The 106,728-nt window shown below is 39.8% G+C and overlaps 2 protein-coding genes and 1 long non-coding RNA gene across 8 annotated transcripts; 2 read left to right on the plus strand and 1 right to left on the minus strand.

The window, feature by feature from the left end:
* The first annotated feature begins 8,673 nt into the window (after positions 1-8,673).
* nedd4a (NEDD4 E3 ubiquitin protein ligase a) lies at positions 8,674-67,669 on the plus strand. Of its 6 annotated transcripts, none has more exons than XM_047363309.1 (30): positions 8,674-8,951; positions 11,428-11,501; positions 12,141-12,167; positions 33,803-33,881; positions 33,971-34,009; positions 34,150-34,203; positions 47,398-47,448; positions 51,107-51,168; positions 51,262-51,364; positions 52,328-52,479; positions 52,578-52,698; positions 53,831-53,995; positions 54,140-54,223; positions 54,423-54,542; positions 56,533-56,748; positions 57,039-57,116; positions 57,226-57,280; positions 57,382-57,440; positions 57,529-57,594; positions 57,685-57,914; positions 61,843-61,964; positions 62,060-62,130; positions 62,215-62,310; positions 62,409-62,482; positions 62,566-62,626; positions 62,722-62,781; positions 62,871-62,978; positions 63,114-63,210; positions 63,349-63,421; positions 65,352-67,669. In XM_047363309.1, the coding sequence occupies exons 1-30, from the start codon at positions 8,901-8,903 to the stop codon at positions 65,452-65,454; spliced, it is 2,751 nt and encodes a 916-aa protein (XP_047219265.1). In that variant the 5' UTR covers positions 8,674-8,900; the 3' UTR covers positions 65,455-67,669. The 6 variants fall into 6 exon arrangements, with proteins under 6 accessions (XP_047219265.1, XP_047219266.1, XP_047219267.1 ...); XM_047363310.1 differs by having other exon boundaries at positions 11,431-11,501; XM_047363311.1 differs by lacking the exon at positions 12,141-12,167 and having other exon boundaries at positions 8,675-8,951.
* Positions 31,409-31,863, minus strand: LOC124867085. Its single transcript, XR_007037980.1, has 3 exons — positions 31,851-31,863; positions 31,674-31,724; positions 31,409-31,588 (listed from the first exon to the last, which is right to left on the minus strand). It is a non-coding gene; the product is annotated as an uncharacterized LOC124867085 (long non-coding RNA).
* Positions 67,670-72,888: 5,219 nt separating the features above from the next.
* Positions 72,889-103,978, plus strand: prtga (protogenin homolog a (Gallus gallus)). Its single transcript, XM_047362458.1, has 19 exons — positions 72,889-73,044; positions 75,012-75,314; positions 83,251-83,395; positions 83,678-83,811; positions 83,985-84,281; positions 84,381-84,540; positions 84,866-85,113; positions 86,572-86,736; positions 87,529-87,834; positions 88,699-88,887; positions 94,961-95,056; positions 95,139-95,325; positions 95,902-96,029; positions 96,140-96,310; positions 98,868-99,047; positions 99,140-99,263; positions 99,358-99,496; positions 99,645-99,758; positions 100,379-103,978. Exons 1-19 carry the CDS (start codon positions 72,978-72,980, stop codon positions 100,769-100,771), a joined length of 3,546 nt encoding a protein of 1,181 aa, XP_047218414.1. The 5' UTR covers positions 72,889-72,977; the 3' UTR covers positions 100,772-103,978.
* The last annotated feature ends 2,750 nt before the right edge of the window (positions 103,979-106,728 follow it).

The raw sequence follows: 106,728 nt of genomic DNA on the forward strand, positions 1-106,728 counted from the left end.
TCCAGAGGTGATGGAATGACTAAGGTTTGAGGAGGAAGGAAATTGGTTACAAAAACCTTCATGCAGGCTGATGTTATTGTGATACTTTTAAACGGATCCACACTTGTCTCCTTAAAGAACTCGTCTCTGAATTTTAAGCATCCTTGAAAAAGAATTTCAACGTCATTTTTACAATAACGAATAGCTTCTTTCTTAAAGTCAAAGACCTCTTTGCTCGCTTCTCTGTACCAGCTGCTAAACACCTGTTGTTCTTGAAGACTCATGCGTTCTACAGCGTAGCAGGATGGAGGAGGAAAAGCCCCTACATACTGGAGATGTTGTTCAGAGGAAAATAGGTGGGGAAAAAAACCCTTGCTTTGATCGGTAAAGCCTAACGCTTTCGGCATGGCACTAAGCTTCATGCACATGAAGGACAGGCTATCAATGTATTTTAACCTGTAATCAGGGTCGGTTAAACAGAGAACTTTACTCCCTACCATGACGATATGTGGTTTAATGCCTAACTGCAGCATTGCTGTGAGAATCAGGTAACCATCGTACCCCCGCGCATTGTGCGCTATTAAGGTGTAACCTTTGTACATTGGCCTCCTGAAATGCAGGAGAAATTTTTGGGTGCAATTCAGTCCATAAGCGTACCATTCATCACCTTTCAACGTTTTAGCACAGACCAGAAAGGGGGTATGCATGCCGCTCTCATTGACGAGGCATTCGAAATCATAAAAAATCAGTTTATCATCAAGCTGATTAATTGCACTGCAAGGCAGAATGTAACACTTATGATCATCGCATGTAATGTCTAGGCTGGGGGGTACATTTTCACCGCATATACTGCATTTTACATTACACACGTGTGGTTTATTCGGTTTACTGATTGGAATAACGTATATCCGTTTGCATACTTTACACAGTTTTACCAACTCACAGTCACTCATAGGCCTTTCAGCACTATTTCTGATGCGCGGTTCCCTGTGTCTGCTGAAACATGAAGAATTACGACAGATTCTTTGACAGCCTGCACAGCTTACAGGATTGCTAATCTCTTGCATACATTTATATGTTCGACACACTGGACAATAACCTTCACAATGGTGTGTATTGGCATTCTGATAGCTGGTGTAACAGTAATTACAAATATATCTGCACCCCATAAAACCTTTGAGATTTTTTATCCCATAGTAATGACCTTGAAATAACAGCAAAAACAGATGGTTTGAACGATCGGGGAAACTGGTCTCAAATTTACACAGAGCAGTAGAGCCCGTGGTTCTGTGAAACACTACAATTTTTCTCTTCAGAATGGTTTCAAATTTACCAATATCACTAAAAGTAACTGCTGTTTGCTCGTCGAGGCCTGCCTGATGCTGCCATCTCCTCCCCAGTTCTACAGCACTGTGATCCGTGAGCTCAGGATCAGAGACGTGTGCGAGGCTGATTGCAAAACATAACTGATTACCGGTATGGTTTATAATATACAAATGACGCATTTTCTTATTAAACAGTTCACAGTCTAACGTTCCTGCAGCTTTACGCTTAGAACCTCCTGCTGGGTCATTAACAACCTGAAGAACAAATTCCATGTTATTATCTACAGGTATATTTGCATTCGATTGTACTAAATCGTCGAGGAAGTTTTCGAAAGCAGGCAGGATCATATTTCCATCATCTGTAACAGTAAATGTGATGTGACGATTGAGATTTTCACCCACTAATTCCAGCTGCACAACGTCGTTACGTCTGGTTAACGATCTCGCAGCGTCGGCTAATTCAATTATAATACGCATGATGTCTGTATAGAATGCTGCTAAATCTGGAACGTTACTTGGACAGGGCGGCGGTATGGTAAAAGGTCTCCTTATTTCATGGTTATTAAAATGTTCACGTTCAACCACAGCTGGAGGATCTCGCTCTATTTGATCAGAACTAACTGCTACGTCCGTATTGAAATGACCCCCGTGATGATCTGCGGCGTGTGACGTAGAAGGATTCTGATGAGTGTCAGGTGGATCATTTTCCTCAATGCTGCTGTGTGGAGACGGTTCGCTGTTCAAATCGGAAAGAGCCTGATTGATTACGTTTAAAACGTCACCGTGCCGATCTGCGGCGTGTGACGTAGAAAGATTCTGATGACTGTCAGGTGAATCATTTTCCTCAATGCTGCTGTGTGGAGACGGTTCGCTGTTCAAATCGGAAAGAGCCTGATTGATTACGTTTAAAACGTCACCGTGCTGATGTTCATTTATTAAATTTTCACTGTTAGCAGGAGATGCATTAACGGGGATTTCGTTAAGTTCATTAACTAAATTTCTTATTTCATCCAGGGCAAGTCTGATTACTTGATCAGAACTAACTGCTACATCGGTATTGAAATGGCCCCCGTGATGATCTGCGGAGTGTGACGTAGAAGGATTATGATAATTTTGCTCAATGCTGTGTGGAGACGGTGTGCTATTTTCTTCTGCATTAACGGGAATTTCGTTAAGTTCATTAACTAAATTTCTTATTTCATCCAGGGCAAGTCTGATTCGGTTATCCATTTTCTATGAACATAAGAAACAAAATAAAAATAAAACTAACCTACAGAAAAAAAAAACAAAAAAAAACAAAAAACACAGTGATCAGTTCAGTTTAAAATCACCTTGATGTCACCAAAATGCTTCTTTAACAGAATCTGACATGCTGCCAGAAGCGTTAACGATGAGGTCTTATTACGAAGATTCCGTGAGGCTGTAGAGACTGTCTTCCTGCGTTGTCCGTTTCTGTATCCAATCTGTCCTACCATCAACGTTACCTCTGTATGGAGAATGAACAAAAAATAAATAAATAAAAATATGTAATAATGAAATAATCACATTAAAGCTGAAAAAAAAAGGGGAATTCAAATTAATTCAGTATGTATGTATGAATTAAAACGTACCGTTCATTAAACCACTCACTAGCATTGCTCTGCTTTGTAGCGCAAAGAGTCGCTGTCTTTTGGCCGGGGTTAAATATTCTGTAAAAACAGAAGACAATAAAAGTTATCTTACGCTGCGCAGCACAGCGTTCATAAATAAAACGAAATAGTTTTTAAAATACACAAGTTTTTTTTTTAATCTTACTCCGATTCTTTGCGGTAAAACCTCCAGATTTCACTTCTTGTTGGACTGAAACTGTGCCGTTCTGCTGAAAGCTGTCTTGATCTTTGAAAAGCGACCTTCTGGTGGGCGGATTCAATGTGGCATCTTTGGATGTATCTGTAAACAGGTTTATATGACATTTTATTGAACTATGCTTAAAATACATATATATATATATATATATATATATATATATATATATATATTGTTTTTATTTAATTTTTATTTCCTTACCTTGCTCCTGCTCGACAACTATGTCTTCCACAGAGCTCTCAGTCGAATCTGTAAACAGTTTTTTATCTGAGGTTTAAAATACATTCACTCTCAAAGAAAAAATAGATAGTTCTTAGGACTTACTTACTTTCTGGTGGTGCCGGTAACTTATCCGGTGTGTCTTCAGGGGAAATGATGATAATTGACGGGGGGGTATTCAAAGAATCTGTCGTAATTTCTGTGTTAAAAGAAAGTTCAGTTGTTGCGAGTTTTTCTTGTTTGGAAATAATTCGCCTTCTCAATTTTGACTGTCGATTCCAGCCGCTGAACCCTCCAACTTGATCATTCGGGTTTACCTCTCTCATCAAATCTATAAATTGAAACATTGTCAAGGGTTAACTATAATATATATATATATATATATATATATATATATTATTGCATTTAACATTTACTTACCATAATCTGATTGTGTCAAGATGAAATCATCAAGGTCATCAGCGGTGGGTTCTATGACAAAGAAACAAATATATATATATATATATATATATATAAACAATATATATAAACAAAATTTGAGAACATTCACATGCATTTAATGATACTTACTTACTTACTTACGTTTTAAGATGTCATTGTGCTTTTGTGAATTATCAGAAGAAGAAGCCACAATTTCCGGGTTTCCTGAAATATTTACCGACATTTTTTCTTGTCAGTACTGGTATTTTTCAATGTAACAAGTGTTATGGTTCAAAGACATTCAGCATTTGAAGACCCTGACACTGAGGTTAACCAATGAAACAGAGCCCCAACATTTACACACAGTATTTATACCAGAACATGACAGTGTTATCTCAACTGCAAAGACTATGTTTTTAAGACCAAAACCCTTCTTGAGTTCAAAGGTGATATGTTATCTAAGAAACAGACGTAACTGCCCCTTCCTGACATCGCCCCTAACAGTTGTAACCCCTGTAACTCTAAGATGAAAAAGTAAAATGTTTTTTAGAAAAGCTACAGGTAACTAAAATTATCATTCCTTTTTTTTTTTCCTAAAATGGAGTCTCTCATGATTCAAAAACAAACACATCATTGCTAGTCAATTTGTAACTTGGAAACAGTATACTGATGTTCTTTTTTTTTTTCTGTTAATCTGATATTCGTCTTACCTATTTCAGCTGCTTTTCCAGTATGTTGACGCAGAAGCTGAAGGTTTTTCTCGTTCCATCGATGTAGTGAAGCACAATTTTTTTTAATTTACTTTTTTAGGTCTTTTCTATTTTGAACGGATTTAGACTGGCTCATATATTCAACAAATAGGTCCTGCTGTAAAGCAAAATTAACTTACAATTCTGTCAGGTTACACAGTTCCTTTATTAGGATTTCATGTGATAGGTCAACATTAAGTTGATTATACCTTTTAAAAATATAAAAGGATGCATGTCTTTTTTTTGTTTTTTGTTTTTTAGATGTATTAACGCCTGAAAAAACATACAGATTATTAATAACACCCTTAAACACACCCCTGTGTGTTTTAATTGGCTCATTTAAGGCCTTCCCCGTAACACCCTTAAACACACCCGTGTTTTAATTGACTCATTTAAGGTATCGCCCCTAATGACGACATCCACTGTTACGCCCCTTGGACACACCCCCCTGCCCACATGGCGCCCACATGGCCCCCACCGGAAGTCCCGCCCTCACCGGAAGTCCCGCCCACCTGTCAAAATGTTTGATGAAAGGGTGCACTTAAATTCTCTCATGCAAGTACAGCCAGAACATGCATCTTCATGCAGAAACGCCACAGTTGGTATTCAAACCCAAGACCTTCTTATTGCACGGCAGCAGTGCTAATATTAGAGCTGACAGATAAAACTACTAGAGTAACATGTAAATATTGTCAAACAAATAAAAATGCAACTTTTGTTCCTTTGTGTGGTGCAGTTAGTGATTACTATCTCCTATTATGGATTCAGTATTATTTCTGAGGTGCTCAGCTGAAATAAGAGGAGGTACTGAGGAGGTTGTCTTCATCTTTTAGCTCATTTGTTTCCAAAACATTAGGACATTACACCTAAGTGGTAACACTTCATAATGTTTGACAGCTTCAGCTAATCAAGCCCATTTCATTTTCTTACATCATAAGTACATTTTCAGAATACCACAGACAGCTGTATTATCTCAAAATGACTCACTGGAATACATTCAGCTGCATGTGTCATTTTCTTTATGTGACCATAGAAAATATGACTCCCAACTCAGCTGGAAAAGGCTTTTAAATTATATGAAATCGTGTTTATTTTCTTCGAATATGTATGATCTCTTTAAGTAAAGATTAGGCTTAAGCAGCACTAAAAAGGGTTTTCATGAGACTTAGACAAGATGTTTAGTGCATGAAAGTTTTATAAAAAGTTTATATCTTTCCTTAGCTTTGACAAAATTTCACAAACACTGATAACAGCGAGGTGAAGAACTGGAGACAAATGTCTTTTATAAACAGAAATGGCAAAGATGTTATCTCAAAATCTTCTGAACTTTTGGCAAGGTCAGAAAATATGCCCTAACATCCCATGACTTATTTAACACTTATCACATTTAGGGGATATGGTGGAAATCCTCTTGTTCAAGCTGAACTCTGAAAAATGCACCGCTTATCTGAAATTTCAAAGGACCAGGAATCCTTAATGTGTGAAGTAGGAGCTTCCAAATGAGAACAGATTGATAAATTAGGAACAAAATGTTTAGATGCTGGATTGCTTGTCAATAATTTATAAAATGTGTGATCACCAGGCATAGTTTTAAAAATGTGGAAATGCAGACATTATTTCTTACCTGCAAGTAATCGGAAAAAGGGTGGATGGTATTTAAAATGTCCTCTCCAGGAAGGCAAATTAAGCAAACTAGTGCTCAACATACAGGTTCCTAATAGAAGACAAACTCTTATCCTTTCAATGCATACAAACTGTCCATCGGACTGAAAACAAGGGTTCCTGTGAGACTCAGGGAACCAGCATAATATTATCAGAAATAACCATCCGGTCACCAGCATGTATTGTTTGGACTGGAAATCACTTTGCAGATTTTTCTTCAAAGGGTTTTTGTCTTCCACTGTAATTGAACTCATGTTGCTTTGGAAATCCACTTACTCATGTTTCCTTTTCCAGGAAACATGATTGAGACAGTATCAAACTCACACATCAGGTGCTAGAAAGAAAAAAACTTATAAAAATTAGTTAATAAGTGTGGGATACAGACTCCTATTCACCAGGAAAGTGAGAAGAAAATAACAGACACGAAAGCAAAATTGAAGAAAATAACTAGTGTAGCCCTAATACAGGTCCTTCTCAAAATATTAGCATATTGTGATAAAGTTCATTATTTTCCATAATGTCATGATGAAAATTTAACATTCATATATTTTAGATTCATTGCACACTAACTGAAATATTTCAGGTCTTTTATTGTCTTAATACGGATGATTTTGGCATACAGCTCATGAAAACCCAAAATTCCTATCTCACAAAATTAGCATATCATTAAAAGGGTCTCTAAACGAGCTATGAACCTAATCATCTGAATCAACGAGTTAACTCTAAACACCTGCAAAAGATTCCTGAGGCCTTTAAAACTCCCAGCCTGGTTCATCACTCAAAACCCCAATCATGGGTAAGACTGCCGACCTGACTGCTGTCCAGAAGGCCACTATTGACACCCTCAAGCAAGAGGGTAAGACACAGAAAGAAATTTCTGAACGAATAGGCTGTTCCCAGAGTGCTGTATCAAGGCACCTCAGTGGGAAGTATGTGGGAAGGAAAAAGTGTGGCAGAAAACGCTGCACAACGAGAAGAGGTGACCGGACCCTGAGGAAGATTGTGGAGAAGGGCCGATTCCAGACCTTGGGGGACCTGCGGAAGCAGTGGACTGAGTCCGGAGTAGAAACATCCAGAGCCACCGTGCACAGGCGTGTGCAGGAAATGGGCTACAGGTGCCGCATTCCCCAGGTCAAGCCACTTTTGAACCAGAAACAGCGGCAGAAGCGCCTGACCTGGGCTACAGAGAAGCTGCACTGGACTGTTGCTCAGTGGTCCAAAGTACTTTTTTCGGATGAAAGCAAATTCTGCATGTCATTCGGAAATCAAGGTGCCAGAGTCTGGAGGAAGACTGGGGAGAAGGAAATGCCAAAATGCCATAAGTCCAGTGTCAAGTACCCACAGTCAGTGATGGTCTGGGGTGCCGTGTCAGCTGCTGGTGTTGGTCCACTGTGTTTTATCAAGGGCAGGGTCAATGCAGCTAGCTATCAGGAGATTTTGGAGCACTTCATGCTTCCATCTGCTGAAAAGCTTTATGGAGATGAAGATTTCATTTTTCAGCACGACCTGGCACCTGCTCACAGTGCCAAAACCACTGGTAAATGGTTTACTGACCATGGTATCACTGTGCTCAATTGGCCTGCCAACTCTCCTGACCTGAACCCCATAGAGAATCTGTGGGATATTGTGAAGAGAACGTTGAGAGACTCAAGACCCAACACTATGGATGAGCTAAAGGCCGCTATCGAAGCATCCTGGGCCTCCATAAGACCTCAGCAGTGCCACAGGCTGATTGCCTCCATGCCACGCCGCATTGAAGCAGTCATTTCTGCAAAAGGATTCCCGACCAAGTATTGAGTGCATAACTTTACATGATTATTTAAAGGTTGACGTTTTTTGTATTAAAAACACTTTTCTTTTATTGGTCGGATGAAATATGCTAATTTTGTGAGATAGGAATTTTGGGTTTTCATGAGCTGTATGCCAAAATCATCCGTATTAAGACAATAAAAGACCTGAAATATTTCAGTTAGTGTGCAATGAATCTAAAATATATGAATCTTAAATTTTCATCATGACATTATGGAAAATAATGAACTTTATCACAATATGCTAATATTTTGACAAGGACCTGTATTTACATTTTAGATCACATAAGTTATGGCTTTCCCTAAAGGAACCCAAATAGAGCCTCGTTTGTCAGACCAAAAGTACCTTTTGAAATTTACAACCTTAAAGCAGGTACTAATATATAATATATAATACAATAATATATATAATGTATATAATAATATAATACATAATATATACTAAGCCCACATTTCTTTATTAAAATGTTTTTTATTGGCTTGATGCAAAATTCTAATTTTCTAAGACATTAAATGTTGTATTTTCAGGAAGAATCAATTAAATGACTAATGTGTGTCCAATCCTTTGACTTGTACTGGATGAACTTGTGTAGGAATTAGCCAAGAGAAGTACTGTAGTTGTTTTGTAGTTGAATTAAATATCACAACGACTTGCCATACATGGCTGTTTCGGCGGCAGTGAAAAAAATTAGGGGAGGAAGCAGGAGGAGGGGGAAGAGGATGGGGACTACTGATTACAACGATGTATGTCACAACTATCCACTCGATCTGGTTTACGGTAGTAACCTGTCAGTCGGAAAGGACTAACAGAGGCGGAACACCTGAGCACCGAGGACTGGCTGCTGGTTGTTCTCTTCTTGGTGTCGCTCTTTGGGAGGAAGAAGAAGGATCTCATGATGGCTGCTGTCCCTGCTTCTCAGATCAGAGGACTCCAGGCAGGCGAGGTAAACTAAACTAAACTAAACTAAACTGAACGTCAGTTACCGAGGCTGCTCATCTTACCTAACAGTTTGACAGCAAACTACTTGCCATATTCTGCGAAAAACACTGGAAGCGTCCGGTTAGCTATAACTCAGCTACAGGTTTACTTGCGATCTGGGCGGTTTAGTGTCAGCTATAAGAGAGAAAATATGAGAAAAAAATCGATATAATTACTTAAACGCTAAATAGAGTTAGTCAGGAAAACGGGTGGGCTGTCAACGCCTACCTTCCTGCTTCTCAGCACGCAAACACAACAAACTTTGCTAAAGCAGGCTTTGTGTTAAACAGCAGCTTCACACGCCCACCTCCACAGAGTTAGACCCATTACAGTGGGTCAAACCAGTGGGATTGATCGCAACATCTTGTCATGATGATTCACAATCTTCAATGGAAAACCAGGACTGGGCTTATCAGGGGGAAATGTTGTGAGGTGCCAAGCGCTGTCAGGATGTTACGTCACCCGCGGACTAAACAATGCTTGTGTGGGAGGAAAGCCTGAGATAGGAGACATGGTGAATCTACACTACTTTAGATGGGTTTTTTCTACAATTTCCACGAACCGGGCTCCTTTTGCTATTGGTCTCTGCTGCACACCTGTAGACATACCTGAGCCAAGGCACCAGAGAGCCCTGGAGCACAAGAACCTGTAAGACAAACCGGGTTTGTGAATGTGAATTCTGTGTAGGCTATGTAAATCACTGCTCTCAGACTGTGAATGCTTTTTGAAGTAAAAAGAAGTATTTCAAGTATCCTGACTGTTTTTACGCTCCACCTTTCTACATGGTAAAATCACCTAAAATGAAGATGGAAGAGCAAACTACCTCAAATAAAGTAAAATGTACTGACTTTCCCCCAAAATAATCAGGAGGCCAAGATGGATATCAAGGAACATTATGTTATTGTTAAAAGCATCAATAGCTTTATGTTGCTCCTAGCTTTATTTTCACTATAGAAAGTACTCCTGGATCAGGGCATCTTCTCAAACCCCAGTTGGTTGTGAATGCTGGCTGTTCACCCTGAGCTGGTTTTCTACTGGAGGTTTGTTCCTGTTAAAGAGAGGTGCTTCTTTCCAGTCTCTCCACATGAATGCTCCATGTCAGGGAAAAGCTGCAAAGTTAACGACTCGATGCAATTCACCGTCCACTGTCGCCCCATGCTTACTGAGGAGAAGGAATTGCTGCAAAGTCAGTGACTCGAAGCAGTCCACTGGCCTTCTGTGGATAGAAAACTTGTTGGCATAATAAACTGAACTTGACTGTGTTGTATTGTTAAAAGGGTCAAATTTGAATGTATTTATTAGAATTTTAATCTGTCCAAATGATAGGATTGATTTGATTACATATTTATGTATATAAATCTGATCTGTTTGAATAAAAATAACATTTTGATACAACGTGACCTGAATCATATTCAAGCGAAAACATTGTTTATGCCCTGGATCTTAAGTTCTAGTTATTAATTGTTTTATTAATTGTTGTGTTAAATGTACAATGTATTTATTTCAGATTTCTTTTTTTGTACACACCTAAGGAGTATATTTCTTTTAAAGTACCATTGCGTATAAGCTTTGTATGTGTGCCACTACAAAAAGCTAAGATTATATATCCACTGGTTTATAAAAGTATAAAAGAGCTTATTCTTCACAATTACATGAATCCTACTTTATCTGAGGTGCAAGATGATTCTTCATCGCTTGAAGATAAAAAAAAAAATCATTTATCTTTCATTTAAGCAGCCAAGAGCTAAAAAATAATCGCATCGTAGCGCCAACAACAGCTGTTTGTGGGTTTTTTGTGGGGTTTATACAGGAACATTTATCTCAGGTATGAACCATGAACTTTTGTAACACCTCATACGACATCAGAAAATTTAAATCACAGCAAAACAAGACAATCACAGCCATCTGATCACACATGAGGGTGTATAGAACCAACTATACATGCAGACATAAAAACAAATAAAGTTGCTCCACTGCTCATAAACTTTGAACCAGCTTCTTAATCGGTATGTGTTGAGTTTTAAGAATATTTTATCCAACGTAATTATTCATTTTGTGCTGATTTTTTTTATTATTTTTTTTATGTGATACACATGGCTAATCTGGCCTAAATTTGTTCACCCCAATTTTTGTAATTTCAATCCAATAATTCTGTCAATTGTCTGTAATTATCAGTTTAGCTTGTTTTAATTTGAGTTTGGCTTCCTAGAAGTAATAGAGCTCTGTTTTGTTTTTATTTAGGTTCTCTCACTGAATGCAATGAACTCAAAAATTAGATGAAAATAACTTTTAAATTCGCTGGTTTTTTACCGGTAAACCTAATTTAGTAAATTTATGATTGCCCTGAATTAATTAAGCACTCCAGTAACTACTTTGTCACAGTTACATGCTTTAACTTTTGTTTGAATGTCTTTTTTGTTTGTTTTATTATTATTATTTAGCAGGAATCCAGAATCGTCAAAGTGAAAGTCATTTCTGGAATTGGACTGGCCAAGAAAGATATACTGGGAGCCAGGTAAGATTTGTACATCCTTATTGTTTAAATGTAATATTTAAGCAAACAGAAGATAATAAACCGAAAGATATTCATGACCATGACACACACCAGTAAAGAGTCATAGTTTAGAAGCAAATGAGATGCATCAATTTAATAATTTTAGTTTTAAAGTAATCAACTAAACAGTAAAACTGAAGAGCATTAAAACAACAAATCTGTTTAGTTTCCAGGATCAGAAAATCGGAGACGATTCCTAATTAGGTAATTAAATAAATAAATGACCCTTAAAGGTGTTGGCAATTTGGTCATTTTCAGAATGTTATTAGCTTATATTTTGTTATCAACGAGTTGAGATTGTTTGAGACAAATTTTTACTTTTTTTTATTCCCCAAGTTATTCCACCTTTCTTGCTAAAATATCATTAAACCCGTCAGACGATTGTCTCGTGTTGGAAGCTAGAAGACCTTGGTGAAACCTGTCAGCTGCTTTTATGAATCAGAGTGTTGTGTTTTTATAATTCAGTTGGGATGTGCATATTCAGGTTTTTAACTGTTCAGTTACCACAGCAAGTACGCCCAAAGCCAGCAGCAATTCAAACAAAATCCCAGCATGGTAGTGACTCACCTACACCTTCACCTTCTTTTTTTAATTGACAAGGTTTCAACAGGCCAGTTCAGTAACTCTGTAAGTACATTCTCCAGTATATTACTATAGACTGCTGTAATAACATTAACATTTACTCACTTCTTCACTATTTTACCTGAAGTTTGCTGTCAGACTTTCTTCATAAGGCCATATCATAATAAAGTCAGTGTGTACAGCTTTTGGTTAAAAGCTTGTGTCGTATCTCCAGGCTTTAAAAGCCAACTGGGGTTGTTAAAAGGTGCAGGAACACATCTTTTAAAAATCCTGCTTACAATTATTAATTTTTGTGCTTTTGTTGTTAATCTTAATTCAGGCTGTGAGCACAAAAAAAGAAGCAGACATAGAAATGTATAATTATGTTTTTGTTAGGTTTAAACATGCCTCAGGAATATACTAAATGAGTGTGATTACAATATTTGGTGAAGATACTTCTGGTAAAACATTGGTGGGTTACTAACACATTTCATTCCTTTTATTGCTTTTATGTTGTTTAATTTAAACCTCTTCAAGACTAAAATGGTGATTTTGTATTTCATTATTTTTTGTTCTGGGAATTTTCATCTATGGCTTTTGTCTGAAACAACTGGCGCCTTTTGAAAGTTTTCATAAACCCTTTAACCTTTCCAAATGTTGTCACAAGTGAACCTGAAACTTTGTAGAAACAGATTTGTAGATCATTCATGTAAAAGATTTACATAAAACTGTGATGTAGATGAAAATATACTATGCAGGATTTTCAGTTAAAAAAAACGAACACAAAAAATTCTGGCATGCATTTGTATTCAGTCCGCTTTTTCTGATAACCTGAGATAAAATCCAGGGCAATCCAGTAAAAGTGGGCAATCAGTACACTTGCTGTTACCCTTACTTCTCTCCTGTAGCGTTGATTCACAACTGATGTTGTCTCATAACCATTTACAAAACAAGCAGATCCAGTTTATTTACGTAAACAAACATTAGAAGTCACCAAATTAGTGAACTGTTGCTAAATGCATGCTCTGTATGAGGAATTGCTACAAAAACTACATACAATCAACTGTCCACTGTCGCCCTTTGCTTTCCAATTTAGAGGTCTAGTCAGATAAGACCCAAATTGAAGATTTCAGCCTGTGGCAGAAGAAGCAAAATGCACATCACCTTGAACACATCATCCCCACAGTAAAAAATGGTGAAGGCAGGATCATTCTTTGGGGTGCTTTTTCAGCAGGGATGGTGAAACTGGTAGGAGTTGAAAGGGAAGATGGATGGAGCTAAAAACAGGGCCATTCTGCAAGATAACCTGTTAGGTGTCGCAAAAGTCTTAAGAGGGGGAGAGAGTTTGACCTTCTAAGAGGACAATGACCCCTAAAATGCAGCTAGAGCGGTAATGTCTTTGATCAAAGCGTGTTCATCTGTTAGAATTGGCCCAGTCAAAGTCCAAATCTAAATCCAATTGAGAATCTTTGTTAAAGCTTAAAATTGACTTTTACAGATGTACTCGATTCAATCTGATTGAGCTTGTGTAATCGGTCTCTAGATTTGCAGAACTGGTAGAGAGAGATGGGTAGCCAAAAACTGTACTCAGGTAAAAGAAGCAGTACTTCAATGTAATTTTACTGAAGTAGAAGTAAAAAATAGTCACCCAAAAAAAACACTGGAGTTATAGATTAAAAACAAAATTTGGTAAAGCGGCTACTTAAGAACTGATTAGTACTGTTTAACCTGATTCAATTTGTGAAAATTATGTAATCATACAGACAAAACATAAAATTATGTGCAGGTTCTGGTGCTAAGAATAATAAAATAAAAGCATTTGTAAAAATAAATCACATTATTACAAAATAACAACAGACTCAACAGGCTCACCAGACTGAAAATAAAATTGAACAATGAAGGTTTTTTTACAAACCAGAAGTCTCACAGACACATTTATGGTTAAAACGTGTTTGTTCTTCATTCAGTTAAGTAACTCAAGTTTGGTAGCCAGAAAGTTCACTCAAGTAATAGCAGTGTTTCTTCAAATTAATATTACTCAAGTACAAGTAACTGAGTAAATGTAACTAGTTATTACTAGTTATGGCTCAGAGGGACTGAATACATTTGCACAGTTATCTTTTCAGAATCAGAATCAGAATCAGAATCAGAAAAGCTTTATTGCCAAGTACGTTTTTGGACATACAAGGAATTTGTTTTGGCGTAGTCGGTGCAATACAGTACAAATTAAACAGTATAAACATATCTACAATATAATATAAATATATGTGCACAGTTTTAAGTGAGTGAGAGTAAATATAGAGCAGTATAAGATGCAAGAGCAGTACAACAGTGCAGGTGATCATTGTGCAAGTAAAGCAGTGCAAGTAAAGCAGGAGTCCAAGCTGAGCGTTAATGTAATGCATAGAGTTACAAGTTACAAGTGTCCTGTCAGCAAAAAAAGGGGGGGTGTGGGGGAAAGGGAGAGTGTCAGGGTGGTTTCCGGACTTTGTTAACCAGGCTGGTGGCAGATGGGAAAAAACTGTTCTTGTGGCATGAGGTTTTGGTCCGGATGGACCGCAGCCTCCTGCCAGAGGGGAGAGTCTCAAAGAGTCTGTGACCGGGGTGGGAGGGATCAGCCAGAATCTTCCCTGCCCGCTTCAGGGTCCTGGAGGTGTACAGTTCCTGGAGCGACAGTAGACTGCAGCCAATCACCTTCTCAGCAGACCGAATGACACGCTGCAGCCTGCCCTTATCCTTGGCTGTAGCAGCGGCGTACCAGATGGTGATGGAGGAGGTGAGGATGGACTCAATGATGGCTGTGTAGAAGTGCACCATCATAGTCTTTGGCAGGTTGAATTTCTTCAGCTGCCGCAGGAAGAACATCCTCTGCTGGGCTTTCTTGATGAGGGAGCTGATGTTTGGCTCCCACTTGAGATCCTGGGAGATGATGGTTCCCAGGAAGCGGAAAGATTCCACGCTTGTAATTGGTGATTTGCTTGAGCCCTTTCCAGACAGACGCAGAGTCGTTGGCTGAGAACTGGTTTTGGAGCTTCTCAGAGTACAGTCGTTTGGCCTCTTTCACTGCCTTGCCAAACTTGTACTTTGCCTCTCTGTATATGTCTTTGTCCCCACTCCTGAAGGCCTTTTCCTTATCCAGTCTTAACCTTCTGAGTTTAGCTGTGAACCAGGGTTTGTCGTTGTTGTAACTCACCCTGGTGCATGATGGTACACAGCTGTCCTCACAGAAGCTGATGTAGGAAGTCACAGCCTCTGTGTACTCGTCCAGACTGTTGGTAGTAGTCCTGAACACATCCCAGTCTGTACAGCCTAAACACGCCTGGAGATTCTCCACAGCCTCACTGCTCCACTTCCTTGTCGTCCTCACAACAGGTTTGCAGAGCTTTAGTTTCTGCCTGTATGGAGGAATCAGGTGGACCATGATGTGGTCGGATTGGCCCAGTGCAGCACGTGGGACGGCGTGATAAGCGTTTCTGATGGTGGTGTAACAGTGATCCAGAATGTTGTCCTCTCTGGTCGGACATTTTATAAACTGTCTGTATTTGGGGAGTTCGTGGGTGAGATTACCTTTGTTAAAGTCGCCAACGACGATAACTAAGGAGTCCGGGTTGGTCCGCTCCACACTCAGTATCTGGTCGGCGAGCATGCGCTGTGCGACCTGCACGTTAGCTTGCGGTGGGATGTAAACACCGACCAGGATGAACGAAGCGAACTCACGGGGGGAATAGAAAGACTTACAGTTTATGATGAAGGTTTCCAGGTCTGGAGAACAGTGCTGCTGAATCACTGTCACGTCGTTGCACCAACCACTGTTGAGGTAAAAACAGATTCCTCCACCTTTCGCTTTGCCGGAGAGTTCCGTGTCTCTGTCCGCTCTGTAGAGCTGGAATCCTGCCAGCTGCAGCGCAGAGTCCGGTATTAATCCACACAGCCACGTCTCCGTGAAGCACAAAACTGCCGATGAATAAAAGTCCCTGTTTTTCCCCAACAACAGTTGTAGTTCCTCCATTTTGTTGGGAAGTGAGCGCACGTTAGAGAGAAATATTCCAGGTAACGGTGTTCGTAGTCCACGCTGGCGAAGACGTACCAGCACCCCAGCCCGTTTCCCTCTCTTCCGGCGTTTCACCGCGTGAACAAAGGTAAGCGCACCTTTGACCAGAATGTCCATAAATTCCAGAGCAGTAGGCAGAAAAGTGCTAACCCGGATTGTATCCAAAATACATAAAACCACGGCTGCCTAAATCACGGCAGAATTAAATGTGCACCTCAACTCTCCTGTTTCCACCAGAACTGTCCGTCGGGAGCTCCACAGGGTCAATATACAGGGCCGGGCTGCTATAACCAAACCTTTGGTCACTCATGCCAATGACAAACGTCGGTTTCAATGGTGCAAGGAGCGCAAATCTTGGGCTGTGGACAATGTGAAACATGTATTGTTCTCTGATGAGTCCACCTTTACTGTTTTCCCCACATCCAGGAGAGAGTTATGGTGTGGAGAAGCCCCAAAGAAGTGTACCACCCAGACTGTTGCATGCCCAGAGTGAAGCATGGGGGTGGATCAGTGGTGGTTTGGCCTGCCATATCTTGGCATTCCCTTGGCCCAATACTTGTGCTAGATGGGCGCGTCACTGCCAAGGACTACCGAACCATTCTTGAGGACCATGTGCATCCAATGGTTCAAACATTGCATCCTGAAGGCGGTGCCGTGTATCAGGATGACAATGCACCAATACACACAGCAAGACTGGTGAAAGATTGGTTTGATGAACATGAAAGTGAAGTTGAACATCTCCCATGGCCTGCACAGTCACCAAATCTAAATATTATTGAGCCACTTTGGGGTGTTTTGGAGGAGCGAGTCAGGAAACGTTTTCCTCCACCAGTATCACGTAGTGACCTGGCCAGTATCCTGCAAGAAGAATGGCTTAAAATCCCTCTGACCACTGTGCAGGACTTGTATATGTCATTCCCAAGACGAATTGACGCTGTATTGGCCGCAAAAGGAGGCCCTAAGAGAATTTAAGTACACCCTTTCATCAAACTTTTTGACAGGTGGGTGGGACTTCCGGTGAGGGCGGGATTTCCGGTGGGGGGCATATGGGCGCCATGTGGTTGCCACGTGGGCAGGAGGTCACGTGGTCAAGCAGGTGGTGTGTCCAAGGGGCGTAACAGTGGATGCTGATTGGTTGTCGTCATTAGGGGCAATACCTTAAATGAGTCAATTAAAACACAGGGGTGTGTTTGTTATAAATAGAACAAGACAAATATGGTATTATCGGAAACTGTTTGGCATCAGCACCAATTAAAAATAGAGGGGGGTGTGTTTGTAAGCATCGTTAAACCTTGAATAACCCAATGAAAACAATAGGGCGTGCCTTAGTGTTTACTTTAAATACAGAGATAAAACTCTGCACTTTACATGCAGCATTCGTTGGAAAAAAAAAGGACACCCGTTCAACAATGGCTAGAGTTAAGAGAGTTTATCGTCAAGCGGAGGAGAAACGCAACGCGTGCCAAGATGATGATGATGAACAAGCAACTGCATCATATACTTCCTCAACGGAGATACCTATCGGAATTCCCGTCGTGACATACTCTACCGATGATGAGGATCCAAAATCAACTTCAACAACCATGGTTGAAAATCAGACCTCGGTTCGGCCAAGAGGTATGTCAGTTCTGTGCGAAACCCCAGTGACCGTCTACCAGTATTCATCCCGTGAATTGAATGCTCCTAAGAAATCAACATACTACATCTGCAGGGTACAAAGACCCCCGTTCAAGACTCTGCAGGAAGAATGGTCTTTGGAGCCATATGGCCTGGTTGGCAGCTGGGGTTATATTTTCATGTATGAAATAGGAGAGCTTTGCCTGTATCAATTGGATCAAGACGAGGTATTTAATGGATCACTGGCTCTGTGTACACTCACCCACAGCGACTGGGCTGTGTTAAAGCTTGCAATCCCGCACCTTAATGATAGCCCTGAAACAGTCTCAAGGCAGGAGAGGGAGAAAGAAGAAGAAGAAGAAGAAGAAAATGAACTGTCTCCTCGACCTGTAAAACGGGCGAGAATGTTTCATATACCATCCGATGTTGAAATAGCTGAGAGAGAACCTCTCTTTAGCGCAGTGTGGGGGTCAAAAACCACAGCAAATGGCCGCTGGTCTTTTCGGGCAAGCAGACGCAGGAACAACCGGACGAGTCCCTCAGATCTGTTTGTGTTGGAGGCTTTCAATCAGGACTGCGGCGTATTCAAGACAATGCTGGCTCTGCCGTTTGAAGCTTGGGCAGAGAAGATGAGTGAAATTGGACATCGTCTTTCCGACCTTTTCCAAAAGTCACGAAGTTGGATCGATGTCATGTCAGTGAAAAAAACGCTGACGTTTCCTGTTTTACGTTTAGAACGAACCCTCTTCTGAGGACACGCCCCTTCCTATGATATATATACGGGGGGATAACTGCAAGCTCACAGACACTGAGAATCGTATCATGAGAATGAGTGGACCGACACCATACAGGGATCTCTACAACCACCGAGCAGAGATCCACTTCTCTCCTGAGCACGATGAAAGCTTCAACATTGGACCATATCATCCGCCTTCCCCTGACCTCTTCTCACCATCCACCTCAACATCCTCATTCTCAGAAAACCACTACAGTCCTGCATCACCTACAGGATACAACATGAAATATCTACCGCTTTCTCCAGACCTCTGCTCACCATCACCGCTATTCATGGCTGAGTCTGTAGACGCGAATGTCCTGCCTGAAGACATGAAGGTGGTCGTGGAGGAGGAGGTAGCCACCGGCTACTCACCCTCTACCGAAGCCCCTACACAAACCCTGGAACCGATGGAGGACCCTCAGCCTTCAGCAGAGGATGAGAGTAACCAGGAGGACGAAATTGACGGTTGGTTCTCAACCACCCTCATCAATACGGTGAAAACAGCGATACTTCATTTATTCAACATAACCTCTTTGAACTATCTCAGAGAAACCTGCTATGGATGTATAACGAACCACCCAAGCCAGCGTCAACACCATTGCCTGGAGGTACTGGGGGAGGATTATTACCAAGTCAACTTTCAACGCATCGTACGACGACTCGTAACCCCCAAACTCATTCCTGCTATTCAGAATCTTCTGGTACTTCGAAGCATACAAGCGGATGACTTCAGAGTGAAGACGATTGCCAAGACGGTTTTATATGAACTGAAATCGGTACAAGGCATCCACAGTGCAATAGCGCACGTTTATGATCGCATGGTCGATGAGAAACATCTCAAACAACTTAACTCTGTTTCAGAGTGCTATGGACTGACAAACTGATCTCACATGTTTGATGACTTGTTGTTGTATCATTTTTTTTTTTTTTTTAGTATTCCAGTACTTTAGTTAATCTGCATTATATGATTTTTCTTCTTTTTTCTTTTTTACTATTAAATACAATTAAAGTAGGAACATAGTAACCTTTCCCAAAAAGTGTTGTTTAAAAAAAAGCTAGTAGTGTTTGAATTCATCTGCATTTTATCTGATTTTGTTTTCTGGTTGTTTTTTGTTTATATTAAATAAAAAATAAAAATAAAAATAAGGATAAATCTACCCTCCTGTGTGTTTTTTTCTCATTATTTAACAAGTAATCGGCAGAGATGGCAGGAAGACGGCTGATGAAGAAAGTATATTATAGCCCTTCAAATCCGGGAAGTTTTGGGGGTGTAGATAGGCTGAGGAGGGTTATGCAAGATGAAACGGGAAAGAAGGTTGCGGTTGAAAAAGTTAAAGATTTTTTATCAGGAGAAGATACCTATACTCTACATAAACCTGCAAGAATAAAGTTCCCGAGAAACAGAGTTTTTGTCACCAGACCATTGAGGCAGTTCCAGGCTGATCTCTGTGACATGCAAGCTCTGGCCATGGAAAATGATGGTTATAATTATTTATTAACAGTCATTGACATCTTTTCAAAAAGGGCGTATGTACGAGTTTTGAAGAGGAAAACAGCCGCTGAGGTGGTAAAGGCATTTGAATCAGTTTTTACAGAAAGCCAGATTCCCAAAAAACTTCAGACTGATGCCGGTAAAGAATTTTTTAACAAGAAATTTAAAGTTTTAATGGAGAAACACGGTATTGAACATTTTGCCACAGCGAGTGAAGCAAAAGCTTCAGTGATCGAGAGATTTAACCGCACATTAAAAACAAGGATGTGGAGATATTTTACAGCTAACAATACCCGGCGGTACGTCGATGTACTGCAAAACCTAGCTAGAAGCTACAACCATTCCTACCACTCCAGCATTAAAATGAGCCCTATGGAAGTGACCCCTGAAAATGCCTTTCAAGTGTTTCAGAATCTGTATGATGTCAAGTCCAACAGATATTGCAAGGACTCAGTGACAACGTTTAAACAAGGGGATCTTGTCAGAATATCCAAGGTCCGTGGAGTGTTTGACAAAAAATACGAACAGAGTTTTACGGATGAAGTGTTTACAGTCTATGACCGGATACCCCGTTCTCCTCCTGTATACAAACTCAAAGATTTGGATGGAGAACCTATCGAGGGTTCCTTTTACGCTGAGGAACTTCAAAAAGTAAAAATATTTAACGACAAGATGTATCAAGTGGAAAAAATATTAAAACGACGTACGGTCAAGGGAGTCAAACAGGTTTTTGTAAGCTGGAAAAACTGGCCTGAGAAATTCAACAGTTGGATCAAGTTTGATGAACTTCGAAACGTATAAAAAAGGTTTGCACTAAACCTCACAGTTGACACAGCATCATGAACCGTCAGGTAGAGGATGATGGCTTTTACGTTACTCTTCCATCTAATGCTAGCATGGAAGTGTTTAAAAATAATACCAGTTCAAGTTTCCGTGTAAATTTAGCTCAACATATTGATTTAGAAGGCCAATGGATGGTTGCATTAGCCGAGATTTCATACCCTCATACATGGCATAATTTACCGGATTATGATGCCTACTTTGAATGGAGGAAGGTTGGTGATGTGGAGATCAATACGCAAAGGATCAGAAGTGGCTACTATAACAGCGTTGTTCAACTCGAGACAGAGATGGACATGTTTTTCGAAAAATTGAAATCGGGTTTACGCATTAAATTCAGCAAAGTTCAAAAGAGATTTGCATTTCAAGCAAATAGTCCGTATGAAATACGCTTCTTCAGCACTCTAGCTTATATGATTGGCGTGAAACCAGGGGAATGGATTCATGTTTCTGAACCAAAACTGGCTCCTTTTCCGGCGGATATAAAGGCTGGTTTCTATCACCTATACTGTTACAGCGACGTGGTCAGCCCACAAATAGTAGGCGACACTTTTGCACCTTTACTGCGGACCGTCAAAGTACAAGGCACATTCAGTGATATGGTTACTCAGACGTTTAACCCCGCCCACTACCTTCCAGTCTCCAGAAGACATATTGAAAATATCAATATAGAAATTAAATCGGACCAAAACGTTCCTGTAAATTTCGTCTATGGAAAGACCGTCATAAGACTACACTTCAGACCGGTGATATCACAACATAGCCTGAGATAAATTTTATTTGTATAAACTATTCCAGAGATATGTATATAACCTCTAAGATTGATTGGTTATCATTCATATTACGCTGGTCATTCAACACTGCATCAAGCAGGCAAGAGAGAACATGGCACATCTAAGTCTGAGACGTGATCCAAATCGCTTTGTAAATTACTATGTAAGTCAATCAGGCGGTAATCTGCCAGGGTTTTATGGGGCCCCGGTCATGTACGGACGCGGAATTGGATCATTATTTTCAAAATTATTCCGCTTCGTATCCCCTCTGGTTAAAAAAGGATTTGCAATTGCAAAACCCCATCTTAAAACGGCTGCATCAAATATCGCTTCGGATGTCATCGGTAGAGCCGTGAGTAAAATGAGTGGTTCTGCACACATCGACGGTCAAGAAGGTTCAGGAATTATGGTTTTATCCAAAAGACCCAGAACAAGACCCCCTGGTGATCGTTTAAGGACGGTTAAAAAACAACGACAAACGCGAAAAAGGAGATCAGTCGCAGCTGACAAACGAAGAGGAAGGAAGTCATCCGCAAGTTTTGATATATTTAAATAATGGCTCTTTTACATAACAAATCATCAGAGTGCACGCTGGCAGAGTTGGACTTATTTTCTGCCCCGATGACGCAGCTATCGATCGAAGATAAAATTTACACCGAGATCCAGCCTTTATCAGCAATCACTGATGGAGGGCCGATCGAGTTTTTCATTCCGGGAGACGGAGAAAAGTATCTGGATCTCAACGATACGCTGTTGCATCTCAGAGTGAAAATTACTAACGAGAATGGAACAAACCTGCCAGATGATGCACCTGTAGGGCTCATCAACTACCCGTTAAACACCATCTTCAGTCAGTGTGACGTCACTCTCGGAGATCGAATGATTTCACAATCCAGCGCTACACATCCATATAGAGCCATGATTGAGACATTGTTAAACTTTTCTGAGGATTCTTTAAAAACCCAGTTTAGCTCCGGTCTTTTTTATAAAGACACTGCAGGTGCTCTGAACTCTATTGTTACAACTAACGGCCCTAACCAAGGTCTTAACAGCAGAGCAGGCTTTACGGCAAATTCCAGGGAGGTACATCTCCTAGGCCCCCTGCATGCCGACATATTTTTCTGCGAGAGACTTCTTTTAAACTCTGTTGACCTTAAAATTAAACTTACAAGAGCCAACGATGCCTTTTGTCTCATGGCCGCAAGAGACTCCACTTACAAACTCAGGATATTAGGAGCATCTCTTTTTATCAAAAAAGTTACTGTCTCTCCAGCTGTACGACTGGGGCACGCTTCAGCTTTAATGAAAGCAAATGCTCTGTATCCACTTTCACGTGTGAATGTAAAAACATATTCCATCCCTGAAAATTCAAGGGTATGCAACCAAGAGAATCTTTTCTTAGGCATCTTTCCCAAGTATGTGGTGATTGCGTTACTGGATCATGACGCTTTTACAGGAACACGCAATCTCAATCCGTTTGACTTTAATCATTTTGATATGGAATATTTAGCTTTGTGTAAGGATGGCAGACAAATTCCTGCTAAAGCCTTCCAGCCAAATTTTGACCAAGGTCATTCAGTGAGAGAGTATTACAACTTGTTTACGGCTACAGGACAACATCTAAAAGATCTTCCACTGAGTATATCACGTCAGGAATTTAATCAAGGATACTCTCTATTCACATTTAATCTTAACCCGGGCGAGGACACAGATGCTCTATCTCCAGTTTCCAGTGGGAATTTAAGATTGGAAATGCGCTTCAGAAACCCGTTGCCATATACCACCACGCTGATCATCTACGCTTGTTATGACTCTATTTTAGAGATTGATTCAAAGAGGCGTGTGCTGGTGGATTATTATTAATTTAATCAGACATGAATAATCATGAAATTGAGAGCCTGATGCGTCATCTGCTGGGAGATTTGTTTTGCGGTGTGTGGCCGTGCGACCAGCTGCCGCTGCTAGCTGACAAATTCCCAGGGCCGGCCTACTTTATCGTGAATACACATCCTTCACACATGCCGGGGGAACACTGGCTAGCTCTGACATTGGATGAGAATGGTCAATCCAGCTTTTTTGACTCTTATGGATTCTCTCCGGATTTCGAGTTCTACCCGTCAAGCATCGTAACATTTTTAGAAGACAGATCCTCAAAAATATTGTATCATAATAATCAGCTTCAAAACACTCTGTCCACTGTGTGCGGTCACCATTGCATTTTTTATCTATGTCATAGAGCGTGCGGATTATCAATGCAGCAAGTGTTGTCGAAATACACCGGAGATGTGATTAAGAATGATTTAATGGTATCTAACTTTGTGAAAAAATATCAGAAATGTGTCATTAATCAAAGTTGTACATTTTATACTCACGGAACATGCTCTTTGGAGATGTTTCTGGATTGTTATGGAATTTAAAATGTCTTATTTTTTTTTTCATTGTTTGTTTTTTTTTTTCTTCTTATGATTTAATATTTGTGTAATGATATCATATGTTAGTGTGTGAAGTAGAGAACGAAGTTAGACTTGAAAAATATAATCAATAAATATTTTATTGAATAAAAAGAAATAGGCTACATGTTTCATTTTTCTTATAACGGTTTATGGTGAAAATGTAATCCATCGGGGTGGTAGTGTCGTCTTACGAAGAGACCTTTTTGATCTCCCATCAGCATTTTTTGGATCTTCCAGCTCAGATCTCGACCAGTAGGGAGAATGAGTTATCTGCCTTCTTCTTCTTCTTTTTCTACTCTGCTTAACGCTGGTGGGTGTACCCCCATTTTCAATCGATGTACCCTCTGTTTTGAAACGTCTATATTCTTCACGAGCATAAGGGTTAATGACTGAAGATATAGGGATGTTTACTTCTGACATGGAGTGTAGAAAATCAGACCATCCTCGGGTTTGTGATGCTCCAGATTTTTTAAACGGAAGCATGAGATTTTTCAACAAATCAATCATGTGGGACCCCTTTATAATATTTCCGTTAAATACAAATTCACCTCGCGAAGTCCAACTCTCACTTCTTTCGGATAATTTCTTCAAAATGTACTCGGCATTTTTACGATTGTGTTTAGGAAGGCTTTTCAGTACTTCCGTAAGAACCTGATCCTTAGGGGCCTCGTCCTGCCCTGGGCCTTGTTTTTCTTGGGACCGCTCATGTTCAGGAACCTCTGTGTCACGCTGCAGCGTTAAACTGACTCGCTGTTTTTCTTCTTTGACACCTTGCTTAAGTAAAGTCAGATACCTCTGGAGAAGAGCATCGTATCTCTTGATTTTTTCATAAGAAGTCAAACCCGGCTCGTTTAATATCGCTCTCATTTCAGCATCCAAATTCTCCTCCGCCGTCTGTCTGATGGACGTGTCTGACTGGGTCAGACGCTTGAATTGATGAGGGGAAATGAGAAACATCTTCTGCGATGTTCTGAGAGACATTATCTCCTGATGATTCCACCCACTAGATCACCGATCAAGGGTGCAAGAGCCGTTAAGATGGGCAGAATAAAACCACCTCGTTGCTTTTTGAGAGCCAACTGTTTAGTTTTTATCCCGGTTCTTTTATCACCCAACAATCTGATGATTTTTCTTTGTTTCTTCAATTGTCGGTGTTGAGAGGGGGATAGTTTAATGTTACCTTTTAGGATATTCAGTGCAATCTCGCACAGAGCCTGAATAAAGTCGGGAGAGCAGTGTGCGAGAATATCTTTACGTTTCTGTGGACAGGCCTGGTACAATGCTCTGAATAATGGTAAATTCCTTTTTATACGCGCTGACATGATGACTTACTTTGTTCTGGGTACGTACACAGCAGGCCACTGCTGAGGAAGTATCCCCGTCCTCAGTCTGAAATGTTCTGGGCAGGTAGGCGTAAAATCGATGATTAAATATCCATGAGCTTCTCTCGTTGCGTCTTCAAAACTCTCCAAGAAGAGACCCTTTTGAGATGGAAACATTTGGCGGGCTAGTATATTCAGCTGCAGCTTATCTCTCGGGTTCTTAAACAACACCATATAATTACAGTTCAAACTAATAGTGCGACTGAACTTTCCCTGATGAAATACATTCTGAGTCAACATCATAACACTCATATTACGATGGTGACGAAACTGGGTAAAGACCTTCATCACGTTTTCATCATCTGAGGCTTGAGCAATAACATCGTCTAGAATAATCAGATGATTCTGATCAGGAGGAAACAGGTTTTCATCTTCAAAAGAATGAGGCAATCCTTCCACAAAGGTAATATTTTTATTCATCTTCTGCAATTCAGCATACATGGGTTGAAAAGATGTGTAAATCCATACAATATTTTCTGGAACAATATCCATGACATGATTACAGTTTTGTAAAATACTTTTTACAAAGAAAGTTTTCCCGCAGCCGCTGGGTCCAACTATCATACATGAAAAAGGGACTCTAAATCTAGGATCAAAATCAATCTCCTGTAAATCCATGTGACTTTTTATTTTATTTCTTCCTCAACTCTAATAACCGAAAGGCAGAGTTGTCCCGTCAGAAAAAAGACGTCTCTTATCATACACCAGTCGAAACTTTTTAAGAAATGTCGCGTTTGTCAAACGGAATCTCTTTTTATCCCTCCTGATCGTGTGCTGAGGGATTTCAATGACACCCTCACTTGACCCCTGTAAGTAGCCCTCGACCAGCCCTTTGATGCTGTCAAAATTGACCCTCTCGCTGCATTCATGCGTCTGAGTGATGCCTTTAGCACGTATCATTACATTTTTACGGTTTTTGGTCTGGTATGCATAACTCTTGGGTCCTGTCGATGCAAACTCCGAAATGCTGTCACCATCTAACTCGTCAGTAAGATCACCCAGATAATTCCCCAATTCCAGAGGAGTTTCACCACTTTTTGTCACATAAATCAAACTGTCCGTGTCAATATAAATCAATCTGTCCTGTAACTTCTCCATGCTGCTGAGAAGTTTTAAACGTGCATAAGCGGTGGTGAATGCTGCTATAAACACATTATTTGTCTTACTTGGTGGATATATGACATGTTTATTGAAATTCCACTGCACTACACACATTTCAGGGTTGAAAAAATGAAAATAGTTAACCCTGTATTTACTCGAGAACATGAAGCTGAAAAAGTCTTCAGGGTTAGTGATGACTGTGGTCTGAGACAGATCACTTCTTTGCGCAAATTTCCCCCAAAAACTGTTTAAACACAATTTTGCAACCTGCCTTTTGGCAGGATTCATCTCGATTTTCTCAGGGTCTAATTGGATGCCCTGATGCAGTTTGTAGTCGCTTATATACTTTGACTTACTCTCCTGATCCACTGCATCAGATGGATAGCCTGAAGCCTCCTGCTTACCCTTTAAAAAGCAATGAATGTAACCTTTAAAGATTGTATCACTTCTCTTTTCAAAATGCCACACCTCTGTGATTTTAGCAAGACGATAACCACACTCCAACGCTTTACAGAATTCTACAGTGACCCAAACTCCGGTCAGAGCTCTTTCTTGATCATTATGCATGCAGGGACCTGACTGGTAATTTAATTCAGCGCATGAGCGGCAGAGAGTGAACACAAGTTTACCTTGGGATGTTCTGTAAGGTAAAACAGGGAACAACAGGTTACGTGGTGGGTAGACCACAGCTTTGATTATACCGAAGTAGCTGCTGGGGTCATCAAAATCTTTGTAAATGATGGTGGGGTGTCCGAGGGGAAAAACGCAGTTGGCGTTTACATAAGGGTACAGAGATGTGTAATCCACATAGTGTACAGTTTCATCCGGTTCCGCTGTGTACCTCAACTTCATAGGACAGGTGCGTCCACCATACAGAGCATCCCGGGGTGATAACGGTTCGGGTGCTTTAACTTTCTCAAGAAAGCTGATCACCCCTGGGTCTGATTTTTTCATTTCAATCCACTCATGCTCCCATATGACTTCGAGACGAAGGCCGTACACAGTTTGTAACACCTTGCTTCTCTCAACAGTGGCTGCGTAAAACTGTTCAAATGCGACCCCTCTCAACGGACACTTGTCATGAGGCATGTAACACTTTTTACAGCCGTGGAAAAAACAGCCATAAAATTCAAACGCAACTTTGACACCGTTAATCTCTGCATACCCATCCACTGAATATGGCCCGATTTTCTTTTCACCCCTATTTAATGCATGCTCGATAAATATGGCTCTGCTGTCTGCAATCCAGCCGAGCCATTGAATGGACGCGCTGGAGAACGTTTTACTGCTACGTCTGTAGTCCAGAGGTGATGGAATGGCTAAGGTTTGAGGAGGAAGGAAATTGGTTACAAAAACCTTCATGCAGGCTGATGCTATTGTGATACTTTTAAACGGATCCACACTTGTCTCCTTAAAGAACTCGTCTCTGAATTTTAAGCATCCTTGAAAAAGAATTTCAACGTCATTTTTACAATAACGAATAGCTTCTTTCTTAAAGTCAAAGACCTCTTTGCTCGCTTCTGTGTACCAGCTGCTAAACACCTGTTGTTCTTGAAGACTCATGCGTTCTACAGCGTAGCAGGATGGAGGAGGAAAAGCCCCTACATACTGGAGATGTTGTTCAGAGGAAAATAGGTGGGGGAAAAAACCCTTGCTTTGATCGGTAAAGCCTAACGCTTTCGGCATGGCACTAAGCTTCATGCACATGAAGGACAGGCTATCAATGTATTTTAACCTGTAATCAGGGTCGGTTAAACAGAGAACTTTACTCCCTACCATGACGATATGTGGTTTAATGCCTAACTGCAGCATTGCTGTGAGAATCAGGTAACCATCGTACCCCCGCGCATTGTGCGCTATTAAGGTGTAACCTTTGTACATTGGCCTCCTGAAATGCAGGAGAAATTTTTGGGTGCAATTCAGTCCATAAGCGTACCATTCATCACCTTTCAACGTTTTAGCACAGACCAGAAAGGGGGTATGCACGCCGCTGTCATTGACGAAGCATTCGAAATCATAAAAAATCAGTTTATCATCAAGCTGATTAATTGCACTGCAAGGCAGAATGTAACACTTATGATCATCGCATGTAATGTCTAGGCTGGGGGGTACATTTTCACCGCAAATACTGCATTTTACATTACACACGTGTGGTTTATTCGGTTTACTGATTGGAATAACGTATATCCGTTTGCATACTTTACACAGTTTTACCAATTCACAGTCACTCATAGGCCTTTCAGCACTATTTCTGATGCGCGGTTCCCTGTGTCTGCTGAAACATGAAGAATTACGACAGATTCTTTGACAGCCTGCACAGCTTACAGGATTGCTAATCTCTTGCATACATTTATATGTTCGACACACTGGACAATAACCTTCACAATGGTGTGTATTGGCATTCTGATAGCTGGCGTAACAGTAATTACAAATATATCTGCACCCCATAAAACCTTTGAGATTTTTTATCCCATAGTAATGACCTTGAAATAACAGCAAAAACAGAGGGTTTGAACGATCGGGGAAACTGGTCTCAAATTTACACAGAGCAGTAGAGCCCGTGGTTCTGTGAAACACTACAATTTTTCTCTTCAGAATGGTTTCAAATTTACCAATATCACTAAAAGTAACTGCTGTTTGCTCATCGAGGCCTGCCTGATGCTGCCATCTCCTCCCCAGTTCTACAGCACGGTGATCAGTGAGCTCAGGGTCAGAGACGTGTGCGAGGCTGATTGCAAAACATAACTGATTACCGGTATTGTTTATAATATACAAATGACGCATTTTCTTATTAAACAGTTCACAGTCTAACGTTCCTGCAGCTTTACGCTTAGAACCTCCTGCTGGGTCATTAACAACCTGAAGAACAAATTCCATGTTATTATCTACAGGTATATTTGCATTCGATTGTACTAAATCGTCGAGGAAGTTTTCGAAAGCAGGCAGGATCATATTTCCATCATCTGTAACAGTAAATGTGATGTGACGATTGAGATTTTCACCCACTAATTCCAGCTGCACAACGTCGTTACGTCTGGTTAACGATCTCGCAGCGTCGGCTAATTCAATTATAATACGCATGATGTCTGTATAGAATGCTGCTAAATCTGGAACGTCACTTGGACAGGGCGGCGGTATGGTAAAAGGTCTCCTTATTTCATGGTTATTAAAATGTTCACGTTCAACCACAGCTGGAGGATCTCGCTCTATTTGATTAGAACTAACCGCTACTCCCGTATTAAAATTACCCCCGTGATGATCTGCGGAGTGTGACGTAGAGGGGGTATGATCATTTTCCTCAATGCTGCTGCTGCTGTGTGGAGACGGTTCGCTGTTCAAATCGGAAAGAGCCTGATTGATTACGTTTAAAACGTCACAGTGCCGATCTGCGGCGTGTGCAGGTGGATCATTTTCCTCAATGCTGCTGTGTGGAGACGGTTCGCTGTTCAAATCGGAAAGAGCCTGATTGATTACGTTTAAAACGTCACCGTGCTGATGTTCATTTATTAAATTTTCACTGTTAGCAGGAGATGCATTAACGGGGATTTCGTTAAGTTCATTAACTAAATTTCTTATTTCATCCAGGGCAAGTCTGATTACTTGATCAGAAATAACTGCTACGTCCGTATTAAAATGACCCCCGTGCCGATCTGCGGAGTGTGTCGTAGAGGGGTTATGATCATTTTGCTCAATGCTGTGTGGAGACGGTGTGCTATTTTCTTCTGCATTAACGGGAATTTCGTTAAGTTCATTAACTAAATTTCTTATTTCATCCAGGGCAAGTCTGATTCGGTTATCCATTTTCTATGAACATAAGAAACGAAAATAAAAAAAAACTAACCTACAGAAAAAAAAATAAAAAAACACAGTGATCAGTTCAGTTTAAAATCACCTTGATGTCACCAAAATGCTTCTTTAACAGAATCTGACATGCAGCCAGAAGCGTTAACGAAGAGGCCTTATTACGAAGATCCCGTGAGACTGTAGAGACTGTCTTCCTGCGCTGTCCAGGTCTCGATGAAATCTGTTCCACCATCAACGTCGCCTCTGGAAAAGATAAAGAAAAAAAATAAATAAAAAGATAATATATATATATATATATATATATATATATATATTGAAATAATCACATTAAAGCTGAAAAAAAAAAAAAAAGGGGAATTAAAATTAATTCAGTATGTATGTATGAATTAAAACGTACCGTTCATTAATCCACTCACTAGCGTTGCTCTGCTTTGTAGCGCAAAGAGTCGCTGTCTTTTGGCCGGGGTTAAATATTCTGTAAAAACAGAAGACAATAAAAAGTTATCTTACGCTGCGCAGCACAGCGTTCATAAATAAAACGAAAATAGTTTTTAAAATACACAAGTTTTTTTTTTAATCTTACTCCGATTCTTTGCGGTAAAACCTGCAGATTTCACTTCTTGTTGGACTGAAACTGTGCCGTTCTGCTGAAAGCTGTCTTGATCTTTGAAAAGCGACCTTCTGGTGGGCGGATTTAATGTGGCATCTTTGGATGTATCTGTAAACAGGTTTATATGACATTTTTATTGAACTATGCTTAAAATACATATATATATATATATATATATATATATTGTTTTTATTTAATTTTTATTTCCTTACCTTGCTCCTGCTCGACAACTATGTCTTCCACAGAGCTCTCAGTCGAATCTGTAAACAGTTTTATCTGAGGTTTAAAACAAAAGTCTCTAATAACACATAAATAAAATACATTCACTCTCAAAGAAAAACAGTTAGTTCTTAGGACTTACTTTCTGGAGGTGCCGGTAACTTATCCGGTGTGTCTTCAGGGGAAATGATGATAATTGGCGGAGGAGTATTCAAAGAATCTGTCGTAATTTCTGTGTTAGAAGAAAGTTCAGATGTAGTTGCGAGTTTTTCTTGTTTGGAGATAATTCGCCTTCTCAATTTAGAGTGTCTATTCCAGCCGCTAAATCCTCCAACTTGATCATTCGGGTTTACCTCTCTCATCAAATCTATAAATTGAAACATTGTCAAGGGTTAACTATAATATATATATATATATATATATATATATTATTGCATTTAACATTTACTTACCATAATCTGATTGTGTCAAGATGAAATCATCAAGGTCATCAGCGGTGGGTTCTATGACAAAGAAACAAAAAAAAAAATATATATATATATATATATATATATATATATAAACAATATATATAAACAAAAAATTGAGAACATTCACATGCATTTAATGATACTTACTTACTTACTTACGTTTTAAGATGTCATTGTGCTTTTGTGAATTATCAGAAGAAGAAGCCACAATTTCCGGGTTTCCTGAAATATTTACCGACATTTTTTCTTGTCAGTACTGGTATTTTTCAATGTAACAAGTGTTATGGTTCAAAGACATTCAGCATTTGAAGACCCTGACACTGAGGTTAGCCAGTGAAACAGAGCCCCCAACATTTACACACAGTATTTTATACCAGAACATGACAGTGTTATCTCAACTGCAAAGACTATGTTTTTAAGACCAAAACCCTTCTTGAGTTCAAAGGTGATATGTTATCTAAGAAACAGACGTAACTGCCCCTTCCTGACATCGCCCCTAACAGTTGTAACCCCCTGTAACTCTAAGATGAAAAAGTAAAAATGTTTTTTAGAAAAGCTACAGGTAACTTAAATTATCATTCCTTTTTCCTAAAATGGAGTCTCTCATGATTCAAAAACAAACACATCATTGGTAGTCAATTTGTAACTTGGAAACAGTATACTGATGTTCTTTTTTTTTTCTGTTAATCTGATATTCGTCTTACCTATTTCAGCTGCCTATGTTTTTAAGACCAAAACCCTTCTTGAGTTCAAAGGTGATATGTTATCTAAGAAACAGACGTAACTGCCCCTTTCCTGACATCGCCCCTAACAGTTGTAACCCCCTGTAACTCTAAGATGAAAAAGTAAAAATGTTTTTTAGAAAAGCTACAGGTAACTTAAATTATCATTCCTTTTTCCTAAAATGGAGTCTCTCATGATTCAAAAACAAACACATCATTGCTAGTCAATTTGTAACTTGGAAACAGTATACTGATGTTCTTTTTTTTTTCTGTTAATCTGATATTCGTCTTACCTATTTTCAGCTGCTTTTCCAGTATGTTGACGCAGAAGCTGAAGGTTTTTCTCGTTCCATCGATGTAGTGAAGCACAATTTTTTTTTATTTACTTTTTTAGGTCTTTTCTATTTTGAACGGATTTAGACTGGCTCATATATTCAACAAATAGGTCCTGCTGTAAAGCAAAAATTAACTTACAATTCTGTCAGGTTACACAGTTCCTTTATTAGGATTTCATGTGATAGGTCAACATTAAGTTGATTATACCTTTAAAAATATAAAAGGATGCATGTCTTTTTTTTTTGTTGTTTTGTTTTTTAGATGTATTAACGCCTGAAAAAAAACATACAGATTATTAATAACACCCTTAAACACACCCCTGTGTGTTTTAATTGGCTCATTTAAGGCCTTCCCCGTAACACCCTTAAACACACCCCTGTGTTTTAATTGACTCATTTAAGGTATCGCCCCTAATGACGACAACCAATCAACATCCACTGTTACGCCCCTTGGACACACCCCCCCTGCCCACATGGCAACCACATGGCGCCCATATGCCCCCCACCGGAAGTCCCGCCCTCACCGGAAGTCCCGCCCACCTGTCAAAATGTTTGATGGAAGGGTGCACTTAAATTCTCTGCCCTACTCCATACTAATAAATTATTGTGGTCTAAAACCAGGTGTTTCAGTTTCATTGTCCAACCCCTGTACTTTGTGTTGGTCTATTACATTAAACCCCAACATTGAAGGTTGTGGTTGTAACAAAAATGTCAAATAGTTTAAAGGGAATGAATACTTTTGCACTTATTCAATACTCATATCGAAACACTTCAGCAGTTAGGCTTGGGTGATGAATAATGTAATGGGAAAGATGGATGTGGTTTTAATGAACAGTCCCTAAAATCATTACAAAGGTAACTGCAGTCATTATGTGAGCAATGAGTCACCAGAGTTAATGTGTGTTTTTTCCTGTCTGAGGCCTGATACGATCAAACAATTATCTTTTGCTTCCGTCAGAGATAAAGAAAAATGCTGTAACAAAAGAACCAAATGCTTAAATCTTCTTAATTTCTACATTTTGATCCTATGCATCTCTCTGCTTTTGTGTTGCAGTGATCCATACACCAGGCTGTCCCTTTACGATCCCGACAAAGGAGAAATCGCAAGTCTGCAGACTAAAACCATTAAAAAGGTACGTTGACACCAGCAGCTCAAGTTCATTTTATGGCTTTTGTATATACCTGACTTTTTTATTTTTTTCTTATCTCATGTTACCTGAAGACTCTGAACCCAAAATGGAACGAGGAATTCTATTTCCAAGTACGTGACGCTTGAAATAAATCAGCAATCACATTCTAACATGGATTTATGTTTATATTATGCTTACATTGCTGTCACTAATGAAAGTTCTACTTGGTTGAAAGAGCACTTTTAACCTCACGGTGTGCTTTGTGTTTTAGGTGTATCCCAGAAAGCATCGGCTGCTGTTTGAGGTGTTTGATGAGAACAGACTGGTAAGCTATTGACATTTGTTCAACTTTGTGATGATTTTGATGATGCCATGTTGGTTTGTTTGTTAGTTTTATTTTTTGCAATACAGTAAACTGTCCCACCGGCCACCCGGCAAATGTACACTGCTCAAAAAAATAAAGGGACACTTAAACAACACAATATAACTCCAAGTAAATCAAACTTATGGGAAATCAAACTGTCCACTTAGGAAGCAACACTGATTGACAATCAATTTCACATGATGTTGTGCAAACTGAATAGACAACAGGGGGAAATCTTTGGTGATTAGCAAGACACACTCAATAAAGGAGTGGTTCTGCAGGTGGGGACCACAGACCACTTCTCAGTACCTATGCTTTCTGGCTGATGTTTTGGTCACTTTTGAATGTTGGTGGTGCTTTCACACTCGTGGTAGCATGAGACGGACTCTACAACCCACACAAGTGGCTCAGGTAGTGCAGCTCATCCAGGATGGCACATCAATGAGAGCTGTGGCAAGAAGGTTTGCTGTGTCTGTCAGCGTAGTGTCCAGAGTCTGGAGGCGCTACCAGAAGACAGGCCAGTACACCAGGAGATGTGGAGGAGGCCGTAGGAGGGCAACAACCCAGCAGCAGGACTGCTACCTCCGCCTTTGTGCAAGGAGGAACAGGAGGAGCACTGCCAGAGCCCTGCAAAATGACCTCCAGCAGGCCACAAATGTGCATGTGTCTGCACAAACGATTAGAAACCGACTCCATGAGGATGGTATGAGGGCCCGACGTCCACAAATGGGGGTTGTGCTCACAGCCCAACACCGTGCAGGACGCTTGGCATTTGCCAGAGAACACCAGGGTTGGCAAATTTGCCACTGGCGCCCTGTGCTCTTCACAGATGAAAGCAGGTTGACACTGAGCACATGTGACAGACGTGACAGAGTCTGGAGACACCGTGGAGAGTGATCTGCTGCCTGCAACATCCTTCAGCATCACCGGTTTGGCAGTGGGTCAGTAATGGTGTGGGGTGGCATTTCTTTGGAGGGCCGCATGGCCCTCCATGTGCTTGCCAGAGGTAGCCTGACTGCCATTAGGTACCGAGATGAGATCCTCAGACCCCTTGTGAGACCATATGCTGGTGCGGTTGGTCCTGGGTTCCTCCTAATGCAGGACAATGCTAAACCTCATGTGGCTGGAGTGTGTCAGCAGTTCCTGCAAGATGAAGACATTGAAGCTATGGACTGGCCCGCCTGTTCCCCAGATCTGAATCCGATTGAGCACATCTGGGACATCATGTCTCGCTCCATCCACCAACGTCACGTTGCACCACAGGCTGTCCAGGAGTTGGCGGATGCTTTAGTCCAGGTCTGGGAGGAGATCCCTCAGGAGACCATCCACTGTCTCATCAGGAGCATGCCCAGGCGTTGTAGGGTGGTCATACAGGCACATGGAGGCCACACACAATACTGAGCCTCATTTTGACTTGTTTTAAGGACATTACATCAAAGTTGGATCAGCCTGTAGTGTGTTTTTCCACTTTAATTTTGTGTGACTCCAAATCCAGGCCTCCATTGGTTAATAGATTTGATTTCCATTGATGATTTTTGTGTGATTTGTGATGTCGGCACATTCAACTTTGTACAGAACAAAGTATTCAATTAGAATATTTCATTCATTTAGATCTAGGATGTTTATTTGAGTGTTCCCTTTATTTTTTTGAGCAGTGTACTTTCTATCTCTAAACGATCCAAGTCAGCAGGGCATCTCCAAACTGGCTGGGTTAGTAGTAACAGAACTGCAGGAAAGTAATTTTCAAAGCAAAAATCTGCCCTCTTGAAATTTGCAAACTCTAATTCCCTCTGAAGTCATGTTTAAGTCAGCTTGTGAAATGAAAACCCAAATATAAATCTTAATAATCAACCATCTTGCATTGTGCAGATGTAGCGAGCACATGCTGTTCATGATTTATTGCAGCTGCTGATGTGATATTGTGATCTGTGTTTGGACACCATGAATGCTTAACAGGAGAACGTGCCATATGTCTATAGATGCGGGTATCCTTCAGTCAGTGCAAGGATGACTTTGGTTTATCTGCCTGTCAAAGATGCAGGGGGGCCTTATTTTGCCATATTACGCTGGATATTGCTGGAACCTTATCATAGCCCATTACTCCAAGCTGTAAATAAGGGCAAATCTGGCTTTCATTAGAACATCTAATGTCTGTGAGTGGGGATTATGAGGTGTGGGTCACATCTGGAGGTGAGGTTTGTTGTTTTGATTTTTTGGCAGAAGTGTACTGAATGCACATTGTTTTGTTGCTTTAGTGAGTGCTCCTTCACTTAAACCTAAAAAAGCAGCATCCTGCAGTCAAACTCAAATACTCTGAAAGTAAAACCAATTAGTAGTGCAATTATCTCACATAACAGCATGCAGTTATTGCATATTTTTAAATATTTCGATATTTATTGATGCTCTCATGGAACTAAGTGGAAATATGGTTTAAACGGCAAGAGTCTAAATTAAAACTATCGTCAGTTAGCAAACAAAAGCAACTGGAGCTTATTGGTATCACTATAAATCAAAGTATTTATCACAATATTTTTCTGATAATAAATTATGATAATGGTTTTCCTTTAGTCTGTTAACATTGAAATCGAGGGTGAAAAAAACAAAGAGAACCTGCAGATGCAATGCACAGGCCGAGCATCTTTACGAACCAAAGAACCTCCTATGAAATAAAATTTGTCTAGAGCTGCAGAACCTACACAATTCATTTCAAGTGTTACAGTTAGCTATTATATGAAAGTGGTTTGTGTGATTTAATTAAAGAAGCATTATTTTATTTCTATGTTGGTTTTTTAGGGCAAAGAAAAAAATCTAACTTTTACAAAAAAAGAGAATGAAATCATTTTCTAGAAAAGAACATTTTGGAAAATATTTTAAAAAGCACATAGTTTGAAGTCTAGTTACTATATTTCTTGTGAACATTCTATGCAAATGCTTGAAAACATAGGTTTGCTGAAATCAGGCTTTGTAAATTACCTTTTATATTTATCAATACTGCTGTGTTCTATCATTTCCGTCAAAGACACCGTGGAAGTCCACTTGTACCTCTGGATCGAGCTTGTACTGCTAGTAAGGGTGAGGCTTTCAAGAGAAGCCGGTTGTAGCAGATTATCACAGGGGACAGCCTAGTTTTATCCTGGGCAGGTCATGTGGCACACAAACAATCAGACCTCACTAATGCCAGCTCCTCGATGATGGATGTCCTCCTAACTGTTTGTCTGTCTGTGTGGATAATGTAAACACCATAAAGCAGTTAGTCAAGATGAACAGCTCTGAACTCCTGAGTTTGACCATGCCAAATATCACCTTAGCCCTCCCATCAATGAGAATGTCCCTTAAAATACCTAAATTGTGCTTTTTTCTCTCTCCTTACTTCCTTATTTTCTCTTTGTTTGTGGAGATTTGGCCATACTCACTTTAAAGAAAAATAAATAATTTAATTTATTTAAAAAAAACAGTCAGAGTCCAGCTCGGTAATTTATATACCAACGCTTTTCCTGAAGGATTCTTAATGGTTTTTTAGAAGTTGTGGTGAATGCAGCCCTATCAAATGTGTTGTTTTGATCAACTGATCTTACTGGTAGAATCTGCTCTGTAATTACCTACAAGCATCACTTTCAGTTCCTAGAACAACAAGTCAGGGCAGGGACAGATGTGCCCTTTTTTCTTTGAATATTCAGTTATATATGAACTGCATGTGAATAACTTACAACTTTCTGCACAGAGCAATTAAAACTGTTCCATGATAAGCTTGTGCAATTGTTAGCTCCACTTTTTTTTTTGCTCTTATATTTTTTCTTTAGCTTTCTAATTGCATTCTAATTGCAGATTTGGCTCAAACATTTAGCCAATCATTTTGTCATGATACTAAATTATTCATAAAACAGAACAAATATTCTCAGCTGTTATTTTCCTGAGTGTGGTTATTGTTTGTAGATTGAGAGAAGGTTTGTGTAATGTCTCACCACATCACATGTTTACAGTCACATGAGAACATAAACCTAGGCGTGGCCGACTCATCATGCTCCCGCCAGAGTCATACTAATAGGAGGGGCGTATCAGTGCTGTAAATATGTTTCCGACATATTTGTAAATATGAGTTAGAGTTAGAGAGGCTCGCAAATACTGAAGCTGCTCTCTTGTAAAGAGCTTTACAGACTTTAGTGGAAAGCTAAAATAAAATGGACATCATTCATTAATTACAGTTGACCAATATCAGTGCCTCTGACCAGTAGGTCCTCTTAGAAAATGGAGCAAATTATGAAACATCAGTCCTCTAAGTAAACTGAGCCACTTAAGTTTCAACAAAACATGTCTTCATGAGAAATTTCTCACCACACTAACAAACAGCAGATCTTGTTCCTGTTTACCACGGAGGTTTTGAAAATTCTGGTACTTTCACATTCTCCCTGATGTGTAAAAGGTTTTCAGAGCATTTTATCATTGTGACTTTGCTCTTTCAGAATGCTATAGTATTTTTATTTCTCCTTCTAATGTAAATGTGTGGGGGTCTTGTTGGAATTAAGGTGCTGCAGATTATTGATTGTGGTAGATCTTTCTATGTCAACCCCAGTGTTTGTAAATGACAGAGACACATATCCACATTTGTCCTCCGACTCACAGAACAGATGAAACATTTACCTTTGTGAAGTTTAACATTGAATGACTTTTTAAAACCTTTTCAAGGGAAACAACTTTCAATGCATCTTGTTGGACTTTGGTCCGTATCCCATGTTATCCACATAGTCTGAAAAGCTGATAGCAGATAGTCCAGCTAATTACCTGGCTGGAAGAAGGCTACTACCCTGATTCAGTTTGGAAGTATTTCTACTCATACAACACATGCAGTCAAGGTGTGAAAACTAAAGAGTTACATCCATCACTGTTGTGAGGGTCATAACTATGAAAAGGTATAAATACAGGTCCAAGCTTCGAGTAGAGCAACATCTCTGTTAAGTAACTGAATGCAAGCCAGCTACCTGAGCAGATAGCCTGACTAATTCAGCTTTTTACTCTGTAATGAACAGAATAGCAGAAAGGTTTAATATACTTGAAAACTACTACTAAAGTAAGTTTTCTTTTAATATACATTTATGCTAATGGTGTTTACCAAAATAAAAGTTAATAAATCTTATAGTTATTATTATTATTATTATTATTATTATTATTATTAATAACACTCAATGTTGTATTATTTTAGCAGCCGTAGGAATACGTTTTGTTTTTCCGTTTTAAATAAAAGCAGTGAAGTTTGTGTGAAAATGTTTTGTGAAAATTTTTCCAGTTGTTCCATAATGATCAGTATTTATGGTGAATGTCCTTTGTGCTTTCTTCCACATATCAACAGTCAGAGGAGGCTTACAATAGCCCATTTCTTAGGATAACAGTAGGGTGGTTGATATGAATAATATTAGGGCTTAAATAGACCTATTCGGGGTAAAAGTCAGACCGCCATCCATTAGCACCTGCTGATAAGTTTGTATTTTTTTTAGCCTTTAGGCAAACCACACCTTTCTGGCTGAACTTGTGATGTCTACATCACATACAAATTCTTTGAAAGGTTTATAAAATAACATAGTCCCCTATGTTTGTTTGGTTCCTGTTGATGCCAAACTCTTGAGGATATTACAGTAAGCTTCATTGTATTGTCAACATATGACATTACAGTGCACTGGTCATATTGGGGCATCAATCTTATAATGTGGCCGTGACATAACCATCACTATCATTTACTATTATAGGCTGGATCATAATGTGTAAAAAAAAAAAAAAAAAAGCATTCTGCTGCTTGTTTAGAAAAGTGGTTATAATTTCCACAGCAGCGGCTTTCTCCAATGAGTCATGTCCTTATTCTGGCTGCATCTCCTACTATTAAACATTACACTGACGCTGATTTGGAAGCAGAGTAATGGCCTGAAACAGACCGGCCACTGCCCACAATAGGCTGGCATTAATAAATTGGACTGTCAACATCCATGAAGAAGAAACAGGAGCAGCATAGACTGCTACATGAGGTGTCATTTAACCAGTGTCATGCCACTATAACGCCGCATTGATCACACTTATTTTTTCTTTCTGTCTTATGTTTTCCAAGCAGCCTTACCTAATTCCTGCAGAAGGTGTTTGGCTATTTTTGTTTTGTGTGTGGTGTGTGTGTGTGAGTGTGTGTGTGTTGTGTATTTTTGCAACCTAGACCTCAGCTTAATTCAGAATTACATTGGCATTCATTCTGTTTTATTTCCTGTAATTCAATAGCAGCGGGTAAAACTATTTGTGGGGGGGCACAGAGCACCAGAAACATTAGTGGCATAGTAGCAGCAGCAGGACTCCCAAGTTAGCGGCCCAATGCAGACGTCGCAGTTTGCCAGAGCTTCAGTCTAGGATTCAGTGTAGAGGACTGCCATGTTTTTGTTTGGCTGGGTTTTAATTTTTAAGTTTTAGTTTGCCTTCTGAATAGGGCTGAGACTCCTTTTAAAGAGGTAAACTTAGAGGATCGCTTCGGTTTCAAAGGTCGCGTGTTTGGGTCATCTCTCCAAACTGAACCAACAGCCTACTCTGAGTACAAGCTGAGATCAGCCTCCAGAGGAATGTAGCTTGTCATTGGAGCTATTTTGGCAATGCACACCTACTAATGATTGTGATCAGAAAGTAGAGTGTGGAGCAGTTGCTTTCTTCCATTTTTTTCCCTACCAGCAAGTTTGATCATGTATGTCTCACCAGTGCGGCAGGGATTAGAGAGTTAAACAAATGGCACGTCAGCTCCGCTTGCATTTCGCGTCAAGAAGAAGCAACACGGACCCCCTGTCTGAAAGCCTCAGCTGCCATGGTGAAGAGAGCCTAGTCGGCGTGTCAGCGCACGACCCCGCAGAGAATCTGGCGCACAGCTCTGTCCACTTGAAGGTGACTCCTCTGTCACCAGAGTTTGCCAACAGTCGGAGCTCTTCGGTGTTCATATCCAGGGTTAACTCTGGAGGCTGTAACAAGAAGAGCGTTGTGCAAATCTCGTTGCAGCCATGTGAAAAGCCAAGCGGAGAGTTGCAACGGAGTATAGAAGATGGAGACGCCGGTGTTGGGGACAGTGGAGCAGGTGTCTGCTCTGATGGAAGCTCGTGCAACAGCAGCATGGCCAGTGATGCTGGGTACTGCAGCAGCAACAGCATATTTGAGCCAGAGCTTCCAGAAAAGCAGAGAGGCAACCAGGAGAGGACCGAGGTCTTCCACAGGTCCAAGGTCCCGCTACGGCGGTGCTCCTCCTTGGTTATTATTCCAAAGAGCCCATGCAGCACTCCGCCTGCTTCTCCTGTAGGACCTGCGGCTCAATTCACTCTGCCCCCAATAAGAGGATCTCATCAGCCGTTTCTGCAGGCATCTGCCAGTGAATTCTTCCAAGCAGATGAGGTAGTGACGAGTAAGGAGCCCAACGCCACTGCTTTAAGTGGCCACCATCAGCCAAAAGGAAGCTACTCATCCGAGTTTAGGGACTCAAAACACATGGTGCACTTTAACATCCCTTTAAATGATGAACCTAAATGCAAACTGGAGGACAGGACTACAGGGATTGAGCTGTCACCTAATCTTCACTCTAGCAAAGTGATGCTGCATTTTGCCCACCAGAGACCAATGGCATCGGCAAAAAGAGCTGCATCAGTGGCTTCAGTCAATAGACAACAACCTGATGCTCATCACACAGCTAGACTCTCTGAAAGTCAAGAAGAAGCCCACAAAAAACTGTATCGGAGTACCTCTGCTTGTTTATTTTCCTCAGCTAAACAAACTGAGAAAAACAGTAATGTCTCTTCATCAGGGAAGGGTCAAGGGAAACACTGTCATCATGCCATACAGAGGAGCTTCTCCCTTGAGGTGCCTTATGCTAACCCTGGGATTTCATGTCACGTTTCAAACCCAAACCTCAGCAGCCCTCTTTCTCCACATGTACACATTCATTTGTCTCCTTGCTGCCCCGCAAAAGTGCCCACTTCCCCTAATGACTTTAAAGCGAAGCACAAAGGGAACAGAAAGGTGAGTAAAATCCAGTGTTTCCTGACTGTTGAAAAGCTTAAATGCCTGGAAGCTGTTTTTTTTTTGTAGAGGTGATCACATAATGGGTCTTTGACTGAGCATGTGATGACAGTGATGTTAAACTAGTTCAAGCGGATTCCAAATGGCTTTGGTCTGACTTCTCACAACGCCTTCTTGTTTACTGCTTTCACAAACAGGACCCGAAACAAAAGCAGACTTTTATGCATAGAATAAATAAGAAGTGCAGTTATATTATTTAAATGTTCAGTTTTGCTTAATAATCAACTGTAGCCAATAAAATGTGTGTAAAGGGTTTCCCTATATGCTTCTTATAAGAGAGCTGCTTTTGTAACTGAGAGTGTCTTTAACTCTAGTCATGTATTTAACAAGCTCAGTGTGAACAAACATTCGCAGGTGTTCAGTTACGTTACAGTAAATCCCACTGGACATTAGTTTCCGAGAACTGTTTAAATTAGAGAGATCAGTCCCCCCCCCCCTCATCTTGTGGGGCTCATAGTTAACGTGTAAAAACTCAGTTTAAGATCAGTAATTTTTTTTTTTTTATTATCTGATAAGCCCATGAGGGATCGGCCTACATATTTACTGTGGTTATTTTAAGTGTTGGGAAATGCGGTGCCCCCTTTGCTGATATAAATTTGGCAGGTCTGAAATATTCCCCCCGACTCCAGATAGTCTGGTGGTCTGAAGCACGGCCTGCTACTGTGGATTCAAATTTAACAGCATGACACTAGAACAGCCATGCTAGCCATTTGTGCACATGTGTGCATGTGCGCCTGTGTGTCTGTGTTTGGGGGGTTGAGTGTTAGCCTTTCCCAGTAAATCAGGTGGTGTATATCAGATATCACTCTCCCCTACATTTAGCAAGCTGTCAAGAAAGAAGGTCTACCTCGGTAATTTGCCTCTTTCCCTGAAAAGTTTTTACTTTAAGTTTCTCTGGTGACTAGTAAAGTAAAGTAACATTTCATTGACACATCACTCATACCCTTGGTAAACAGCCGTTTGTGTAAACCCCTTTTTATGTTTTTCTACAGCTTTACCCCTGTTCTGAAGAAATAATTGACACATGAAATGGGTCAGTTTCCTTTATCAGCGAACACTAAGGTTTAAAAACATCCAGTTTCAAACCCACTAAAATTCTCCATCACATCTTTCCTGTGTTTTCAAGTCCATTTAGTGAGATGCCAGAGAAAGGGCTGAAGTGACAGTAGATTTATCTGGTATAAGGGAGCATAAGGTAATGCAGTAGCCAATGGCCCTTTTCCACCTGTGGCTGCACACTGCTGGTCAGCTAGCTGAAAAGAGCCTTGTGTCTTTTTCCATCACTTAGAATAAATACAAGTTAGGCTGTTTGGAAATGCACACAAATCATCTGTAATGCATCCAACTGCAGGGCTGCTACATGACTACTAATTAACCAGCTATAATTAGCTTGTTATACTCCCAGAGTAGAATATAAGCTAATGCAGTGCTGCCCCCTCCTTTACTACCTACTGCTATATGTTTTTTCTTGCTTAAAAAACAAAACACATTCGGCTTTTCTGGAGATAGTAACCAACTTATGTTATTCTATAAAGGGCAGAATGCCAGTAAGTAATGATATTCTCTTTAATAAGCAAGTTCAGCTGATAACTACTATCTCAAATTGTTTGTTCAGTTTGTGCGTTACATCGTAATAATAAATGAGTAACTGTAATAATCAGTGTTAATATATGTAAGCACCTGTATTAAATAATTGTTGATTTTCTTTTTTAAATAAAAGCTATTACGTAGTATTATAAATTATGATCTGTATCATTAAATCTTGGTATTTTTACTCAATATACCATAAGAATCTCACAGCTGCCCCTTTTATAGCGACATCTAGTTCAAATAATAATTTAACAAAACATGTCTAAATGAGCTTTTAATAAAAAAATTAAGGTTTTAACGTAATATTTAGTGTTTGTAGAATTGCATTGTACAGTATGGTCTTTTTGCAAAAAGAATGGTGGAATGTATGTACCTGACTGTCGTGAAGTGCCTTGAGACAACATGTGTTGTGAATTGGCGCTATATAAATAAAACTGAATAGAATTGAATTGAATTGGAATGGTCATATTTTGATTTATTAAATTATTTCACAAATTCAATCCCCTTCAGGTTATGTTTAAACTTGCTTGTTTGTGATGCAACTAGCTGTGAGGTTTGAATAAACCTTCAGCCTTGCTCTGCTTATGTGTTTTTCCCTCATAACCTCAGGTGCTTCACAAAGGTTAATGAACAACCAGATGTGACTGTGCTACATAACTGGGGCGGAAAACATGACTCAGATCTCATTTCTGCTTTGTTTTGGACAGATCTTCTTCATAATTATGGAAATCATCTTTAAACAATTACGAATCAGTTTACATAATCTAATTGGCTGTAATAACATCGTATAAATACATGAACTAAACGAATGATTTTACTGCCTTCATGGCAGTTTAAGCTGGATTTATGAAGCATGTGTGCGTTTTTAGGAAGATGTGGTTTTGTTACATCCCGTTAGCTTTCTTAACAAATTCTTGCAGGAATGTGAGCATGTTCTTTAAAGACATCACACCCCTATTAGGAAAAAAGCCCTCCAACCCTCATACACACTCCATGCCCAGCTAAACTCCTCAACTTCAACAGATTGTTTTTCAGCCACCGTTCTGGGAAAGTGTGACCTTTACTTCTTGTTGGACTTGAATTAGTTATGTTTATACTACACATTTTCCCCGAACGTAGAGAATGAATGGTGAAGTCAAACAAACAAGTGGATCTCCAACCGTCCGTTGTGACACATGCAGTCTGCTCATGCTCAGGATGGGCCATTACCGCACAGCCAGTTTACCCGCTCTAATAACATTTAACTGGGCAGCTCTTTTTCCCAAGATGCTGCCCACCTGTCAAAAGCAGTTTGTCATTGCAAGACATTTTCTGATCATGCTCCACAGATGCAGGTTACCTCCAGCTGATACAGTTTATGATCTGGCCTTAATGTCACACTATAAACTGAGCAGCATTTAGTGTCAACCTGAATCTTCAGGGATGCCCTGAATGGAAATTGATGTCATTATAATTTAAATTTGAACGGTCTGCATGTGTCTGCAGCTTCTATGTCCTTGTTTTTGAATGAGCCTCACCAGGAAAGTTTCTAAGAAAGGGGTCTGAAGAACCAGATGATGGGTGGCAGATATTAAATACTACCGTTATTGACTTTTTTTTTTACAAAATTAGCAGGCAAAGTACATTTTATAAGTAATAATAGAGCAGTTTTGGTCTACACATATGTGGCAGAAGATCTGATTGTGCGGGCAGAAATTTACCATAATTTCTACATATTTTAAATAAGTTTTTTATTTATTTACCAAATATGTGAGGGGGCATTATATATACAAAACAATGAGGACATAATTACCAAATTTAAAATAAAATGGAGAAAAGAAAGCAGCCAAACAAAAAATATGTCCATTAAAAAAACAAACATCAGTTAAGTATAGAATAATAAAATTAATGTAAATTAACAGATAAATTAATAAAAGCTCCAACCATTGCTACCACTACCTCCACAAACACTGCTTTTATTTATCCTACAGGGTTCAGGTGATCACCAAATCAGGACCTCATTAAGCCGAAGGATCTGGGTGAAGGATGTTCTCCCCAAACTCAAAGAAATAATAGTCTTGCATATAATTCGATTTAATGTCCATTAAGTTACCACTTCCTGCCTGCAGATGAGGCCTTCTTAGAAGATACTGCTGCCATCTGAATAGATATGCTTCGAAACAAGACAAAACAGATAATTCTGAGCAAGTTTCTCTTTTTTCACGGACTCTGCTCTTCTGTTATCTAGTTAAAAACATCTCTAACGTTTGATCTCAAAATTGAAATATCCTGTTAGTTCCTATGACTGTGGGTTTATGTTCCAGACCAGGACTGGACATCCATTACACTGGTGCTGATTCTCAGACATCCAGGACCCGGTTATTCTAAATGCTTCAGTTCTGATTCAGACTTGCAAGTCATCTTTAGGACAACCACAGTAACAGGGTCTAAATGTTAAATGTGTCACTGAACCACTTATCCTTCCTGTAAGTTGTTGGGTCTGTTGTAACCTACGAGACATTTCTCAACGAAAAAAGTGTGTGAGCGGTTTCTGTTCTGTGTTTAAAGTAGGAATGGTTGTTAAACTGTCTGGGGAACAGACGGAACCCTCTTCCTTTGGTTATGGTTTTGATCCTGTTTTTGACCTGTGGACTCTTATCAAATATGAGAGATTGTGACCACTTATCAGACCAGAATTACTATGAGCGACCTTCAGCAGGTAGATCATAATTAATGGAGTTGCACAATAACATTTTCGTACAGTAGACTGAAAATGAATTTGAACCATAGGTTGTCTGTGGAAAACATCCCTAAAGCAGGTATGAATTGATGCAGGGTGAGTACAATACTTTACATGGCAGGTGGTGCCTTTTCATATCTGGAAAAAATACAGGTGCAAACCAACTAAAACTGCAAAAGTAAGTAATTGCGAATTGGCAAAATGACTTGCTCCCTATTTCCCGGACAGCGCCAGTCCAATACTAATTAATGAGTGACTATTAGGAGTGGTCAGTGTGATGAATGCATGGTCTTTCTCTTCAGCTGTTTGTCTTGGCTGAAAGCGCCAGGTCTGTCTATTTATGTGTGCGTAAACACTTTGAGACAGTTTGACCTGTCGAAGGTGTTAATTCGGACACAAGGCGGACTCCCACTGTGCATTGTGCTTACCTACGACCCTGCAGATCCTTTATGCAGTAAACACACCCTGAGTTTAAAGCATCTGGCTTTTGCCGCCATTTTGATCCTGGTCTCTCTTGTAATAACACGCAGCGGCTATTCATCAGGAGCCAATAAACACATTCCTGCCTGATGAAACGGAACTATATACAGAAATGCAAAGGTCAAATCATGGTGATTGTTTGAGCTACTTTTCTGCTTACTGTAACATGAGACAGCTTGTGTGAGAGAAAAAGTGACAGAAAGCTTTCCATGCAAATATTGCAGAGAAACTGACGATGCTTGTTTATGAGACAATCCTCATGATTGTGTGTCTCCTTTTCTCCTCTTCAGACGCGTGATGACTTTCTCGGACAGGTGGATGTGCCCTTAAATCAGATACCGGTGAGTTCCTGCTTTTAATGCAGTGTAATAACTTCTGTTACTGGTTTAATTGGGGGCTGCCATAGCAATGCATAGGAGGCATTGAATGCCTATGCATTGCATGGAGGCACCTATTACTATTCACCTCTAAACTGGACTCTTTATTATTTTTCTTCCGTCCAGATTAATGCGGCCCGAACCGCAGCACGCACCCCCACAATATATATATTAAAACGTCCGGCTCGGTCCCGGGAGGTGTGCTATTACTTTTATTGGCGTTTCGAGTTACCATGGCGACGTAATTAACGAAAAACCGCCCCCAAAATCCCATAGGAATGAATGGAGTCAGGGGTGGAAGGAATCCTCAAAATTCACTGTTTTGGAGGCTCTACTGTATCGCCATACTTTCACCTAGAAATACAGTTTGACTTTCAGTTTGTAGGAAAATCCGCCGGCTCTTCAGAAATGAAAACGGTTTGTTGATAACTGCTACGGTTTCTCTAAAATTAGACTCCAAGCGACACAAAGTTTGAGAGAAAATCACACTCTTAACAGTGGAGATGGCAGTTACTAGAGTGTAAAAAGAGGGGATTTTTTTCAGGAAAAAAGAGTTTCAACTGGCATTCACGGCCACAAATTTCGCTCTACAGTCACAATTTTCGGTCAGATTGTAGGGCCGTGCCTCTGCTTTCACACAATAATTTCAAAATTGTTCTAAGTCTCATAGATTTCTGTCAAACACCCCTCGATCACCAAGAGTCAGTAGATTTCTGTAGGCCTTCTCCCATGTATTTTCAATGAGAGCTTGACCTGTAATCCATGAGTGACACCATTTATTTCCATCATCCTATTTTATACTATGAATGACATAGAGCTATGAAAATCTCCATGATTGGGGACGAGGGATGGCTGTCAACCACAGTTTAAAAAAAATTCAAATACCATGTATGGTTTCCGAGATATTAGACTTTGTTCGGGAGCATGTTCAGGCATTTTTGTCTTTTTCTCCATTTTCCCTCTCTTTTCACCTTGTGTTGTACCTTTATTATTATATTTTCAACAAAAATGTGTTAATATTCTCGATCCCCTGTCCGTTCTGATAAAAACGGTCCAAGAATGACATCGATCGCCCCAACGGTTTCAGAGTTATGGCCAGTTGTTCGGGAGCATGCGCCTCCATGTTATAAAGCCTAGACCAGGGGAGACACAGAGTGAGGTGCTGCGTGAGTGAGAAACAGCAGGTGTCACGTTACACTGACGCTCTTTGCTGATTGGCTGATTCATTCCTCACTGTTCTATTTATAGCTCTGTGTATCTCCTACTGTATATGTCTGGATGTGATTCTGTCTTTCTTTCTGCCTCTCTGTGTCTCACACATAGACACACACCCACACATACACCCACACACACACACACACACACACCCACACACAGACACACTCCCACACACACATGCATGGATTACTATCTTTCTGAGGACTTTGCATTGACTTTCATTAATTTTCATTCATTTCTATGGCTTAAACCTGACCCGACCCCTAAGCCTTTGACCATCTTCATAGGAGGCAACTACATGGCGGCCATGTTGTGTGGGGAACTTAAACAGCATGTACTGCTGTTCCAACACCCAGACAACAGTGATTGACCCTAAAGGGCAATTTCTTTCATCAACCCTCCATGCTTACTAATGATTATTTAAAGCTTATAATAACATACACAATGGTTTTAGAATAGCAAGCATGTTCTATATAACTAATAGAAATAACCCAGACCTGAAAGGACAACCATGCTTGATTTTCAAAATAAGACAAAACATGCTCTACAAAATAAAAACCTTTAAACAATAGATGATTGCAGGAGTGGGCTTCACACTACTCTTGGAGCTCACCCAGTATTGGAAATAGGACCATGTTGGCTTTTTAAAATAAAGCCTACTGAAACTTTCAAAATAAAAGCCTCAACCCCCCATAGTTACTATGGATTTTGTGAGCTCACAAGAGCATAGAAAATGATTTTTAAATAGCAATCGGGTTCTATTTAACCAATGCAACTAACCCAGACCTGAAAGTAAAACCATGCTGGACTTTCAAAATAAGACAAAACATGCTCTACAAAATAAAAGCCTTTGCATTTTAAACAATTGATCATTTCAGGACTGGGCTTCACACTAATGTTGGAGTTCACCCAGTGTTGGCCTCTTAAAATAAGGCTTACTGAAAATTTCAAAATAAAAGCCTCAGTCTTTCAGAGTTACTAGTAATATTTTAAGCTGATAATAGCATAGAAAATAGCAAAGACAATGAATTTCAATAACAATAGTAAGGTCCGGTCCGAGAAGCATGCACCAAGAGGCAGGCCCCGTCTAAATTTCTTCCGAAATTTTCTAGTTTCACTTACACTTCTGATCAAAATCTTAAAGAATGGCAAAATGGGTGAGCTGTCTTCGCATTTCTCACTGCTGGAGTGTAACCAGGTTGTAAAAGGTCCTTCAAAAGACAAAAAGAATAAACAGGAGCAGGAGATGAAACATAGATTAGACGAATTATTCAAAACAAGATTTAAACTCAAAGGGGCTGTTCTTGAACTTTTCAAGGTTAGGGATCATAGTTCCAAAACCAAACCCAAAACAGAACTAAAATGATTCAAAAGAGGATTATTTAGTGAGTAGCCTTTGTTTAGACATGCTTGATGCATGTCCTTCCAGTAGGGTGGCAGGATTGTTGCTCTATGTGTTGAAGGTGCTTTCATCAAGGACATCCACGGTCTGCAGCTGACGTCTGTTTTTCTGTACCCTTCTTACCATCCATTCCTAAACGGCTTCAATGGGATAGTTCAGGAGAATGTGTTATTATTCTGGAAGAAGGGAAGTGCAGTGTTGTCTTGTTGAAAGACCATTGATCGGCGCACAGATGAACGTCCTCTTACAAGAGGTATGGCCACTGCAACGTGTTTACATAATCATTTGCAGTGTAACGCCCCGAAACAACCTTCAGCTCTGTTGTTTCACTAAAGAAAAAAGCTCCCAGATCATCATGGAGCCTTTTTGTTCCACCAGGATCTTTGGGAAATTTAAAATATCTTACTGCATCCAACCTTGAAAGGTTATGGCATGTTGCACAAGGCTTTGCTTGTGTATCTCAGCGATCAAAGACAGTCTTTTGATCAGCAACAGAACTGACCGGTATACGCTGTACATGTGAAGGATGTATAATAAAACAGCCTGCAGAAAAAGCAAAATAACTACAACTGAAGACACATAAAACAGCAGAATAAGCCATCAGGATTGGGAAATCAAGATGTCTATAAATGTCCTTGAAACCATATATTTTTACCTGTTCATGTGTTTTGGAGATTTTCTTACCTAATGACATATGTTTTGTTTTTACTATTAAGATCTCTCATCCTCATTCCCACCTGTGTCTCCATGGAAACATAAACACGTGCACCCTTATTCTGATGTCGGTTCCACATCGTTTTCCATAGTTTTGACAACACTGTCTGTTCTGTTTATGCTACGTTTATGCTTTTGCTTAACTGTAAATACAAATTGGCCTTCATTATGCACTGCCACCATCATTCCATATTATCATGTCTTTTAAAAAATATTATATTGCCAAGTTAAGCAGTGGGGTTAAAGATTTACTGTTTTAGTTTTTGTTGCTGTTTTTGCTTCCTTCAGACAGAAAATCCTAACTCACAAAGGCCATACACATTCAAGGATTTTCTGCTCCATCCACGAAGGTTTGCATTTTATGATGCTTTCGTTCATTCCTGTTAGCATTTCTTTACTCCATCTAAACATTTTTTGTTTTTTTTTTTGTTTTTACTATTTAGCCATAAGTCCAGAGTCAAAGGTCATCTGCGTCTTAAAATGACCTACCTGCCGAAGAACTTGGGCTCAGAAGAAGAGACAGCAGATCAGACAGAAGACTCGGATGTATGTTAATGTTTCGTTTTACAGACCTCACCTGATTGGAAAGTGTCATTATAAGAAGTCTCATTTCAAGAGAATCATATTTCAAAAACTATTTGATGTATTAAATTGGGATTTTATATGACAGAACAACAAAAAGTATTGCATAATTGAGAGTGGAAAGAAATGATGAATGGTTTAAAAAATATATGAAAAGTTTGGCATGCATTTGCATTCAATTTCCTTTCTTTTGACACCCAGCACAAGAAATTCGCTTCAAACTAAGAATTTATGGGACACAGGAAACATAGTGATCTGGTTAGATGGAACCGAAATTTAACTAACTGAGGTGGGAAAACTACTACCCTGAGCACCCCATCCCATGGTAAAACATGGTAGTGGCAGCATCATGCTTTGGGGATGCTTTTCTTCAGCAGGGCTAGTAAACCTGGTCACAGTTGATGGGAGGATGGGTGGAGTTAAATACAAGGCAGTCCTGGAAGAAAACATGTTAGAAGCCGCAAAAGACTCGAGACTGTGGCAGAGATTCACCTTCCACGTGGACAGTGACCCTAAACATACACCCAGAGCTACAATAGACTGGTTTAGATCAGCAGATTCATGGCTAAGAAGGACCCAGTCAAAACCCAGACCCTAAATCCATTTCAGAGACTCTGCCAAGATTTCATCCAGTCCGGCTGAGCTTAGGGTATTTTGCAAAAGAAGAATGAATGAAGGTTTTAGTCTCCAGGCATAGGAAGCTGATAGAGATGTACTCCAAAAGACTTGCAGCTGTAATGGTAGTGAAGGAGATTCTAAGTATTGCCACACTTTTTTTCAGATTTTTATTTGTAAAAAAAATAAAACATGTATTATTTTCCTTCCATGTGATGCCTTTTTTACATTTATAATAGGTGGTAACTCTTCATTGATTTAAATGCACTCTCCCACCTGTTAAACCTCCCATTACTCTGTGTTGGTGTGTAGCCTGGCTGGGAGCTTCTGGATCAGGACACGTCAGGTCCCAGACAAAGCCAGCTGCTGCCTCCTGGCTGGGAGGAGCGGCAGGACAATCTCGGAAGGATCTACTTCGTCAACCATGTGACCAGAACCACGCAGTGCCACCGACCCACAATACAGTAGGATATCCTCCATGTCTTCATGAGTAACATCATTTCCGCAGACTCATTCCTAATAGATGAGAGCCAACATGTGTGTTTGTGACTGTTGTACAAAGGGACAGCAATGGGGAAAGTCACAGACAGCGGAATAATAACGTGGATGTGGAACCGGCCTTCATTACACGCAGACAGATCTCAGACCATGATGAGAACGCCACCCCACATGAGTCTCCAGAGGTAACACCTTTCTGATTTCTTTTCCATCCTCTCTGTTAAATAATTGTTGTTTTTTTCAAATGCTTACACCCATTCTTCAAGACTATGCTGCGAAACAAGCAAGCTTTTGTTGTGTCTCAACAGAACCAAAAACTCCATTCAGAGATCATTAGAACTAAGATAGTAGTTAAGAGGGTACTTAACTTACTAGGTCAGGCTCCATCCTCAGGTTAATTTCACACAAGGTCATTGGGAAAAACACTGGCCACCCTGCTGCTAGATATCACCTACATTCACAGGGAAGATGAAAAGAGGACAATGCAGAATATTCTTCTGACACTGTCTGACGTCAATGTTTAATTGCCGTCATGAATCCTGTAAATAAATCTGTACATAACTTAAACGTATGATACAGAACAGTCCATTCTGTTTATCTGTTTCTCTCACAGCTCTGATTGCTATGTGGTGTGCATTGCACATTTGTCTAATGTAGCCAAACTGCAGCTTGTTTGGTGTTAAAAGTGTATATATATAAAAGTGTATATATATTTAACATTGTTTAGGAACCTTTAACCAAATAATAAAAGTCAGTTAGATATTTTTCTCTAATTTCTGAATGTTTTTTATTCTGATGTTTAAGTTGTTTTTTTGATGATTTAAACAAAAAAACTTTAAGTCTTTCTGGGTGTGGTTAGCTCCACATTCATCATACTGAAACTGACGTCTTTCAGCTCAACTTAGCCTAGGACTAAGCCTTTAATCTCAGTCCATGGTACAGCCCTTCGGTCTGATGTTTAAAAATAACACAAAATCTTTTCTTCACAAAGCTGCTTTTCATAAATGTTTGTGTCCAAACGTCACAAATTATTTCATAAAAATGTAGTTAAACTTTTTTGTACAGCAGCTTTTAAAGCATACGTTGAAAGCTGCACTGAGTAAATCTCATTCAGAGAAGCCTAAATTGGATGCTTCAAAAATAAGTAATCGCCTAAACATCAAAGATAATTATATCAGTTAATTTTTATTACTTCTTAGCTAACTATTGGGTTTAAATTTGCATTTTACTTTAAATTACTTTGTGTATGAATGCTGCGGCAAAAATACACTTCCCTTGCCTCTCAACTTTACTGTCTTTCTGTCTCTTATGTCCCAGAGCTGGGAGATCATTACAGAGGACGAATCCACTTTGTATCCCAGAAACCATCAGCTCACATCACCTTCGTCCCACGAGCCTCCAGTGTTCTCATCATTCAGCGACGAGAACAGAAACCTTCACGTTGAACGATCCATTGCTAGAGACCTCCGCAGTTCCCATAATGTGAGTACTCGTCCAAAAAGCCTGAGGTTCCTCTTATTGAAAATCATAAACACATTAATATGAGCCATTCACTTTCACAGTGAGAGGGAGGGAAGTTAAAATATGACACACATTAACCGGTAATGGGATTTTCTTCTTCTGCAGAGTCACACAAGTAATTCAAACCATTCCGGCCTGAGAGAAAGTGCTCAGACCTCGGCAAGAGAGGAACATCCAGTCAGTCCTGTGGTGAGTATTTCCCGCTTCTTCAGAAGGTTTGGTAATCCAGTTTCACTTCACCGCGAGCTAAGCCATTAGTGCTTCTGGTCTACCTCAATTTTCACAGCTGCTATTCCATATTTCTCTGTTGACTGTTTTAGACTTGAATTTAATAGTTCAGATGGAAAGCACTACTGATCAATGTTTTAATGTCTACACTGTTCAATAGGTACTTCCAGCTACAGCTCAGTTGCCTCAAGACTGGGAGGAGAAGCGTGACGATAAAGGAAGACGCTACTATGTCAACCACATCACCCGAACCACCACATGGGTGCGACCAGTCATTCAGGTACACAGCTTTCTTATTTATGCTAATGTACACTGATGGTGCTTATTTAACTTTTTTGCTGTAAATCATAAAATAAGTATACAGTGAAATATTTATCTTGTAGTATTATGTAGTAGTAGTATATATATATGGTTTAGTCCATCATACAGGAACACAGTCACTGTGAGATTTAGCCACTTAAGAAAAGAAAATCTCATAACCAACAGCAGAGATGTACAGGTCCTTCTCAAAATATTAGCATATTGTGATAAAGTTCATTATTTTCCATAATGTCATGATGAAAATTTAACATTAATATATTTTAGATTCATTGCACGCTAACTGAAATATTTCAGGTCTTTTATTGTCTTAATACGGATGATTTTGGCATACAGCTCATGAAAACCCAAAATTCCTATCTCACAAAATTAGCATATTTCATTTGACCAATAAAAGAAAAGTGTTTTTAATACAAAAAACGTCAACCTTCAAATAATCATGTACAGTTATGCACTCAATACTTGGTCGGGTATCCTTTGGCAGAAATGACTGTTTCAATGCGGCGTGGCATGGAGGCAATCAGCCTGTGGCACTGCTGAGGTCTTATGGAGGCCCGGGATGCTTCGATAGCGGCCTTTAGCTCATCCAGAGTGTTGGGTCTTGAGTCTCTCAACGTTCTCTTCACAATATCCCACAGATTCTCTATGGGGTTCAGGTCAGGAGAGTTGGCAGGCCAATTGAGCACAGTGATACCATGGTCAGTAAACCATTTACCAGTGGTTTTGGCACTGTGAGCAGGTGCCAGGTCGTGCTGAAAAATGAAATCTTCATCTCCATAAAGCTTTTCAGCAGATGGAAGCATGAAGTGCTCCAAAATCTCCTGATAGCTAGCTGCATTGACCCTGCCCTTGATAAAACACAGTGGACCAACACCAGCAGCTGACACGGCACCCCAGACCATCACTGACTGTGGGTACTTGACACTGGACTTCTGGCATTTTGGCATTTCCTTCTCCCCAGTCTTCCTCCAGACTCTGGCACCTTGATTTCCGAATGACATGCAGAATTTGCTTTCATCCAAAAAAAGTACTTTGGACCACTGAGCATCAGTCCAGTGCTGCTTCTCTGTAGCCCAGGTCTTGGGAATGCGGCACCTGTAGCCCATTTCCTGCACACGCCTGTGCACGGTGGCTCTGGATGTTTCTACTCCAGACTCAGTCCACTGCTTCCGCAGGTCCCCCAAGGTCTGGAATCGGCCCTTCTCCACAATCTTCCTCAGGGTCCGGTCACCTCTTCTCGTTGTGCAGCGTTTTCTGCCACACTTTTTCCTTCCCACAGACTTCCCACTGAGGTGCCTTGATACAGCACTCTGGGAACAGCCTATTTGTACAGAAATGTCTTTCTGTGTCTTACCCTCTTGCTTGAGGGTGTCAATAGTGGCCTTCTGGACAGCAGTCAGGTCGGCAGTCTTACCCATGATTGGGGTTTTGAGTGATGAACCAGGCTGGGAGTTTTAAAGGCCTCAGGAATCTTTTGCAGGTGTTTAGAGTTAACTCGTTGATTCAGATGATTAGGTTCATAGCTCGTTTAGAGACCCTTTTAATGATATGCTAATTTTGTGATATAGGAATTTTGGGTTTTCATGAGCTGTATGCCAAAATCATCCATATTAAGACAATAAAAGACCTGAAATATTTCAGTTAGTGTGCAATGAATCTAAAATATATGAATGTTAAATTTTCATCATGACATTATGGAAAATAATGAACTTTATCACAATATGCTAATATTTTGAGAAGGACCAGTATTATTAATACATAAGACCCTAAATTTAAAAGTTATGAGTTTTTGCCTCAACTTAAACTTTAGTTTTATTAAGAAACAAACTAAAATACATTTTATGTTATTTCCAAGAAAACAAATCTAATTAAAAATATTTTTTCTTCTTATCGGATGTATACCTCCTTAGCCTAAAATTTCACTATTTTATTTTATTTTTTTTGTTGCACAGAGAGCTCTAGAGGCAGCAGCAGAAACAGCACAGAATGTATCAGCTCTGCCTCAGAGCTCTAGCCCACCATCTGTCAGACCAGGAGAGTCTTCTCAGCCCAGACCAAGCGCAGAGGCCACACCTGAGTTCGGCTCCATGCCCATGGGTTGGGAGGTGCGCAGCGCTCCAAATGGGAGGCCTTTTTTTATCGATCATAACACAAAGACGACCACCTGGGTAAGAAACTAGTGGACCAGAGTTTTGAGGGCGTATCTGTATTCAAAAAGGGGGCAATTTTTTTAGGAAATGCAGATTCCTACAGAGTCTGCAGATACATTTAAATTTAGGAAAAGGTAAAAAGCAAGAATTTTGTAAAACAAATAAATAAATAAATGATTTGTTGAAAACCAACAGCTTACTTTTTTCTAATCTTTGTCAGAGACTGGCTTTATGCTGACATTAGACGGCATATTTATGTGAATATTTCCTCTAAGTGATACACGACCTGTTTGTGTTTGTCTAAACAGGATGATCCCAGGCTTAGGATTCCAGTGCACATGAGGAGGACGGGCTCACTCGACCCCAATGATCTCGGCCCGCTGCCAGTAAGCTCTTCAGTTACAGACAGTCAATAACAGCGTGGCTAGGATGCATACTTGTGTGTGTGTGTGTGTGTTTTCTCTAACATGTTGTTGATGTTTGCTTTCTTTCCAGCCTGGTTGGGAGGAAAGGATCCACAGTGATGGGAGGGTATTCTACATAGATCACAGTTAGTATGCTTTTATATATTCAAGCAAATAAATTACTAACTGGACTTAATATTTTGCTGCTGTCAGTAGATGACTTTTAAAAACATATTTCATTTGATAGACACCAAGGCCACACAGTGGGAAGATCCCAGATTACAGAACTCAGCCATAACTGGTCCAGTGAGTATAAAATTAAACATATTGGGTTCCCATAAAAGTGAAAAAGCTGTAGAGCTTTTTGTCTCTTAATGCCAACGTTTTATTACAGGCTGTGCCTTACTCTCGAGACTACAAACAGAAGTATGAGTATTTCAGAAAGAAGCTGATCAAACCGGTGAGTCCCATCAGACAGCAACAACTATAGGATTACGGTGTCAATCTGATGCTGCATATAATGGCTGAACACTGTTTGTTTCTAACAAAGGCCGACATCCCAAACCGTTTCGAGCTGAAGCTGAAGCGAAATTCGCTGCTGGAGGACTCCTACAGACGCATCCTCGCAGTGAAGAGGCCACACCTGCTGAAGGCTCGACTGTGGGTGGAGTACGAGGGAGAAAAAGGTCTGGATTATGGTGGTGTGGCCAGAGAGTGGTTCTTCCTCATGTCCAAGGAGATGTTCAACCCGTACTATGGGCTGTTTGAGTATTCTGCCACGTAAGTCTGGCACCTTTTACTTCTTTAAACCAGACTATTACTTTGTTATTTTTTTTTTTTTTTGCCTTTGTTCAATCAGGAAGGTCCCATTTAGAATTGGCTCTCCTTCTTCCAGGGAACCTGAACCAAGATGGCCAAGTAAATCCAAATAAAAAAATAATAAAACAATAAACAGTAGGCGCAGCCAAGGTGTTGAGAGGGTCCATTTTAGTGGCCTTAGGACTGCGTCTCTGCTTTTTGCGGATGATGTGGTCCTCTTGACTTCATCAGCTCGTGATCTACAGCTCTCACTGGAGCAGTTTGCAACTGATCGTGAAGCGGCCGGGATGAGAATCAGTTCCTCCAAGTCCGAGCCCATGGTCTTGAACCAGAAAAGAGTAGAGTGTCTTCTCTGGGTCGGAGGGGAGGTCCTGCCTCAAGTGGAGGAGTTCAAGTATCTTGGGGTATTGTTCAGGAATTAGGGAAAAATGGAGCGGGTGATCGATAGACGGATTGGTGCTGCATCAGCAGTGATGTGGGTGCTGTACTGGTCTGTCACGGTGAAGAGAGAGCTGAGTCAAAAAGCGAAGCTCTCGATTTACCGGTCGAGCTACATTCCTACCCTCATCTTCTCCGCAAGGTGTCAGGGCTCTCCCTTAGAGATAGGGTGAGAAGCTCGGTCATCCGGGAGGGACTCAGAGTAGAGCCGCTGCTTCTCCACGTCGAGAGGAGCCAGTTGAGGTGGCTCTGCCATCTGGTTAGGATGCCTCCTGGACGCCTCCCTGGTGAGGTGTTCTGGGAACATCCCACCGGGAGGAGGCCCAGAGGAAGACCCAGGACACGCTGGAGAGACTATGTTTCTCGGCTGGCCTGGGAACGCCTTGGGATTCCCCCAGATGAGCTGGCCCTAGTGGCTGGGGAGAGGAAAGTCTAAGTCTCTCTGCTTAGGCTGCTGCCCCCACGACCCGACCCCGGATAAGCAGAAGATGGATGGATGGATGGATGGATGGATGGATGGATGGATGGATGGATGGATGGATGGATGGATGGATGGATGGATGGATAAACAGTAAAACACAATTATAGAAGTTATTACAACATAGAAATGAAGTAAACATTAAACAACTATGTCCAACAATATCGAGTTGAACAGCTGCTGTCTTCAATGTATGAAGTGTCTAAACGTTGGCAATGTGGCAACCCCTTTAAACATACATTTAATTATTTCACTCTATGTTTATTTATTTAATAGATAAATATATAGTTTCATTATTTAATGGTATATTTAAATATTTAATAATTTATTAAATAAATACATAAATGGGACAATTAAATTGTTTAATAGGGCATTTAATGGTAGATTTATTTATTTCATAATATAGTTATTTATTTAATTTTGTCCTTTTTGTCCCTCCATACATTGGTACGTTGGTAAATGTCATATATTCCACTAAAGAAACGTGGGAATAAACTTTCTTTGTGACTGGCTGCTTTTTTAGAAAGGTTTAACTTTAAAGTCTTTTTTTTTTTTGCCTACTGCCTGCTCTATATAGACCCGGGTTCCTCCCCATAGTTAATAGGCCTCATATGCAAAGGTCATTTTAGAGGCCTAACAAATAGAAAAACATTCAAACATTTAAAGTCTGGCATAAAATTTCATAAAAGAAATAAACAAAACATGGAAAAACTAAGGATTACAAGATGGTCTGATACCTTCAATGTAAAATACAGGTCCTTCTCAAAATATTAGCATATTGTGATAAAGTTCATTATTTTTCATAATGTCGTGATGAAAATTGAACATTCATATATTTTAGATTCATTGCACACTAACTGAAATATTCAGGTCTTTTATTGTCTTAATACGGATGATTTTGGCATACAGCTCATGAAAACCCAAAATTCCTATCTCACAAAATTAGCATATCATTAAAAGGGTCTCTAAACGAGCTATGAACCTAATCATCTGAATCAACGAGTTAACTCTAAACACCTGCAAAAGATTCCTGAGGCCTTTAAAACTCCCAGCCTGGTTCATCACTCAAAACCCCAATCATGGGTAAGACTGCCGACCTGACTGCTGTCCAGAAGGCCACTATTGACACCCTCAAGCAAGAGGGTAAGACACAGAAAGAAATTTCTGAACGAATAGGCTGTTCCCAGAGTGCTGTATCAAGGCACCTCAGTGGGAAGTCTGTGGGAAGGAAAAAGTGTGTCAGAAAACGCTGCACAACGAGAAGAGGTGACCGGACCCTGAGGAAGATTGTGGAGAAGGGCCGATTCCAGACCTTGGGGGACCTGCGGAAGCAGTGGACTGAGTCCGGAGTAGAAACATCCAGAGCCACCGTGCACAGGCGTGTGCAGGAAATGGGCTACAGGTGCCGCATTCCCCAGGTCAAGCCACTTTTGAACCAGAAACAGCGGCAGAAGCGCCTGACCTGGGCTACAGAGAAGCAGCACTGGACTGTTGCTCAGTGGTCCAAAGGACTTTTTTCGGATGAAAGCAAATTCTGCATGTCATTCGGAAATCAAGGTGCCAGAGTCTGGAGGAAGACTGGGGAGAAGGAAATGACAAAATGCCAGAAGTCCAGTGTCAAGTACCCACAGTCAGTGATGGTCTGGGGTGCCGTGTCAGCTGCTGGTGTTGGTCCACTGTGTTTTATCAAAGGCAGGGTCAATGCAGCTAGCTATCAGGAGATTTTGGAGCACTTCATGCTTCCATCTGCTGAAAAGCTTTATGGAGATGAAGATTTCATTTTTCAGCATGACCTGGCACCTGCTCACAGTGCCAAAACCACTGGTAAATGGTTTTCTGACCATGGTATCACTGTGCTCAATTGGCCTGCCAACTCTCCTGACCTGAACCCCATAGAGAATCTGTGGGATATTGTGAAGAGAATGTTGAGAGACTTAAGACCCAACACTCTGGATGAGCTAAAGGCCGCTATCGAAGCATCCTGGGCCTCCATAAGACCTCAGCAGTGCCACAGGCTGATTGCCTCCATGCCACGCCGCATTGAAGCAGTCATTTCTGCCAAAGGATTCCCGACCAAGTATTGAGTGCATAACTGTACATGATTATTTGAAGGTTGACGTTTTTTGTATTAAAAACACTTTTCTTTTATTGGTCGGATGAAATATGCTAATTTTGTGAGATAGGAATTTTGGGTTTTCATGAGCTGTATGCCAAAATCATCCGTATTAAGACAATAAAAGACCTGAAATATTTCAGTTAGTGTGCAATGAATCTAAAATATATGAATGTTAAATTTTCATCATTACATTATGGAAAATAATGAACTTTATCACAATATGCTAATATTTTGAGAAGGACCTGTATAAAGAAATGAATGAAGGCGACTCAAGATTTTTGCTCAATACTGTAAAAAGGAAAGTACAGGGAAGGGCCCCTACGTTGGTCTAAATATAGTCCACTGTGTGCATTCAGAATCTGTTTAATACTTGGAAAAAAAAAATTATTTCCTTCCTTTGTATGTTTTTCTTCCTAGAGAAGCTCAAATATGAGTTGAAAATGAACTGAAATGAGAGCTTTCTTAGTTTGGAGGTCAGATGAATTTAATTTGGCCAGCTAGAGTCTCCAAGAGAGAGTATTGCTGTTAAATATCACAAATGTTTTTTTCTTGATTGAGAACATGTCATGGCACGTCTTCCAGCTGGGCTTCAGCTGAACCCGCTGTTTCCTCTGGTTGATGACCTTGGTTAAAGTTGGCTCTTAATCAGTTCATCTAACGCCTGGGATTTTTTTCCTTGTAAGGTCCTCAGTAACTAAATCGGGTGCATCAAATTACTTTAGATAAGCATCAGTCAGAGAGCAGACTTGCGGTTGCATCCAACACTGCCTTACAAAGAAACATGCCAAGCACCAAAACACTAAAAATACATTTATTTTAGTTACAAATGTCCGTTTTGTGAACCTATTATCTTTCAGAGACAACTACACGCTGCAGATTAACCCGAACTCTGGTTTGTGTAATGAAGACCACCTGACTTACTTCAAGTTCATTGGTCGTGTGGCTGGCATGGCGGTGTTTCATGGTAAACTCCTTGATGGTAAGTGCTTCCTGCCTGAACAGCAGGTGCTTCATACTAAGACTTGGTGAAAACATCTGCAGCTCTGATAACATCATCTCTGTTTATCTCTAAAGCTTTCTTCATTCGGCCTTTCTACAAGATGATGCTGCAGAAGCCCATTACTCTGCAGGACATGGAGTCTGTTGTGAGTCAAATTTAATGAATATATTGAACTGATGATTATCTGGAACATTTTAACTAACTTTAATCTGCTTTTTTTCTAATTCAGGACAGCGAGTACTTTAACTCCTTAAAGTGGATTTTAGAGAATGATCCAGAAGATTTGGACCTGAGTTTTGCCATTGATGAGGAGCTGTTTGGAGAGGTGCGTTGAATGTCTTAATAGTCTTTCTCCAGACTTTAAATTTTTGACACTTGGGTCATCATAAATAATAAATATCACCCTTGTCGCCTTCTTTACAGACTCACCAGCATGACCTAAAACCCAACGGCTCAGAGATTGTTGTCACCAATGAAAACAAGAGGGAATACATCGAGTAACGAACAACTCAGCTAGATTTATTCTCTTTCTAGAGCTTAACTGGGGGTTTAAAATAATGTCATATTTTGTGTTTGGCAGCCTGGTGATGCAGTGGAGGTTTGTGAACAGAGTACAGGAACAGATGACATCTTTCAAAGAGGTAACTCTTTATTTAAGTGTTTCTAAGTCAGTAATGCTGTCAAAAATTAAAGATAAGAGCAGAAATGAAAAGATGGTTAATTTATGTGTTTTCAGGGATTCTTTGAGCTGATCCCAAAGGATCTGATCAGGATTTTTGATGAAAATGAGCTTGAGGTGAGTTTTCAGTTGATCTGATGTGAAATAAATGAATCAGTCTCAGAAAACATAGATTTTAATCTGCGCTCCTCTTTTCTTTTTCACAGCTGCTAATGTGTGGCCTTGGAGATGTGGATGTGAATGACTGGAGGCAGAATACCAATTACAAGGGTGGTTACAGCGGTGACCACGTAGTGATACAGTGGTTTTGGAAAGTAAGACAATTTGTCTTGCCTTCAGCTGAGATACATGCAGTTGCACGGGTCTCCCTCAGTTTAACAATGATGAAAAAGAGTTTGGATTTAGTTGTTTCACTGAAATATCATTGTCTATTGTTTTGTTTTGTGTAGACTGTACTGCTGATGGATGCAGAAAAGAGAATCCGGCTCCTACAGTTTGTGACGGGAACATCCAGAGTTCCAATGAATGGGTTTGCTGAACTCTATGGTGAGACCAAATGCTGTAATTTCCTCTGTTTCACTTAAGAATAAAAATCTTTTTAATTAAATTTAAGACACTCAAACAAATACAGTTTTTACTGCTACTATATTGTTTTCTTATTCTGGCTCTGGCTTTATTTTCCAGGGTCTAATGGACCACAGCAGTTTACCATCGAGCAATGGGGCACAAGGGATAAACTTCCCAGAGCTCATACATGGTGAGCACTACTTTATTTTTCTAAAAACCTTATTGTTTAAATTAAAGTCTGCCCCGAGTTAAAAACAATTGTAGACACAGATATTGGCTCATAAATATGCCATCCATACAGCTATGTTAAAATCCAATGAATCTTTGCAGCCTTCTCAATATATTGTTATTCAAATATAAACTTCATTATTTAGCTTCTGGCACCATTAAAAACACTGGAATCTGCCTTTACATGTTTTGCTGAGGAGTTGGTCCAGGGGGGATCTTGGTCCAAATAGTGCTTTTCCAGACCATTCTAATTTGTTTTTTAAAAATGCAAAAACTTTTTTTGGATGGAAGTTTCTTTCAGGCTTTTCTGTTGTCCACCACTCCAATTATTACAAGACATCCTAGTCTTTTCATGTGGATAAGCTCAACAATTCAATCTAGTTTTCCCACCATAGACAACACTGTTAATTTGTCCAGTCCTGATGTTCGCCCTATCTCTCTGGTGATTTCATTTTGTTTTTCCAGCTTACCATCGCCCTGTTTCTCAGAAATAGATAATGTTTTTAACTCCATGTTGTGACTTCAAAGTCAAGAGCTTCCAATTACAAATTCTGCTACGAGAACTATTTTCCAAACTTTAATCTGTTGAAATAATTCAAAATTATAGTTGAGATATTTTGAAGTGGGATTTTGTGAAGCAGTTACCAGAAGTCAATACCTTGCCTGCTATAGACAGAGATTTTAATTAAAGGGGGTTAAAGAAAAGCTAGCTGGGCCTGAGGAAAGAGCCACTTTTATTAGGAGCTGGAAGCAGGCTCAGTGAGACTAACATACAATAAAAATGCTTTGTGTACTATGTTTAAACTGCCCAATTAGATTAGCTTTCAAATGACCTAACTTAAGAATTAAAATATAGAGCGAAGCACTGTTGTTCAAAGTTAATAAAAGGTCAGATTAGTGCTGAAAAGACACAAGCTTTAATTAAGGTATCTGTTTGCAGGTATAGTGAGATAAATAATGTGACTTGTATATTCACACTTACCTCCTGTAATGACAAATATAAGGAATATAACAGATAAGGGGATCAAACATGTAGTTGTTATAGTGCTGGGTCTCTGGTTGTGGAAAACCAAATAGTTATTTTGTAGAGCTAGTTAAGAACTGGTTCTAGCACCAGCCCTAGTTAAGGACTGGAACCACGATGGTGAAAAACCTGTCTACTACAAGTAATGTGCTGAATTCTAATAGCTGCTTCCAGAATCCCACATCCAACAGTTTCACTTTTGTAAATAAATTGATGTGCCTTTTTAAAAGGAAAATAAAAGCTTCAAAATTTAGCGTGGTTATCAAGATTGACTAATGTCTGTGGAATACTCATGGAACACCGCTTGGCAAAGACCTTCAATGCATAGAAACTGTCAAAGCTCCAACACTGCTTTGCAGAACAACACACTGCCATCATGTCTCCTGGCATCTCAGCTTATGAAAGTAAAGTTTGTTTTTAAATACATTTGAACCACACTTTTTCCTTCCACCCAACTTTCCATTAATATTCTTGCACGCTGTGAGAGCAGTCAGCTTCTTTACCAGTGACCTTTTGTGGCTTACTCTCCTTGTGGAGTATGTCATTGCCTGTTTTGATGGACAACTGCAAAGTCTCGAGTCTTTCTCATGACTACGTAGGCTGTAACATACTTTAGATATAGCACAACTTGTCTGTGTTAAAAACCTTTTTTTTTTTTATCTTTTGATGTAATATTTAGGGTTTTGTTAGCTGTAGTCCACAATCATCAAAATTAACAAAATAAAATACTTGAAGCATATCACACTGTGTGTAATGAGTTTGACTTTTTGAGTTGAATTGCTCAAAAAATTACATTTTTCAGGATATTACACTATTATTGAGATGCCACTGTATTATAACTGATTACTTTTCCTTCCATCTCCTAAAGCTTCAACCGCCTGGACCTTCCACCTTACGAGTCCTTCGAGGAGTTAAGGGAGAAGCTTAACATCGCTATTGAGAATGCACAAGGCTTCGATGGGGTAGATTAATGCGCGTGTTTGGATGCGCAGAGCTGACATTGCTGCAGTCAGAGTGTATCTGACGAGGATCTCAACTTGCCAGCAGTGTGACAGATGAAGGAAAATCACATAGCCAACATTCAGGCAACTGTTGGAGCACACAGGAGAAGAAAAGTGACAGATATTATTATATCTGCATTTTTAAAAGTTTACAAATCAGATTTTTTTATCAGGAGTCACTCAGAGGCGCATGTATTTACTGTTGTTTGTTCTGCTTAAATGTTCAGATATTTTTTAAAGAAAAGTTGATTTTTGTGAGCTGATATGCATAAATACTGTGAATGTGATCTGTGAGATTATAAATTCATGCCTCTTTTATTGAAAATGTCTGAGACACTGGTTTGAAATAATCAAACCGCATCCAGCTTTGAAGGGTACAGCCTGTAAAAGCCATGTGAAATTACCGAAATGCAGCAAATATCAACATCTTCACTCCTACCTGAGGAAAATCTATACCTAGAGAGATGTCCTCATTCTTTTTCTCAATAGTTTTCTAATGACACAGTCAGGCATTAATTTCCACCTAAAGGTACATGAAACTCCAGCACAGCTTTAGCAAAATGAAAAAGGGAATGTCTGTTTATTTTAGGCGTTTTCCACAGTAGAAACATGGTGTCAGTCACTGCCAGCTATACGGATAAATACTGCTTCTGTTATATGTTTTGGTCTTCATCAGAGTCAGCGTTTTAACAGAGCTCAAACATGTTAGGGGGAATATTTCAATGATAGATTAAAATAAAAAATTTTCCCAGCTCCATTTAAATTTTTACTACTTCTTAAATTGAAAATCAACAAAGATCTATTAGAACGCAATTAGCCACAATAGATTATTCCTACATTTTAAAATGTCTCTGTAGGGGATAACTGTGGCTTGAAATGCTTTATTGTGAAAATCCTCTGTAATGTTTTGAGTTGCTATGTTTTTACATGACATTAGTTTATTTTCTGTATCTTATATTTTTTCATTCCAGTATTTCAGATACACGGAGGCATGGACCCTAAAGCCATTTATTGCGGACGCTGTTACATACACATTTGAGCGACATCAGTTATTCTAAATGTGTCGGCGTATAAATAAAATATTAAGCTAGTGATGTACGTGGACCAGTAAAAAGCTTCAGTAATTATTCTGTAGTCCACGGAAGAGAGGAAGTGACTGCATGCAGTGTTGGATTGTGCTGAAATACTATGCACTCTTGTATATATTGATGTAAGCCAAGAATCTCTTAATTTTGGAGTTTCTCCCACGTTGCATAAATGTATTGTACATGCATATATATAACTGTGCCTTCTACATCTACTTGTAGCGTCCTTGTATGCTATAAATATGATCAATTCTGACGGCACCGACAGAATCGATGTAAATTCACCTTTTATCTCTGGGTGGTAGCTTTGCATAAATATTTGCAAGCTGACCTTTATCTGTTAAATAGTTTTACTGCCTTTTTGTCTAGTGATACTATTGTTTTATCACAAACTCATTAGGGGTGTCTGATTGCAGCTCTGTGCTCTATTTTTGAGAGTGCATTTTCAGCATTTTTTGTGTACAGATTATTAATCTCAAAGTGAGAACTAATTTGTAATACCTTTGTATGAAATGGCTGTACTTGAGCAGTAGTTGTACCATTATCTGACAGGTGAAATGTGTTTACACTAGCTGCCATGTTTACAGATCTGTGAGGGTGGAAGATGATGTGGCCTGGTTCCTGTCTTTAAAATGTTCTTACTACTGCTTTTATAAATTTAAGCACTTTGTTGATATTGATGAGTCTTACTTCTAAACTGAATTTTTGCCATAGTGTTGCCTACAGGCTGTCTAAATCACTCATGATTTTTTCATGTGCACATGTTTAAATGTTTGCATGTGAACCTTGCTTAAAACAAGCACTTTCTCTTCTTTCATATTCATTTTAAAGAGAAATACCAAGGCCTTCATTTGTGACATGGTATGCAGACTATAATTGTACTATCATATCTAAAAGGCAGTTGTCGGTGAATGTATCATCCTCCTCTAGAGGCAACACTGTCTGTTATATCAGGTTTTTGCATTTTACTGAGATGCATAACAGCAACACTGTACATGTAGTTTAATGGACATAATTAGTTGTTTATTATTATTTTAACTAACCATAGCACATCTATAGACTGAATATTAATGTTTGCAAAATAAACACAAAAACCCAGATGCAATGCCTTTATGTCTAAGTTTTTTGCTTATTTCTTCTGAAGTGCATTTCTTAGTAATGCTCGGCTTTTTAACTAAATCACACGTGTTCAAAATTAGACATACAGGCTTAAATGTTTACATATGAATGCTGTTTAAAAAAGTACAGTTATTATCCACAATTGAAAACAACAATGGTGAAAGGGAACAGTGGTGACTTTCCCAGGAGTGGCCATTTCCCGTAAATTACTCCAAGAGCACATTGACAACGCATCCAGGAGGTCTGAAAAAGAACCCAGAGCAACATCTAAAGCACTACATGTTTTACTTGGCTCAGTTAAGGTCAGTGTAGAAGGTCAGTGTGAGTCAACAACAAAAAAGAGGCTTGGCATAAATGGCCTCTATGGGAAAGTTTCAAGAGCAAAAACAACACGTAGTCCTATCTAATATCGTGATGATCTTTTGGGTAAATTTGCTGTGGACTAATGAGACAAAAATGGAACTTTTAGGAGCCTTTGCATCTGGTTACATCTGGTATAAAACGTTTTCAGAAAAAGAGCATCATACTGACAGTCAAACATGGGGGTGGTAGTGTGATGGTCTGGGGCTGCTTTACTACTTAAGGACCTGGACAACTTGCCAGTGTCAAAAATGTCCTGCCATTAGATCTTGTGCTAAAGATCACTTGGGATAGGCAGCAGGACAATGATCCAAAGCAAGTCCACCTCCGAATAGCTGAAATAAAAATGAAGGTTAGTGGCCTACACAAAGTCTAGGTTTTAAACATAGCTCATTCATTTTTAATGGGATTGAGGACAGGCCATTAAAGAAGGTTAATGTTAACCTGCTTTATTCATTCCAAAACCAGTTTTGTAAAACACACCCTCAGAACGATACAACCGGCACCATGATTCAGTGTTCTTGGGCTTGAAAATCTTATCTTGACTCCAACCATTCTTCTTGACCTTGTGCCCAACTAGCTCAGTCCTTGAATCATCTGACCATACAATATTGTTCTAGAATTTTCCAATTTTCAGGTGAGCTTAAAGCTGTTGATGTCAGTACAACGTCCCCAAACACTGGGCACCCTAAAACAAAGCTTAAAATGACTTGTCTAGGATGACACTTTCACCCGTCTAGTCTGTGTAAAATGTTTACCTCAGAAATTTTGTATCTCACATCTGATGTGTCAATAAACTAAACATCAGAACTGCTTTTGGAATGGCCTACTCAAAGCCTCAACCTCAAGCCTAGTGGAAATGTGTGGACTATGCTTAAAACATGGGTCGGTGGCACAAAAACAACAAATTAAAAAAATCCCTACCATTCCTAACAAGAAGGGTGGTCAGATATCCAGCCAGAGATATACCAGTGCAACTCTGAAGGACATTTAAACCAAATGTTAGTGATGGTATATCTATATATTTTGGCCATGAGTGGATTAGAGAACATTTAAGCTTAATTCCTACTAATTCCTGTTTTTGAAATTCATTGAAGCTGTTTGTTGTATAATCCTTCCATCCTGAGAATCGGATGATTGGGATTTGAAGTCTCTCATTTAAAATGACATCAGAGCCCACAGCAGGAAAACGAAATGTACCATGCAATTAGAAGATGCATAAAAATTAAGATTATTAAGACTTTTTTGTGATTTTGTGGTGTTATTAATTTTCCAGACACATACAGGTACAGGGGTTGAACAATGAAACTGAAACACCTGTCATTTTAGTGTGGGAGGTTTCATGGCTATATTGGACCAGCCTGGTAGCCAGTCTTCATTGATTGCACATTGCACCAGTAAGAGCAGAGTGTGAAGGTTCAATTAACAGGGTAAGAGCACAGTTTTGCTCAAAATATTGAAATGCACACAACATTATGGGTGACATACCAGAGTTCAAAAGAGGACAAATTGTTGGTGCACGTCTTGCTGGCGCATCTGTGACCAAGACAGCAAGTCTTTGTGATGTATCAAGAGCCACGGTATCCAGGGTAATGTCAGCATACCACCAAGAAGGACGAACCACATCCAACAGGATTAACTGTGGACGCAAGAGAAAGCTGTCTGAAAGGGATGTTCGGGTGCTAACCCGGATTGTATCCAAAAAACATAAAACCACGGCTGCCCAAATCACGGCAGAATTAAATGTGCACCTCAACTCTCCTGTTTCCACCAGAACTGTCCGTCAGGAGCTCCACAGGATCAATATACACGGCCGGGCTGCTATAGCCAAACCTTTGGTCACTCATGCCGATGCCAAACATCGGTTTCAATGGTGCAAGGAGTGCAGATCTTGGGCTGTGGACAATGTGAAACATGTATTGTTCTCTGATGAGTCCACCTTTACTGTTTTCCCCACATCCAGGAGAGTTACGGTGTGGAGAAGCCCCAAAGAAGCGTACCACCCAGACTGTTGCATGCCCAGAGTGAAGCATGGGGGTGGATCAATGATGGTTTGGGCTGCCATATCATGGCATTCCCTTGGCCCAATACTTGTGCTAGATGGGCGCGTCACTGCCAAGGACTACCAAACCATTCTTGAGGACCATGTGCATCCAATGGTTCAAACATTGTATCCTGAAGGCGGTGCCGTGTATCAGGATGACAATGCACCAATACACACAGCAAGACTGGTGAAAGATTAGTTTGATGAACATGAAAGTGAAGTTGAACATCTCCCATGGCCTGCACAGTCACCAGATCTAAATATTATTGAGCCACTTTGGGGTGTTTTGGAGTCAGGAAACGTTTTCCTCCTCCAGTATCATGTAGTGACCTGACCACTATCCTGCAAGAAGAATGGCTTAAAATCCCTCTGACCACTGTGCAGGACTTGTATATGTCATTCCCAAGACGAATTGATGCTGTATTGGCCACAAAAGGAGGCCCTACACCATACTAATAAATTATTGTGGTCTAAAACCAGGTGTTTCAGTTTCATTGTCCAACCCCTGTATATCATAACTGCCTGTGTTGTTTCCATGTAGTATTAGGTAGACCTGGTGTAAATGTAAGTCAAGTTTTTTTTCTGTGCCATTAATACTTCCTTTATGGGGCCCTTATCTATAATTCTGATGATTATCGATTTTTTTTTTTTTTTCGAAGAACAGTTTCTTTAACATACATATTTGATGTTTTTTAACTGGATACAAATGCAGTGATGTTGTTGCTTATTATCCTTGTTAGATAAATAACAATTATTTAATCTCCTTTGAGTGTTTTTTGTCATTTGAGAAACAGCACTCATTGCAAGGTCATGTATTTTTTTTTTTTTTTTTTTGTAGATTGAGGAAATAGTATCAGTGGGTTATTTTGATGCTGAATTGGTCCAGCAGAGGGAGTTGAAACACACGTTATCTTCTTGAGGGCCACATAACTTCAACCCATTGATTGTTTTATCCCTGTCTCATGCTTGCAGGGTCTTGGGGAGGCTAGCTCCAGTGGTCAGTGGGTTGCAGTTCCATCATAGTGCACATATATACACACATTATTTGAAGAGGGTTTGATGATGGTTTCTATTGACCACATTTGAACAAATATAGGTTTAAATTTGATCATGGACATATTAAAAATAAAAACTAAAGCTTCCTGTCTGTCCAACATGACTGCTGGGATTGGCTGCAGACCTTTGTGACTCTGAATAGCATTAAGCTAATATTAATAAAATGGATGTGCTCTTTAACAAGAGGCATTTAAGGAGAAGATTCACCAACATTTCTGTCACTGAAACCTTGTGAGAGATTTAGCTATAGAGCCACAGGCCTATTGTCTGTTCCATTATGACACTAAAAGTCCCTTCCCTCCATGGGGGTCAGTGAAAAGGTCACACACACAATTCAAGCCAGTCTTTTGGACACTTTTGGGGGCAGTGGGGATGGGTGTGTGTGGTGGCAGGAGGACACCGCCCTCACTCAATGGCAGATGGTTCTGGGAAACCTGGCTCCTTTTAAACCACATCCTCACAGAATATGCATAAACCTGATAATGACTGATAGGACATTGATCTGGCTGCAGCAGAGCTTGACCTGAGCTTACAGGCGATATGAGCTTCACTCCACCCACTGACTGTGCCGTATTGGCAGGTGCCCATATTGAAGTCTTGATTAATTGAACACTCGGGGAAGATCCTTAGTGACCACGTATGATGTCCAGCTCACAGTGTATTAGATTATGTAAGAAATGGGATGAGAAAAAATAGGACAACAAAGAAGTTCTGTAGTAAGAACGTATAGATATTTTACTTCTATAAAATAGATGATAGATAGACTGACTGACTTTTGTTCATCACAGCTGCATGATTGTTTTGATGCTGAATGAAGGCTAACATATGGAGGCAGGGGGGTGGACCATCAGAGGCGATGGTGGGGGGTTGAATTCCGTCCTCAATAAGTGACGAACAGTGGATCAATATTTTTACTGACACAGCAGCTGTCCTGCACTTATCAATGCTTCCTAGTAATTGCAGGTCACACTTTTAGGGGACAAACCCATTTTCATTAACATTTTTTTCTCACGGCCTGCAGAGACCATTTGGTCTGCAGTTTGAGTCTGATCCTGATGGATCCGCTCTCATCAATATGACACAACTGTATTGATGAAAGGAAGTAGAAGATTCCTGATGGGGAAAGGGAGAGACAGAGAGAGGGTTGGTTTTACTGGTGCATCAGTCAGCTTTTTATTTCCCAGCTTTTAGGGCCCAGTCAGGATTTTGTTGTTCCACACTACATAAATAACTTAATGAGGATCTTATTTTAAAGATCACATTTTGTTTTAAAAAGACCCACACTGAACTGGGCCGGTCATCTTAAATTAGCCTTTTGTAACTAATAATTGGAAGTGGATCTGTAAACCTTCTTGTTGGTTAAAGCAAATACTACATGGCAGTTAATCATAGCTTTATTCCTCAAAAAGGTTATCAAAAGTTACACATCTGTCAACTGAATTACTGCTTTCACACAGTAGTAGTAACACTGTAATCATAATGTGATGCATGCATGTAATGCTCGCTCAGGAGTTCCCTAGATAGACTTTCTAACAATTGGTTTGAATGAATCACATTCTTACAATCAAACTGGGTTGTAAGGGTCTGAATCCGAATCTAATGGCGATTGTGTTGTATTGGTAGGAGCTGGAGTGTATGTGTCCTACCAGCAGGTGGCGCTGGACCGGCTCCATGCTGACTCGGGGGGGGGGGATTAATTGCCTCCCTCCATCCCGGAGGAGGGGAACTGACCCTCTGCATCCACTAGTCCAGCTCGTCAGTAGAAGTGTGGCTCGTGTGAGGGAAACAGCCATGAGAGAGTAGCTAGCATGTATGGACAATTATTGTAAATGGCTCCTCTCAAAGGGAAATCATACCAGCGTTTGCTGCTCTTTGCCATTTTTCTTCCAATCTCAGGTAAGAAAAATCCTCAGTGACGTTTACAGTTCGGGTTAAAGCAGGTAGAGTGGAGGAGGATGGTGATTAATGTATGTTTGACTGTCGGTGTGGATACTAACATGAAGTTCAGAGCTCTTCTTGATCCGTTTAAACTTTAAGGCTAGTGGTATAACCGACCATTAGCTTAATGCGGTGAAAATTAAACACCTCAACTTTTAACTTGTGTCGAAGAAACTGGTGTTATTTCCTACTTAAGTGCTTTCACAGCTAAATTTTAACAGTATTACACATTACTATCTTGAACAACTCAAATAAATAAAATATTTTGTATTAACACTGAGTAAAGCGTGTTAAATTGTTCGTTTTTAACTTTAGCTATGACGTATTTCAAATGGTAAATTGGGACATTGTTAAGAAATGCAGTTTTTTTATTACCTTAATGTAACTTAAACTGCTTTAATTACTTGTACTTAACTCCTTCATCCTTATTTATTTTTTATATTTTCACTGCTTAAAATGCTCAAAGCCTCACTATAAACCAGTATTAAAAGGACAGCTGGTATTGTGGCATAAAATTAAGCTACAACTAAAATCAGAACTCTTGTATATATAATCACTGTACAAAAAAAAATAAATGCACACCCTGTTTAAATTATAGAAATGTACATACAATGTACATATCCAGAGTTTTTAGGGTGTACTTACTTTAACATACTTTTTTAAATGTTCCACATTTGGTTAATAGATACTGATATGATGGAATCTGGTGTGTTTTTGTACACTTGAGGTTAGATTTAAACATTTTTACAGCCTGGTAAAAACCTATTCATATGAGCTATATCCTCACCCTGTATCCTCATCTGATGTGGGCATTAAAGCCAGTTAATCTCTACCCAACGGGCCAAATAAATGACTGATGTGCAGAGCATGAATGCCTGACCCTGCAGATACAATACATCATCAGATATTGCATCTAAGTATTTCTTTTCGATTGCCATATTGTACAAACTGCTATTGTGATGACAGTTGTAATTCAGTATATTTATATTGTCCAGCTTTAGTTTTAGACCAGTATTTGTTTCTGTATTCGGTAATTCTTGGTAATTTTTGGCAGTTTATTGGCACTTAATTCAGCTAGTAGTTAAAATATGCCACTAAGAAATGGGACACTCCTTGATTAATTGATATCCTCTGACTTAGTATGCCTAAATGTGTTGTGTAGACATTTATAAATCCTGATAAACATTTTTTATGCTTGTGAGGGAAGAAAAAATAAATATTACAAAAAGTTACACGTCCAGATTCATTAAGCTAGACTTTAGAGTGGATTTTATGTTTTAGTTCTTTTGAATATATTCTAAACAGAGAAAGACTATGCTGGGTTTTTTTTTTTCTTGTTAAAATTAATATAAAAAATATGATAAGTGCTTTAAGGGCTGCCCTCACTCAGCAGAAGCAGTTGGGACGTCCTGCCTCTTAGAAACATAGGGTTAAGGGCTAAGATTGAGATGCAAGCTTAAAACAACAATATTTATGCAGAGTAAAATACAACACAATGTATATTGTAACACAATCTGTTCTAACCTAACCTTGCTAACCTAATGTAATATGACAAAGTCTAAAGGCTTTAAGGTTATTCTCAATCAATGTTTGCATGTAAACTAAATGGACCAGCAGCATCATTTGTTTCACTTTCAGCAGGTGACTTTATAGCTTAAAGTAAATGGAGTAGAAATACTATACGGTTCTCCTGTGCAACTGCTGTAATGGACAATAGTAGCAGACCTCCAGTTGGCAGCGCTCCAACCTTTTAAATGTGAAATACAAAAGAAGGATGGCTTGTATTTGTATCCACTATCACGGATTATACCCACTTAAAGTTTACCGCGCCAAAGCTCTTCAACACATTTAATTACTGTCACTATAAAGCAAGACACAGACCCTTTCTGATAATAATAACCATCCCCTTTCCTTCCTTTTCACAGGTGTTTTAAGCTTTAGTGAGTTATTTTTCGTCAAGGAGCCCCATGATGTCACTGCCATGCGGAAGGAAGCGGTTATTTTGGACTGCCAGGCACGTGGCGAGGCACCGATTGACGTTAGATGGCTCAGGAATGGAGTAAGATTAGTGGAAAATGAACGGGTGTACCTGCTCTCCAATAGCTCCCTTTTTATTTCTGAGGTGGAGAGCAGAAGAGGAGACAAATCAGATGAAGGGTGCTATCAGTGCCTTGCTCAGAACAAGTATGGAACAATCCTGAGCCAAAAAGCCCATCTTACAATCGCAAGTGAGTATTGGAAGCAGAAAGGTATTATAGAGTTGTTCTGGACTGCTACAGTCTCGTTTGGGTTTTGAAAAGATTTGAATACCGCTGGCAAATATCAGGATTTGTTCAAGGCCTTGAATAGACAGAAAAAGTCCTATATTTAATCATCTTAATTGTCAGATGTAAAAGTCTTACATATGCCCAGATTTTCAATACCAGGTCTTAAATTACATTTACTAAATTCTAAGTAAATAAAATGTTTATTTATTACATCTTCCATTGTTTTGTTTTTGTTCTTTTTTTTTTCCAGAAATATGGCAACATTCATTTGTTCTGTGATTTTTAATTATGGCTGGGAAATTTGGGTGTTATTATGCAGCAACTGGCTCATTCCATGTTTAAGCAAATAAAATCAAAGCATTCTTATGTCGTTCACAGCCAGTTACATTATCATGGCTTGAAAACAGTGATTCCAATAATTTGATAAATGCCTTTGTGTGAAGCTTTTATAAAGTTTACTATGTACTTCAGGTGATGAATTTAGGTAACATTGGTGTTAAAGCACTCAAGTCACGTACCAAGTTGGACAGAGTTATATGTACCTTGCTGAGGTCATCCAGTAAGTTAAATAAAAGTTATTATGTATGTTAGTTAATATGTTATTTTTTATATTTCATATAGGTTTTAAATGTAAGCATAATGGTCTTGAAAAATCTTTAATATAGCTCACAGGAACTTGCAGAAACACTTAAATATATAAGTTCTTAGACACTTATTTGTGTATTTGCTGTTCTGTCATACATTCAGGATAGCTTTGGCAGCAGCTTGAAGGAACAGCAGAGTGCTGGTTGGACTGGGAAAAGACCCATTGGTGTGTTAAAGAAGGGGAGGGAGATTTGAAAGGGTAGGAGCTGTCCAGGAAACTGACCCTGCTACGTTAAAGAGCAGATGACCCCTATTCACTGGCTGGGCTTTCAAGTTATTGCACCCTGATCACTTGAGGAGTTGTTTCTTTTGGAATGCTCCCCCCAGTGCTGTGTGAGTTAGGATCGTATTTTAGGGGGGAGAAAGGCAAGCCTTTTACTGAGATGGTCCTCTGGGACCTTATATCATTTCTACCTTCCACCAGGACATGCATCTTGCTGGAGGCACTTTTATAAACCCATTCTAAGTTTTGACCAATGCTCTTCCATCAGTGTTAAAATGTCCAGTTGTTTCACCCCATTCATGCTGCTTGTTGTGATGTAATTCCTAAAGTTTTTAAAGTGGAAAATATATTAGGATCCTGTAGTTATGTCAGTTTGAACAGATGCAAATGGGTAAAAATTATCAGCATCAATGTGTACAAATGGGTTACTCTGAAACAGTACTTTACTAGATATAGTCCTCAGTGGTAAAACTGCTAAAGAGTTTATATACTTTTATTAATGGATCAATACTTTACTAGCTCTATAGCTTGAAATGAAGTGGTAATAAAAGCGGCCCCCAAGTTTTTCTAGTTTGTTTTTAAATCAGCACTTAGACCTGCTAGAAGGTCTATTCTGGAAGCTCATAAAATTTGCACATACCTGAGAAATGCTCAGTTGAAGGACGCAGGAGCAGTGGGGGTTGAGCTTGTACAAATCCACACACACACACACACAAATGTGAATTGTTGTTTCCCAGCATACTGGAGGCTTTACCACGAGTGTCTAAATGACCAAACTTTATTGCGGGCCTTCCCAGGTCAGGAGGAATTGAAGGCTTTGCACACAATTGTTTTCTGCCTCACCACTCCCGTGAAAGCCTGAAAGGCTTTTCACTCTGGTCGTTTTTGTCCCCATTGCCTCCCATATTCACAAAAGAAAGGGTATTCTTTCAGGGCAGTTGTTTGTCCTTAAATAGGTGGATAGATAAGCTGGCCCTGGTCACAATAAGAAGTCTAATGACATTCATCATAAAAGTTAATTATTAAAAGGGTTTTGTTTTGATTAAAAAGTCAGGTTGGTTTGCTGTAAGCATGAAACCCTTGTAGTTTGCTCAAATAATTTATGAGAATTGTTTTTTTAATAAATAGTGTTTAGTAGGAAGATTCTGACCCACTTGCTCTTGCACCCTGGGGTAGCCTTCCCTGATATGGTTTATGTGTTGGGTGTAGGAGTTATGCTCTGTGGGAGTTTTTTTTAACCCTTTACACATTTGTTGAAGCCACTGGATGTCATGTGAGGAAGATGGCATTGATGGAGGATAACCTTAAACATGGGGTCGCAAAGCACAAAGGTGGGATGGGATTCAGCCTTGATGTGAAGGAATGTGACACCTGAGCTTCACTATGTGATGTATGTGAACTAACTTCAGATTGATGGGGATTTTCATTGAGAAAATGCCTCCTTACGTTGACTCCCCGTTTTTATTGGCCACTTGCAGCATGTGACCAAAAGTAAACAAAGCAAGAAAACAAAAGATGTCAGATATTTCTCAACTATTCCTGCCTGAAAACTACCCTGAGATGCTAAGGGTTATAGATCTGTGTCAGTGTGATTGGTTCACCATTCAGTCAGTTGAAGTAATGCATTTTACTCTACTCTTAATGATTTGATTTCTATGCTGAGGGAAATCTTGGGTCAGGAAGCAAAGCACAAACTTTCAGCAACACCTGTTCAGTAGAAAAAAGTAGATGTTTGGACCTGACTCGGCAGACATGTCATTGTTGTCTGTGGCACAGCTGGCCGTGTACAACTACAGATGCACCGATCAGGCTTTTGGCCAATAATGATTTAGGATTTTGACATCTGATTTGCGCTTTGTGATTTTAACCAATTCCATTTTTTTATTCTAAGGAATAAAACACATAAAAGATAGAACTGGTCCTGCAGGTGTTTTGACAGAGTTAGCCGTTTTGAATCCAACCTAAAGTTAAGGAATTATAAGATTATCCTCATTCATGCATAAAAGTCAGATGTTAAAGGTGTGTAACCTTTGTCTTGATATATGATCAAAGTACAGGCTGTTGGAAGCTGCTTTTATGGACCAAAAATGATGTCTGCATTTGTTTTGATGCATTAAATGAACGAGTAACCTGCCAGTTTGAGCCAATCGAGGTAAAACTGGCCAATTGATTTGTGCATCTTTAATAATAACTTCCCAGTTAAAGTCTTTTTTATAAGGTCAACATGTGGGTAGGGCGTAAATGTGTGTGCTAAATCAAATGGCTATTATGTGATACATCTGCTTTGCAAAGTATACGTTTTTCAGATTAGGAAATGAGAGGCAAATGATTGTTGTTTACTGAGAGCAACCGGATTGTATTTGAAAGTGAAGTTACTGATTTCAGAAGTATTTAGTGCTTAACGTATCAGTGCATCATCCTTACATCCTTACTTTCTTGTTTGCTCTGGTTTTGTAGCTGCGTAATCCACCAAATGGTTTTACTGCTCAGGCCAAAGATTTATAATTTCCTTTAGTTAATATGTTTACTGCAGAACAAGCTTTAAAGGAGATACAGGCCTCAAAGGAGCCGCTGCAGTTTATTTTTATCTCCCTGGTGTGTCCCATAGGATGTCAGCTCAGGAACATTGCTTTAGGTTGCTAAGGCATGCATCTGACTTGGCACAATTAGAAACCCCCGATAAGTCAAAAGCAAACCCTGCACAGTGTGAACTGTGAGGCGAACGAATGAAATACCCTGAAGGGAGACAATTCAAAGCCTGGAATCTTGTTTTTCTCCTCTGCTGGAGACGAAAGGTTACCATGGTTCCCCTGAACAGCAGACCCTGAGGTCAAAGGTTCCTTAAAACTGGTAAATAGATGGATGGCAGTCAGACTGAGACTAGGATATAATCTTTAGCTCAATAATGCTAGAAGGGCATCTAACTTTATCTGCTGCTGCATTTGTCCTGCTTTCATTTTTGTATAATATTTCTCTTTTTAAATTTTTTTAATAAAAGTACAAGTTTAAAAAAGTTCATCTACATTTTTATTGGTTGTATACTACAGGGTAGTGGATAATACTGTTTCGAAGCAGAGGTAGATGTACAGGTGGACTTTTAAAGTCTGATCTGATACAGAGATTAAAAACAATGAAGCCTTTGTTGTCAGAGGAGGGTTGCTGTTGACTGATTGGAAAACTTTGTGACAGAGATAAGGAACTGGAGGAGGGAGAAGAACGGTCTTTCAAACACTGCTCCCCCACTCGAGCCTTTAGAGGTCACGCTGCTCATGGGAATAAGTCTTTGTTTAGCCAGGCCAGTGGTCACTAGACTGTCCTGCACACTTGGTAAAGCAGGAGCGCATCTGCCTACCAGTTAGTGATTGATTTTTGGGGCTTTTCCCAGCTCTGCATTCGTCTTGCAGTTTATCAGTGCAGCTTTTCCATATACTCATTAAAGTTCACAGGGGCCAGTGAACTTAAGAAAGAACTATTGCTTAATTGATTAATGGTGTTTTTTGAGGGGATCAGATGAACTAAGCAAAAAAGCATCTGGTAAACAACTGTGATGGGCTGGTATCAGACATAAGAGCGAATGTGAAAGTTTTGAGGTTGATTCACTGAACCCATGGTCATCAGTTCAGATCTAAAAAGGTTGATCAATTTAATGTCTCCCTGGAAAGATTAGACTCCTGGAGGTTAGTTGAGTGTGAGATGCTTTGCATATAACTGAGTGAGTACACCCAATTTCTCTTTAACATCTGGAAATTATAATCAACTAGGTCAGAAAAACACTGAAGCAAAAAAAGATGAGCAATTTTTGTATTTAGAAAAAATTGGTTCACATAATGGTAAGTGTTGCTACTTCCTAGCTAATGAGCTGACCGTAGTAACTAAAGGAGAGAGTGCTGAACTAATTCCTGCCATTTGTAGGGGAATCTTTGTTTGGGCTTGACCTGTCCACTGACCTTTAGTTTGTTGAGCTGCCAGCGTCAGAAGTCCCATCTGCTGTGTGAGGAGTTGTGCTAGATACTGCTTCACTTTGGTATTTTAGTTTAGAGTGAAGAGTGATCGTGTTGCAAAATAAGCTAGAAAGGCTTACTGACAAGCTTTGTTTTCTATTTCATTTGCCAGGTCTTTGAGGCTAATTGCTCTCGCATGCGATGTACCGTTTATGCCAAAAAGTAATACAAACATAATATTACAGCTTTAAAACTGAGCAGGTCAATGTAATTGTGATATAATAATTTGTTGCAGATGGAACATTTGTGTACTGTTACTAGCAGGAGAAGCACATTGTACATCCTCACAGCTAAAGGGATGGTTTAGGTGAAGCAATGCGGCAGCAGTGAGCACCAGGATTGGTTTGGGGTGGTCAAACTGCGAGCTCTCTGAGCTGAGTGTTAGTCAGGATTTGTGGAGGTCAGAGGTGAGAGGTGAGATTGCAGAGGAGCAGATGGTCAGAACTGTTTCTTCAAGCTTTTGAGGAATTGGCAGAGGTATTTATTTTCTGTTTGAGTAAAGATGAGGCCAAAATGTTTAACCAAATGTTTTGTATTTATGTATTTTGGTCATGTAAAGCAAAGTTTTTAACTTTATTGAAATTAAAGAATAAAATGAGAAAACTGCATTTGCTGAAAATATACAAACGACCAAAGATTGTATAGATTTTTTTCCTCCTTAATAGTTTATCAATAATCAATAACCTTCCCGCTGATTTTCAATACAGAATTACTTGCCTGAATAGTAAGGTAAAATAGGGTGGAAAGGGATCAGGAGAGCTCATCTCCTATGCCCTGTAGGCAAATCACTTCAACACATGGTGGGTCTATGTAGGAAAGAGGGTCTAAAGGCCTCTTCTCGCCTCTATCGTCACATCAAACAGCCCCAGAGGAGCTAAAGCTGAAGGGGTAACAGCTCAGGACTAATTTGATTAAACGGGACCAGGGTGAGGAGGACATCTGATCCGGACCACAATTTGTCGCACGTCCAACAAGAATGATATCAAACATGTATAAAACATATATGGTTCCAACTGTGCTGTTCCTTGCTCCATGGATGATTTATAAGGAAGTTGCCGTCAGCCTTGTAAATGTCATAATTTAGTGTTTTATTTTCCTTTGGAAGTCAGAGCTCTCCTGCTGTTTAGCACCATAACACCTGGCAACACTGCTTACTCTGAGACATTCATCATTGCTGTCGTTATCACGAATGTGTGTTTACTACAGCGTAGGAATTTTATGCAGACCTTTGTTGAAAGCAGAGCATTCTGCAACATGTAGCGGTATATTTATATGATTTATAAGGATTATAAATATGACGATGATTATAAAGTTGTGTGTTCTTTAATTTCTCTGATTAATTTATGGCCTTCCTTGTGAGGTTCTCATCATTTCTTTACATTAAAAAAGAAATTCAGTTTATTTTTGTGTTTCATGTTTATCTTGCAGTTAAGACATGTAATTTGAGCATATCTTTTACATTTTCAGTTTGATTTTGTTTAGTTGTTTGCTGCGTATTAACTCTTTTTGAGTGATACTGATCTTTATATTCAACAGATTAATTACAAATAAAAACCCCTTAAACATCACTGCAGGTGATTTTTTTTTAACATATGAACACAGATGTCTACACCTTCTGGGGCCCTGTTTACACGATGTTTTTGGTTAAAACAGAAAAGGGTTATTATGTTCCTGCTGTTCACGTACACCACAATAGTGCACATTTTCTCTGAAAACGACACAATATAAAAACGGTTGCAGGATTGAAAGATTTAAAAACATCCCGGTCTCCGTTGTTGCGTACACAAAAATAAACATGTCTTCCTGTATGGCGAAGCCCTGGCACATGCACAGCGTGACTGGAATCAGTAGAAATTAATGCACACAGCATAACGAATCCCGACCAGTGTAAAAACCAAAGAAGAAGAAGATATTGACAATAACAATGTACTGTACCGATACTGTACTGTTTTTGTTCCTAACTCTATTGAATACAACAATGGTTCTCTAACAAAGTGCTCATTTTCTACATGTTAACTCAATCATTGGGTTGAGTTTCAAAGAACATGCTCCCTACTAGTGGAGTGGCAAGGACATTACACAGTTTTAACGTTTATACTGCTGCGTTGTGCGCGAAGATCGCAATTAAAATGTTGTCATGTAGATGTGTTGACAGAAAAAGAAACAATGCTGTTTTTAATGGATTGCACAGAGTCTGGATCGGACATTAAGGTTCAGTTAAGATTTTAAAGGACTTTGCAACTCGCAAAATCCTTTCAGAGTTGTTATTTTTCTGATCTGAATGGATAAAGCAATGTAAATCTTTGTGAGATTGAAGGATTTCTGTAATTTCTATCTTTTTTTCCATTTTTTGCTCCTTTTTTCTTTTTTTTGTAGTTGTGTAAAAGGCCTTACTGATAATACCTGGTGGGTCTCGTCTACTTGTGGGTCAGCTGGTTGCTGGCCCAGGTTCAGTTTCAGGGAAACCTTATCCATGCAGGATGTAGCTGTTCTACTGCAGTCAACACCTTCCTGCAGAACACAGCATGCCTCTGGCATTCACGACATCCACTGAGTCTGACATGGATGGATGTTGTAAATCAATGTTGTCCCAGTTTACCTTTAACAAGAACTAGTCACAGTTGTCACCATCACATTTATTTATTTATTTATTTATATATATATATATATATATATATAGACAAAAAACAGTTTCAAAACTGTCATAAACTAAACCTTGAATTCAATCCAGAATCAGCTCCATCAACCAATGTTTTGCTGTCAGTTGTGTTTCCTTCACAGCAAAGATGGAAGACAGTATAAGTGATATTTACCACAGGTTTTTACGACAGAGGAACACCTAACAGGGAAATCTGTGCCTTTATTCTAAGAGGAAAACTTTTTTTCTTATCTAAATGTTAAATCAATCAATTTTATTTACAACACAATACAGCAACCCATTCTAAGACACTTAAATATAGAGGAAAATATTATTTCAAATAGTTTCTTTACAAACTGTCTTATTTTGTCCCAATGTTCTTTGGTGCAGGTATGTCCTCTTTTGCACTCCAGCCGACGTCCATGGTGGTGACCGAAGGCTCAGTTGCCAGGTTTTCCTGTAAAATCAGTGCACACCCTCCTCCCATCATCATTTGGGAGTTCAACCGGGTCACATTACCTCTCTCCACTGACAGGTACGCAGCATCATTTACATTTTTAAATCATGTATGTTCATTTCTAACAGATAGATGTTATTAGAGCATATTACAGTACAAAATCACAATGAAGTACTTGGTGTGGGTTGATGTGTTTACAGACTGAACATGGTGGGATTTCTTAGTTTTGATGCATGTAATGAATACAGGAGAAAAGACAACTGATTTATCAGTATTTGACCAGCCAGCCACGAGCAGATTGATTTGTCCATTTTTACTTGTTAGAAATATCTGACATGTAGTTCCTTCTCTGCCATTCAGAATCACTGTCCTGCCCAGCGGTGTTCTTCAGATCCAAGGCGTGCAGCAAACAGATGCTGGGCACTATCGCTGCGTAGCCACCAACATCGCCAGCCGGCGGCGAAGCATCGAAGCCACTCTAACTGTTACCCCAGGTGTGTCAACCAGCACAAACAAAAGCCCAATTATTTTACCTAAATCATGGGAATAAAGGTGAAAATGTTGTTTAACAGTACCGTGTTACGTGTACTGGTCAATCGCATTAAGAACAGTAGTTTATTCAAAGATTTAATACCTTCACTAATCCTGTGTGCTTGTCTCTATGTAGCTCCTGGCCCCATGCTTCCTCAAAGGCCACGGATCATCGCTGGGCCACAAAACATCTCTGTCTCATTGCACCAGAGTGCCATCCTGGAGTGCCTGGCCACAGGAAATCCCCGACCCCTCATCTCCTGGAGCCGAGCAGACAGCAAGTCTATTGATGTTTACAACACCAAAGTGTTGGGCAATGGTAACCTCATTATCACAGACATCAAACCCCAACATGGCGGAGTCTACATGTGCAGGGCCACTACGCCTGGCACACGCAATTATACCGTTGCTTTAGCCAACATCACTGTGCTCGGTAAAGAGATTATTTTGTTATGGCCTTATATAAAGCATGAGCAGATCATTTAGATTATATTTTTACAGCTTTGAAACATGGCTTTTGTTCTTTATAAAGCGCCTCCATCCTTCGTGGAGTGGCCAGAGAGCTTGACACGTCCACGTGCTGGCACTGCCCGTTTTGTGTGCCAAGCTGAGGGAGCTCCAGCACCTCAGATAACGTGGTTCAAGAATGGAGAGAAAGTTCACTCCAACGGTCGCATCAAGATGTACCACAGGTATGTTGGAGATTTATCGGGCTTTCCATCTTCCTTGACACTTTAAATGGCTTTGCTTTTAAAGGAAAAAATAACCTTTTTACAGTTGCTGTAAACCAGTTCAAAGCCGCTTAAATAAATAATTTCCTGTAGCCCCTACAGTAAAAAGGAAACTGAATAATTTACAACAGTGTGATTGGATTTTAGTTGGTTTTCCAATAATGTGTTGCTGCTCCTTATTTAACTGTTGCTGCTTGTTAAAGTAATTATAGACTGACAACACCCTAGAACAAGGAGCCATGAAAAGAGAAGCAGGTTTGATGACCTTTATTTTTGTGTCTTCTAGCAAACTGGTCATTAACCAGATCATCCTCGAAGATGATGCCATTTATCAGTGCCAGGCAGAGAATGGGCTGGGATCGGTTCTGTCCATGGCGAGGCTCATTGTGGTGATGTCAGAGGACCGACCGAGCGCGCCCAGAAATATCCAAGCTGACACAGTGTCAAGCTCCGCCATCCTTTTGGCTTGGGAAAGACCTCAGTATAACTCCGATAAAGTTATTGCATATTCTGTGCACTACATGAAAGCTGAAGGTAATTAGAGCCTTGATACGTTTTTTTAAAGAAACGTATAATTGTTACATTAAAAGCATAAGTAAAAATGCAAACATGGATTTTAAGCCATTCTTTTTACTGTTATGGTGGAAGTTCTCAAAGGTAAACAGCTTTTGAACAAATGCACCCTTCAGTTTTGTCAACCTGTAGAATTTCAAGAGGCGAGGTCCTTTTCTTTGGCTGATACAACGCAGTATGAAGACTGAAAGCAACGGGGTTGGTTTAGGGTAGCACAAAAACCGTCATGCATTTCAGATTTCCTGGCAACTCTTTCCGCTGATAACAAGACTCACATTCACAGACTGCAACATTTTAGAAAAATATACTGCCTGTGCAGTACTTCATGACAAAGCCACTGACCTTCCTTTGAAAAGGAAATTTACAGAATTCCACTTGAAGAACGGACCACCTGCATGCGGTTGGATAAAACAGGAGCCGAACAAATTCTTTCTGTTTTGTTCATGAAAACCTGACATCTGTCAGGGATTTCCGGCTCTCGGTATAGATTTTTTACACAATCATCTCTTTCTGAAAGAATAGCTGTCGGACAATGCACTCTGCACCTGAGGTTGTTGACAGAGAGGCTCTGCAGAAAGAAGCAACTAATTAGCCTGGGTGATGGAGTGTTTAAAAGTGTGTGTTCTGTGAGGCAACAAAACTGTGGACTTGACAGAAAGGAAAACATTATTTCTTTTTATTAAAGCTTAGTGAGGCATTCAGTCTATTTAGAAAGTCTTTACATTTACCCTGAAGTATCTTGTTTACCAGGTCAGGAATCAGAGCTGCTGATTTGTTTCTCTTGTGGTACAAATCTGGGTTGAGAATTTACTAATTTCTTCCCACTAGAACGGTCAGTAAGTGATTGTAGCTTTTAGGAGTTTTCAACAACATAATGTTACTTAATAAGCGCATAGAAATATTTGTCATGGAATACAATATCTCTGTTTTATAGCAGGGGCTGCACGGTGGCGCAGTTGGTAGCACTGTTGCCTTGCAGCAAGAAGGTCCTGGGTTCAATTCCCAGCCTGGGGTCTTTCTGCATGGAGTTTGCGTGTTCTCCCTGTGCATGCATGGGTTCTCAACGGGTACTCCAGCTTCCTCCCGCAGTCCAAAGACATTCCTGTTAGGTTAATTGGTCTCTCTAAATTGCCCTTAGGTGTATGAGTGTGTTGCCCTGCGATGGACTGGCGACCTGTCCAGGGTGTACCCTGGACAGGTCGCCCATAGGCTGCTGGAGATAGGCACCAGCTCCCCCTATGGAATAAGCAGCAGAAAATGACTGACTGTTTTATAGCAGGTATTAGATGCTAATTGTGGACTGAATGATGGTGTGATTTTTGTTTTCTTATCTACAAAACCTTTTTAATCCAAGATTTTTGGATCTGATTGTAGATTTTGATAAAGTCTCTTCACCTTCTAATCTAATCACGTGTGCAGGATTAAACAACGAGGAATATCAAGTAGTCATCGGAAACGATACGACTCGCTACATTATTGATGATCTGGAGCCAGCTCGCAACTACACCTTTTACGTGGTGGCCTACATGCCCATGGGAGCCAGTCGCATGTCGGACCATGTGTTCCAGCACACGCTTGAGGATGGTGAGGCTTATACGCTTTCATATGGTGACTGTAACAAATAAATACTTTAAATATATATTGCTCATAAAGCAGTCAAATTAATTGGTTTTCAGAAGTTAAATCATAAGTTATAAATAAATGAATTGCATCCAATGGATAAATTATTTACTTGTTGTAATAATTGCACTATGAAGACGAAGGAAAAAGTGAACGCTGTAAAGGTTATAAAGGAAAATTCATGTATGAAAGGAATAACCAAGAATTTACTGTGAATCAACTAATATCTACTTGCTTTTCACACTTTTATGAAATATTTTAATCTACGAGGGGTAAAAAGTGAATTTTGGTGTAACTAGAGTAACGAGTGGACAGTGGAGAAATATATTACCAAAAATGTAATTTTAATATCATTTGAAAGCGAGAACTACTGCTGTTGCAAAGTACTTTAATTGCAGTACAAGTGTTTTGCTTTGTTTTTTTAACAAAACCGTACTACAAGCTTGGAAGGTCAGAAAAACATTCATTATTTTGAGAAAGTAACTAAATGAAGGATTCATTTTGGCTAAATCATAACGTCCAGCTGGCTACTTCAAGTCAGCAGAAGAGCAAAGGGTCTTAATCAGTGAAAGGTTAAAACAAAAATAACCAATCATTTACTTGGTTATCAAGACCTAATGATAAGTGCTGAGGAGGTGAAACTCTGACTAAACTCTTTAATTTTTTTAAAATATTTTATTCTCCAAACTTTACTTTTAGCTTGGCGCTGCATTTGATTTCATACACATATAATATTTCTGTATTTCCTTTTTATAGTTCCTCTCCAGGCGCCGGAGATCAGCCTTACCAGCCGCAGCCCCACAGACATTCAGGTGTCATGGCAACCCCTGCCATTGAAGCTGAGTCGTGGGTGGGTTTCAAACTACCGCCTGTCCTATCGCACCAGTTCGGAGAGCACTGTATCACAAATAGAGTTGCCTGGAGAGAAGACCCATCATCTCCTGGAAAACCTGCAGCCCGACACCATCTACCTTCTGCGACTTGTTGCTGCCACCAGTGTAGGGTGGGGTGAGCAGTCTGCCTGGACGTCTCACCGCACTCCAAAGGCATCGAGTGCTCAAGGTACAGCATTTTGATTTGTGAGACACAAGCAGTACCAAAAAAAAGTACTGAATTGCAGTGAACACTTTATGCACCTGTGATGTTGTTCAGCTACTGAGTTAGCTACTTCGAGACCATTGCCTTTTGTATGATGGTTCTTAAAGAAACAGACTGTTTGGACCTACAGTTGTTGAACGCCAATAGAGGAGATTAGTTTTTCCTGCTCATCAGTCATATGCATACTCATCATACACACAAAATGGTCTTCTACTAACAATTTATTTTCTAAAATAAAGAAGAGTGAAAGTATCCCCTTGTTTAGTGTTGTGGGTGTCTCTATTTTGTATCTACTGAAATAACTTGCAATCAGCTTGAAGGTCTGAGGTGCATAACAAGTTGAGGATGGTGCACAAAAAGCATTTGAACACCCTTCATCAGGGTTCTGGCACAGAGCTCAGCCATTTGGAGATTTTTTCCTCTACTCGCTGCGAGTTGTTAACCACTTAAGTTTTTCAGCCACACGCTCTGAAAGCACACAAGGCCCTTGATCTCCAAAGATCGCTTTGTATGATGTAAAAGGACAAAGTGATCTATTATGGGGGGTTTGTGGTTTATTATGCAATAATGTTCCAAAATGGGCTTCTGTAAACAGCTTATCCAGATTTGTTTTACATCCTTTAGTTTTATGGCTACCTTTTTAGAATTAACGAATAATAGATTAATTTATTGTAGCAAGATGAATGTGAAGAACAAGTCCTGAGCCCAGTTTATTCTGACTTACAGAGAAACCTTTGAATCACATTTGTCTTTATCCATCGATTTTGATAAATATTTTTCGCATATACTCGACAATATACAGATGTTTTTTACTCTTTCTCTGTGCAGTACCACTTGCTCCTGAACTGTATCTGGAGCCTTTGAACTGCACAACAATTTCAGCTCGCTGGCATCTGACACCCAGAAACTCAGCCAGTGTCAGGGGCTACAAACTCTTCTACCACGAGGAAAGTCAGCCGGAAAGCGCCCCTCTCCAGCTGCAGGCGTCTGCTCATAAACACACCATTGAAGGGCTCGGTGAGTTTGGCTTCAGATGACGTTTTGCTTGTTACGTAGACCTACAATTTTGTTCACAAAGTCTGGGTGTGAAAACTAATGGATGGTTGATTCTTTTCCTGTATTCTGTAAGGCTTTGATCTAATAAAATATGTTTTCATTATGTCCTTTAATGCTACAAGAACCTTTTCATTGTTCCTTTAATTGTTATAGATATATCTGTTTCTATTGTGTCCTAAACCCTAAACAAAGCACATTGGAATAAAAAGGGTTAGACCTGAGGCATATTGAACCTATATAAGAGTTTTATTTGTCTATTAACCACTGACTGGTTTTTACTGCTTCATCATTTCAGCATTTCTTTCTGTGATGAAAATATATGCAAAGTCGTGGTTCTTTTGAAGCTCTCCAGTCCCCAAAGAGAGCCACTAAAACATGTTGGTCTAGATTTGACTATAAATGTTCTATTTACATTTTATTTAGAAATTTAATGTCAAAAATAATTGGCATCCTTCTGAATGATCAATGGAAATATATTTATTGACATCCTAGCAAGCAAACCCTTCCTATAATAGCTGACCAGCTTTTTGCATGTTTCCACTGGTATTTTTATTTAGTTTATCTTTAAAGATGAGCTCTAAGTCGTTGACTTTGGATGGTCTGTAGCTCCCTCCACAGGTTCTCCATCAGATTCAAATCAAGATTCATACTCCCAGTTAGGAGAAACATGTTGGCAAAAAATGTCAATTTAAATTTACCAGGGGTATAAATTAAATTAGGTTTAACTGTTGTTAACCTAGGTGTTATTTAATAATGTTAGCAATATATTTAACTGTTGTGTTATGTGAAGAAATGAACCCTCACTCAGAAGTCATAGAATTGCTAAAATACTCAACACCATTTAAAACCAGAAAGTGAAGCCGACCTACAAATGACTAAAATACAGACCTAGTCATCTTTAAATAATCTTTATGTCATCCTAATGTACAAATCGTCTGGGAAAGTTTTAGCCTTCGGTAAAACCAGTGGCATCATCTGTTTACAACCAAACTTGTGAGTGATTAATAGGATTAAGTCTTGTCATGGGTGTAGAGAGAGAGCAGCACCAAATCCCACTTCCATGACCTCTCACCTCTGGGCAGTGTTTTTCTGTGGGGCTTTTCTGTGGCTGCTGAATAGAACTTGGGGGCACATCAGAGCTTTTCTGGCCCCTTAGGTCAGATTCTTTTTAGCTGTTTTGTTTGAAAGTGGAGCGGGAGCTCCGGCCAGTGTGCTGGACATCTGACCATCTGTGGCCAAAGGGGGTCGGCCAGGTGGTCAGCAGCTTGCTTGTAAATCAGGAGGTTCTGTGATTGTAGGAGATCAGAAAGACACAGTAAATTACTGCTGGTGTTAAATGTAGCTGTAGCAGTACCTGCTATGAAAATGATTAAAAAGATTCATAATATTAATAATGTACTTCAATGGCTACAGAAAATACGTGGATGGTAATATCTCAAAATATTCATTTTTATTCGAACGTCTGGACATCTTCTTAATATAAAACAAATTTTAACGCAAACATTTAATTTTATTAAACATTAGTCAGACCCTGCAAGTTGCAAAACTAGCTCAATCACTAATATGGATATAGCAGAATAGTTTTGTTCCCGTGTGTTGAAAGACTCTTGCAGGGTTGTGTGTTAAAAAGAAGAAAGCTGTTCAGTGGAGGCTGATTTATCACCTGTTTTATGACTGCTTAGAGCAGTGCAGCTCGAGGACCACAGAGATCAAAGAGTCTCATTGTGTTTGGCTTCCAGAGCCACAAAGAGGATTTATTAGCCAGTACCTAAAGGAAATGCATCCCCTGACCAACGGAGTTGATGCCCAAACAATGGGCAGGTCTGACGACTCCCTCTTGCTCCTCCGAGCTGCGACGCTGAGACTAGAAGTTTCCATTGAGGAAGGTTTATGCAAGATCTAGTTATGAAAGGTTTCAAAAGGGATCATAAAAACCTTTAGCGCAACAAGATGTAAATGTTGAGAACGCGATAACATTATTTTATTTAGAGAAGACAAAAATGTGGATGCCCTTTTTGTGGTAAATTGGCTAAATCATTTGGAAAATAATCTAGAAGTGACTGGCATACATTTCAAATATGAAAACATTGTTCTCAGAAAAAAAGCTGGAAAGTTTCCACATTATTGTGCTTAAAGTAAGGAAAATTATGGAAATTTGGACATTCAGTGGTGTTCTTCCAACATTTCCATATAGTGGTAAAAACGTCCTATTTAATTTTTGCACTTTACACACGTGTGTATTTTATTGACTTTTACAAAGAAATTAAACCAAACCTTTGAGTTAAGCTCAATCTCCAAGTCTCTTTTCCAGCAACTAGCTGTTTCTGTCAACGTTACAAATGACGAGGCAGATGACGTTCTCATTATAATAAAGTAGAAATAATTTCGTATTGTTAAAAGCAGGTAAAATAAAATGAAAATCAATTAATGAAGCTAAATAATAATAATATCGATCTAAAGAGATGAGTGACAAATATTTACCAGCATGTTTTTTTTCTATTCATGTAGCACTCCTATCTTGATTTATGTTGGACTTATTCCTCTATAAACTACACTGTGGACCTTTTAGCTTCAGTCATCTGGCTGTGAAGCTTTGCAGTCTGCTGTAAGTAGCCTGAGGTCTGAGGTGGATCGTTTTCAGCAGGTGATCACTTCAAATTAAATCTGCTTGCTCTGTCAATGACATTTCCTATAATCTACTTTGTGTAAAACACAGTCTTTCTTCTGCCAACAGCATTGATGTCTGAACTTTTAAAGGTTGCGGCAGCATTGGATTCTGCTGATTCAGCAGCTACATGTACACAGGAGCCCGTTCTAAGCTGCAGCCATGTACAGTTATCACTTATGAAAATCCCAGTGATGAAAAGCCCACCCTGAGAGGCAGGAATGTGTTGGAGAGGCTCCAGCTGGGTATAAATGGCCCAGTGATTTGACCCTTTCTCACATGTGTATGCTGCTTGACCCAAAAGATAAACCTGCATTTATTGCAGAGGCCTAAATAACTGTCATACCTGTCGGCACCAGGCATCGCTGTGTGTACACCTGTAGATTTATGCCACACCATGCTGCATCCTGCCTCACTCTGGTTAAAGATGCACAGAAACACGTTTGGTGTGGAGAAAAGAAACACATCAAAAGCACTGATTTTAAAAGGCTGTTTCGTGCTTAAGCAGCGGTTATATGTGTCTATGAGCTGATTTGTGCGAGCGAGGCCAATAGAGAGGACGCCGTGGGGAGGATGATAGATGCTGTGGTGTGGGGGTTCATGCAGGACTTGACATTTACGGCCCCCATTCAGGGCTTTTCGCAACAGAACAAAACTTCAGGGGCCAACAGAAATTGAGTTTCAGCTGTAAAAAAAGGGAAAGATGAAGGAGGGAACTGCAAATGGCTCAAATATGTTCCTTAATACCAACACAGCGATGGATGGCTGAATGTTTTTGTTCAATTCAATTCAGTTTTATTTATATAGCGCCAATTCACAACACGTCTTCTCAAGGCGCTTCACAAAAGTCAGGTACATACATTCCAATTAATCCTAACAATTGAACAGTGAAGTAAGAGTCAGTTATTTATTCAAATTGGATAAAACGTTTTTCTGTCTAAGGAAACCCAGCAGATTGCATCCAGTCAGTGACGTGCAGCATTCACTCCTCCCGGATGAGCATGTAGAGACAGTGGACAGTCACTGGCGTTAACTTTGCAGCAATCCCTCATACTGAGCATGCATGTAGCGACAGTGGAGAGGAAAAACTCCCTTTTAACAGGAAGAAACCTCCAGCAGAACCAGGCTCAGTGTGAGCGGCCATCTGCCACGACCGACTGGGGGTTTGAGAGAACAGAGCAGAGACACACAAAGAGAACAAAGAAGCACTGATCCAGGAGTACTTTCTATGGGAAGGAAAAGTAAATGTTAATGGATGTACCTCCTTTAGTCGTTTCACCTAGAAAGAAAGAGCAGATAAACTCTGAGCCAGTTTTCAAGGTTAGAGTCTGAAAGAGAGGACATAGAGTTAGTCACAGTAGAAGCTCAGTCAGTAGCCATGTCTAGGAGAGAGAAAGGGTTAAACACTAAAAGACAGGGCTATGTGGATCATCGGTAGAGGGTGAGCATTAAGTTGTTGCCAGCAGCCCCTCTCCAGAAAGGTGACACAGGTAGACACAGAGTCAGGCCAGATGTAGCTTCTAGGAAGAGAAAAGAGAGAGAACATAAAGTTAGAAACTGAAATAACAGCAAATAATTTCTTTCAGTTTTCAGTTCAGAAACTATTTTGTTACGGCACAAAAACAAAACTCTGCAGACATGTAGGATATACATAAGACATTTGAAAATGTATTTTCTTTACATATTCTTTAGGGTTTTGCCAAATTTAAAGGTGAATGTATGTTTTGTTTATTTCTTTTCTGAGTTATATTAGTGTTTTTAGATAAAACCGCTTTTCTTAAACGTGTTTGATAAATTAGTACTCAGTTTTGGTCAATTTTGTGGCTGGCAAGAAAACATCATGAGTGTTTTATATCTTTACTGAAACATTAGGATGCAGCTTTGTATGTAGTCACATCATATTGTTGTGGTTTTATACCAGTAATCCATGATAACACACTTATTGACTGAGCTGTCTCTTATCAGGATGCTGTTACTTCCCTTTCTAAGCAGCAATGTAATTATGACTTTGTTAGATTCCCTATTTTTCCACTCACTTCCTCTTCTGGACCTCCCCCCCTTTTCAGAGTGAGATGTGTATCCCCTCCTTTTGCAGGATTTAGCTTGCCCAGATTCCATGTCAAAGGTCATGGCCCAGATGTCAAACTTCCCCCCTCTCAGAGCTCCTCTTGCGCATAATTACGGCAGGCCCATTGTATTTGTAGAGCTGGGAAGAGGTGCGCTCTAAATGCCTGCTCCTGTTTCGGCAACTCTGGAAGTTTAGGACAGGCAGTACAAAATCTCTGAGTTTAGTTTTAAGTGAGGCGGTTTTAGATCACCTTTCTGCTCAGCTTTGACATTTTCAGCATTTCAAATGCTCACAAAAACCAGCCATTTCATTCAGAAGGTAAAAAATGAATCCATTGCCTTTTAGTAGCTTTGTAACTAACTGCGGCAACGTAGGATTCTTGAAGAAAAAGAGTCTCATCTCATATATCACTCCCACCTCCCTGGATTCTTTGGTTTTATCTCAACCTGACCTGCTGGCCCTGGTGTGGCTCCAGTAAAACTTCTCGGGGGTGCGAGCAGCTCAGCTCCACCCCTGGTCTAAAGTTTGCAGCCTCCATGGAAACAAGCTCATCCTCCTGTGGTCTCCCTCTTTTCTTATGCCCTTTCTTATATGTGTTTGTCTTCTACTAGACATAAAATATTCGATAAATATGTGTCTAGCCTGTCAGATCATTTGTCTTTTTATGTTTTTTGTGTCTTAAAATTTTAAAAACCTTTAACTAACTGTGTGAAATACATTTTGAGTCCTAATCTTAAAATTAGAAATTAAAAATAGTATGCAGCATTTAAATTCAAGCTTGGTCATTGGTTGAGATGTAAAAGGTTCATTTGGTCAGATGGCTATTGTTGAGGAGTGGGTCTTCATGGTCACTGAGGTCACAACTGCTGCTGACCGTCTGCAGCGTCCCTCCCAGGGGAGTTTGCCTCTCTGTTTGACCCCCAAATTCAGAACCTGAGTCGAAGTGGCCACTGACTGGCGGCCCTGACCGGAGCCAGAGAAAGGCCTTTGTCATTTGCTATCAAAAGACCCAGGCTGACAGGGTGATGGATAGTGGAGCTCCTCTGTTCTGCTCCCCTTAGTGGGGTTAAAACTGACCACAGGACTCTCATCCCCCAGAATCTGCCACACATGGTCACCTTTCTTTCCCACCAAACCAGAAAACCCCTCTGGCCACACACCCACACACTCCAGCCTTCCTGTTTGTTAGTAGCTGTAGGAATCTGGCACAGTGCTGTGGCTAGTTTTGAATAAATTACAATGATAGCAGGGTGATGTCATACAAACTCAAGACTAAATGTTGTAACCTTTTCTCAATTTAGACCCAAGAAAGAAGTATCATGTGAAGCTTCTGGCTTACAGTGCTGTTGGAGATGGTTACCAAGCAGACCAGACCATCAGCACCCCTGGATGTGTCTGTAAGTAAGATATCCACTGGTTTTTCTTTTAAGCCAAAGTAGAAAAACTAAAATAAATTGCAATGTCTCTCGTCTCCGTTAGCTGTCCGAGACCGCCTTGTGCCGCCTCCACCACCTCCTCACAATGTGCAGGCCAGGTCCAACAGTACCTCAGCTGTTTTTCTGTACTGGGGCCGGCCAGCCTTCACCTCCAGCCATGCAGTAAACTACACGGTCCGCTGCAACCCTGTAGGACTGCAGAACGCCTCGCTGGTCCTCTACCTGCAGACGTAAGAACGATCACGTGACACCCTGTCATTTAAACCATCAATCATCCCGATTAAACAAATTTGTCAAAGCTCTTTATTCTTTGTTTTATTTCTTTAATTTTCAGAAAGGAGTTTCTAGAACATCTGAATATATATTTATTTAACACATTTTCAGATTATTTGCCAGCTGTATAGTGGTGTGTTTCAGCAGTCCGGCTCTTTCCTGAGCACCGTTTTATGTGCCCTAACAGTACTTTGAGCCTCTGATGAACTATTTAGTCTCAATTTAGACGATTTGTTTTACATTTACAACACATGCACACTTCTGTAGAGAAGTTTACATGTGTTGATTCTGTTCCTGCACCTTCTGCACAGCTCCACACCACCATCTCCTGGACATTATTAAACAAGCTGGCCCAGCTCATATAAACTGAATAAAATCAGTGGTGGCCTAAACTTGCATCTAGCTGAAAATCATTTACCCTACAACTACAACTTTTTATCTCTCTTTTACCTCAAAATCAATTGAGCCAGGCACTTGATTGAGTTGTTTTGGTGGGGGTGTTTTTTCTGACCTTTTCCGTATTCTTTCTGCAGAGGTGAACAGAGGCTTCTTGTGCGTGATCTGGAGCCGAACACAAAGTATGAATTTGCTGTGCGCCTTCATATTGACCAGCTCTCCAGCCCCTGGAGCCCTGTGGTGTATCAAACCACTTTCCCTGAAGGTAAGCTTGCCATTTAACTACTATTTGAAGCTAAAATGGCTCACCTTGCTTTTTCAGCTACTAATAATAGTGCACATTTTGAGTTTGTTCTTTTCTCCATTACCTCTCAGCTCCCACATTACCTCCTTCCAACATCAAAGTGACCCTGATTGAGGAGGACACAGCGCTCGTTTCATGGAAACTCCCAGAAGAACCAAATGTAGTTGTAACACACTACACTATACTGTACGCCTCACGAAATGCCTGGATTGCTGGTAAATGGCAAGTGCTGCAAAGAGAAGGTAAGGAGGACAATGAATGGAGATGTATGTACATGGTGTACAGTGCCTTGCAAAAATATTCACACCCATTGAACCTTTCACATTTTGTCATATTACAACCAAAATCCTCAATGTATTTACTGGGTTTTCATGTGATTGGACAACACAAAATAGCACATAATTGTGAAGTTGGACAAAAGGGGGATACATGGTTTTCAGTATTTTCTGCTCTGTAGACCCACCTTTTCCTGCAGTTGCACCTGCAAACCTTTTGCGACATGTCTCCACTAGCTTTACGCATCTATAGATTGAAACATTTGTCCATTCTCCTTTGCAGCATCGCTCAACTTCACTGCAGTCAGACTGGATCAACATAAACGTTTAAGTCCTACGACAGATTATAAATTGGATTGAGGTCCGGACTTTGACTGGGCCATTGTAACACTTGCATGTGCTTTGATCTAAACCATACCATTTCAGCTCTGGCTGCGTGTTTTGGGTCGATGTCCTGCTGGAAGATAAACTTCCACCCCAGTCTCAAGTCTTTTGCAGTCTTTAACAGATTTACTCCCAGGATTTGCCCTGTTTTTACTTCCATCCATCTTCTTAACTACTCTGATTAATGTCCATATCCCTGTTGAAGAATACCATTCCGGCAGCATGATGCTGCCCTCACCATGCTTCACACATGATTGCTTGTTCATGGGAATATGCTGCGTTACTCTTCCGTCACTCATACCATTTTGCATTTAGGCCAAAAAGTTCATCTTTGGTCTCATCTGACCAGAAAACCTTCTTCTACACCTTTCCTTTCTTTCAACAGTGGCTTTCTTCTTGTCACTCTCACATAGCCTGGAAACCTCAATGAACTGCAGAGGACTCCATTATCCTTTATTACATCTGAATAGGCAAGGCAATTTTATTGATATAGCACATTTCAGTAGCAAGACAATTCAAAGTGCTGTACATGGAAAAAAAAGAAAAAGAGACATAAAAGGAAAAGTAAATTGCAGTGGCATAAAGGTAATTCCATAAGTAAAAAGAATAAAAAATGAATAATTAAAAAGATGATGATAATAAAAAAATATTGATAAGGAAATTAAAGGAAAGTTGAAAACACCAGATTTGTGGCGTGCACAAACTGGCCTGGCAACAGATTCTCCCACCTGAGCTCTAGATTTCTACAGCTCTTCCAGAGTTGCTGTGGGCCTCTCGCGTGCTTCTTTGAATCATACTCCACCCTCCCAGCCTGTCAGTTTAGGTGGATGCCTATGTCCTGGTAGAATACAAATACCACATTTTCTCAGATTTTGGCTTGTGAACGTGTGTAACCATGTATTATTTTCCTTCCACTTCACAGTTCTGAACTACTTTCTGTTGGTGCATCTTGCATCTAAAATCCTGAAGAAATCCATCCAATGCTGTGGTTGTAACAAACAAAAGGCGAAAAGGTTCAAGAAATAAAAATGAATATTTTTGTAAGACACTGAATGGATATTTAGTAGATTGAATACTTAATCCTGCCTGTTACCTCAAAAATATATCAGACTGGCTGAGCTCCCCATTTAATTTTTAAACAACCATTTTATGTTTGACTAGGAGGAAAGGCTTTAATTTGCTTTGTTTGCTTCTATTTGAACTTAATTGATTCCTAATATTTTGACCACAACTCACTTGATAACTGATTTGTCATCAGAGGGATTAAGATCATTTCAGAATACACAAAACATGAAGTCATACATTATTGCTGCATGTACAGAGAGATAAATTAGTCAAAGTTTCACAGTTTAGTAATATAAAACTGCTGTCCGGTGTGTTCTGCAGCAGATGTGTGTTTAAGAGTAGATGACCCCAGGAAACACACAAGAAGGACACACAACGACCCCCTCTGCCACTGGCAAAGAGGTCAAAAGAAAAGCTGTTCACAAAGCCCCCTTCATCCCAGCCCCCCTCTTGTGCCGGACTGAGTTTCCACCTCCCTGAAGTCCCTGCAGGGACCCTGGTGGTGAGCAAGCAGGGTGGTACCAGTTTAGGGAATGTGGACAGCTCTGATCCCCCTGACCTCCAGCTTTTTCCCTCAAATGGTCTTCCTGTGAGGATTGTCTTTTGCTGCATCACAGATGTTGGTTACCCCAACATAGCCATTAATGTTATAGTTAATTTTTTTATGTATCTGTTTGCTTTTTGTTTTTGAAGTAAAAAAAAATGTATTGTTCTTTTAATGTTCATTTCTTATCTATAAAACACAATAATGTGTGTCAGTTTAGTTAAGTTTAATTGCTTTAAGTTATTCGCTGAGACCGGCCATGGAAAATATCTAAAACTTAATATCTTACATTTATATTTGGCATGTTTTATTCCCTGGATGCACTTTGACAGAGAGAGTATTAAACTAAATTAACTAAAAACAAGTGTTTTGAACAATTTCTCTGTTTTCTTCTTTTTCACATGACCAAAGTGAATAGCACATAGGCTTAAAAAAGTCCTTCTTATACTTCATTATGGAAGTAAATAGGGGCAAAAAAAGAAAACGTATGATTTTTCAACAGTTTATTTACAAAGTTAAGTCTATCCACAGGGAGCATCGCCATGGCGCTGCTGGAGAACCTCAGTCCAGGCCAGGTTTACTTGGTAAAAGTTTCTGCATCCAACGCCATGGGTGATGGACCATTTTCTAACGTGGTGGAGCTGACAGTACGAGCAGGTCTCTCCCCTGGTCATGATATTGGACTCTCTCGTGGCTCCACACACTCCACAGGTCAGTCTAATGTTAGTTTATTGTAGGAGGCTGTTTTTAGAAACCAGATGGGGCCGTTACATAGTTCTGCTTCATGTTGTAACTCATCGCAGGTTTTTCTGATGGCTTCTACCATCTGGACCAGAAGTCAATGACTGGTATCAGTGTGGGAGTCTGCATCGCTCTCACCTGCATCATTATCTGTGCTTTCATCATTGTCTGCAGAGGCAAAAACAGGTACTAGGTGTCTCTGAATCCTGTGACATACACTCATTTATTTATGTTTTTCTACCTTCCTGAAGTGTCACGCTTTTTGTTTATCCTTCTGCAGGAAACTAGCGGTGAAAACTTACAGAGAAGACGAAGGTTTATCTGCTGCAGCTGCAATACACGTAGGACCTGAGGGAGAAGCGCAGGATGCTGAAGTGACTGTGCCGATGATGATTCGAGGTCATTTTGTTGATGCGAAGGTAAAACCGTCCGCTGAAAGATTTCAGACGCATTAAGTCAGCTGTACAATCACAGGTTGCTTACGAAAGTCTTGGTTTCTTTTGTATTATCAGGGCAAATGTAACATCCTCATTCAAGATAGAATAAAAAGCTGTTTCTTCATTGTAGGGTGGAACCAATCTTATCATAAATTCTAACGGCCGTGTTCAGCCCAACACTGACAAGAAGAAGAAATGGTCTTTCTTTAGAAGTGACGTGAAACAGGACAGGATAATTGTGCAGGTAAGGTTAAAAATGACACGTTTATCTCATTAAATTGTTGTCAGCAGATTTACAAGAAAGGCAAATCTCCAACACTTTTTATTCGCACCGTGGAACCTCTAAATATCTGAGTACAAATCTTTCCAAGTACAAACAACTCGTGAAGGTCCCGAACAAAAATGTTTCTCCACATACGAATGTCCAGGACAGCCGTGGCTGGTGCACAGGCTGTGCTCCTCTTGCAATCCCTGTTTTGGGGTGAGGGTTTGAAGGTGATTACTCTAAATAAAGGTGGCCTTTATTTAGAGTAATCAGACAGGAAATGGAGAGAGAGAGAGAAGGGGTGACGACATGCAGCAAAGGTCCTGGGGTTGGAAATCGACTGGGACTGTGTGTTATTTTATTTTCCTTTCATTTCCTTTCACATTCTTAAGATTTAAGTTGCCTTTTCGATCTTCTGTACTCCCTTTCTCTGAGCCTTAAGCATTTAGTATATGCTTGTAAATTAAACAACTTTATAGGTGGGGTTGTTGGAAATTCACGACAATTTGGTTTCCGATTTTCCAAGTTAGGACTATTTACAGTGAAGAGGGAACGTTGTCTCTTTCATCATGTTAGACAAAACTTTCTCTGTGCTGCAGAACGAGAGAAACGCCACACTTTCTTACCTGCCGGGAGCCACCGTGTTGACCTACGAAGAGGAGCTTTCTCCAAACCACTCCACCACACTGCAGGACCTGCTGGGGCACCCTGGTGACACTGAAGGGTCCTCCAACAGCGAGGGCAGCCACGAAACAGGCGACTCAGGGCGCTTCTCTCATGACGAGACGGAGCTGACCAACTCAGGTCCCAACAGCCGCCCCCCATCCCTGACGGACGAGGACGGTGGAGACCTGGACTGCAGCGGTTCTGCTGGGGAGCAGAGCGAGCTGTTGGAGAGGAATCCCTCTGACCTTAAGTTAAAGGAGTCTGTCGATGCTGGCTGCAGCCATCAGGAAGCCCAGAGAAGTTCGCAGAGTGGACTTAGTGTGTAGCCGTGTGTGAGAGTTTGAGTGTAGGTGTGCGTGTGTTTCATGAAGTAAGGGAGTGTTTTTCATCCAGGTAAAAAGTAGATGTACACATTTTACCACATCTGGATCCTTTGGTAATAATGAACTAAAAGCTTGTAGATAGTCAGCTTACACGAAGGTAAAAACATCAACCCAGTACTCCTGGAGGCTCCACTGATGAGTGGCAGTGCATATTTCTGCCTCAGTGTGAGATTTAGTTACTTTTACACTCTGCTAGGATCAATTTATCAAAGATGGCTGCTGAAATTATCACAAGATCTGACTGTGTGTGTGAGAGTTGTGTCAGTTTGAGAAACCATAGTAAAGAAGCAAATCGAAGCATTTTTATCATCTCGGCGCTTCTTTACGCTTTGAACAGAAAGCCAACAAAGACAGTATGAAAGTGATTTTTTTTTACCCTTCTGTCTGAGAACGTTTTCTTTTTATTTTTGTGTATATTTTGGAACAAAAATCTCACCCACCATGAATGTTAAAAGATTGTCTTAAATGTCCAAAAACAGGCATTTCTGAGATTATTTATGAGAGTTTATCACTGGAGCAGAAGGGAAGTTTGAGTCCTTTTTGCTGATTATCTACCTCGGTTTGTCTACGGCCAAACCGTACACTAAATATTTAACAACTACTTCTGTTGTGCGATGAGCTACTTCAGCTGCATCACTAGTACTTCCTGACTGTTTTCCCGTTGGTCATCGCCTTTATTTTGTCTGTTTGTGTTGTTGATTTAGCGGATAAGGGCGCTGCAGCTTCCCCCTCTTGCCCCACCTGCTGTGTGAAAATGAAGGCTTTAAACTACACAACCCACCTTGTTATCTAACCCCTCCGATGTTGCTGAAGTACTGAGCCAGTATTAATAATATTTGTGTTTACTATTTGTCCGTTATTGAGTAATGGGTTGGGGGAAGTATGCAGTTGCCCTTGTTACTCGCGTTTTATACTACCTCGTTTAAGAGTTGCTTTTATTGTCGTCTTCTTCTCCTAAACTCAGGGAACAAGGTTTAGTACGTTTGAAAAGCCGTGTAGTATTACATGGTGGATTGACAGGGTATCTTCTCAGTACTAAACTGTTTTAATGTTTTATTACCTTAACAGAAAAAGCCGAGAATGTAATGAATGTACCTCTGACGTTGTGAGCACGCGGCTCAGACGTTAGATCCCCTGTCCCCGTCCCTCCTGCCGTGTCTGTTTTCACAGGCTCCCATGTTCATTTGATTTGTGTGAACGTTCACACCAGAAGTGCTTGCAACGGCATAACCTAATAGAAAAGCTTTATAAATGGCCTTAACGTGGGAGGCGTCCCTGGTCCGAGTGAGGGAGCAGCTCCACTAAGGATGCGACACATGCAGAATGATTGTAGTGATAGCGGTGGAAAGTGTTTAATCAGACTGAAGTGAAGAATGAACACCATAAAATGATTTACCTCTAAAGAATCTATTTTTCTTAGAAGATATTGTACTTCAGAGGAGTACACTTTGTAGTTACTTTGTAGTTTGTTTTTTTCTGGTAGAGTAGGTGAAGATTAGCACTTGTCTGCCACGTAGTTTATTATGAGAGGCGAATATGCAGCGGTGACTGTGAAGCTAATACCCAAAGAGTTGTTTGCCAGTTTATTTGAGTTTATTTTAGCCTCTCAACTGATCTTTTGGAGAACAGAGAAATAATCAAAATAGACCAAAGAGGAATGGTGGCTTCAGAGGTCAGTTGAGGTGCTGCTCCTTGAACTAAGCCTTGCACATTAGTGGCCTTGGCCCGCGACGAAGAGTCCTGAGCGTTGTGGGTTAAAACTCTGGGGAAGTGTCCAGCTTCATGGAGTGACTATTAATAATCAAGATTATGCACACTGACCAAATTTTCCTTCTGCAGAGTTCCTCATAAGCTGTTGCAAACAGATGTAGGTGATATTAGGAGATTAATACATTATATTGATTAGAGGTTGGTATTGCAACAGTGCAGTTGCATGTAAATGTACACCCACTAATTGTGTCTCCTTTACAGAATAAGAGAGAGAATACTTTTATTAAAATGACTAAATGTTTAAGTAAGTGATTATATTCAGGTTTATTGACCATATTTTATTGATGCATATTTTTTAAGAGGTCACAAAACAATAATAGGAGTTATTTTGTGGCTAAAGGTAATGTAGACACGGTGGGTGTACAAACTTTGTCATGCGTCTGTGTTTTTAATCAGAGGACGCTGCAGAGGATCCAATCATATGAGATGAGAAGTGACACAATCAATTTCCATTTCTTTTAAAAGGCAAACAGTATGAACCAAAGATTTTATTTCCTAATCCTCACCGCTGCATATCAGCCCAAATTCAGTTATAAACATCCTATCTTTGTGTCAAATGATATTATCAGTGTTTTAATGCTCAGTTTATATCTTTATTATGTATTTTTCTGGAAGAGAGCAACCTGTAAACTTGCTTTATTTCTGAATAATAATGTTTTATTCTTTTAAAATAAGGATAAGATGTTGCTATTGTTCCACAAAGTTAAACAAAGACAGATTATTTCAGTTGTAACTACATTGTCTTTGTATTTCATGTGTTTATGAGGCTTAAAACACCCAATCCTGGATCTGAAAACAAGTATTTTTTTCAACCAAATATCTCTGTAAAGAAAGTGTTATGCAGATACAAAGATAACTTCCTGCTTTTAAAACCACTGAAATCCTCCTGGTTCATAGTTGGGTGTTTAAAAGCTAATGCAGGTGAACAAGTGCTACCTCAGATGTTTATTCTGTTTTATTTTTGTTTTTGCTGGAGAAGGTTTGCTGCTCTTCGTCTCATTAAAGGTGTTATGTTGGAATTATGTTCCTGTCCGAGGATGTGAATTTAAAGGGAGAAAACACAGAGTGGACCTGACCCGCTCCCTCTTCTCCCTGTTCTGAGCGGTGGAGCGCTGTGGGTCATTTAAAGTCTCACTCAGGGGGACCCACAGCTACTTCCCCTCAAATAAAAAAAAGACAGGTCTCAAGCTTTGGAATCGAATGTACCTTTTTGTAATTAGTATGTTATTTGATATTCTCTGTTACCATTTTGTTATATGTTTGTCATAAAAATTACCTGCAATATGTTTCTTTTCAAATTTGTTTAGAAAGAAGATTTTAGACAATTTCCTTATTATGAAAAAGTCTGATTCTCAGTTTAAATAAAATTACAAAAATCTCTGAGGAGAATTGTTTTTATTTACATGAGCTTAGATCTTTTATATTATTTTAGTCAGAAGTGTGTTTTTTGTACACTTCAGCCGCTAAGTTTTTGTTTGGTAGACTTTGTTCATTATTTCAGTGAAAAAAAGAAATTCACACAACAACAAAAAACAAATATGGTTTTAAAATGAGTAAAAAAAACTATGTCACTGGCTTGGTTAATGATCTTAACACAATACGCTCTGCTGATCAATACTGATGTCTAAAAGTGCAGTAAAAGGTATATGGGCACAGAGGTTATACTTCAATATAATAAAATGTTTGAAAAGTTGGACACTAATCCTGTAATAAAGTACCAATAACAGCAGGAACATCATACTTTTGAAAGTAAGTGCACATGTTACAGAATGCTGTTAGAATACTAAATGTAAGTCATCAATGACAACCTTTTGGATTTAATTGTATTTCACTTTTCATGAGAAAATGAGAATATACACAATAAGAAAATCACCAATCCACGCTGAGATTTGAAGCTTTTGTAGAGGTTTCAGTCAGTAGTTCTTTAGGCTTTCTGAAGGTCTTTGATGTTTTTTCTTGGACTTTGGCAGCTGCCCTTTGGAAATTGATGTGAAAACAATGTTTCATATTTTTTACAGATTCAAACTACAGGAATGGGGGAAATTGTGCCTCTGTGACAGCCTGCTGGTAATAAAATGCTTAAAGATCCAGAATTCAAACTGAATCCTTGCTGAGTTGGTAATGTGTAGAGACAACACTTGTTCATCCATTTATTATAGGAGACTTCTGGTGCCTGTATGATTTGAGGATTAAAACGTAAGCTCTACTGTAGCATATTGCATAATCAGTCACTTAAACAGCTCTTTGTGTTAAAAAAAAAAAAAGGTCTATTGAGCTTCTGTAAAATCATTAGTGTATTTGTGCTGACATTGAGTTCTGTCGCATTTTTTCTTCAGCAACATAATTTAGCTCATAAGGAGTTTTCTAGCTTAAAGAAACTGGCAAATAAAAACAACAAGTGAATCTCAGGAGTTAAAGTCTGAATAATGACATAGTTCAAGTGGCTTAATGTGTCTGTGGTGTTACAGAAACATCAGCAGATATTTACATGTCCTGTTTGGTGTACAGCTGAAAGCCCTGTCTGCTCCTTTGGCATCTATCTCCATGTGTTCAATTTCCCCTGCGACACTTTTCAGCCCCAGACTGAAGTTGGTTACTTCGCTAACTTAGGAGAAAATCCCTTCAAATTCTCTGACAAAACTCCACTAATGGGCTGTGATAAAATCCCTTGGTGGATGTGCATTTGCACTCTCCCTGCAACATGTGCTTTTGGCACAGGCAGTTCAGGTTTGAGGACAGAATGATGCTTGTATAAAATACAGAGCTGACCATTTTGCATTATGTTATTTTTACTTAATGAATAAAAACTGGGGCCTTGGATTCTCTGGGGGACACAGCTGATGCTTGGTGCGCCCTCTCTGTGGGTCAGGACTTATCTTCCTGCCCAGTTCCTGGCGAGAACAGACGTTCTCTGTGCCCCAGACCTGTGCACGTGAACCTAACATTTACCAACATCTACTGGATGTAGATATTGTAGATGTAGATGTGGATGAAGATGTAGATATTAAAAATACTTTTAACTGAAATAAATTTAATTCCCTTTAGATATAATCTGTGACCTATAGAATAACATGGTGAGTTTTTCTATTTGTTTTGCTATTTTGGTATTTAAACAAGATAAAATGCATGTTATTGAAAACAGCACAAGCATGCCCATGGTGACATCATAAGCATATGGTGTCTGACTGGAGCCCTCCGAGTATATCCGTTTCTAGTTTTCTTTTAGTCTCTTTATCAGCATGCTATTAATGAAATCCCAGAGGCAATTCAGAGGTTAAAGGCGTTCAGACATTTACAACAAGAGAAAATGACTATGTATGGGCGTTTCTCAACATTTTCATCTTAGTCAACGCTTATGAAAGTGGTGGCAAGAATTAAAAAACTTGGATCTGAGAATACATGTTCTAATGTGAGCATTAAAAAAGATTAGGATGCTGTTAAATTAGTGGTGAAGCTTGTGCAAGAACAGGCCTTCAGCTCAGAGATGAAGGTACCATTTATTTCTCTCTTTAATTTGCTGAGAGAATAAGACCAGTACGTAATTTGAAGACAACAAATCGCAACTGGACATACAAGAGCTTTTGGAAAAAGTCTCTAGTTTGGAATATGAACAATGGACAATGAAACTGAAACACCTGTCATTTTAGTGTGGGAGGTTTCATGGCTAAATTGGACCAGCCTGGTAGCCAGGCTTCATTGATTGCACATTGCACCAGTTAGAGCAGAGGGTGAAGGTTCAATTAGCAGGGTAAGAGCACAGTTTTGCTCAAAATATTGAAATGCACACAACATTATGGGAGACATACCAGAGTTCAAAAGAGGACAAATTGTTGGTGCACGTCTTGCTGGCGCATCTGTGACCAAGACAGCAAGTCTTTGTGATGTATCAAGAGCCACGGTATCCAGGGTAATGTCAGCATACCACCAAGAAGGACGAACCACATCCAACAAGATTAACTGTGGACTCAAGAGGAAGCTGTCTGAAAGGGATGTTCGGGTGCTAACCCGGATTGTATCCAAAAAATATAAAACCACGGCTGCCCAAATCACGACAGAATTAAATGTGCACCTCAACTCTCCTGTTTCCACCAGAACTGTCTGTCAGGAGCTCCACAGGGTCAATATACAGG

Source organism: Girardinichthys multiradiatus, chromosome 4, assembly GCF_021462225.1.
Source record: "Girardinichthys multiradiatus isolate DD_20200921_A chromosome 4, DD_fGirMul_XY1, whole genome shotgun sequence".
NCBI lineage: Eukaryota > Metazoa > Chordata > Actinopteri > Cyprinodontiformes > Goodeidae > Girardinichthys > Girardinichthys multiradiatus.

Excerpts from the sequence above, each read along its gene's own strand:
- nedd4a (XM_047363307.1), top strand. The coding sequence starts at position 40,987 with ATGGCACGTCAGCTCCGCTTGCATTTCGCGTCAAGAAGAAGCAACACG. Across the intron at positions 52,480-52,577 it reads TGCCACCGACCCACAATACA|GGACAGCAATGGGGAAAGTC; the intron begins GTAGGATATCCT and ends TGTTGTACAAAG. Across the intron at positions 57,915-61,842 it reads CTGTTTGAGTATTCTGCCAC|AGACAACTACACGCTGCAGA; the intron begins GTAAGTCTGGCA and ends ATTATCTTTCAG.
- prtga (XM_047362458.1), top strand. The coding sequence starts at position 72,978 with ATGGCTCCTCTCAAAGGGAAATCATACCAGCGTTTGCTGCTCTTTGCC. Across the intron at positions 84,282-84,380 it reads AGCCAACATCACTGTGCTCG|CGCCTCCATCCTTCGTGGAG; the intron begins GTAAAGAGATTA and ends TTCTTTATAAAG. Across the intron at positions 87,835-88,698 it reads AAAGGCATCGAGTGCTCAAG|TACCACTTGCTCCTGAACTG; the intron begins GTACAGCATTTT and ends TTCTCTGTGCAG.